The 126,135-nt window shown below is 40.0% G+C and overlaps 5 protein-coding genes across 6 annotated transcripts in view; 2 read left to right on the top strand and 3 right to left on the bottom strand.

The window, feature by feature from the left end:
• Positions 1-10,979: 10,979 nt before the first annotated feature.
• On the bottom strand, positions 10,980-37,820 carry LOC134676869 (vacuolar protein sorting-associated protein 53 homolog). The gene is made up of 19 exons (XM_063535252.1): positions 37,627-37,820; positions 34,606-34,812; positions 34,116-34,334; positions 33,346-33,469; positions 30,998-31,116; positions 29,908-30,075; positions 29,196-29,325; positions 28,456-28,526; positions 27,159-27,296; positions 26,873-27,061; positions 24,871-26,775; positions 23,841-23,991; positions 23,046-23,187; positions 21,595-21,703; positions 20,264-20,389; positions 19,192-19,343; positions 13,402-13,535; positions 12,059-12,249; positions 10,980-11,072 (listed from the first exon to the last, which is right to left on the bottom strand). The coding sequence occupies exons 1-19, from the start codon at positions 37,747-37,749 to the stop codon at positions 10,980-10,982; spliced, it is 4,491 nt and encodes a 1,496-aa protein (XP_063391322.1). The 5' UTR covers positions 37,750-37,820.
• On the top strand, positions 22,274-119,226 carry LOC134677185 (small ribosomal subunit protein eS21). Of its 2 annotated transcripts, none has more exons than XM_063535629.1 (4): positions 22,274-22,285; positions 117,626-117,686; positions 117,819-118,010; positions 119,159-119,226. In XM_063535629.1, exons 2-4 carry the CDS (start codon positions 117,637-117,639, stop codon positions 119,166-119,168), a joined length of 252 nt encoding a protein of 83 aa, XP_063391699.1. In that variant the 5' UTR covers positions 22,274-22,285; positions 117,626-117,636; the 3' UTR covers positions 119,169-119,226. The 2 variants fall into 2 exon arrangements, with proteins under 2 accessions (XP_063391699.1, XP_063391700.1); XM_063535630.1 differs by lacking the exon at positions 22,274-22,285 and adding an exon at positions 117,477-117,547 and having other exon boundaries at positions 117,628-117,686.
• On the top strand, positions 41,083-113,117 carry LOC134676868 (cilia- and flagella-associated protein 410). Its single transcript, XM_063535251.1, has 12 exons — positions 41,083-41,320; positions 94,167-94,232; positions 97,470-97,637; positions 97,990-98,128; positions 98,640-98,837; positions 99,657-99,722; positions 100,836-100,922; positions 109,537-109,593; positions 111,094-111,176; positions 111,659-111,809; positions 112,111-112,193; positions 113,052-113,117. The coding sequence occupies exons 1-12, from the start codon at positions 41,241-41,243 to the stop codon at positions 113,083-113,085; spliced, it is 1,212 nt and encodes a 403-aa protein (XP_063391321.1). The 5' UTR covers positions 41,083-41,240; the 3' UTR covers positions 113,086-113,117.
• On the bottom strand, positions 86,927-89,134 carry LOC134677182 (uncharacterized). The gene is made up of 2 exons (XM_063535625.1): positions 88,954-89,134; positions 86,927-88,346 (listed from the first exon to the last, which is right to left on the bottom strand). Exons 1-2 carry the CDS (start codon positions 89,099-89,101, stop codon positions 87,406-87,408), a joined length of 1,089 nt encoding a protein of 362 aa, XP_063391695.1. The 5' UTR covers positions 89,102-89,134; the 3' UTR covers positions 86,927-87,405.
• A 6,636-nt stretch (positions 119,227-125,862) lies between the features above and the next one.
• Positions 125,863-126,135, bottom strand: part of LOC134676867 (uncharacterized) — an 11,265-nt gene continuing 10,992 nt past the window's right edge. The window contains exon 3 of the mRNA XM_063535250.1: positions 125,863-126,015. Coding sequence (XP_063391320.1) covers positions 125,863-126,015 — 153 coding nt within the window. The remainder of the gene's footprint in view (positions 126,016-126,135) is intronic.

Here is a 126,135-nt window from a genome sequence, read left to right as displayed (position 1 = left end):
GCTAAATTGTAACTTTAATCTTTAGTGTACGCTGCGGATTACGTTCTTCTGAGCTGCCCTCTACAATTCAGACCGATTCATTCATTCATTCATTCATTTATTTATTGCTTTTGTGGGTTTACAATAGGTCTTATAACTAAACATCAGGGCCCAGTTTTATAAAGTTACAAGTTACAAGTTTACAGGCGTGTACTGGCAACACTTCCTCCGTTTTTTACAATTTGCGTTTTATAAAAGTACCGTGTTACAATTTTACAGGTTACAGGTACAAGTGCATGTAGCTCAACCATAGACGAAAATATGGGAGATTAATAGTTTTAAACTCATAATCGAACAAGCGTTTTATAAAAATATTGTAAATTACAAGTGTAGATTGGTAAACTTGTAACAAAAACTGACATACGTCTTGAGTCCTGTAACAGCACAACAGCAGCTACTTGTAGTGTGTCTGATTCGCTCTTTTGCTCGTAATTCTTAAGTTTAATTAAAGTTATTCGTTTTCTGAGAGATTTTAAACTGTACTCTTTATTATTAGGCACTAACGCCAAAGATTGCGCCAGGGCATGCATACTTTTCCATGCACTGACCTTATCAGTTTTTGTTAATGTATCTGAAATATATAGTAAATAGGAAATGAAGTGACAATATGTTTGATATTGATTTTATTGATGATTCGTTTTATTTTATCTACTAGGAAACGGAAAGGAATTGGTGCCGATATTTGTCGTTGATTTATTAGCATTCGTCTCTTTATTTAAGTATAGTGCATTCACATTATGGTAAAGTGTACTATTCATAATTTTCGATACACAGCGTACTTATCTTTGAGCCACTACCGAAACGATACATTGTAATGTGAAACAGTACTTATTTACTTATTAGGTAAATATTTCATTAAATCTAACTTAATCTGAATCTGAAAACGGCCCGAAAAGTATATCCTTGGCATCAAACACCGCTCTCAACCACTCGATTTCTCCTTCATTTCTGGCCATTTTTCCAATACTTAACAGCAAACAATAACACAGCATTTAGTAGAGCACAGAGTATCTATGAATTCTATGACAGACATTTTTTTTAAATAGTGATGTCCTTCGCACCTGTAAATTTCACATGTAATCGAGATTGACCGTGGTGCTTTACAACTGTAATTATCTATGTGTATTTATAAAACACCTGTAGCCGTACACAGTGCATTACAGGTGCCTGTAGCCTGTACTCTTGTAACCTGTAACTTGTAACTTTATAAAACTGGGCCCAGTCCGTTTACCACAAACCCTGTTAGAGCACCGCATTATTTTATGTACTTATAAACTAATAAATATAGCATGCAGTATTTACAACATATGTATTGATAACCGATTATGTGGTTTGCTCGAACGCTGCTCTAAGGTCGGTGTCAATTGTGACATTACGATTGGCGCGACCCGGACTGTCAGAGGAGGATCGACCGCCGTTACTGCGTCGGAGTGTGATTTACTTGAAGCTACGCCTGTTTTCCGTGTTTTATGTATTAAATCCTGTATTTAATGATGTATGGTGTTTTCTCTCCTAACAGTTCAGAAGCGCGATACGTAATTTACGTCCACAATATATTCTGAAAGGCAAAAAGCCAGTAGTTCATCCGCTTATTGTTGCTAACCAAATGAACGCCGGTTCAAGTGATTTTACTATTATATTCGCACCATTCATCATTGAATATTATAAATAAATCTTTGGTGAAGCCTTGTTAAGGCATATTTGATGAAGAACATTATTGATGGCGGTGTACGTACATCACCGTAGTTCATGGCGTCATAACCACACTTGCCCAATATGAGAAGAAACAAGAATAGTTTGAATACGACATTTGGTAAGCTATATCGTGTCGTTTCAATTGTTGGAACGATGTCCAAGCCACGTAAGTTATAAAAATGATCTATGGGTAAGTAATCCAAAAACTATGTGCCATAGTATCAAATCTTGAATATCATTATACAATCAAGGAAAATCTGTGAAAGGTTGTCGTATCCACTTACTTTTGCACATATGCAAACAATTTACAGCTTAAAATATCAGCTATAATGGCATATAACAACATTCATCATAATTATTTAGTCTTAAAATATGCAAATAAAGGCAATATTCAAAATTACCATTATGATTATGAATGCCAGCTAGACTACTGCAATGACATTATAGTCACACTGTAATATTTATTCTGGACCCCAATTTTATGAAAATCATATAACGGAGACAATGTTTGTGAACATGTCGAACAGTGTTGGTGAACGTTCAGCGCAGAAAGTTCTATCAAGGTATTATTAAATTGTTTATGAAATTTATCAGTCATAGTGGTTTCGCTTATGATGTACTGTTGAGTTTATGTTTGAACACCTAGTCTATGATTGATGTTGGTAAATATTAGCATTAGCAATAAAAATAAATGGATTAAGTATTTTACATATGACCAACATGAAAGATTGGTTATTTAACATTGAGTAATGCTTTATGTTACTAATATTTTAAAACATTCTAAGATGAAAAGTACTATAGTTTGAGAGTACTTATGTGGTGTGCTATTATTATTATGCCTATTTATGCAAGATCGACCAAGTTGCTTCCTTGGGTCATTGTATGACATAGTATTATAAGGCTATGTTAAAATGATCCCTTTGAGAATGTTGTGTGAAGCGTAGCATGACCACATTATGGAATGGTGATAATTGTCATTTCAGATAAAGTTGTTGCTTCATTTATATTTTCACAGAATAAATGTGTTTTATGCTGGAGGTATAGTTTACCAGAACAAGCTTTATGGCTGCATACTCACAGAGGCCTTGTACTTGCAGAATGATTGCATACAAATGAGTAAGTAATACTGTCCTGTGTGAAAGGTTTTGGCGGTATAAGAAATATTATCAGCGATACAAAATTGAACAAGGTAAGGCCAAATTAAATTGTTGTTATGTGAGCGATATTCACATATAATTTGTAGTTATAGCATGGTTAAAATAATAAAAATCATAACAAGTGAGTGGTCAGATATATAATTGACTTACACCAAATTATACTCAAAGCGGCGATTGAGGCATGTTCCTAACATATTCAAATTGTCATGCACCTACACTAATTAATTAATATGTGTTAATATGTTTCAAATAAAATAGAACAGGTCAGCATAGCCACTAAAGGCCTGTGATGTCCAAATGGAAAGGATGAAGTGACATGTGCCTGTGCCGTTAATAAGGAGCAGTGCCTACTTTTAATGTTGACCGTACTATAACAGGCAGTCAGTTCAGTGAATTAATAAATAAAATAAAATAGGGACAATTGATATGGTGATGACTGATGATAACTACTTGTAAAATAGTTCATTTAAATTATTTACTATTCATATTATGTTGATGATTGAAAATTGTGTCATTTTAAGAGACCTACCAGTTAAGTCTTGTTTAGTCATGAAAACTTAGTAAAAACTACTTGAGTTGAATTGAAGCAATAATCTTATAACTAATTGACAAATTATAATATGGAATATGATGTGATAGAAACAGCTCACATGGTTATGTTGTTTGTTAAATGTTGCATGTTGTGTGTTGTTAGAATGTGCAAATGTCTTCACAAATGGCTACTGCAGCTGCTTGAGGGGAGTCCTCACCAGGCTGAATGGTGCAAGGAATTCTTTGAAGTAAAAGAAATCTGTGGTGAGAGATGACTGCAGGTAGTATGTCAAAAGTTGCCAAGTTGGATGCTGCATGTACCACTATGAGAGAATAAGTTAAGTATTCACAACAAAAGTTATTTGTTTCACCAAGTTGAAGTATTTGGCTGTTTCATGCAAGCAAATCATAATAATACTATATCCCATTTTACTGAAAATCTGACAAGGTCATAGAATAATGGTAATAATATAATAGCATTACATGTGTGTTATAAAATATTAAAAAAATTATTGCTATTGTCATAAAAGTGGTAAACCTTAGGTATATCGTTATGGGAAGAAATAACATTGAAAGATGGATTTCTAAAGCTAATACAGTATTGGAATACCTACACCTTAAGCTAATAAATTGTCCACATGTTTTATTCACATTACTTACTAACAAAACTAAATATATAAATATAAATATAATAAATACGAGGGATAGTGTCAATACTTTATCAAGGATCTCAATAGAGTATGCAACATGTCTTGTGTGTGTGTGTATCTTGATGCATGTTGATGTAATTGAAGCCAAAATCAATATTTTATTACCCGCCTGTGCAATGTACCACTGCTGGGCATAGGTCTTCACTGGGAGACATTAAATCTATTCTGATCAAATAATATGTTGATAAATTATAAGAAAATATTGAGTGAGCCAAGGATAGTTGAACTATAATTTCAAAAGTTGAATCCAAGTATGCTTTGTTATGACACAGTTATTGCCCCGAGTTATGGTTGCAGAATGTACTGGCAAAGGCCTGCCTTCCTGAGCGTCAGTGCGAGTCTGTGCGCCTGCATGACGGTGCGGGTCTGCCTGCCTGAGCGGCGGTGCGAGTCTGCGCGCCGACCGATGGTGCGAGTCTGCGCACCTGAGCGGCGGTGCGAGACTGCGTACCTGAGCGGCGTTGCGAGACTGAGGCAGCCTGTGTGATAGCGGGACTAAGACCCATCTATATGCTCAAAGAGCCACCGATACAAATGTTTGAACCTATACAACAACAAAAACCAACCTATACAAAAAATAAAATATTTATTAAAAAAATAAAATACAAATATATAAATACACAAAAAAAAAGGAGGCTTAGCAAGCCTATGAGACGTATCAGCTTGGCGAGCCATGATACGAATGCTTAGCGAGCCTATGAGACGTATCAGCTTAGCGAGCCCATGATACGAATGCTTAGCGAGCCTGTGAAACGTATCAGCTTAACGAGCCATGATACGAATGCTTAGCGAGCCTGTGAGACGTATCAGCTTAACGAGCCATGATACGAATGCTTAGCGAGCCTGTGAGACGTATCAGCTTAACGAGCCATGATACGAATGCTTAGCGAGCCTGTGAGACGTATCAGCTTAACGAGCCGATGATACGAATGCTTAGCGAGCCTGTGAGACGTATCAGCTTAACGAGCCGATGATACGAATGCTTAGCGAGCCTGTAGACGTATCAGCTTAACGAGCCGATGATACGAATGCTTAGCGAGCCTGTGAGATGTATCAGCCTAGCCAGCCCATGATACGAATGCTTAAAGAGCCTATGTTACAAAAATTCTTAAATAGCCCAATATACAAGTAAGCTTAAAGAGCCTATGATACTATTGCTTAGAGAGCCCATTATACAAGTAAGCTTAAAGAGCCCGTGTAACGTATCAGCTTAAAGAGCCTATGGTACAAATGCTTAGAGAGCCCATTATACAAGTAAGCTTAAAGAGCCTATTATGCAAATGCTTAGAGAGCCCATGTGTTACAAATCTGCTTAAAGAGCCCATGTTACGAATATGCTTAAAAAAAGCCCATAAAACGTATCAGCTTAAAGAGCTTATGGTACAAATGCTTAAAGAGCCCCATATTACGAATCTGCTTAAAGAGCCCATGTTACAAATCTGCTTAGAGAGCCCATGTTACGAATATGCTTAAAGAGCCCATAAAACGTATCAGCTTAAAGAGCTTATGGTACAAATGCTTAAAGAGCCCATGTTGCAAATCTGCTTAAAGAGCCCATGTTACGAATATGCTTAAAGAGTCCATAAAACGTATCAGCTTAAAGAGCTTATGGTACAAATGCTTAAAGAGCCCATGTTGCAAATCTGCTTAAAGAGCCCATGTTACGAATATGCTTAAAAAATTAGAGGTCATGTTACAAATCTGTTAAAGAGCTCTATAATACCAATTAGCTTACAGAGCCCATAAATTAAAGTTGCTTATAGAGAGCCCATGATTTAAAGTTACCCAAACAGCTGAACAAATAAATAAAAGTCTAGTTGAGATGTGTGTGCTAAGAGCTGATAGTTTATCTACGACATCTGCATGATGTTTTCCTTCAGTAACTGTTATCCCTTTGAGAGCTGACAATTAGAATCTCAATAGAGAAGATGTTTGCTTTAAGAACTGACAGTTATCTACAATGTAGACTCAACATGCTGATTGTTTTAAAGAGCTAATTTGTTTTACATTATGTTTTAATTCAGGAGTTAATATTTGGTGTTAGCTTTAAGAGCTGACAATTATTATAGGATGGTTGCTTTAAGAGCTTATTAATTATCCATAAGATAAAAAAAAAGGCTGAAAGTAGTCTACAGTTTTCAGTTAGAAGTTGTTATTTGCTTTAAGAGCTGAGAGTTGCCTACAAAATATTTAAAGAGCGAATATTTTATTTGTCTACATGATGCTTTCCTTTTGAAGTTGAGATTTGATTCAAGAGCTGATTGTTGCCTACAAGATGTTTGCTTAATGAGCTGACAGTTAGTCGACTACAAGATGTTTGCCTTAAGAATTTAAATTTGTCTACCTGATGCTTTTCTTCAGGAGTTGATACTTGCTTAGAGAGCTGAATATTGTCTACATCATGTTTCATTTAAGAACTGATATGTGTCTATATGACATTTGCTGTAAAGGGTCACTCTTGACTACATGATAATTCTTTAATTCTCCTAAAATAAAATAAAAAGAGATAGTACACGGTTAGATATACTATGAGCGGACGACTGTTTATTGCTTGAGAGCTGATGATCAAATTAATGATACCGTGATAATTTCATTAAAAAAAAACTACAATAATTACTAAAGTGCATAAAGAGCCTTACTAAAAAAAAAAGATACTGATGTGGCCTAAAGGGGTCTCATCCATCAGCATATGACTTGGCACTGTAACAGATGCCAATTAGCTTATGTTTTGATATTTGTAGCCCAGTCAACGGAGTCGCTGAGTACCAGTAGGCTACGTCACGATTCCCTTTAACCGATTGGGGAGGTGCGCGAAGATGGAAGTGCTGTGGTGCTACTTGCTGACCTTCGTGGGCGAAGGTTTTTCATCAGGAGGCCGAACTGATAACCGATTATGTGGTTTGCTCGAACGCTGCTCTAAGGTCGGTGTCAATTGTGACATTACGATTGGCGCGACCCGGACTGTCAGAGGAGGATCGACCGCCGTTACTGCGTCGGAGTGTGATTTACTTGAAGCTACGCCTGTTTTCCGTGTTTTATGTATTAAATCCTGTATTTAATGATGTATGGTGTTTTCTCTCCTAACAGTATCATGCAGAATGTTTACATGTGTATAGGCTCTTAATATTATTTAGACTCCATAAAGTTGTAATATTCGTTAATATCATAAAAACAATTGGTAACAAGGAAATCTTTAAGCCTTTTTAAAAACAAAGTCTCTTTTTCTATTATTTTTATATTTTCTGGTAGTTTATTATAAATGTTTACTTGATGTTTACACACATATGACGTGTGCCTGCACTAACAATTTGTAATCTGGTGAAAGAGCTTACTAGCCTATCTCTATTTCTCAGGTTTTGAGACAAACTACAGTTGTCTTTTGCTTGCCTAAATAGCTGTTGATTTTTCCTTACAAATTTACACAGCTCAAAAATATAGATTGAAGCTAAAGTTAAAATTTTCAAACGAATAAAATGTGGTCTACAACTATCCATACTGCTAATATTTACTAAAATTCTTATGCATCTTTTTTGTAGTTTAAATACGCTGTCAACATGCGCGCTGTTGCCCCACAATATGACACCATAGCTTAACAATGAATGAGCGTAAGCATAGTATGCAATAGTAGCGGTATTTAAATTAGTACACTTTTTTAATTCACAAAGTGCATATGTAAAGCTAGCTAGTTTCTCCGATAGTTTTTCTATATGGTCTTTCCAGTTTAGTCCAGAGTCGATCTCAACTCCTAATAGAGAGCCGTTGCTATTTGGTTAGTATTGTAGACATATTCAATGTTTAAGGGTTAAATTCAGAAAGGCGTAGGTGGCGCAAAAACCGTAATTTAGATATTTGCCCCTCTTCTTGTTCCTCGTGTTGTCCCGTCATTTTGCCACGGCTCATGGGAGCCTGGGGTCTGCTTGGCAACTAATCCCAAGAATTGGCATAGGCACTAGTTTTTACGAAAGCGCCTGACCTTCCAACCCAGAGGGTAGACTAGCCTTATTAGGATTAGTCCGGTTTCCTCACGATGTTTTCCTTCACCGAAAAGCGACTAGTAAAATATCAATTGACATTTCGTACATAAATTCCGAAAAACTCATTGGTACGAACCGGGGTTTGAACCCGCATCCTCCGGATTGAAAGTCGCACGCTCTTACCGCTAGGCCACCAGCGCTCAAGCAAAGGGTTTATTTATCACTTACTACTACTTACCGCAGGTACACTTTCCAAAAAAATCACCTCTTAAACTCCTCTCCTATTATCAATTTATCACAGCAAGTTAGATAAAGGCGCCTATTAAAGTGATCGTGAAATAAAACACAGAGTATCAAATAATTCATGTATTGTAAGTACAAAATACATCGCACACACAGGGAATGTTAACTTGAATGTTAACCCCCCAAAAAACGGGGAGGCCTATGTTCAGTAGTGGATGTCTTATGGCTGGGATGATGATGATGATGATAGGGTTAAGGCCGTAGGTCAGTGGGAAGCCTAAAATAGACACAAAAATGTGACCAATGGCGTCTTTACCCACAGTGAGAAAAGCTAGTTCACAGACCGTGTTTTTAGGGTTTCGTAGTCACCTAGAAACCCTTATAGTTTCGCCCCATGTCTGTCTGTCTGTCCGAGGCTTTGCTCCGTGATCGTTAGTGCTAGAAAGCTGCATTTTGGCAAGGATACATAAATCATGCATTGCGACAGAACGGTAAAATAACGAGTATATAAAATATTGTTTTTAAGGTACCTGCCATACAAAAAGTTTTTTTTTGAAAATGTTTTTTTGCTTTGTTCCAATAGTGTGGGGTATCGTTAGATAGGTATTTCAAAACGTATAACGGGATTCCTAAAACCATTTTTTGATATAGTTAATATTTTCGGAGATATGCGCTCCGAAAGAAAAAAAAATATGTGCCCCCCCCCCTCTAACTTTTGAACCACGGGTCCAAAAAATATGAAAAAAAATGTGAAATAGGAGCATAATAAATACTTTCAATGAAAACTATAGCGAATATGATCGTTCTAGTAGTTTTTGAGTTATTGCTAAAAATCTTCTCTTCTTAGTAAAAAGACGTACAAAGCGTTGCAAAGGTACTTCCTTATGATACTTAGTAATAGCCCCCGTTTGGCCTATTTTGAATAGTAACTACGAAACCCTACACTGAGCATGGCCCGACATGCTGTTGGCCGATTATTTAGGATACAATACACCAGCATTCAATTAATTTTATTTGATACAATCACTTAAAGAGTTAACTACCCTAAATAAATAATTTAATTACTACACTTAATTTCACATCTAATATATTGAAAACATCAATAACTAGAGAACGCTATATCGTCGGGTGACAAGCAAAAGCCATTGGTAAAAATATGTAATGGTTTTTAATGAAATAAAGAATTTTGTATTCGTATTTGTATTTGTAAAAGTCACTAAGTACTATCAAAAAATTAAAGTAACAATGCACTTTATTACACTTGTACGGTTATTGTCCAATGGTGTTAGTTAGTGACTTTTGCTTGTCACCCGTCGAGATGTCACACGCCGACAACAGTCGCAACCGACAACTTGATGTCCTCTAGAAAGGGGACTGTATTTTGTTCACTCGAGTTCATAAATATGTATACATTTTTTCACCTAATTGCAACAGTTGATAAGGTGAAGAAATGAATACATATTTATGAACGCGAATGTAGGAATCAATAAAACGACTCCCAAAAGTCCCAAATTACTATACCTACCATATACCTATGCCGTAATTTCATTTCATTTCAAAAGTAAGCTCGTGGTTTCAGTAATGGAAATAAAGACGAAGTATACGAACTATAGTTCGTTTTTTTAGCATTAGAAAGAACTTGTAAGAAGGTAAGCAATCTTGACATGTCTTTTAATTGAAAAACGCTTTTTATATTTCAATAATTATTACTTATGAAAGTAGAAGAATATAAAAGATCGTATTAGATTCATAATTGTTACATATTTGCCGTAACTTATTTTTAAAATCTGTTTTTCAATTAAAAGACACATCAAGGTTGTTTACCTTATTTTTAATGCTAAAAATATGATCTATAAAGCTTAGGAATAATTCTTACACGGGGTAACTGCTATGTTATTAGCCACTACATAGTGCCTAATTGGCCACTCCACTCTTCACAATGAGGCTTCATTTGACTTGAGTGGCGACTAACTGTAACAGACACCCTACCCAGTCCAGTTTACTAAATAATTTTTTCATTAGTTTAACTGATATAAATTCTATAACTGGACACCGTTCAGTATATAAAATATTTTTGTGTGTTTTAATGGAGCTAACAACATACAGTGTGGAAAGATAAGTCGGGCCCTGGAGGAAAACTACCTTAAATCCTTAAGCTGGCTCATTTTACTTAAAGGAGACATTCCTTTATTTTTAAAAAGAAACAAAACTGCATTCAAAGATTTTCTAAAACTCGCTTGCCTAGCCCGGGACTCGAACCGACAAAAAATTCCAAAAAATAAAAACTTGCAATTTTATTCTACTAGTCGATACAGTTAATGTTATTGATAAAATTTCTCCAAGAAACATTAGGTCTTACACTCGTCTGTCGTACAAAATATGCATAAAATCTAATATTTAGTACTCAAGATTTTTTTAGACAAGCCAAATCGAAGAAAAAAAGAAAAATTCTCTGAATGCAGTTTTGTTTCTTTTTAAAAATAAAGGAATGTCTCCTTTAAGTAAAATGAGCTAGGTTAAGGATTTAAGGTAGTTTCCCTCCAGGGCCCGACTTATCTTTCCACACTGTATAGTGACTACAAGTGGAGCTTAATCCGTTAACAATAAGGTTGATAATACGTAAAGTATATCTAGTTGTTGTCGCTCCTCGCGGCGTGCTTGAAGAGCGCGTCGAGCGCGGCGAGCTGCGCCTTGCCGAGCCGCGCGCCCTTCATGTCCAGGACCTGCCATTACAATACATACATTTAATAATTTAGCCTATACAGGGTGTTACTGACCATCGGGCTTTAAATCCAGGGCTCGATTCTACTCGCTAAACTGAGCTACTTTTATTATGGCACCAACCCCGAAATCCCGGAGTTTTTTACTTTTTCATACATTTTGGCTGATCAGATGTCGACGTTTTCTTTGGAAAAGCCAAAATTTTTTCCCGGATTTTAGGGTTGGTCCCATAGTAAAAGTAGCTCAGTTTAACGAGTAAAATCAAGTCCTGGAATTAAAGCCCCATGGTCAGACACATACTGTATATACGTCCCACTGCTGGGCATAGGCCTCCTCTCAAGCACGAGAGGGTTTCGGCTATAGTCCCCACGCTAGCCCAATGCGGATTGGGGACCTCACATACAGCTTTGAATTTCTTCGCGGATGTATGCAGGTTTCCTCACGATGTTTTCCTTCACCGTAAGTGGTAAATATCAAATGATATTTCGTACATAAGTTCCGAAAAACTCATTGGTACGAGCCAGGATTTGAACCCGCGACCTCCGGATTGAAAAGGCCGCGTAACCAACATATGCCAATCGCTTGTTCCGTAGCGATCGTAACGCAACTGTCACTGTCGCACTAATATGGAAGAGTGACAGAGAGACACAATTAAAGCATTTCGCTAAGCGATAGCGATTGTCACCTTGGTTAGGCTGGCAGGTCCTGAGCCCTTGGTCACAGAATAAATAATAGTACTTGGTACAAATGACTCACTCTCTAACAAAACGCGTCTGTTACGATCAGCACAGATATGGCCGCTAGGTGGCGACAGCGCCACGCGCGGCTTATGGCAAACCCTAAAATTGGGGCCAAACGGATGTAGTTTTAACTACCTGTAGCGAAGCGACGAAATCGCGGAGTGAGCCACGCCTGCCCTTGGTGAGGACCTGTTGTACTCAGCCACTTTCATCTGTCTGTTTGTGTTCTCGGCCTCTCGGGCCCGTACCTTGTGGAAGTCCTGCAGCGTGGCGTCGGGCAGCAGCTGCACGAACTGCGCCACGAAGGCCTCCCCCCCTCCCGCGCCGCCCGCCCCCTCCAGCGGCGCCATCACCAGCTTCAGGATCATCTCCGCCTTCGTCATCAGCTTGATCACCACCTTGGTGTACGTGGCCGGCGCGGGACGCTTCACTTCAGACCCTGGAGGAAACGATTTATTTCAGCACCGTGTGTATGTTTTTCTTTGCTAGCCTTAAGGTGTCCCACTGCTGGGCAAAGGCCTCTCCCCTTGTCCTACGCGACTCCCGACATAGCGCCTGCTCTGGCCAGTTACTGAGAAAAGTGTCTAGGTCGTCCCGCCATTTCCGTCGGTGCCTGCCGCGTCCGCGCTCACCTTCTGGCATCCACTAGCCCAGGGCTCTCCAAACCCCGGCCCGCGAAGCGTTCCAATACGGCCCACCGACAGCGCCTCCCCCCCCACCCTTGGGCACCGACAGACCCGACATTGGCCCGCGCGAAAATTCTAAGGCGCAATATGGCCCTCAGGAAAAAAAATTTGGAGACCCCTGAACTAGCCCATCTGTTCTGTGGATGCATGCGGCAGACGTGACGGGCCTAGTCCCATTTGAGCCTATAAATAGAGGACCGCCTTCTCCATACAATTGTAGTCCCCATTTCCCTCCCTGTACATTGATGTTATGAGAAATATTTTTACACAATTTATTACTGTTACTACACGTGCGGTATATACACGGTGTGTCTGACCATGGGGCTTTAAATCCAGGGCTTGATTTTACTCGCTAAACTGAATTATTTTTACTATGGGACCAACCCTAAAATCGGGGATTTTTTTGGCTTTTCCATAGAAAACGTCGATCAGCCAAAATGTATGAAAAAGTAAAAAAATAGTTTCGGGGTTTCGGGGTTGGTGCAATAGTAAAAGTAGGTCAGTTTAGCGAGTAGAATCGAGCCCTAGATTTAAAGCCCCATGGTCAGACACACGCTGTATGCGTGTGTATAAAAGTTATAGTCGTCCGATTTGTAGCTGGCCCCGAACGGCTAATCGTTTCTCTATTGTTAAGTAAAACGGCACGTGCTACTACCTGCATCGGTCACTTTAACTAGTTATTGAATTACAACCCTATGGAAATTACGATAAGATTCAAAATGAACACATAGAAAAATAATTTGCCAAGAAATGGGTGGTCCCTCTACGGTTACTGAGTGCCGGCGAGTCGAACGCTACAGAACCAGTTAAAAAAATTGCAATGTACAATAATTACATATTAATGTTTTCGATTCAGGCCACAAGATGGCAGAGCCTATATTTATTGACGTTGGTTATATGGTTACCTATGGAGGGCAGGCCCAGCAAGGCGGTCTTGAGCATGTGGGTGTCCAGAAGCAGCTGCTCGGCGCCCGCCGTCGAGATCGGCTTGCACTTGTATATGTTCTGGATGAACTTCGGAATAAACGAGTTCGCGAATCTACACATACATAAAACATATTACAAAGTAGATAGGGTAATTCGCCAGTAAGAGAATATATAGTGATATATACTAAAATGAATTCTATTTATAAGTGAATATTATTCATTTTTAGTTTAGGACGGCCAGTTACTGAAAGTTGCCAGTTACTGGCGAAATACCCTAGTATGGAAGGTAAAGGTAAGGAAAAAAATCTCCATGTATCAAAAAGTGTCCGTAATAAAACCTTAAATAGGTGGCGCTACAATACCTAGAATATTTGATATAGCCTAAGCAAATTAGAAAAATCTGCGGAAATAATTCGTGTAGTTTTGAAAATTGGTACAGGTATACCTTGTGGTGTCCAGATAAACATACTAAAAGTCCTCGAGGGTAGGGGGTGTGCTGGGGGTGTAGAGGGGGGTTGAAGGTACTTTTTTTCATATTTTTGCTCATATCTCGAATATCTGTACGAATAGCATTATAATTACTTAAGACAAAAGTTTTAACATAAAATTTACTACAAATTTGGTTGTTTATTTTTACTCTGCGATCAATACTTTAGGGGCTACAGGCTGTTAAAGTTAAATAAGTAATAAAAAATTGACGGTTTAAGAAAACGTCGTTTTTTTGTAATTGTTCATCACAAATAAAAAAATTAGCTTAGAGTAAGCAAGCTAAGGAACCTGCTGATAAAATATAAAAAAATAGGCCATATGCATGTCGGGCCATGCTCAGTGTAGGGTTCCGTAGTTACCCGTCTGTCAAAATAGACTATTTGCCATAACTCAAAAACAGCTGTACCGATTAGGTTCGCGATATTTTTCCTTGAAAGTATTTATGTAGTTATGTATTCACAATTTTTTTCATATTTTTTGGACCCATGGTTCAAAAGTTAGGGGAACTAAGGGGTAAATCACAACTTTTTTTCTTTCAGATCGATTATTTCCGAGAATATTAAGTTGATCAAAAAATGGTTGGTGAAGACCCTTATTCGTTTTAAAAGACCTATCCAACGACACCCCACACTATAGGGTGGAAGCGAAAAAAAATTTCATCCCCACTTTAATGTAGGGCAACCACCATAAAAAAACTTTTTTCTAGTTTTCATGTTTAAATTTGACACGAATATATAAATCAGTTACGCTGACAAAGTTGTAAAATATAAATTAGAAAAAATATTTTTTTAGGGTGGCTGCCGTACATTAAAAAGGGGATGAAATGTTTTTTCGCTTCCACCCTATAGTGTTGGGTGTCGTTGGATAGGTCTTTTAAAACGAATACCGGTCTTCGAGAACCATTTTTTGATCTGCTTAATATTTTCGGAAATAATCGATCTGAAAGAAAAAAAGTTGTGTTTTCCACTTTAGTTCCCCTAACATTCGAACCATGGGTCCAAAAAATATGAAAAAAATCGTGAAAGTAAAGCTTAGTAAAGACTTTCAGAGAAAAATATAGCGAACCTAATCGATTAAGCAGTTTTTGAGTTTTTGCAAATAGTCTATTTTGACGCACGGGTAACTACGGAACCCTACACTGAGTATGACCCGACATGCTCTTGGCCAGTTTTTTTATATTTTATCAGCAGGTCATTTAGCTTGCTTATTCTCAATTAAATTTTTTATTTATTATGAACAATTATGAAAATACGACGTTTTTTTAAACCGTCTATTTTTTATCACTTATTTAACTTTAACAGCCTGTAGCTCCTAAAGTATTGATCGCAGAGTAAAAATAAACATAACCAAATTTGTAGTAAATTTTATGTTAAAACTTTTGTCCGAAGTAATTATAATGCAATTCGTACACATTTTCGAGATATGAGCAAAAATATGAAAAAAGGCACCTTCAACCCCCCTCTACACCCCCAGCACACCCCCTACCCTCGAGGACTTTTAGTATGTTTATCTAGACACCACAAGGTATGCCTGTACCAATTTTCAAAAATACACGAATTATTTCCGCAGCTTGCCCAAATTCGGCTTAATTTGACGTGGCTAATAGAAAAAAATTGAAATCATTGACAGCGCACTTCACTCCGTCAATAACGCCTACGTCCTTAGCTACTCTAGCGCTACTATGGAGAGATTTGGAACTATTATTTACAGCTGACAGCTCGACACTTTTACAACTGTTCTGCCATAAGAGATTTCGCTTCTTTTATTCTAGTAGTTTTATTCTGGTAGTGTCTCTATGACATATTGTGATCTCTATTACTTTATGACATATTGATTTTCGTCACTTAGGCATTTGTCACATATCGCAATCGGAACTGAGTGGGCCCTGTTTCACCACGGTGACAAAAGGGTATTTATTATACTGTATTTAAAATAAATTATTTTACACCATGCATGAAATAAAGCACCAGATAATTATTAGAAAAACACAGATAGGAGTTATTTTTAAACACAAGTTCTATTTAATAAATCGGATAGAAATATAAAAAGTAGGTGAGTTGACCGTGACGTCACGATGTAATGTTTCATATAAATTCCATATTAGCAAATCGTTTTGACAGTTTTAAAAAAGTAACTGATTTGACTAGTAGGAAAATACCGTATTGTCACCTGACCGCCTGACCGGTACCGTAAGTTACTTATCTACCCAGAAATTGACAAGGGGCTGTCCATAAATTACTTCATCGATTACTGACGATTTTTGACCCGCCCTAAAATCATCCAAAAATCATGCTTCGAATGACCCCGTTTCCTCCTACGTCATGCTACCATCATATTATCCGATGTCCAGACTAGGGAATGCTCCCGGTGCTGAGTTTGTATGGCGAGAACCGGGAATTCCCGGTTCCGGTACTGTATTTGTATAGAAAACCAGTACCGGGAGCACACACAGTCCAGACCCCCCCCCCCCCTAATTTGAAATGACGTAATTTATGAATAGCCCCCAAGAAGATGTCAGTGTCAGGTGTGAATATGTCAGCGTGGTGGTCCACAGGTCCAGGTCCCTGTAATCGGTATAATATGTACATACCTGATACAGAACTGCGTGCATTCGACGACTTCACTAACCCGGGAACTAATCCGCCGTACCATGGCTGCCAGGGAAGGTCAACAGCAAGTCGCAATCTTGTGCTGCGACCTTTCGAAGGCCTTTGATGTTGCAGACCACGCTGTGATAACGGCAAAGCTGCAGCATTACGGCATTCACGGCTCAACGCTGTCTCTATTCACTAGCCTACTCAGAAATAGATCTCAAATTGTAGTAGGTGACGGCGGAAAGATAAGATCGGATCCTTTGGAAGCGACGATGGGTGTTGCGCAGGGATCATCTGTATCAAATATCCTCTTTTCCCTACTTCTCAACGACCTACCCGAGTCAATTAAGGCCGCCGAAACTCTAATGTACGCCGATGACGTTGCCGCGATCGTTACAGCGCCTACCACAGACGGTTTAGAGCAAGGACTGAACATCGCGGCAGCACAGTTGTCTCGGTGGTTCGCATGGAACGGGCTAGCCTTAAATCTAAAAAAGACGCACTTCTTGCACTTCAATTTGTCGGGTCGCAGTACGAGGCCGCTGAGAGTCCAGATTGATGGAAAAATGCTTGAGCAAACCACCGCCACCACCTTCTTAGGATTCCAAATCGATCAAGGCCTAAAGTGGGATCTGCACGTTGACAGGTTGTGCGGCAAATTAGGAAGTGCATGCTTCGCTTTGGGTCGTGTTGCGAAGATAGTGGCTCCAGAGGTTGCACGAACCTGTTATTTCGCTACTGTACACTCACTGATACAGTATGGTGCAGAGCTATGGGGTCTCTGTGCGCAATGGGAAAGAGTATTTCGCCTGCAGAAACGTGCCGTCAGGACCATCGCGCGAGTGCCTGCTGACACCCCTGCCAAAGAGCTTTTTAAAAAACTCGGCATTCTTACACTGCCTGCAATAGTAATCATGCAGGTAGCGATATACGTGAGAGGTAACTTAGACACTTATAAAACGAAAGAGATGGGGTCGAATTACAATACGCGGAATGCTAGGAAACTTGTAGGAATTAGTAGGAAATTAAAGAAATCAAATAAATTAACTCATGTAATGGGGCCTACCGTCTATAATAAACTGCCACAAAACGTTATTGATGCACCAAGTTTATGCAACTTTAAGCACCGTTTAAAGAACTGGCTCATCGATCACCCGTTCTACACCTACGGGGAGTTCGTGATGCATACAGGGTCAGTGCCTATCTGAACCGTATTGTAGATGTAACAAACTTTTATTTATTAAATGTATAATATTAATTATACCTCATTTGACATTAAATATTTCTGTTGACTAAGTTCTAATTGTATTTTTTTAATCTTAAAATCGTATCACATTTACTATTATTTTTATTTAATTTTCGACTTTTGTTTTTATACTTACATTTTGATCTCAATATTATTTAGACTTGTAAATCGGCTTTGTTTTAATATTAATTGTAATTTTAATACAGATCTTAATTTTAAATTTTCAATATTTATTCTAGATCTCAATTTTAATGTATACTATTTCTAATTTTAATTCGACATGTGAATAAGTTTTATTTTAATTCTCATTACAATTGTATATATAATTTTAAGTTCATTTTTAATTTTCGATCTCAATTTTAACTGTATTAATTTTAATTTTATTTGACATGTAAATTGGCTTTATGAATAAATGAGTATGAGTATGAGGAGGCCAGGTTGTCCCTGAGCGTGGGCACGGTGTTCTTGAAGTGCATGATGACCTGCGTCACGTACGTGCTCTGGTCGCCCACCGTCAGCACGTGCAGCCTGCCATATGTACATACCTGATACAGAACTGCGTGAAGTACTTCCTGGAGGAGGCCAGGTTGTCCCTGAGCGTGGGCACGGTGTTCTTGAAGTGCATGATGACCTGCGTCACGTACGTGCTCTGGTCGCCCACCGTCTGCACGTGCAGCCTGCCATATGTACATACCTGATACAGAACTGCGTGAAGTACTTCCTGGAGGAGGCCAGGTTGTCCCTGAGCGTGGGCACGGTGTTCTTGAAGTGCATGATGACCTGCGTCACGTACGTGCTCTGGTCGCCCACCGTCTGCACGTGCAGCCTGCCATATGTACATACCTGATACAGAACTGCGTGAAGTACTTCCTGGAGGAGGCCAGGTTGTCCCTGAGCGTGGGCACGGTGTTCTTGAAGTGCATGATGACCTGCGTCACGTACGTGCTCTGGTCGCCCACCGTCTGCACGTGCAGCCTGCCATATGTACATACCTGATACAGAACTGCGTGAAGTACTTCCTGGAGGAGGCCAGGTTGTCCCTGAGCGTGGGCACGGTGTTCTTGAAGTGCATGATGACCTGCGTCACGTACGTGCTCTGGTCGCCCACCGTCTGCACGTGCAGCCTGCCATATGTACATACCTGATACAGAACTGCGTGAAGTACTTCCTGGAGGAGGCCAGGTTGTCCCTGAGCGTGGGCACGGTGTTCTTGAAGTGCATGATGACCTGCGTCACGTACGTGCTCTGGTCGCCCACCGTCTGCACGTGCAGCCTGCCATATGTACATACCTGATACAGAACTGCGTGAAGTACTTCCTGGAGGAGGCCAGGTTGTCCCTGAGCGTGGGCACGGTGTTCTTGAAGTGCATGATGACCTGCGTCACGTACGTGCTCTGGTCGCCCACCGTCTGCACGTGCAGCCTGCCATATGTACATACCTGATACAGAACTGCGTGAAGTACTTCCTGGAGGAGGCCAGGTTGTCCCTGAGCGTGGGCACGGTGTTCTTGAAGTGCATGATGACCTGCGTCACGTACGTGCTCTGGTCGCCCACCGTCTGCACGTGCAGCCACGGCGCGCGCACCATCGCCTGACAAATAATACGAGTATGGTTGAAAATTGAAAATTACAATTGTATTCTTTTATTTTGGAGATGGCGGGACGACTTGGACGCCTTGATCAGTAACTGGCCGAATAAAGCACTACAACGGGAGTTGCGGAAATCAAGGGGAGAAGCATTTTGCCCAGCAGTGGGACACTATTACGGGTTAGTTAAAAAAAAACATTTTTTCACAACTATTGCAAAAAAACTATTGTAAAAGCTTATGATTTGAGAGTCTGATATTTGTGAACAACCGTCAAAGTGCTATAGGATCGATGTGACCCTACATAAGGTCGGAGTGATCCTTTGCTGAGTCGAAGTATGGATACAAGGTCATGTACCGGTTCCATCTGTACCTGTAGCGTGGCTGTAATGGCTCCTCTACACGATGGGCCAACGCCGGCCACTCCAAGGGACGCAGCCATGCGGTAGAATCAGATAGCAATATCACTTGCTCACTCTAACGCATAAATGTGTCCCTTGGAGTGGCCGGCGTTGGCCCATCGTGTAGAGGAGCCATAAAGTGTCATTCTATAGAACTTGCTAACTATGTAAACCAACCGCCATATTGAAACTGTCACTGAATAATGATTTCTGTATGGGGGTTTGTTTACATAGTTAGCAAGTTCCATCGAATGACACTTTATGACCCTGTGTGAGGTCGAAGCAGGTAACCGGCAGGTCGGGTCCACACTGTTCACAGGCAGCTCCCAGCTCGCCAACCACTGCAGCGATGCAGTCGCCGATCAGTACATTGCAGAGCTCCTACTCCGGCGTCGGACGTATACGGTTAAAGTAACATAGTATCGGGTCGATATGATGCCGTACGGGGTCGATGTGACCCAGTACCGGGTCTAACTGGCCCAGTACCGGGTCGAACTGGCCCTGTACCGGGTCGAGTCGGTTACCTGCAGCGCGGGTTCACAGGCGGCTTCCAGCTCGGCCACCAGCGCCGCGATGCAGTCCCCGATGAGCGCGTGGAACAACTCCTGCTCCGGCGTCAGGTCGATGCGCTCGGCGAGGCGCGGCACCACCTGACACACAACAAGTCACACTTACAACAACACTGGCTATACGAGCCCCGATGCAAATGATTTCGTCTAGTTCCGCGCAACAATTTTGTTTATTTTAACAAATTTTACACATGAACATATAATGACCCAGTAATGGGAACCTTATTATTATTATTATTATTAATTACAAAAACGTTGTCCAAATCATATTGTCCTCTCTTACAGCACTGCTGTATGCATGGGCTCGAAACAAAATTTTCAGTACATTGGCAGAGCCCTATTGCTTTCCCTGGTAATAGCCCTTTTCACATATGTTGTAATCCTGCCCGTCAAAAAAAAAAAAATCATTATTTTTTTTCTTTCAGTACAAACGGTATTTCTTGTATTTGGATTTGGTTGTTGCAGAGTATTACCATATAAAATTAAATTACATTAGTATAAGCAAAACTTCCGTGAGACACAGACATATTAAATATATTAAGAACGGGTCACTCACGTATTTTAAGTCGAAAAACGCTCGACATGTTTCACTCCGTACCGAGGAGTGTCATCAGGAGCTTGCGTTTACGGTGACGGACCGGCGCAGACACTCCTGATCACACTCCTCGCCGAGGAGGACGGTGTTTGAACAAACGCGAGAACCTCAAAAAATGGGGTCACCTGACGAAAACATATGCATCGAGGCTCGTACAATATAATTTTAGTTTTAGGGTCATAGCGTCACACTAGCATCTTTTGACTGTTGGTATCTCTGCGCTATGGAAAATGGCGGTATTAGTAAGTGTGGGTACCTTCTCCTTGAGCTTCTGCTGCAGGTGCACGGTGGTCTCGAGGCAGTACTCCGCCGTGGTGATCACGGACGTCACGCGAGATATCTCCGCCGCACTGTCCCGCTGGACAGCTGACAGTGTTGGTGTCAACTGTGAGTGTAGGTACCTTCTCCTTGAGCTTCTGCTGCAGGTGCACGGTGGTCTCGAGGCAGTACTCCGCCGTGGTGATCACGGACGTCACGCGAGATATCTCCGCCGCACTGTCCCGCTGGACAGCTGACAGTGTTGGTGTCAACTGTGAGTGTAGGTACCTTCTCCTTGAGCTTCTGCTGCAGGTGCACGGTGGTCTCGAGGCAGTACTCCGCCGTGGTGATCACGGACGTCACGCGAGATATCTCCGCCGCACTGTCCCGCTGGACAGCTGACAGTGTTGGTGTCAAATGTGAGTGTAGGTACCTTCTCCTTGAGCTTCTGCTGCAGGTGCACGGTGGTCTCGAGGCAGTACTCCGCCGTGGTGATCACGGACGTCACGCGAGATATCTCCGCCGCACTGTACCGCTGCGTGCTACAACCATCACACAAAATAGGTATATCTTGTCAGTGTCAATCATTATGCCACTATTTTCATGCCACTTTAACCAGTGTTACACTAGCAGTACAGTTTTGAAGAGTAGTTAAACGTCAGCATGAAGCTAAATCAACTCAATAATCATCTACATCTACAGAGATAAACTATTAGTTACTTGTTTAACAAGGGAGAAGTCGTTAATTAACTCTTTAAAGAACAAACAAGAGAATAGCAAGCAAGCAGAGAGAGGGTTTTTGAAAGGATGGACTAAATTAGTTGCTGAATTAAAACACAAAGGTTATAAAGATTACATTATATGTATACTGTGGAAAGGATGGTAAGTGGAGTATTAATCTTTTGGACGCCAATGACCGATATATCCGCACCGTAGGTTCAACGCCAAAGACTGATTAATCGGTCACAAGCCACAGAGCAACATAGACCTACGTGCATATGCATAAAGTTCAATTTCAGTTTTGACAGTTCGGTGACGTGATGCAGTGCAGCTTTTGTGTTTGACTAGGGAATGCAAATCGGTTATAATCGTAACCGAAATATTCGGTTATAACCGATTATTTTGTCAAAATTTCATAACCGAATTTTGGAAACTCGAATAACCTGTTACGGTTGTCATTAATAACAAAATATACTAAATTTACTTCCCTTATTTATGAAATATTTTTATTGAATATTGTATCACGTCCAAGATGGATAGAGCGCTGGTGGCCTGATAGAGCGCTGGTGGCCTAGCGGTGAAAGCGTGCGACTTGCAATCTGGAGGTCGCGGGTTCAAACCCCGGCTCGTACCAATGAGTTTTTCGGAACTTATGTACGAAATATCATTTGATATTTACCAGTCGCTTTTCGGTGAAGGAAAACATCGTGAGGAAACCGGACTAATCCCAATAAGGCCTAGTTCCCCCTTTGGGTTGGAAGGTCAGATGGCAGTCGCTTTCGTAAAAACTAGTGCCTACGTCAAATCATGGGATTAGTTGTCAAGCGGACCCCAGGCTCTCATAAGCCGTGGCGAAATGCCGGGATAACGCGAGGAAGAAGATTGTATCACGTCCAAGGTCATATTTTACTTTTACTGTATTTGGTGCGTTTTATTAAAAAACGAAGACTTTTACTCACATTCCCTAATACTGGAGGTACTAAAATAAAACATTTTGGAGTTTTTTAATTACTTCATTGTAAATTGATAATTTTTCGTCGAAAATATCCGTAACCGATTATAACCGATATTCGGGCGTAACCGTAACCGACACCGTTTATGAAGTTTGGCCGGTTACTGCATCCCCTATGTTTGCCGCGGCGTGGAAAAGGTTAGAGTACTCACTGGGCCGGCTGGTTGGTGGCCAGCGTGTGCAGGTTGGCGACGAGCGTGAGCGCGGGCGCGGCGGCCGCGGCGCGCGGCAGCGCAGCGCGCAGCACGGCGCCGGCGTACGAGCGCAGGTACTTCTGGAACACGCCCGCCAGCTCTGCGGGCACGACCAGAGACACTCTCAACCACAGACAAAACATCCTCTAGACCAGGGGTCTCCAAACCCCGGCCCGCGGGCCCAATCCGGCCCGCGATGCGTTCCAATCCGGCCCGCCGACACCCAAAGCGAGTGCCCACTGTCCGGGTTCAGCATTCGTTGAGAGTGGAACTGTTCCTAACAGCGGCAACCAGACACCCTCCCCCGGCGCAAAAACTGACGGTGGCCCGCGCGAAAGTTTCTAAGGGGCAATATGGCCCTCAGGTAAACTGACTGAGCATAGTCGCGCTACCCCCTCTGCCACGCGTATGGTAATTTTACTCTATGTTCGAGTCGAAAATGTCTTTGTGTGACGTCCGTGTCTTTGAACGGACCAATCACGGCACGGGACTTCGCTCACCTCGTCCCGCGCACCCCCGCATTTTTGGCATCATCGGTTGCGTGAAATAATTGCTCTAAACTCGATCTAGAGGATTCCTAATCTATGCTCTCAACTGTCCATCGGCAGGCGTGGCTCACTCCGCGATTTCGTCGCTTTGCTACAGGTAGCCACTATGAAACTTTTCATACTTAAAAATTATGCGAACTCTTTAACGATACGAACAGTTTGGTGCAACCGGCCCTATGTCTAGAGAGGAGAGGCAGATGCGTACCCAGCATGGGTTCCCCGGTGGTGAGGTGCGCGCACTGCACGAGGCACTTCTTGTAGAACAGGAACAGGTCGGCGCACGACGACAGCACGGCGCCCGCCTCCCCCCCCGCCGCCGCCGCCACCGTCGCCCCCGCCGCCGGGGCCTTCGCGTCCTAAGGAAACTCGGATTTTATACAATCGTGATATAATAGAGAGCTTTGTTGAGAGTGTTCAGGCAACGAAGCTTGCTGAGTTGCCTAAGTAAGGTACGAGAGTGCAATACTTTTTTCTACGAGTCAACAAAAATAATACTTTACACTAGTAGAATCAAGGTGAACAAACCAAAAGCATACAGCTAAGATACGCGAGTAGCCGCGATACCTTCATACTCGCACGCTCCCCGGCCGCGGCCCGGCGGGTTGGTCAACGACACCTTCTCGTAACTCATGGGGCCCTGGTACTTAGCCCTTGCTAAATTAAATTTTTAAACAGTTTTATTCTCGATTTTAGCCACCGTAGCCTATGGAGACTAACAAGTAACGCTAAGCGGTTTTCGTAGTCCATGGATGTTCCTGTATTAAGGGTGTCATATGCGCGTTTCTGACTTATGAAGCAATTGTTCCTACAATACAACCTAAAATAAATAATTAACTTGAGCTATGGTTTTGTTTCGTCCTCTTGACCGCGGCGAGCTGTGATTGGTCAATTTCATTATAGTTGACTAAACTGTATAGAGATAAATATTATAGTTGAGTTGGCAGCTCATATATTAAAAGTACCCAAATGCAGTTTGGTATAAGAAATCTTAATTCACGAATTACAGATGACGAGTAGAAAAAAAACTAATTATAATAATTCAGCAGCAAATAAAGTGACTTCAGTAGCTTAATCAAACAAACGAAAGCGTCGGAGCCGCAGGGTGTATGAACCTGTCCATGAGCGAGGCCAGGTTGGAGTCAGTCAGTCAAACAGGTAGGGCTCGAAGCAGACGCCGATGATGCCGACCCACGGCCCGCGGGCCCGAGGCGGAGCCCCGGGACTGTGGCACTGACCTGTATGAACCTGTCCATGAGCGAGGCCAGGTTGGCGTCGAGGCTGCTGATGTAGATGGACAGGTAGGGCTCGAAGCAGGCGCCGATGATGCCGACCCACGGCCCGCGGGCCCGCGGCGGAGTCCCGGGACTGTGGCACTGACCTGTATGAACCTGTCCATGAGCGAGGCCAGGTTGGCGTCGAGGCTGCTGATGTAGATGGACAGGTAGGGCTCGAAGCAGGCGCCGATGATGCCGACCCACGGCCCGCGGGCCCGCGGCGGAGCCCCGGGACTGTGGCACTGACCTGTATGAACCTGTCCATGAGCGAGGCCAGGTTGGCGTCGAGGCTGCTGATGTAGATGGACAGGTAGGGCTCGAAGCAGGCGCCGATGGTGCCGACCCACGGCCCGCGGGCCCGCGGCGGAGCCCCGGGACTGTGGCACTGACCTGTATGAACCTGTCCATGAGCGAGGCCAGGTTGGCGTCGAGGCTGCTGATGTAGATGGACAGGTAGGGCTCGAAGCAGGCGCCGATGATGCCGACCCACGGCCCGCGGGCCCGCGGCGGAGCCCCGGGACTGTGGCACTGAGCTGTATGAACCTGTCCATGAGCGAGGCCAGGTTGGCGTCGAGGCTGCTGATGTAGATGGACAGGTAGGGCTCGAAGCAGGCGCCGATGATGCCGACCCACGGCCCACGGGCCCGCGGCGGAGCCCCGGGACTGTGGCACTGACCTGTATGAACCTGTCCATGAGCGAGGCCAGGTTGGCGTCGAGGCTGCTGATGTAGATGGACAGGTAGGGCTCGAAGCAGGCGCCGATGATGCCGACCCACGGCCCGCGGGCCCGCGGCGGAGCCCCGGGACTGTGGCACTGACCTGTATGAACCTGTCCATGAGCGAGGCCAGGTTGGCGTCGAGGCTGCTGATGTAGATGGACAGGTAGGGCTCGAAGCAGGCGCCGATGATGCCGACCCACGGCCCGCGGGCCCGCGGCGGAGCCCCGGGACTGTGGCACTGAGCTGTATGAACCTGTCCATGAGCGAGGCCAGGTTGGCGTCGAGGCTGCTGATGTAGATGGACAGGTAGGGCTCGAAGCAGGCGCCGATGATGCCGACCCACGGCCCGCGGGCCCGCGGCGGAGCCCCGGGACTGTGGCACTGAGCTGTATGAACCTGTCCATGAGCGAGGCCAGGTTGGCGTCGAGGCTGCTGATGTAGATGGACAGGTAGGGCTCGAAGCAGGCGCCGATGATGCCGACCCACGGCCCACGGGCCCGCGGCGGAGCCCCGGGACTGTGGCACTGACCTGTATGAACCTGTCCATGAGCGAGGCCAGGTTGGCGTCGAGGCTGCTGATGTAGATGGACAGGTAGGGCTCGAAGCAGGCGCCGATGATGCCGACCCACGGCCCGCGGGCCCGCGGCGGAGCCCCGGGACTGTGGCACTGACCTGTATGAACCTGTCCATGAGCGAGGCCAGGTTGGCGTCGAGGCTGCTGATGTAGATGGACAGGTAGGGCTCGAAGCAGGCGCCGATGATGCCGACCCACGGCCCGCGGGCCCGCGGCGGAGCCCCGGGACTGTGGCACTGAGCTGTATGAACCTGTCCATGAGCGAGGCCAGGTTGGCGTCGAGGCTGCTGATGTAGATGGACAGGTAGGGCTCGAAGCAGGCGCCGATGATGCCGACCCACGGCCCACGGGCCCGCGGCGGAGCCCCGGGACTGTGGCACTGACCTGTATGAACCTGTCCATGAGCGAGGCCAGGTTGGCGTCGAGGCTGCTGATGTAGATGGACAGGTAGGGCTCGAAGCAGGCGCCGATGATGCCGACCCACGGCCCGCGGGCCCGCGGCGGAGCCCCGGGACTGTGGCACTGACCTGTATGAACCTGTCCATGAGCGAGGCCAGGTTGGCGTCGAGGCTGCTGATGTAGATGGACAGGTAGGGCTCGAAGCAGGCGCCGATGATGCCGACCCACGGCCCGCGGGCCCGCGGCGGAGCCCCGGGACTGTGGCACTGACCTGTATGAACCTGTCCATGAGCGAGGCCAGGTTGGCGTCGAGGCTGCTGATGTAGATGGACAGGTAGGGCTCGAAGCAGGCGCCGATGATGCCGACCCACGGCCCGCGGGCCCGCGGCGGAGCCCCGGGACTGTGGCACTGACCTGTATGAACCTGTCCATGAGCGAGGCCAGGTTGGCGTCGAGGCTGCTGATGTAGATGGACAGGTAGGGCTCGAAGCAGGCGCCGATGATGCCGACCCACGGCCCGCGGGCCCGCGGCGGAGCCCCGGGACTGTGGCACTGACCTGTATGAACCTGTCCATGAGCGAGGCCAGGTTGGCGTCGAGGCTGCTGATGTAGATGGACAGGTAGGGCTCGAAGCAGGCGCCGATGATGCCGACCCAGGGCCCAGCGGGCCGCGCGGCGCCGCCCATACTCCCGGGCTATAACAAGTTAATGTTACTGGATGGAGTCAAATACCCCCTTAAAATACATGTTTTTTTTTTACTTTTGCTTCTAAAAAAGTAACGGCTTACCAAATACACCTAAGTTCATTATTTCATTATAAATATACTTTATAGTTTCCGAGTAAAATAGCTGATAGACAGAAGAACGGCCATGACGAAAACATAAGGGTTTCGACTTTTCCATTTTAGCTATGGAACCCTACAAAGTAAAGTAGGTATATATGTCGGCGGCCGATCGTAAGATCAGGCATATCGTGAAATTCCTAGGCATATCGTGAAGCGTGAAAATCTTTGACTCGTTCCCCTAGTCGACGGGGCTCCTATTTCTGGGCAGTTTGCCCTTCAGGCATCTGAAGCAACCTAACGAACCTATTTTACCTATATATTTTAATGTGACTATCCTCAAAACAATACACAGGAACATTACGATCTGCCTGATCTTACGATCGGCCGCCGACATATGTCCCGAGCCATTGTAAACCTTGGTAAGGTTAATAATAGTTTCACCGCGCGCGTCTCCCCTGTGGCGCACGGTGTACGAGTAAGTCACCTTGATACATGTTTCACACAAACAAAATTGAGGGCAAAATATAATAATATAATAGTACCCACATTACAGTGGCGGCGCGTCAAACATAGCCATCGGCAAGCCGGGGCTAATTTGGCTTACATATTTCTTTTACAACTCTGCTGAAACGTCCAAAAACAGGCAAGCCGGTGGGAATCGGCTTTTATGGACGCGCCGCCACTGCTACATTATAATACATGTGCACAAAAGTAAGAAATTCGCAATGAGTGGCGATAAATTGAAACACGACCGAAGGGAGTTTCGGAGAACCTTTTTCAGTACATATGGCCCTTTAACCTTTTGACCGTCAAAGACGTCCACTGACGCGCGCGGCTTCAGCCCAGCATCACCCTTCGAGCATGCCAGCAAGGTTCGCGGTGACGCGCCGCGCACGATACGCGCGCCGGTCAGAAGGTTACATTTTCGACATCGGCACTAGTGCGATAAAGTAGCACCTTATGTACCTACTGTAAAGGATCGTAGCAAGTGGAAATCCGTGGCTCTGTTTACCCCTCCGGGAAATAGGCGTGATAATATGTATGTATGTATGTATGTAAAAGAGCTCACGTCTTTGGCGTCGGCGTCGAACACGGCCTGCGGGTCCACGGAGAGCTCCGCGCTGTCGGGCAACGTCGCCCCTGCACACACACACACACACACGTTATTCATATACCTACACTTCCACACATGTCAGGTACAGTCAGCAACAGAAGTTGCTGAGCGGGCCAGGTGTTCAAAATGATCTTGACGCGACTTTATTGTTAAGAGAATAACAGTGTCAAGATAATTTTGAACACCTCGTCCGCCTAGCAACTTCTGATGCTGACTATACATGTGAAAGGAAGACTTTTTAGGGGCCTTAGGTAATAACTACAGATGCACCGGATATCCGGTTAATATCCGGTATCCGGCTTATCCGGCCATTGTTTTACTATCCGGCCGAATACCGGATAGTGACCTACTATCCGGCCGGATACCGGATAGTAACATTGCTTGATTTCGGAGTAAACAAATTGGATTTAAGAAACAGACACGGTCATAATAATTGTACTTGTTTATTATTTTAAAACAATTTAATAATTCCACTGACTTGCACGCGCACTCATTTCGAACCTACAAATGAGTCCGCGCGAACGTTCACTAGGAAACAGGTCAAACCTGCAGCGGCACCTGAGAAACCGAAATGTAGGTATAGTTCCGCTGGCCGAATATCCGGCGGCCGGATACCGGATATTCGGCCTGACCATCAGCCGAATATCCGGTATCCGGCCCAACAACTATCCGTTGCATCTCTAGTAATAACTCACCATCGTCCTGGAACCTCTTGTGCAGTAACAGCTCGAAGGCGTACGTCTTCTGTATGGCGTAGAGCAGCAGCTTCACGTCCAGCTCGCTCCGCCGCGCCGCCAGCAACGCCGACAGCTGGGTCCTCGTCACCTACACGTATTAACTGTATTATTGAATGAATTAATGAAAACATTTATTTTCAGGTAACTAGTGGCCCATAGATAATACCTTAAAACTAGCATACATATTATTACAAAATATATCTTAAAACTAAAAACACAATTATGGCAATTATTATTAGTAGACCCGAGTATAGTGAGACTCTTATTTAATTCTAAAACAAAACAATTAAAAAACAACCCTTTTTTATTTAGTTTAAAATTGGAATGCGTGTGAGCCACGGAGATATCTCTCAAAAGTGGTATACTTACCTCACAAAAGTGTTACAATCACAAAAATAATACATACCTCCGAAAAGGGTTACTTCATAACACAACAATGCATTCACAAATATTTCACCTCACATATATACCGAAACATAGTAAGCCTTTCACTAAACCGCCACCACCTCCGACCTCGGAATAACCACGCGTAGCGACGCGCGATGTGTGTGAGCCATAGAGTTTCCTCTCAAAAATGATACGTTAACATTCTCATCAGACTGTTACCTCACAAACGTGTTACCTCACAGAAGTGTTACCTCACAAACGTGTTACCTCACAGAAGTGTTACCTCACAAAAGTGCGTCGTGATCCGCTCGCTAAGCCTCCAGGCCCTCGGGAACACGTTCCCGGCGCCGTCCTCGAAGGCCAGCAGGTGGCGCTTGAGCCACGCGTAGCGGCGCTCGATGTGCGTCAGCCAAGCGCACTCCTGCTCCGCCGAGAACAGGTGCTCGTACTCCTATAACGATACAAACCTTATTAACTTACACACACACACGCACGCACGCACACAGACAGAAAGCGCTGGTGGCCTAGCGGTAAGAGCGTGCGACTTTCAATCCGGAGGTCGCGGGTTCAAACCCCGGCTCGTACCAATGAGTTTTTCGGAACTTATGTACGAAATATCATTTGATATTTGCCAGTCGCTTTTCGGTGAAGGAAAACATCGTGAGGAAACCGGACTAATCCCAATAAGGCCTAGTTTACCCTCTGGGTTGGAAGGTCAGATGGCAGTCGCTTTCGTAAAAACTAGTGCCTACGTCAAATCATGGGATTAGTTGTCAAGCGGACCCCAGACTTTTATGAGCCGTGGCAAAATGCCGGGATAACGCGAGGAAGAAGAAGACATACACACACACACACACACACACACACACACACAGACAGACGAAAATCTGCTGTTCAATACACAGAGTTGAAAAATAGGCAGAATAAGGCTTGGCGCCCCCTATCGGCATGGCACGGCAAAGGAAAGGATCCTTCGACATATTACCGAGGCGTCCTTAGGCATGCCGAGGTGTGCTTGGAAATGTCAAGGCATCCCTAGGCGTTATCATGCATAACTCGAGGTGTCTTACATGCCAGACATGCTAACTGTACACTTTCTTACCTTGGGGCTGTCCATAAATTACGTCATCGATTTTTGACGATTTTTCACCCCCCCCCCCCACCCACAATCATCCAAAAATCATGCTTCAAATAACCCCATTTCCTCCTACTTCATGCTACCGTCATCCGATGTCCAGACCGCCCCCTAATTTGAAATGACGTAATTTATGAATAGCCCCCTTGTATACCTGTGTCTGTGTGTGGTTCTAGCTCTATTTTCTACATAGCGAGATCTATGTACCTATCTGCGGCTGTTAACCAATGAAACTGACCTGCAACTGCATAGTGGTGAACCACGTGAGCAGCTCGCGCTTGACTTTAGGCTCTAGTGCGTCCACCACGCCGCACGCTTCACTCAGAGTTTTAGCGGACACTGTGCTCGCTTTGCCAGCTGAAACAATGTCAAATACATTTGTTATCGAATTACAGTGATTTATACCCACAGACAAAACATCCTCCAGACTGAGCATAATCGCCACAAATATACGGTAGTTTTACTCCATTTGCGATCAAGGTCAGGAAATGAATGCTCAAAAAACGTTGTAGAGGGAAATGCTAGGAACACAATTTTTGACTCCGTAACTTTGTTTAGACTAGTTAGGAGGTGAACATATCAAAAGTCCCCGGCTGTAGCCCCGGTGCTGCGGGGTAGAGGGGGGTAAGAAGGTCGAATTTTTCGGTTTTTCATTGATATCTTGGAAACTTTGCATCTTAGCGACATGACTACTAAGACAAACCGAAAGCTCATAAAATTAGTTACAAGTTTTATCCGTCAAGTTTTTCGATATCTTGAATAGTTTTTGAGATAGACGCTCTTGAAAGTTTATTTAGGGATTTTAATGTTATCTTGATATCTACATCAGTGATGATGTTAGGCCATGTTTGGCATCATTTTCGTATAAATCGGGGGTGCTGAATTCATTTATGGTATCACATTGACACTATTCCGAAGTAAAAACAAAATTTAAAAAAAAAAATATTTTTTAAAATCCCTTTTCACGCTTAAACCGCTGAACCAATTTCGTTGAAATTTGGTACAGAAATAGTTTCAGTCTCGACACAGGACATAGGATAGTTTTTATGACCAAAAGCATCTTTTGAGGATGTGAAAAGTGGGGTGGAAGTTTGTATGGGGAGTCAGTAACCGCTGAACCGGTTTAGGTGAAATTTAGGATGGTATACATCTGTGATTTAGATGAAAATGATACCTAACATGACTTCAAACCTTACCTTAAGCAGTATGAACCTCAGGAATTCAGTTTCGTCGATGAAGTTGAATTCCCCCCATACTCCATTTCACAACTTTAAAGGATGATTATTGAGATAAAAAGTATCTTATGTCCTGTCTTGGGACTCGAAATATCTGTATACCAAATTACAATTAAATCGGTTGAGCGGTTTAAGCGTGAAGAGGAATTAAAAAAAAAAGTTATTTGTATAAAGTTTATATGTTTTTTCTTAGGAATGGTGTCAATGTGATACCAAAAATGAATTCAGCATCCCCGATTTATACGAAAATGATACCAAACACGGCCTAGCAGCTTCACTAATGGAGATATCAAGATAAAATTTAAAGCCCTAAATAAACTTTCAAGAGCGGATATCTCAAAAACTATTCAAGATATCAAAAAACTTGACTGAATAAAACTTGTAACAATTTTTATCAGCTTTTGGTTTGTCTCAGTAGTCATGTCGCTAAGACGCATAGTTTCCAAGATATTAGTGAAAAACCGAAAAATGAGACCTTCTTTCCCCCCTCTCCCCCCCAGCACCGAGGCTACGGCCGGGGACTTTTGATATGTTCACCTCCTAACTAGTCCAAACAAAGTTACGGAGTCAAAAATTGTGTTCCTAGCATTTCCCTCTATAACTTCTTATTTCTTGGCCTACTTTGTGTGACGTCCGTGTCTTTAAACGGACCAATCACGGCACGGGACTCGCTCACCTCGTCCCCCGCACTGTATTTTTGGCAGCATCGGCTTCATGAAATAACTGCTCTAAGCTCCGTCTAGAGGATGTCTTGTCTGTGTTTATACCAAATGGTCTGAATTTTAATCATTCTGTGAATATGAAGGATATGGTGGAAATATGCACTGTCAACAAGTAAGTCTCGATAGCTCAGTTTGTAGAGTGACCGCGAACGTACGCCTACCACCACTTTTGACAATTCGCTCATGTCTACGTAACTTACTTTCTATGCATCTCGCTCGTACAGGCATATTAGTGCAAGTGAGATGTACTACAGGAAGTAAAGTACGTAGATGTGAGCGTTATGTCAACGTCACAACTGGTGGTAGCCGTACCACAGAATAAATAATAGTACTAGGTACAGAAGACTCACTCTCTAACAATACGCGTCTATTACGATCAGCACAGATATGGCCGCTATGTGGCGACAGCGCCACGCGCGGCTTATGGCAAACCCCAAAAATTGGGGTGGAACAGATGTACGGATGTGATTGGGGTGGATGTGGTGGATGTGGTTGAGCAGTAGTAAAAAAAAAAAGATGGCCGTTTCTTTTTTTCTAGACATGAGCAGATAGCAAATGACTCAACCTATCTGCCGTTTTAATTTGGCAAACGATGTACCAAACACCCTGTATAGAAAGGGCGCTGTCACCTGTGAAGGCCTCCTTGAAGTCGGCCAGGATCTGCGCGGCGAGCGCGTGCCGCAGCGCGGTGACGTCGTCGCGCAGCGCGCTCAGCGAGCGGATGTCGCGGTAGCGCTCGAAGTGCTCCAGCACCTGACAGAAACAATTTTTGAAGTGAAAACTTCTTTAGCGGCGCTGTGCATTTTTTGTAATGGGGAAAAAATGTTAAACTCGCGACAAGTCACGTGACCGTAACATTCGTAAGACGGAAACGTGACCTGATCGAAAAACTGTTACAATGTTATTGAGTTTTCACTTCTGCCGGCACTCCCGGAGTGCAACCCGTTGTTTTTTTTTAAACAGAAACTATTAACATATTAGTTCACTGTTTGTTTCAAATCTATAGAGCTGTGTTTATATCCCGATCGAACCATAAAATGTATAGTAGTTGATGAGGTCTGGCACGACTTTATTACAATCATAACTTTTAATAGTCCTTACCATGCGACCTAGATGTAGCTCACAACTGTCGCAAGTAAGCATAAATACCGCTGAAACTTTACCAGTAACCCACTTTGTAACGTACCTTTCCTATTTTATTTGATTTAACCTTTTGGACGCCAATGACCGATATATCCGCACCGCAGGTCCAACGCCAAAGACGGATTAATCGGTCACAGACCACAGAGCAATATAAACCTACATATGCATAAAGTTTAATTTCAGTTTTGACACTTCGGTGATGTGGCGTCCGAGTGACAGCTTATGTGTTTGACACAGCGTCGAAAAGGTAATTTACCTGCATGACAGCTTGCAACGGGGGCAACAGCGCACTGTACTGCCTCTGCGAGGCCATGGCGCGGAGCGAGGCGGCCGCGCCGCACAGCATGTGGTAGTGGTTGAGCGCGGTGATGGCGGCCGTGAGGTTGCTCTTGGCGCGGTCCAGCTGCTTGATCTCCGCGGTGATCTCGCGGACCATGCTCTCGCTGCGACCTGCCTTCTTGTTGATGTCTGTCACCTGACTCAATAACAAACCACATATTGAATGAATTTTTTCACAACCAATAATTGCATCTCAAATCAGGAGTCCCCAAACTGTGAGGCGCGCGCCCTGTGGCGCCGTAAATTGTAAAGAGGGGCGCAATCCTCCTCATGTCACCTATCCTATATTTATATTTGAAATAGCCTAGTTAGGTTAGGGTGCCGAGATAAAATTTTCAACTTGCAAGTGTGTCATAGACTGAAAAAGATTGGGAACCTGTCTTAAGTTTTATAATGAAGGAGTGTACCTGTAAAGCTAAGTCAGCAATACATTGCTGAGCCTGCAACAGCGCATCGTGGCCGTCCTGCCGCTGCTGCGCCTGGTCTCTCACTAGGCGCCGGATGTCGGCCTCCACACCCGCCAGCCGCATTTCACAGCGCGCCGCTGCGCTGTCTACTCCTGCCAGAGACTGCTCCGTTGGAAACACTCGGTTGATGTAGGACACGGCGTCAAACTGGACACAAATGGAAGTGATATTGCTCATTCATTTAATCAAGTTTAAACTATTTACTCAAGGTCGGTAAAGCCAGGAATTAATCCTTTTAGCGTAGATACACCTTATAAAACCAAGTCACCCGCCGCGTCTGTCTGTTTGTTCGCAATAAACTCAAAAACTACTGAACGGATTTTCATGCGGTTTTCAGCTACCAATAGAGTGATTCTGGCGGAAGATTTAGGCGTATAATTTGTTAACCCTCGCGAAGCCGGAGCGGGTCGCTAGTAAATTGATAAATTTCATTAACATTCAATGTACAAACAAGTAGAGATGCCACGAATATTCGGCAACTATTCGGTATTCGGCCTATTCCGCCATTTTGCCGAATATTCGGTATTCGGCCGAATGTTGCTTACTATTCGGCCGAATACCGAATATCTGTTGCACCTACCTAAAAAGAAAAATTACACAAAAAATTACCAAAAACTAGCTATATTTAATATGTATTCTTGGAAAGTAGTTAAATACAAAGACACGTTTTTGAGCATTTGTTGATTGCAAAATATTTAATTTTTATCATGGGTCTGATTTGATTGACTCTAACTACATTCATTAATTCTGTTCAATCAACATAAAAATATATCTTAGCAAACGTTGTACTTTGTTGGCGAATAATTTTCATAATAATTGTGACTCAAAATGTTCGCATGTCATGCCGAATATTCGGTCGCCGAATATTCGGTATTCGGCCGAGAGAGGGCCCGAATATTCGGTATTCGGCCAAATTCACTATTCGGGGCATCTCTACAAACAAGGGTTAATGAAAACATAACAATAATGTATTGGCTAAATATTGTAAAAAACCTAAACTAAGACTTAAATGAATCAAGAAAATGTATTAATTTAAAGTTTAATTTTGATCTCAATTTTAACTGTGTAAGGTGTACTCGGGTAATACCGAATGTCGGATAATTCCGAAATTCAGATGAAAGTCACCCTTAATACCATCATAATAAAAGTCTCTTTTCGGAATTATCCGACAGTTTTCGACATTCGGAATTACCCGAGTAAACCTTAATTCTAATTTTATTTTGACATGTAAATTTGTTATGGTACTTACTACTCATAATATGTTTATTTAATATAAACAAAATAAAAACAATTATAAACTAAAATTAAAACTACATAAAGCTACAATTAAAATAACTACTAAACTAAAATAACCTATAAATAAAAAACTGGCTCCAGTTCAGTGCCTTGGGGCAGGGTGCCAAGAAGGCTGGCGGCATTGCCGCGCTGGACGGCAATACCAATGCGTTGCGCAAGGTAGGAGCCAGCCCTCTTGTCACCCGTCGCCTCCACGAGGCGCTTCGCCAGCTCGGCGAATATGCCGTGGGCGCCAGAGCCCCACGGCCCTAGGGTTTCCACCCCAAACGGCTCAAACATGCAGCCAGAATCAATGGCTGCATATTTGCGCCGCTTGAGGTGTTCAGCCGCGTTGGCGGCCGCACCGGCTCTGTTAGATGTTCCTGGAAGATGGGACTGCGCAAGGGTGTCCACGCATGTGGCATCCCAAACCAAAGGCCGTCCCATCTTCCAGGGAACGAGGGTCATGCCGTCCGGTCTTTTCCCGTCATCGCGGGCCAAACCAGACGGTTCCAGAACCGCCGGCACCCCAGCCGTGACAAGAGCTCGGCGGAGGATGTCGTTTAGGCTCGCGTGTCGTGAAAGACGGCCGACACTTCTCGCACAAGATAGACCGTGGACACCAAAACGCGTCACGTTTGCACCGCACTGGCACAGATGAGGAGCCACACAGGCCACCCCCAAGCGCAAACACAAAGAAATCCTGAAGGTGTTCGTAGAGAGAAGTGTGCCCAGGTTCTTTGATGGCAGGGCCTGCAACCATGAGCCTGATTCCCTTTTCGTCGCAGCAAGGAGACGAGCGCGCTCTGTGGTGCTGGTTGACGTTTCGTACAGATTATCCCGTACCAGCAGACAGAGCGGCTCGTCCCATTGGTGTTGCGAATGGCGAGTGATGGGCAAGTCCGCGTTAGGGCAGGCCGTTTTCCAGTTGTCGATAGCCTCCGTCAGGAAAGGGACGTCCAAATTTATAAGGGGGTCAGTTTTTAGGATTTTTCGGAACAGTTTTTCAATGTTATGCGCTGATGAAAGAAAAGCAGGAAGAGCGACAGCAGAAGTTTGTCGTATCCCAATACCACCGTGCCTGATGGGCAGGGAGGCTTGGGACCACTGAGAGTTGTCAAAGGTAATGTTAAAAATGGACGATACTGTAAGTTTTATTTCTTGGTCTAATATTTCCAAAAGGTTGGGATATTTCCAAAAATGACTACAACGCAGGACATAAGTAAATTTGGGGACAAACAAACAAAATTTAATTATGGTGTAGGCCATGTGAGGGTTAATTGTGAGCAAACGGTCCGAATAGTTTTTAAAATTTTGAAGCTGATTATTAATGTAATTCGGGAAGGCTTCGTCCAGGATCGGTGAACCTAGGAGGTAAAGTGAACATGTAAATTGGCTTTATGAATAAATGAGTATGATTATGAGTATTGGCTAAAAGATATAGGCCTTCTCTTTTTTAAATTTCTCAACAAATGAGAAAGCACTGTCTTTAAATTCAATGTCTACAAACAAGAATACTCTTTTTAAAGAGTATATTTGTTTTCTGTAAATAATATGCTACTACTACTAAAGTTAGGACATCATATTATAGTATTAACGACTGGCTCTCAGGTAATAATTTTAATGCTTACTGCTACGGTAAATAAGCATCAGAACATGTAATAAATAGAAATCTGGTTTGTTTACCTCTTCGCTGTCGAACTGCTCGGTGCCGCCCATGAGCTCCTCGATGCGGCTCGACACGGACTCGGGGAAGCTGACCTGCACCTCCGGCCCCACATCCTTGTCCTCCAGACCGTTGGACTCCATGTTTCACCCTATTTCTGCTGAAATCATTCGTCTCCAACCCAACTCCTCAAATCTCAAATATTAGGATTAACTGTCACTGTCAAATAAGTGTTAACGTCACTTTTCTTGTGCGTTTTAATGTGCCAAATGCAACCAACCTCCTTTCAATAATTTCGACTTCATGGTGAAGCATAGCCCAGGGTGATTCAACGTGACTCCAACCTTGTATTTGTGTGATAGTTTGTGGCGGTGAATGGTACTAGAAGAAGGCTTAAATTTTATTTTAATGTATTCCTCAAAATGATTACATCTTAATAACAAAACGCAAATATGACAGTTTTGAAGCGTTTTTAAAAGTGCCTAACTTCACTCCGACGAAAGTCGTGTCCAAGGCAAGGGCCCAACCTTTTCTGTTCTCTTTCACGACGCAGCAACAAGTATCATTTCTCTCTCCTCGCTCTTTTAAAATGCCGTTTGTCAAAAAAGGACAACCATACTGTTGACAAGGTGGACTTCAAATCAAGTGTTGCCTTTCTTGATGCGCCCAGGCTGTGTATGTGTGCGTAAAAGCGTATATGTGTGCTCTTTTAGGGATGTGAAAAGTCGATTTTAATCATGTTATATATCGATAAACGCTACACAGCGGAACGAAATAGCGATTAATTGAAGCTTCAATATCTTCGTTAAACATAAACATTATTGAAATGCTAATGGATAATGAATATATTATAATATAATAATATAATTCAATTATTGCGGAACACCTATTTTAGGAGGTATTTATGTATTTTAATTAAATATCTGAACTTTCCCTTGGTTCCCTGCTGGGGCGTGATTATAAAATTGTGATCTGATAACCACAATAAAGAATAAAAGCGTTTTTGGTCATTTTAGGTATCGTTAAGCCTTTGAAGTAAAATTAAAATTGCAAGAAATGTCGATAGTTTATCGATATGACTTTATCGACATGGCTACAGCAACGTGGGCCTCATTGTTAATCGTACACTAAACAAAAGTGGCAACAGTGACAGCTCGCTGAGACTACGTCTATATATATATTATGTCTATGGCCTGTTCACTTCCTAAGAAAGTTATGTCCCCAAATAATTGCGCATGTGTGCGCCTTAAGCTTCTATGTGTGCGTTGGCCTCCGGGAAAAAGTTGCGAGTAATAAAAATAAAAACATTTTTCTACAGCAACATTGCTCCCAACTCTGATTTAAATTATCACGAATTTTATACAATATTAATCATAAAACGGGACTTAAAACGCTTAAAACTTAATTACATGCGATTAAGTTTTATAATGAATATTTGCTTCCAACTGTCTTTATCAATGTTCATAAAATATATGGAGGGTAGGTACGTCTACCCACCATAATAAAAAATATATTTGTCAATGACTCTGTCCAACTGCTGTGGTTAAAGTTCATAACGAAAATTTTATTTATTAACTCTTTAAATAATACATACAACGTGTACCGCTACGTACCATTTAAGACTGTAAGTCTGTACCTACATGGATTACAGCAATGCACATAGAAAATGTGCTAAATGCGGAGCAACGGCTGTTGAAGCAGCCAGAGTGAAATTTACAACTTTAGTGGGTTCAGAAGGAACCGAGTCATAACGCATCTGGAAAGCGTATTAATTAACCGTGAAGAAATGTATGAATGCAAGTTGGAAATCTGTGTAAAATGCCGTGTGTAAAGTGTAGTGTATCTGTGTGTAAAGTGTAATAGGTAGGCATGCCTAATGTTATTTGTATAAAAGGTACTGAAAACTTTGTGAATGCGCTTTATTAATGTCTATTTTTTTATTAAGTTGCCAGTTGCCAGTTTTCAGCGTATATTTTTATATGTAAATCATTTTTTAATAAATAATATATATAATGTTATAAACATAAACATGCCTTTTATTTAAATCAATTGATAATACCACAAACAAGGGGTAATATTTGCATCTTGCATATATTTCGTGATATGAAGATAACAAATATGTTTATCAACAGAATTACTACCTACCAATACCCGCCAGGCTAAACCGGTTGTCAACTTTAGTTCCATTGGTACACAAAGACGGCGCCACTAGTATAAACGTATAAACGGTTGGGGACATTTTTTTGTATGGAGTTACCGTTCTTCTCCTAGTGAGTATTATATTCTTTGGTCGTGTCATCGTTTTATCAGCCTAGTTAAAGGTTTAAAATACCCCTCAGCGAGTGACGGATGGATGACCGTCGACCGTCACGACCAAAGAGTAAAGTAAGTATAATAGGTAAAGAGAGCCCTCTTGAAGCATTTTATGGAAACTCATTTGAAAGCGCCATCTCTGATTCTCCCCCGAAACTAAGTATGTATGTGTGCGTGTACAACTACATATGCATCCATACGTGTACTTTCGTCCCACATAGTATTAGGTCTACTTGGTCGGTTTAAAAGTCCATTTTTTGATTGGTTTCTTGTAACAAATAACTGTAATTGTTTACAAGAAGTCAAACAAAAATTGTACTTGTAAACCGCCCAAGTAGACCTAATATTATGTAGAAAAGGTTTTAAAGAGTGGAATGAATATAACAGAAACATAATAGTAAGTAATAGTAAAGTATTTTATTGCCTTCAATTTGGTATATACAGATAGTACCTATTAATAGCAGGAATCTACCGCTTGCAGCTTCTGACTCTATATCCATTGTCTAAGCAGGTACCTCCATAATATGCGCTCCAGTTCCTCCCACGACGAGTCTTTAGCGGAATCAAGACGCACGATTTTTTGCAGAATGTCATAGAACATGTTTGTCGTGACCAAAATTAAAATTGCACTATTATAGTTTCGAACTTATACACAGGTCCTTTTCATCGCTATTTGCAGTGAGCGCTAACGATGGAATTTTTCATTTTTCGTTCGAGAATATCTAAACCTCCCGGCATTTTCTTGAGCACTATTAAAAATTTTAAACCTCCAGGTGTTGTAATATTGGGAGGCTAATTTCCCTATTTTCGTATTTAATGCTTGCTCCATTTTTACTCGGTTACACTTTAACATAAAATTAATAGAGAATAATTATCTTATATAATTTGTTTACGACATTTATTTTGGTCTGACAAGTAAACAACAGTTGCTAAGTAACCAACATTATAAATAAAGAAAGGTCTTGACAAACTAGGTATGTAACCTTCTCAATGTTGTATTCATGCCTTAAAATTGTATCAATTTTATAGTGACACATCTAATGACGTAGTTTGCATAATCGGAAGTCTGCTTTACGCAATTTTTCTTTCTTTCTAAATTGACGCCATCATCCGCCATCTTTACTGACGTTAACTATGTTCCGAGTGTCCCCCCCCTGGTCACGACCGTGCATTGTATTGTTTTCAGTTTTTATTCGCACTCGCTACGAAGTTGCCGTGACCCGGAGCGCCATGCCGCACCTCGCGCCGATCTAAACGAAGCCTCGTGTTTTCTATTAAGTTTGTTGTTATACTCTGAAGCAGTGAAGTGCTGCGAGCGACCATGGCTCGCTTGACGGAGGAGATGGTGATAGCGCGTTCCAAACAGTCGGATTTGTCGTCTATAAAGAAGTTGAACTGCTGGTGAGTGTTATTTAGGTATTATTAAGGGCACGGCGTGGATAATTGTCGTTCCGGTCGCCGAGCATTTGCATTGTAGCGCGGTTGTCGTGAGAGCTCTGTTCTTGAACCTGGGTTTGCGCGATTTCTACAAGGTGTACAACCAGCTGTTTTGTTGCAGTGCGTTACAGCTGACACAACGTCAGTAAGCGTACAATGTGTATGTATTGTAAGGTGAAATTTACTTTAAAAAATGTTTTAAACAGGTTTGTATGTATTGGTAGATTCTAATTGGAATCTTAATAGAATGATGTAGTAAGGTGATTCACTTGTTTACTCCAGAGACGTTTCCATTCACGGAGTAAGGTCATTTAGGTTTGTGTTAATTTTAGATTGTTATCAAATTAAATTATCAGTTTCACTATAAATATGTTGAAGTAGAATAGAATCACATATATCTCCTTCATTCAATATTTATGTTGTTTACACATGAAAATCGGAAGTTATACTTTGTCTACGCAAGCTTAGTAATAGCCTTTATTTCATGCATTTTTGTTTTTACACTTTCATTGTTTTTACAATTTAATATTTTTCTTTGCTTGTCACGTGTGCGGCCAAACAAAAAGGTCTATGCAAGCTTATAAGAAGATTAATAGTTAGTTACTAGGGAATGCAAATCTGTTATTTTTTGTATGGAAATAACCGCGGTTTCGGTTAAAAACTGATTATTTCCATACAAAAAATAACCGATTTGCATTCCCTAATAGTTACCAATTGATTATATTATATGTATAGGGCTAGAACATTTTAACTTTTGGTTGCCTAATATATAAAATTTACCCTTTTATTATTTTACAATGGTCCACAATTTTGTATGAGGTGAGTTTACTTATGACCTTATTCTTTGTATGATGAAGCAATGAAACAGGTTTACAAACAAAATTCAGATTTTCCATATTAAGGTGAGGTGAGGTAACTTCAAAAGTGGAGTAATTTTGAAAATCACTATCTGCCAATCCAGAAATACTTTATACTTTGACAACACCATACTATTTGCAACACTTACCAAGGGGCTGTCCATAAATTACGTCATCGATTTTTGAGGATTTTTGACCCCCCCCCCCCTATAATCATCCAAAAATCATGCTTCAAATGACCCCATTTCCTATTACTCCATGCTACCGTCATCCGATGTCCAGACCCCCCCCCCCTTAATTTGAAATGACGTAATTTATGAATAGCCCCCAAGGCATCTTACTGTTGCCAAAGTAGAAAGTGCTTGTAGTTATTAATTTGCAATTTTCATAATTATCCGTATATTTGAAATTACCCCAATGCACCTTACAGACAGAGAGTTAAATAAACACCTACTGCAATGAACACCCTAAGGGCCACTTGCACCCTTCACTAACCCGGGGTTAACCGGTTAAATCATGGAGTTACCATGGTTACCAGTACAATTTGACACTGGGTTAACGGTTTAACCGAATAACTCCAGGTTAGTGGAATGGTGCAAGTGGGCCTAAGGGCTGATTTAGACGGCGCGCGGATTCGCATGCGATTTTAGTTACATTGCGGACTGGTGGTTACGTCCAATTCAACCGACCGATCAAAAACCGCAATGTAATGAAACTCGCATGCGAGTTGTCGCATCGTCTAAATAGGGCTTAAGAATCGAAAGCTTCCATTCTACCACACAATTACACACAATAACTAATTAGTGCCTATAAAATTGTATGTTAAAAAATACCTCATACAAGCACTTGGAATTATTAATTTGAGATTTGTATGAATTATATAAGATTTAAAATTGCTTAAGTCAGATTCATTCAGAAGAACACTGCAAAATAAATAATGCTCTTTTGAAAATAACTTTTATGTCTCTTCGAAATAAGGCCTATTAGCTTGTGGCAAACTGGCAAATCCTTTAGATAATGTAGTTGGGTGTTTTAGTGAAGTAATGCACAGATGAATAATGTGTGGATCTTAAATATTTATTGTGTAACACTTTCACTTCTTGATCAGGGTGTAGTCTGTGAGCTGCACACAATTTTACTGCCTCATCAGTTGACAAAACGATTATGATGTCAGAGATTAGATTAACCACCTACCTTGTTGTACAGTCAGCTGTAATAGTGTTTTAGACATTGCATCCCTATGGCCGAGTATAAGATTGTGCTAAGTAAGATCAATGCTGGTGTCTGATGTATTCTGATATTGTCATGGCTCCTCTACACGATGGGCCAGCGTCGGCCACTCCAAAGGACGCAGCCTTGCTGTAGAATGAGATAGCAATATCACTTGCTCCCTCTAACGCATAAATGCGTCCCTTGGAATGGCCGGCGTTGGCCTATCATGTAGAGGAGAAATTACACCTTTCTGTCCATCATTCATTAGCCATTGAACTGGCCATTAGGTTCAAGTGCAATACAATTTATACAATCCAGAGAAAAACAAACTAAACAATGGTAGTGGTAGAAAAAACCTGCCTTAAGCCTGTCATTTGCACTTTCAATGTGTGTAAGAAAGTCTAAATGAATAAACAATCCTAAAATGAATAATAGTTATTTGTTTTACAAGGGGTCAAAGTTGTTGTTTAACCGCTCGTGCTAATATTGATACCTGAGCAAGCGAAAGATTCCAAAATTGAACCACGAGCGTAGCGAGTGGTTCGAAAATGGAATCTTGAGCGTTGCGAGGGTTTCAAAACACGGGGGTTAAACAAAATTTACCCCCGAGTGAAACACAAAATTTTTCACCACACCAAACCAAGGCAAATATTAAATCTAAAATATCAAACTACATCAAACCAAATCAAATCCAAATGAATGTTATTAAATATTTATCACCCAAAAACATAATTTAAAAGTCAATTCTACCAGCAAACATAAGAAAACAACTCAAAATTTGCATTTGATTACTTTGCCTCACATGTGAATAAAACGCAACTTTGCTATCAGTTTTTGAAGTGTAAAGTAAGCCTTTCCGAGCTGGTGTACTGAAAATAAAATTTAACTATCCATAACAAACAAGTTAGTTAAATTCACATTAGTGTCTCGTAGTTCTGCCTAAGTGGAAATTTATTAGTTTGCTTAAGATGCTTGAGATGAAGTGGACAGTTGTTGCATAATGGTTACATGGCCGATGGCCGTATACAATCTCGTAACATGTGCGATATTATATATGATTGAAAACTTTTTTTTTTTTTTTATCTGCGTATTTAGAATTGAATTGATTGAAAACTTGATTCATAAAAACAATTCACAGCTTTAAATTTTAGCTTTTTTAGGTTTTCATTTATTGATTCTTGTTTTGTTAATAAGTGTCATCTCTGTTTTTATCAAATATACTCAGGCCAACACCTAGGGCCCTAGGGAGCGTTCAAGTATTACGTAACGCAATTTTTGGACATTTTTGACCCCCCCTCCCCTCCATGTAACGCGCCGTAACGTTTTTCTGTACCGCTACGCCGCTGTAATGCTAAAAAAAACCGGGCAAGGAGTGTGTACTGTTTCTTCCGAAAATCGTTTTTTCCATATTGATATTTTTGCTATTCGCAATTTTTACCATTTTACTTTTTCTCGATCGCATCCTTTCCCGAGAGCATTTCTAACCATTCGCATATTTTCCCATTAATTTTATTTTCCAGTAGCTTATTTTCCTAATATGTTTTCTAACCATTCGCATAATTTGGATATGTATTCTTATTATAATATACGAGAGACTAACTAAAAAATAACTTCTTTTTGTAAATCAATATCGTACAATATAATTAGTCGGTTCTGGCTGACTGTTTTGCTCGCAGTTCACCTAACACACTCCTCCTCGCTTCGCTCGTCGTCGCACCTATCTATTCCGTGATTGTAAACAAATAAAATAAAGTGGGAAATTGTGCGAATGGTTAGAAAACCTATTCGAAAATTAAGCTATTGGAAAATTCAAATAATGGGAAAATATGCGAATGGTTAAATATGATTTCGGAAAAGGATGCGATCGAGAAAAAGTAAAATGGTAAAAATTGCGAATGGCAAAAATATAAATATGGAAAAAACGATTTTCGGAAGAGACAGTACACACTCCACCCATCCAAGTACTGACCACTCCCGACGTTGCTTAACTTTGGTCAAATATCATGCTCGTGAAGTTGACCACCCCATACCGTTTGCCCGCAAATGGCATAGCTATATCGTTTGTTCATCGTTAGTTCACGTTTGTTCAGCAGGTAAAATCGTAAGGACCCGATTCTAACATCATTTTTTTTAAAAAACAAAAGGGGGTGGCTGTCTTCACGCTAACCACCCCAAACCACTTTTTGTAATTTTTTTTGGTCTAGATAGCAAGATATTCGTTAGTTCACGTTTGTTCAGGCATTAAAATCGTTAGGACCCGATTCCTTCATTCTTTTTTATTTTTTTAAAGTGGGGTGGCTGTCTTCACGCTAGCCACCCCACCCCGAAATCAGCCAAACTAACCATGTGAAGTCACCGAGCGACGTTAGTTCACGTTTGTTCAGGCATTAAAATCGTTAGGATCTCATTAGATTTGCCATAAAAAAATAAAATCAAAAAATTCATATATATGGGCCAGCGGAGTCAAGTAATGTGGCCTAGCAAGCAATCGACGCGGATGCTAACGATTCTTTAGCTTGAATAAACTTATATAGACGATATTTAAACGATTAATGACAGTGCCTTGCGGGCGTTCAAAAGATAATAAGAGATATCCGTAGTTTTATATTTTTTTATAATATGGGGGTGGCTGTCTTCACGCTAACCACCCCAAACCACTTTTAGTACAAAAATTTGGTCTAGTTAGCAAGATATTCGTTAGTTCACGTTTGTTCAGGCATTAAAATCGTTAGGACCCGATTCCTTAATTTTTTTTAATTTTTTCAAAGTGGGGTGGCTGTCTTCACGCTAGCCACCACACCCCGAAACCAGCCAAACTAACCATGTGAAGTCATCGAGCGACGTTAGTTCACGTTTGTTCAGGCATTTAAATCGTTAGGATCTCATTAGATTTGCTATAAAAAAATAAAATCCAAAAATTCATATATATGGGCCAGCCGAGGCAAGTAATGTGCCTAAGTCGACGGCTGAAAAAAATAGTCAGGATCGGGTCCTTACAATGCCACTTGCAGGACAACGTCAGCTGACCATGCTGATTCAAGATAGATAGGTCATTTGCGGGCGATCGATACAGATTTACCGGCAAAAAATAAAACTTGAAAATCTGAATTACTCAAATTATGATACTAAGTCGCAGGCTGAAAAAAATACTCAGAAGCGGGTCCTTACGACGCCACTTGCAGGACAATGTCAGCTGACCATGCTGATTCAAGGTAGATAGGTCATTTGCGGGCGATCGAAACAGATTTACCGAAAAAAAAAAAACTTGAAAATCAGAATTACTCAACTTATGCTCCTAAGTCGACGGCTGAAAAAAATAGTCAGGATCGGGTCCTTACGATGCCACTGGCAGGACAACGTCAGCTGACCATGCTGATTCAAGATAGATAGGCCAGGTGCGGGCGATCGAAACAGATTTACCGGAAAAAATAAAACTTGAAAATCTGAATTACTCAAATTATGCTCCCAAGTCGACGGCTGAAAAAAATACTCAGAATCGGGTCCTTACGATGCCACTTGTAGAACAATGTCAGCTGACCATGCTGATTCTAGATAAATAGGTCATTTGCGGACGATCGAAACAGATTAACCAGAAAAAAATAAAACTTGAAAATCTGAATTAGTCAAATTATGCTTTTAAATCTCAGGCTGAAAAAAATACTCAGAATCGGGTCCTTACGATGCCACTTGCAGGACAATGTCAGCTGACCATGCTGATTCAAGATAGATAGGTCATTTGCGTGCGTACGAAACAGATTTACCGGAAAAAAATAAAACTTGAAAATCTGAATTACTCAACTTATGCTCCTAAGTCGACGGCTGGAAAAAATAGTCAGGATCGGGTCCTTACGATGCCACTTGCAGGAAAACGTCAGCTTACCATGCTGATTCAAGATAGATAGGTAGGTCATTTGCGGGCGATCGAAACAGATTTACCGGAAAAAAATAAAACTTGAAATCTAACATCATTTTTTTTTTAAACAAAAGGGGGTGGCTGTCTTCACGCTAGCCACCCCAAACCACTTTTTGTATTTTTTTTTGGTCTAGATACCAAGATATTCGTTAGTTCACGTTTATTCAGGCATTAAAATCGTTAGGACCCGATTCCTTCATTTTTTTTAATTTTTTTAAAGTGGGGTGGCTGTCTTCACGCTAGCCACCCCACCCCGAAATCAGCCAAACTAACCATGTGAAGTCATCGAGCGACGTTAGTTCACGTTAGTTCAGGCATTAAAATCGTTAGGATCTCATTAGATTTGCCATAAAAAAATAAAATCGAAAAATTCATATATATGGGCCAGCGGAGTCAAGCAATGTGGCCTAGCATGCAATCGACGCGGATACTAACGATTCTTTAGCATGAATAAACTTATATAGACGATATTTAAGCGATAAATTACAGTGCCTTGCGGGCGTTCAAAAGATAATAAGAGATATCCGTAGTTTTATATTTCTTTAATACTATGGGGTTGGCTGTCTTCACGCTAGCCACCTCAAATCACTTTTATTATAATTTTTGGTCTAGATAGCAAGATATTCCTTAGTTCACGTTTGTTCAGGTATTTAAATCGTTGGGACCCGATTCCCTAATTTTTTTTTTTTTTTGAAAGTGGGGTGGCTGTCTTCACGCTAGCCACCCCACCCCGAAATCAGCCATACTAACCATGTGAAGTCATCGAGCGACGTTAGTTCACGTTTGTTCAGGCATTAAAATCGTTAGGATCTCATTAGATTTGCCATAAAAAAATAAAATCTAAATTTCATATATACGGGCCAGCCGAGGCAAGTAATGTGCCTAAGTCGACGGCTGAAAAAAATACTCAGAATCGGGTCCTTACGATGCCACTTGCAGGACAACCTCAGCAGACCATACTGATCCAAGATAGATAGGTCATTTGCGGGCGATCAAAACAGCTTTGCCGGAAAAAATTAAAACTTGAAAATCTGAATAACTCGACTTACGCTCCTAAGTCGACGGCTGAAAAAAATATTCAGAATCGGGTCCTTACGATGCTACTTTCAGGACACCGTCAGAAGACTATACTGATTCAAGATAGATTAGTCATTTGCGGGCGTTCGAAACAGATTAACCAGAAAAAAATAAAACTTGAAAATCTGTATAACTCAACTTACGCTCCTAAGTCGCAGGCTGAAAAAAATACTCAGAATCGGGTCCTTACGATGCCACTTGCAGGACAACGTCAACAGACTATACTGATTCAAGATAGATAGGTCATTTGCGGGCGATCAAAACAGCTTTGCCGGAAAAAAATAAAACTTGAAAATCTGAATAACTCGACTTACGCTTCTAAGTCGACGGCTGAAAAAAATACTTAGAATCGGGTCCATACGATGCCACTTGCAGGACAACGTTAACAGACTATACTAATTCAAGATATATAGGTCATTTGCGGGCGATCAAAACAGCTTTGCCGGAAAAAAATAAAACTTGAAAATCTGAATTAGTCAAATTATGCTTTTAAATCTCAGGCTGAAAAAATACTCAGAATCGGGTCCTTACGATGCCACTTGCAGAACAATGTCAGCTGACCATGCTGATTCAAGATAGATAGGCCATTTACGGGCAATCGAAACAGATTTACCGGAAAAAAATAAACTTGAAAATCTGAATTACTCAACTTATGCTCCCAAGTCGACGGCTGAAAAAAATACTCAGAATCGGGTCCTTACGATGCCACTTGCAGGACAACGTCAGCTGACCATCCTGATTCAAGATAGATAGGTCATTTGCGGGCGATCGAAACAGATTTACCGGAAAAAAATAAAACTTGAAAATCTGAATTACTCAAATTATGATACTAAGTCGCAGGCTGAAAAAAATACTCAGAATCGGGTCCTTACGATGCCACTTGCAGGACAACCTCAGCAGACCATACTGATTCAAGATATATAGGTCACTTGCGGGCGTTCGAAACAGAATAACCGGAAAAAAATAAAACTTGAAAATATGAATTAGTCAAATTATGCTTTTAAATCGCAGGCTGAAAAAAAAAATCAGAATCGGGTCCATACGATGCCACTGGCAGGACGACGTCAGCAGACCATACTGATGCAAGATAGATAGGTCATTTGCGGGCAATCGAAACAGATTTACCGGAAAAAAATAAAACTTGAAAATCTGAATTACTCAAATTATGATACTATGTCGCAGGCTGAAAAAAATACTCAGAATCGGGTCCTAACGATGCCACTTGCAGGACGAAGTCAGCAGACCATACTGATGCAAGATAGATAGGTCATTTGCGGGCGATCGAAACAGATTTGCCGGAAAAAATTAAAATTTGAAAATCTGAATGACTGAAATTATGCTCCTCAGTCGACGACTAACAAAAATACTCAGAATCAGCATGGTAAAAGCTGAAGCAAAAGCTGTTTCGATCGCCCGCAAATGACCTATCTATCTTGAATCAGCATGGTCAGCTGACATTGTCCTGCAAGTGGCATCGTAAGGACCCGATTCTGAGTATTTTTTTCAGCCTGAGATTTAAAAGCATAATTTGAGTAATTCAGATTTTCAAGTTTTATTTTTTTCCGGTTAATCTGTTTCGATCGCCCGCAAATGACCTATTTATCTTGAATCAGTATGGTCTGCTGACGTCGTCCTGCAAGTGGCATCGTAAGGACCCGATTCTGAGTATTTTTTTCAGCCTGCGACTTAGTATCATAATTTGAGTAATTCAGATTTTCAAGTTTTATTTTTTTCGGTAAATCTGTTTCGATCGCCCGCAAATGACCTATCTTGGATCAGTATGGTCTGCTGAGGTTGTCCTGCAAGTGGCATCGTAAGGACCCGATTCTGAGTATTTTTTTCAGCCTGAGATTTAAAAGCATAATTTGACTAATTCAGATTTTCAAGTTTTATTTTTTTCTGGTTAATCTGTTTCGATCGCCCGCAAATGACCTATCTATCTTGAATCAGCATGGTCAGGTGACATTGTTCTGCAAGTGGCATCGTATGGACCCGATTCTGAGTATTGTTTTCAGCCGTCGACTTAGGAGCATAAGTTGAGTAATTCAGATTTTAAAGTTTTATTTTTTTCCGGTAAATCTGTTTCGATCGCCCGCAAATGACCTATCTATCTTGACTCAGCATGGTCAGCTGACGTTTTCCTGCAAGTGGCATTGTAAGGACCCGATTCTAAGTATTTTTTTCAGCCTGCGATTTAAAAGCATAATTTGACTAATTCAGATTTTCAAGTTTTATTTTTTCCGGTTAATCTGTTTCGATCGCCCGCAAATGACCTATCTATCTTGAATCAGTATAGTCTGTTGATGTTGTCCTGCAAGTGGCCTCGTAAGGACCCGATTCTGAGTATTTTTTCCAGCCTGCGACTTAGTAGCGTAAGTTAAGTAATTCAGATTTTCAAGTTTTAATTTTTTCCGGCAAAGCTGTTTTGAACGCCCGCAAATGACCTATCTATCTTGAATCAGTATAGTCTGCTGACGTTGTTCTGCAAGTGGCATCGTAAGGACCCGATTCTGAAAATTTTTTTCAGCCGTCGACTTAGGAGCGTAAGTTGAGTTATACAGATTTTCAAGTTTTATTTTTTTCTGGTTAATCTGTTTCGAAAGCCCGCAAATGACCAATCTATCTTGAATCAGTATAGTCTTCTGACGTTGTCCTGAAAAGGGCATCGTAAGGACCCGATTCTGACTATTTTTTTCAGCCGTCGACTTAGGAGCATAAGTTGAGTAATTCAGATTTTCAAGTTTTATTTTTTTCCGGTTAATCTGTTTCGATCGCCCGCAAATGACCTATCTATCTTGAATCATCATGGTCAGCTGACATTGTCTTTCAAGTGGCATCGTAAGGACCCGATTCTGAGTATTTTTTCCGCCTGCGATTTAAAAGCATAATTTGACTAATTCAGATTTTCAAGTTTTATTTTTTTCTGGGTAATCTGTTTCGATCGCCCGCAAATGACTTATCTATCTAGAATCAGCATGGTCAGCTGACATTGTTCTGCACGTGGCATCGTAAGGACCCGATTCTGAGTATTTTATTCAGCCGTCGACATGGGAGCATAATTTGAGTAATTCAGATTTTCAAGTTTAATTTTTTTCCGGCAAAGCTGTTTTGATCGCCCGCAAATGACCTATCTATCTTGAATCAGTGTAGTCTGTTGATGTTGTCCTGCAAGTGGCATCGTAAGGACCCGATTCTGAGTATTTTTTTCAGCCGTCGACTTAGAAGCGTAAGTCGAGTTATTCAGATTTTCAAGTTTTAATTTTTTCCGGCAAAGCTGTTTTGATCGCCCGCAAATGACCTATCTATCTTGAATCAGTATAGTCTGTTGACGTTGTCCTGCAAGTGGCATCGTAAGGACCCGATTCTGAGTATTTTTTTCAGCCGTCGACTTAGGAGCGTAAGTCGAGTTATTCAGATTTTCAAGTTTTAATTTTTTCCGGCAAAGCTGTTTTGATCGCCCGCAAATGACCTATCTATCTTGGATCAGTATGGTCTGCTGAGGTTGTCCTGCAAGTGGCATCGTAAGGACCCGATTCTGAGTATTTTTTTCAGCCGTCGACTTAGGCACATTACTTGCCTCGGCTGGCCCGTATATATGAAATTTAGATTTTATTTTTTTATGGCAAATCTAATGAGATCCTAACGATTTTAATGCCTGAACAAACGTGAACTAACGTCGCTCGATGACTTCACATGGTTAGTATGGCTGATTTCGGGGTGGGGTGGCTAGCGTGAAGACAGCCACCCCACTTTGAAAAAATAAAAAAAATGAAGGAATCGGGTCCTAACGATTTAAATACCTGAACAAACGTGAACTAAGGAAAATCTTGCTATCTAGACCAAAAAATAATAATAAAAGTGATTTGAGGTGGCTAGCGTGAAGACAGCCACCCCCATAGTATTAAAAAAATATAAAACTACGGATATCTCTTATTATCTTTTGAACGCCCGCAAGGCACTGTAATTTATCGCTTAAATATCGTCTATATAAGTTTATTCATGCTAAAGAATCGTTAGTATCCGCGTCGATTGCTTGCTAGGCCACATTACTTGACTCCGCTGGCCCATATATATGAATTTTTCGATTTAATTTTTTTATGGCAAATCTAATGAGATCCTAACGATTTTAATGCCTGAACAAACGTGAACTAACGTCGCTCGATGACTTCACATGGTTAGTTTGGCTGATTTCGGGGTGGGGTGGCTAGCGTGAAGACAGCCACCCCACTTTAAAAAAAAAAAAATGAAGGAATCGGGTCCTAACGATTTTAATGCCTGAACAAAGGTGAACTAACGAATATCTTGCTATCTAGACCAAAAAAAAATGCAAAAAGTTGTTTGGAGTGGCTAGCGTGAAGACAGCCACCCCCTTTTGTTTTTTAAAAAAAATTATGTTAGATTTCAAGTTTTATTTTTTTCCGGTAAATCTGTTTCGATCGCCCGCAAATGACCTACCTATCTATCTTGAATCAGCATGGTAAGCTGACGTTTTCCTGCAAGTGGCATCGTAAGGACCTGATCCTGACTATTTTTTCCAGCCGTCGACTTAGGAGCATAAGTTGAGTAATTCAGATTTTCAAGTTTTATTTTTTTCCGGTAAATCTGTTTCGTACGCCCGCAAATGACCTATCTATCTTGAATCAGCATGGCCAGCTGACATTGTCTTGCAAGTGGCATCGTAAGGATCCGATCCTGACTATTTTTTTCAGCCGTCGACTTAGGAGCATAAGTTGAGTAATTCAGATTTTCAAGTTTAATTTTTTTCTGGTTAATCTGTTTCGATCGCCTGCAAATGGTCTATCTATCTTGAATCAGCATGGCCAGCTGACATTGTCCTGCAAGTGGCATCGTAAAAATCCGATCCTGACTATTTTTTTCAGCCGTCGACTTAGGTGCATAAGTTGAGTAATTCAGATTTTCAAGTTTAATTTTTTTCTGGTTAATCTGTTTCGATTGCCCGCAAATGACCTATTATCTATCTTGAATCAGCATGGTCAGCTGACATTGTCCTGCAAGTGGCATCGTAAGGACCCGATTCTGACTATTTTTTTCAGCCTGAGATTTAAAAGCATAATTTGAGTCATTCAGATTTTTAAGTTTTAATTTTTTCCGGCAAATCTGTTTCGATCGCCCGCAAATGACCTATCTATCTTGAATCAACATGGTCAGCTGACATTGTCCTGTAAGTGGCATCGTAAGGACCCGATTCTGAGTATTTTTTTCAGCCTGCGACTTAGTATCATAATTTGAGTAATTCAGATTTTCAAGTTTTATTTTTTTCCGGTAAATCTGTTTCGATCGCCCGCAAATGACCTATCTATCTTGAATCAGGATGGTCAGCTGACGTTGTCCTGCAAGTGGCATCGTAAGGACCCGATTCTGAGTATTTTTTTCAGCCGTCGACTTGGGAGCATAAGTTGAGTAATTCAGATTTTCAAGTTTATTTTTTTCCGGTAAATCTGTTTCGATTGCCCGTAAATGGCCTATCTATCTTGAATCAGCATGGTCAGCTGACATTGTTCTGCAAGTGGCATCGTAAGGACCCGATTCTGACTATTTTTTTCAGCCTGAGATTTAAAAGCATAATTTGAGTCATTCAGATTTTTAAGTTTTAATTTTTTCCGGCAAATCTGTTTCGATCGCCTGCAAATGACCTATCTATCTTGAATCAACATGGTCAGCTGACATTGTCCTGTAAGTGGCATCGTAAGGACCCGATTCTGAGTATTTTTTTCAGCCGTCGACTTGGGAGCATAATTTGAGTAATTCAGATTTTCAAGTTTTTTTTTTCCGGTAAATCTGTTTCGATCGCCCGCAAATGACCTATCTATCTTGAATCAGCATGGTCAGCTGATATTTTCCTGCAAGTGGCATGGTAAGGACCCGATTCTGAGTATTTTTTTCAGCCTGCGATTTAAAAGCATAATTTGACTAATTCATATTTTCAAGTTTTATTTTTTTCCGGTTATTCTGTTTCGAACGCCCGCAAGTGACCTATATATCTTGAATCAGTATGGTCTGCTGACGTTGTCCTGCAAGTGGCATCGTAAGGACCCGATTCTGAGTATTTTTTTCAGCCTGCGATTTAAAAGCATAATTTGACTAATTCACATTTTCAAGTTTTATTTTTTTCTGGTTAATCTGTTTCGATCGCCCGCAAATGACCTATTTATCTAGAATCAGCATGGTCAGCTGACATTGTTCTGCAAGTGGCATCGTAAGGACCCGATTCTGAGTATTTTTTTCAGCCGTCGACTTGGGAGCATAATTTGAGTAATTCAGATTTTCAAGTTTTATTTTTTTCCGGTAAATCTGTTTCGATCGCCCGCACCTGGCCTATCTATCTTGAATCAGCATGGTCAGCTGACGTTGTCCTGCCAGTGGCATCGTAAGGACCCGATCCTGACTATTTTTTTCAGCCGTCGACTTAGGAGCATAAGTTGAGTAATTCTGATTTTCAAGTTTTTTTTTTTTCGGTAAATCTGTTTCGATCGCCCGCAAATGACCTATCTACCTTGAATCAGCATGGTCAGCTGACATTGTCCTGCAAGTGGCGTCGTAAGGACCCGCTTCTGAGTATTTTTTTCAGCCTGCGACTTAGTATCATAATTTGAGTAATTCAGATTTTCAAGTTTTATTTTTTGCCGGTAACTCTGTATCGATCGCCCGCAAATGACCTATCTATCTTGAATCAGCATGGTCAGCTGACGTTGTCCTGCAAGTGGCATTGTAAGGACCCGATCCTGACTATTTTTTTCAGCCGTCGACTTAGGCACATTACTTGCCTCGGCTGGCCCATATATATGAATTTTTGGATTTTATTTTTTTATAGCAAATCTAATGAGATCCTAACGATTTAAATGCCTGAACAAACGTGAACTAACGTCGCTCGATGACTTCACATGGTTAGTTTGGCTGGTTTCGGGGTGTGGTGGCTAGCGTGAAGACAGCCACCCCACTTTGAAAAATTAAAATAAATTAAGGAATCGGGTCCTAACGATTTTAATGCCTGAACAAACGTGAACTAACGAATATCTTGCTAACTAGACCAAATTTTTGTACTAAAAGTGGTTTGGGGTGGTTAGCGTGAAGACAGCCACCCCCATATTATAATAAAATATAAAACTACGGATATCTCTTATTATCTTTTGAACGCCCGCAAGGCACTGTCATTAATCGTTTAAATATCGTCTATATAAGTTTATTCAAGCTAAAGAATCGTTAGCATCCGCGTCGATTGCTTGCTAGGCCACATTACTTGACTCCGCTGGCCCATATATATGAATTTTTCGATTTTATTTTTTTATGGCAAATCTAATGAGATCCTAACGATTTTAATGCCTGAACAAACGTGAACTAACGTCGCTCGGTGACTTCACATGGTTAGTTTGGCTGATTTCGGGGTGGGGTGGCTAGCGTGAAGACAGCCACCCCACTTTAAAAAAATAAAAAAAAATGAAGGAATCGGGTCCTAACGATTTTAATGCCTGAACAAACGTGAACTAACGAATATCTTGCTATCTAGACCAAAAAAAATTACAAAAAGTGGTTTGGGGTGGCTAGCGTGAAGACAGCCACCCCCTTTTGTTTTTTAAAAAAAATGATGTTAGAATCGGGTCCTTACGATTTTACCTGCTGAACAAACGTGAACTAACGATGAACAAACGATATAGCTATGCCATTTGCGGGCAAACGATATGGGGTGGTCAACTTCACGAGCATTCAAATATCACGTTTGTTGTATGGGAGCCCCATTTAAATTTTTATTTTATTCTGTTTTTAGTATTTGTTGTTATAGCGGCAACAGAAATACGTCATCTGTGAAAATTTCAACTGTCAAGCTATCACGGTTCGTGAGATACAGCCTGGTGACAGACGGACGGACGGACGGACGGACGGACAGCGAAGTCTTAGTTATAGGGTCCCGTTTTACCCTTTGGGTACGGAACCCTAAAAAACGAACTATAAGGAAAATCATAATTACACAGTACTAAAATTGGAGTAGAAGAGAAAGATGCCCGCAGTTTGCGAACTTCGGTGTTCGCGGTAGGCCCCCTGATGGCCCTGATAGGTTTGTTATGGCTCCTCTACACGATGGGTCAACGCCGGCCACTCAAGGGACGCATTTATGCGTTAGAGGGAGCAAGTGATATTGCTATCTCATTCTACGGCATGGCTGCGTCCCTTGGAGTGGCCGGCGTTGGCCCATCGTGTAGAGGAGCCATTAGTGGTGCATTCCCACGCGGTGAGCTAATGCTCTGAAGTTTATGATCCATAACCGGAAGTGAGACGAACATACATCCTTCAATAACTCAAGGTCACGTCACTGGCAATATATAAACACGAAGAATAATTGAAGTTTATTAATCTGAACAAGCGGTTATTTACGAAATTCCAGAGCAATTACTAGATCCATAGTGCTGCGTAATAATGAAGTATCTTGTCCATTGTTTAAATATTTCAATAATCTAGTGAAAGTTAGATTCCGTCAACTATCAATAGCCCTACACCTTGGCGGCTCTGCGTGCGTCCCATTAGTCCCATGACACGGGCTATAGGGCTAACTCTCGGTGTAGCCCTTAAGTACATATTACAACATTTTCGAAAGGGCCTATTCTCGGACGAGGCAGCATATTTTCCATTTTCCTTTATTTCTAAGGTTTATTTGTACATAGGTCGTCAGATCTTATCCCAACCCAACATGGTGTCTCCGCGGAATACTGTGTCCCCAGCCTAATTGAATAGTCCCAACCGTGACTCACTTCGTGTGAACACTTAATAACTTGCTCCTAACGAAGTGAACTCGGCCGTGATGCAAAACCGTTCCACAACAAGATTTAAACCTAAACAAACTAAACTGAAATAGTCCAATCTTGTTCCAACATTGTGTCCCCACAGAATACTGTGTCCCCAACCTTATTGTACAGTCACAGCCGTGACTCAGTCTCGTGACTTCGCAGCCCGCTCCTAACAAGGCGAGTGGGCATATGCATCGCCAGTCATGTTGCAATACAACTGCACTGCAGCGGTGCAAGGCCGATGCACACCTAATTTGCAAATTTGACCTATAGTTCGTTTTTTAAGCATTAGAAAGAACTTGCAAGAAGGTAAGCGATCTTGACACGTCTTTTAATTGAAAAACTCGTTTTAAAAATCAGTAACTATTACTTATGAAAGCAGAAGAATATAAATGATCGTATTAGATTCATAATCGTTACATATTTGCCGTAACTCATTATTAAAATGTGTTTTTCAATTAAAAGACACATCAAGATTGTTTACTCTATTTCTAATGCTAAAAAACAAGAACTATAAACAACTACGAGGGTTGCACTGAAAATGTCGGGAATAGAGAAAACTGTCGCATCTAGACAGTCAATCTTTATTTTAATGCATACTTAAACTCAAACTGACCACGCATATAAATTTTCTTTTGAAAGTAATCATTCTGTAATGCACACGGCTCATAATCCCAAAGTCCTTTTTGTATGGCGATTTTGGGGCCTTAGTGGTTTTGTATGAAATTCGTAAAGTAGCCAACGGAATTGAAGTTTTTTTTACATATATCTATATATAAAAGATTTTTTTACTGTTGTCATATGAATATTTAGGAATGTCGAAATCTGCCGATATGCAACTTTTTTGGCAGTCTTTTTAATTAACAACACAAATGCGATTTTAAATTTTGACGTCGCTTTGGAATGACATGCTTCTTTAAGATCACCCATGGGATAAAATGAAAGCGACTTTCATATATAATTTTAACTGCAAACGAGCGTACGATGAACTCTAGTTCATAAAAAAATAACAGAAGCCCATTGTAACTTTTATTTGTTCGCTGAGGGCATATTGAAAACCGTTTAAAAATGTGATCCGAAAAATCACTTGGCCAAAAATTCAAATAATGTTCGACATACAATTTTCAAATTGTCAGTAATTTTTAAATATAAATGACAACCAAATGGAATATACCTTAAAAGTTTTATAAAGAGTTACATTTTTATAAATTATATGCCTCATTCTATTATGTTATTTCTAAGTGTCCCATTCCCGAATATTTCAGTGCGACCCTCGTAGCAAACATTGTGACTTTGAGGTTTTAGATAATCTGGCCGCGTAGCCAAGATGCCGATCGCTTACGGTCCGTAGCGATCGAAACGCAACTGTCACTGTCGCACTAATATGGAAGAGTGATAGAGAGACATAATGGTTTTCGTTGTCGAAGCGATAGCGATTGTAACCTTGGCTAGGCCGGCAGAATCGTTACACTTATGAGACGATTTACACAGTGATTCGTGTTAAATGCGAATGCATACTTTTGCTACTATAAGGCAATTAGCAGGTTGTATGAACTCGCACCTAGCTTAGTTAACAAACACACTATTCCGTTTGCATAGAATTCAAAATTGCCTGATTCCCTCTGCGATAACATCATAGTTCGTTACGAGTCGCATATTAGAGTTTAATTATTGTACAACCGCAGTCAGATATATCGGAGCTTTGGAGTTGCTCAAAAACATCTGAACACGCACTATAACGCCATGACAATAGAGGCGTGTTCAGATATTTGTGAGTACCGTGTCCGCTCCGATATATCTGGTGGCGACTGTCCCATCGTTAATACAGTTCACTGGTAATGGAACCATGTATGTATACAAGCCAAGACATAAGGTCTTCGCAAGCTAGATCAGTTAAGTCATAATACTATTACTTATTCTGTGGTTAAGTGGTGTTATGTTAGTATGTATTGTACTTAGTACTAGTAACCTACGCACGCACGTCGTCGGCTGCCTGACTAGAATATTATTGTTTTGAATTGACTTTACAAGTATTGAATCTTGTTAGCCTTGCCTTTTATTACTTATATCATACTTATGTGTTTATTATGCAGTTGGTTTGCAGTCAAGGAATTTGATATGTGTTCTCAGAAGTACTGTACTGTAGAAGTGACGAGGGGGAAAGGAGATGGCCGAACGAGATGGTTTTATGGAACTTCCAGTAGGAGTAGCAGAAAAAGCGCTATAATAATAGCAAACACACGACAAGATATTAAATACTTTGCGAAAAACTTACATTACGCAGGTAGGTGTAGGTACTTACAGCAGTACGCCTGACCATTTGTAGGCCTTGTGTGGTTGTGATAAAATTCATGAATGCCCAGTTAAGACTTAAAACTGTGTCTGGCAAGTACGTCAGCAATGTAGGCGGCTGATAGAATCATGGCCAAGTAAGGCTTAATGGCTGAATCGGCTCCTATGGCGTCAAGGCTGATGATTCCACACAAGATTGGAGGGCCTCTACAGTGTTGGCCGAAACGTTAATGCAACTGACCATTCTTGACCCTTAACCAGTACAAATTGAACCGTCAACTGTAAACGTTCGTTACCGTTTACGGTTCAATTTGTAATGGTTATTGGTCAATTGCAATTATCGTTCGGCCAACACTGGGCCTCTACTTGTTGTAGGTAGATTTAAAACAGTCGTCATTAGATCGAATCATTATTTTGTAACTCATCCTAGTAGTCGTAGTATTATGTGACACGCTCTTATGGCTCTCCAAATAAGATTGTGTCAGATATTTTCGCGGCCTTCGAAGAGTAACATATTATTGCAGGTGACTGTACTTAATAATGTTTTTACCACGTCAGTGGTAAGCAAGTCTACAAATCACCTGATGGTAAAGCAGTTAACCTGAGCCTTGCGAATTCTCTTCTCGGATTCCAATTAGTGATGTACCGACTATTGATTTGGCCGACTAGCCGACTAATCGGCGCTCGGATGGCCGATTAGTCGGCCGACTAGTCGATGCTCATAAAAACACCGTTTCACCCCTTTCGTCGCGCTATTCTACATATTATAAAGGCTGCTATTTAACTGATCACCAGATTTAATAAAATTTAATACCAAAAAAAACTACTTTACCACCCTAAAATAATGAATGATCACCAAAATTATAACACCATTTTAATGTGAAATGATTACCAATTTTAATACATTTTACTATCCTATTAAAGGAAATGACACCAAATTAATCATTATTAACCCAAAAATTGTAGATAATTACCAAATTTCAAACCCCAATTTAATGTCAATTGATAACCAAATTTTTACATCGTGCTATCCTATTAAATAAAATGACACCAAAATAATCATTGTAAACCCAAAAATAGTAAATGAACACCAAAATTAGAACTCCATTTTAATGTAAATTATAAGCAAATTTTTAAATCTTGCTATCCTATTAAAGCTAAGCAAAATTTTCTAGTAGCATTTCGTTTGTGTATGGGTTGCAGTTCAAACCTAACCTAACCCACTTTTCTAGTAACATTTCGTTTCTGTAAGGTTCGCAGTTCAAACCTAACCTAACCCACTTTTCTAGTAACATTTCGTTTCTGTAAGGTTCGCAGTTCAAACCTAACCTAACCCACTTTTCTAGTAGCATTTCTTATCTGGAAGGGTCGCAGTTCAAACCTAACCTAACCCACTTTTCTAGTAGAATTTCGTTTCTGTGTGGGTCGGAGTTCAAACCTAACCTAACCCACTTTTCTAGTAGCGTTTCGTTTCTGTAAGGGTCACAGTTCAAACCTAACCTAACCCACTTTTCTAGCAGCATTTCGTTTCTGTAAGGGTCGCAGTTCAAACCTAACCTAACCCACTTTTCTAGTAGCAATTTGTTTCTGTAAGGGTCGCAGTGTTAACCTAGCCCACTTAACTGATAGCAGTACAAACCTAACCTAACATACTTTTCTAGTAGCATTTCAGTATGCCTACCTAAGTTATGCGGTGCGGGGTACGGGGGTTGAGCGGGAGGGGCTAGTAATTTTGGCATCATTTTACTTTATTTGGTAATATGTATAAATTTTTTGGTATCATAGTGGTTTATTTAGGTGAAAATATCGCATTTATTTGGTCTTCAAGATTTGGTGATCATTAATGATTTTTGGTAATCATTCAATATATTTGGTATTCGAATACAATTTGAAGTGCAGTCGTAATTAAAATGGTGGTACATTTGTAATTTTAGGCCTTATTTTTTTGGTGTTCAGTAATTTTTTTTGGGTAGCATGATTTTTTTATTTAGGGTACCAAAGTATTTTTTGGTGGTCATTATATTTGTAGCCTATTATAAATAGAAACACTGAAAAATGAAATAAATAAAAAAATCCTAAGGCTATATTTCATACGACAACCGAACAATCGGACAAGAAAGCGACCAAGCGGTCAATAATTCGAACAAAAGTTTTCGTAAGCACCCTAAATAGGAAATTGGGTAAAATAGGTGAAAAGCTTATAGAAAATATTTGCTGTTTATTTCTTTTTGCCCTGTTTCTCTGTCACTTATAAAGTGCCGACTAATCGGCCATTTTTGCTGACTAGTCGCCGACTAATCGCCGACTACGAATGAGGCCGGATAGTCGGCTTTCCCGACTAGTCGGCGACTAGTCGGTACATCCCTAATTCCAATGTCACGGGTTCGAGTCTCGGCCGAGGCAGTCATTCCATTTTTTGCGCACAGTATGTGACGTGATGTCACACTACAACCATTTCAGTATTCTCTTCAATTTCGCCATCTCTTTGCCAAAACAGGCGTAACATTTGCAAACAAAGTAAGCATATTTGCTGTCGGATCGTGCTGAGTCAGTCGGTTCGTTGCTCGGTTGGTTCCTTTTGCGGTGCCGTGGGCGGCGGGCGGTGGGCGCTTGTAAATTGTGTTCTACAGATGTATTGTACTGAATTGTATAAGGAATTGGCCGGTTTGTTATTTATTTTCTGTATATGTATATGTACAGTCACCAGCAATAATATGTTACTCTTCGAAGGCCGCAAAAATATGTGACACGCTCTTATGACTCTACAAATAAGATCGTGTCAGATGTTTTTGCGGCCTTCGTAGAGTAACATATTATTGCAGGTGACTGTACCTACATGTATAGATAACATCAAATAGGGTACAGCTAATTATGAGCACATGGGACTGGCCTTAGGCATTTTTTTTTCAATTTTGGTGCGTTCATTTTCTAAACGAATTAAATTAAATTTATTAGGCAACTAAACTTTTGACTCATCATGTACGGTAGGCTTGTTACGAGGCTATGACAATTCCTCTAGCTAGGTACTTGTAAAGGGACCCACTGATTATCAGTCGCCGGACGGTATCGGCCTGTCAGTTAGAACAAAATTTTGACAATTCCGAACAACTGACAGGCCAATACCGTCCGGCGGACTGATAATCAGTGGGCCCCTTAATAAGCGTGAAGACACGTCAGATTACTTGCTCGAATAAAAAGAACAGCCACTGCATTGGTAATCGCACCGCGATCTTATCTGCGTGTACGCACGACGGGGCCGCACGAGCGCGTGCGCGTGCGATTGTATGAGTACCCCGCCTACACGCACGCAGGGTTATATACCACATCACACCACTATTGGGAACGTGCGAAGTCGGTGGCGCTGATCGTCACAAACACAGAGGTAATCTTATGGAATGTCCGACATTAGTACTAGCGGCAGCCGCTTGAACTAATTTTACTCCATAAGATTTAACTTAGAAATTCCGCCAAAGTGAGGGCAGCACCAGTCGTGCACATAGCGAATGCCTCTGCCAGTTCTGCCACACACTCGCCGAGTCACAAGGGAAGTTGAGTCGCACCCCCTTATTCATAAACGTTTACTAAAGTTGACAAGCCGATAATAATAGCTTGTCCTTTTCCGACGTATTGGTATGATGGAAAGGGACAAACGATTATTATCGGCTTGTCAACTTTAGTAAACGCTTATGAATAAGGGCACGTCATGCTCCACGTCGTGCTCGCCGCTCCCTATATTTTGTCGGTTTTTTGACATGAGTCAAAGGACCGGCAGTACGAGCAGGGCCGTCTTAGTCTTAAACTATGCTGGGGCCTTGGGCACATAAGAATATAGGGGCCTTTTGGAAAGAAACAAAGCTAATTAAATTAACATTTTTCTACAATGATCTTCTATTTTTACTGTCTGCATGTCCTTAGGGTCCCCTGAGGATGGGGGTCCTGGGCACTGGGAGTAGAGCAGTATATCTCGTATTCCCATTGACTGCATTGATTCGGAGGGCTACCTCAAAGTACGGCAGTCTATACTAGCTAATGGCCTCTCCAAGCGTCACCGCATATGATTTGCAATACATTTGTGGCATTTGATCGACCGATTCAATTCATTGGTCTACTTCGCCAGCAATTAACTAAAAATTGTCGCAAGGTAAGAAGCCTTATAGTGGTTCACGAGGAATGGTGTTCTGATGTGCGTGCGCCGGTAATGGCACATAATAGCGGCGCGTGCGACTCGTGCGAGGAATGATAACACGGTATAGTGATCCCGGGCGGATGGGTGCGTTCTATAAGTAAGTGTACACGCACATAATTGAGTCCGATTAACATAAACAGCAGTTAATACTGTCAGTAACACAGCATTATAAAACGATTAATTGTCCTTGGTATATTACGGTTCTCATTATTCGGATTTTTTTAGCGTAATCTATGGACTTTTGCAACTCTACAGTTGCGAGCGCCTCTCTGTCGCTCGAAGAGGTTTTACGATTTTTCGATGTACGAACCACGATCGAAGTTTTACCTCTTTGTCGTAGTGACGTACCTATTATGAATTCATAAGAGCGACGGAGAGTCAAAACTTCGCGTTAGCCCCTCTGGTCCAAAAGGTCTGGTCCAAGACGCCTGCATTCATACACTCTAAAAAAAATTTGGTTGGCCCTATCAATATCTTGATGGCCGTAATCAAGCATCTTGATTCCATACGAGCCTAACAAGAACTTAAATACATCAAACAAGGTAATTCTGATTGCTATTACTATTGTTAGGTAACTGAACCAATTAAGATCTTGTTCAATATTTACACGAAAAATAATTATGCTAACTAATTGATCTTAGTAAGATCAATTAAGGGCTTGATAATGAAAACAAACAAGTTAGTTCAACTAAGATGTAAATCAATGTTAACATGAAGAATTACTGTATTAACTATTTGACCCAAATAAGTTCAACTAAGAACATGATTACACCGACTTATGGCGTATTAGCCTGAACTAAGATATTGGTCAATTTGAATCTTAATTGTTTAATCATTTCAACTAAGATGTAAATCAATGTTAACATGAAAAATTACTGTATTAACTATTTGACCTAAATAAGTTAAACTAAGAACATGATTACATCGACTTATGCATCTTATTAGCCTGAACTAAAATATAGTTCAATTTGAATCTTAATTGTTTAATCATTTCAACTATGAAGCTTGTTTAGTACAATACCATTCTTGTTCAATTGTACTATGACTTACTTTGTCGCATTTACTAAAACATTTCTTTCAGATCTCTAGTTTTTATACGCGCCGTGCTGAATAATGCTGGTGGTCCTCGTTATTATTCTCAAGGAATTAGTCTTAAATACTAAAATATACATTATTTAAGACTATATATTTACTTAGTATTTAAGACTAATGCCTTGAGTATAATGCGAGTACGAGGACCAGCAATTATTCAGCACAGCGCGTATAAAAACTAGCACAAAGGAAATTTATAAAATTTAAACGAATAAGTAGTGAATAAAATATAACAACAAAGAAAGGGATAAAACATAATTAAACTAAATCAAGCCCGTAGAGTTTTATAAAAAGGGGGTAAAAGAATAAAACAAAAAAATATTATAATAAGATGTTATTTATTCATTTAATCATTTTGAAAGTAAACGTTTTGCATTTAAATTCACGCGCACGGATCCGTGTCTAAGCATACGAGGGGTTAACACTCGTTGGTCCAATCACGTTCACACTTGTTGGTCTATCCAAGCACACTACACTCACAGTGTCACTACGCGAGTTTGATTCGGATGTCACTGGTTGTTTTTTAGTCAAACAAATCACAAGATTCCACACATTTGACAGTTTAAAAACCCATCTTCATGATTAAAATTGTTCTATTTGTGAATTAAGGCTTCTCTTACCAATCTTGGTATATAGTGGCGTGCTTTCGAAATGACCTTGGGACTATGCAGCTCGATCCAGTGACTTATACCCGACTCAAGGTGACACTGAGCAATAGCTGACTTGCGAGCGTCGTTGTTCTTGACCGCAGCGATGTGGTCTTTAATTCTGCAGGCAATAGTGCGTTTGGTATGCCCACTGTACGAACTACCACAACTGCAATCAACTTTGTACACACCAGGTTTTTCCAGAGGAATAAGTAATTGAATGAGCTTAACGCAACTGTGTGCTACAGAGACTGACTGCTCGGTCGCACGCGCCACGAGAGGGGCGCGGGCGGGGCGGAGAGCGGGTGTACAGGCGATCCCCCTACTTATCTCTTGATTGATCGGATTAACCGATTATTTAATTTAATTATTAAGAAAATCGATTTAACAAATATTTCTTCGTAGAATGGAATATTAGTTTCGTAATCAATACAATAACTTGATCATAATGGGATTGAGTGTTTTATCTTCGTTGTTCTAAATATTATATGTTTAGTTGATTCAACTACCAAATCTTATGTAAATCAACAAAGACAAAAAAATCAAATAAACTATTAAAATGTTCATAACTATTAACATATTTATCTGTTTTAATTAAATTGTTAAGGATTGAATTAACCTACGTTACATAATTATGCCAACAAGTTAATAGTAGATGCAAAGTATACAATTGTTAGGATTAATAACATACCTACTTTATTAGTTCAATCACAGATACACTTATTGTTTTAAGTAATCAGCTTTCTTTGATTTATATAAGATCGTTATTGTTGTAATTAACTTAACGCCAACTAAGAGAAAACTGCTCTTAGTTGGTCTTAATTTTTTAGAGTGTAAGCCTTTTCGTTTATGTATAGTCCTGTTCGGGTGTTTGGCAATGACATTGATTAGTATTTGTACTCGTAACACGCGTCATTGATAACTAATGATAAGCGCAAGGTCGTATCTCGCCGTCTGACGCGCACCAATCTATTGTTATCTCTGAGCCGTGACTCTGATAGCACGCATTAATCTACACCGGGAGCCAGCCCACCAGAGAGCATTATGTTGGTCCTGCAGTACAAAAGTTTGGAGACGCCTACGTTACATTCCCGAGTATTTACACTATATTTTTTTACGCACTTTAACGGGTTATGAGTAATTTTTCACTTGTTTGAGACTAAAGTCCTCTGCAGAAGCGAAGAGCTCTAAAGCAGATACATGTTTGAAACATATCAAGCAGATACATTGCTTTACGCACATACAATCCATGGTGTAATATGTATAAACAAAAGATGATGCAGAAAACAGAACCTTCGAAAAACGTAGTATATAAAAGTCATTTCGGAACACACTTAAAAAAAAAGATCTCAGGACTGAAAAAGACTGAACTAAAAAGGGTCTCAGGAAAGCTCTCATCTCTGATGATATTGTTTTAACCCCCGACGCAAAAAGAGGGTTGGTTTGATGCCAATGTCTGTCTATCTGTGGCATCGTAGCTCCCCAACGGATGGAGCGATTTCGATGCGGTTTTTTTATTTGAAACCGAGTTTCCTTGCAGTTTAAAGAGTATCAGATCAGCTCTTTTCCAAAATAATGTAAGGTATCCTTGGTATTAAACGGATTTTGGCATAATGCGTAGGGGTTTTTAAAAAAAATAAGTACTTAGTTATTAACTCGAAAGTCGTAAAGATCTGATTAGAGTTCTTCTAATAGGTCGATTCTTAATCTACAGATAATAGGTCAGCTTCTCACGACAAATGTGTTCCCATGACACGGTTCAGTTAGGTTCAGGTTAAGAGCACTAGGTCGTGGTTAGCTAGTCAGGTTTATTATAACACAGGTGAGGAAAAGATATGGTTATATTCGTGCACTACACCAGAGAGTCCAGGGGTTTCCAAACAAAGAGGTCCTGGCCCGGTCCACGGATAACAGAAACTGCACAAATTTATCTAATAAGGTCAAAAAGTACAGCAAAAGCAGCAGATATAAGTATACAGAATAAATTTTGCGAACCCTGGGGTCCTTGGCCTCTCAAGCAGTAGCTAGCTGAGGACGAAATGGGGGTAAATACTGACCCCCTCATTCATTAAACTTAGCAAACCTCTGTTAGATATTGTATTCTCCTCGATTTGACAGACGTTTATGAATAACGCCATGAGAGATGATAGAGGGAGATTATGCTGCCATCCAAGAAAATAATAAAAAACCGGGCAAGTGCGAGTCGGACTCGCGCACGAAGGGTTCCGTACCATAATGCAAAAAAAAAAACAAAATAATAGCAAAAAAAAAAACGGTCACCCATCCAAGTACTGACCACTCCCGACGTTGCTTAACTTTGGTCAAAAATCACGTTTGTTGTATGGGAGCCCCATTTAACTCTTTATTTTATTCTGTTTTTAGTATTTGTTGTTATAGCGGCAACAGAAATACATCATCTGTGAAAATTTCAACTGTCTAGCTATCACGGTTCGTGAGATACAGCCTGGTGACAGACGGACGGACGGACGGACGGACGGACGGACAGCGAAGTCTTAGTAATAGGGTCCCGTTTTACCCTTTGGGTACGGAACCCTAAAAAGTAGGTATGGGTCCCGTTTTACCCTTTGGGTACGGAACCCTAAAAAGTAGGTATTGTTTTATCCCAGTTGCTCAAAAGGGAGCTTCCCTACGTCAATCTTGTCCCGTAAGGAAGTAAAAAATAGTTTGACTATCATTAACATAATTTTGGCTTTCGGCCATATCGTCCTCTTTACATCATAGGATTGATTTGTAAGAAGCGCTGGTAGCCTAGCGGTGAGAGCGTGCGACTTGCAATCTGTGCCTCTACCATCAGTTGGCAGAGTATTTTTCACTTACTTTCAGTGAATAAACGTGCCGTGAGTCACGTTTTACGTTTCTTTACGGTCTTATGTACCTAACTTCACTCCACTCCAAACGATGCTGTCCCTTTCTAAGTATACTAAACAACAGAGCAAGAGTTATATCGGAGTTTTATACAGCGCCTCTAGGATTCACCTAAAGAACTAAATAACAAAATTGACACATTTTCTCACGTCTACGTAATTTACTATCTATGCATCTCGCTCTCGCATATTAGTGCAAGTAAGATGCACTGATGACTGACATACATATACTGATGGTAGCCGTGAATATGGAGGGTAGAGGTAAGGAGAATCCTTTATGACTTTATGAGAAAACTCCTTAATGGGAGAATATTTGCAAAAACTGGGCACGCTGTCAGCTATTATAATTTTTCTAAATCTCTCCAGAGTAGCGAAAAAAAGAAAACACATAAACCTAGTTTTTCATTGTATCAATACCGTACTAAAAATCATGGAGAATGGAAGATACTCGTATTTACAAGTGGAAAAACGTTTTCTCTTTTTGTATGGACGATTACGTAGTATACTTCCTTCTTAAGGTTTTTGACGGACACTTTTTCATTATTAATTACATGGAGTATTCCTTACCTCTACCATCCACTAAGAGCATTTAGAAGGGAGATGTCATCGCTGTCATTTTCTTTACAAAACAGTCTGCCGATTTTTGCGGGGGAGGGGACGTCAAATGTATTGCTATTTCTACATGATTTGTACGTAACGTACAAATAGCCATGTCAGTCTAAACAAAAGTTTGCACAATTGTGCAAGTTTTTCGGGAGAGGGGAAGTAATAATGTCAACAAAAAAATAAAGAGTATACCTTCGAGACTACTACGACTATGATATTTGATTTATTCGGTTGTCAATATATAGTACATTGTAGGAGAGGACGGAAAACCGCCAAAAGATGGACGAGTGAGTTCGAGGGCCGACACGTTAGTGGAGGCCCTCGAATAATACGAGTCCATCTTTAGCGTTTCCGGCCGAGGCATTACATAGTGCTTTTCACGACTACTGCGAGGAAATAAGAAAACATTTGCATAACTATAAGTACTAGCCCGCGATTTCTCTAGTAGCAAATTACTAGCCACTGCCTGTACTGTCTCTTGAATTTCAGTAGGCGTCAGCGTAAGAATATCATTTTCTTCACTAGAAGAACTCATTTTTATAGCGAGCGCGTTTCTTATATTTTTTAGTCAAACACAATTTACACTATCCAATTCAGTAAGTATTTTCAGATCCCGCCTTTTTTACTTTTTTTACCACTTTTAAGAGGCGTTTTTCTGTTATTTGCTTCAAACCGACTCTAAAATTAGAAGCGTTTTTGCTAAAAAAAAACACAAACAGCTATAAAAGTAAAAAACGCCTTAAGCGTGAACTGAATGGATAATTGTAAAAAAAAATGAAGTGAATGGTTTTGACATTTCTTTTTTTTTAAACAAGAAATTGGTTCTATAAATAACCTAATTTTATTTTTGAAGGAAAAAGTTGCGCAAAAAAAGACCTTTTATTGTTTTTTATGTTTTAAATTATACTCATTGCTGTAGCGAACTGTCACCAATGACAGATGATGATAACAATGAAACATTGTAGTAGTGGTAGTTCAGGTGCTACAGCTATTGCCTACTTTCCAGCTTGGTTTTAGACCATCTATTGCCACATTTCCGAACAGTGGCGTGAAAAAACAAATGTAGGTGTTCTTTCTTCTCGTATGAGACGCCAATGTAGTCTTGCTTGAGATTAATAAACATTACCTATATGGTGTTAAAACAAGCTTTTCTTTCCTGCTTGGAACCCTAATCCTAAATCCTAACAGTAAGCACTCAATGGCCACTCCAGTTATTAAATGCTCTAAGACCAATTTTGTCACTATGTTACTGACTCAACCTTCATTCTATTTTTTAAAGATTTGACGTAGCCATAGTTACGAAAATAATAAACACATCAATGTTAGTAAACAATGTATAAATTAAAATATATTGTATTTAAGACAAAAATTGCAAAATATGATAATTACGTAAACATCATTAATAATCGAGTTAAAATTATGACTTTGCGTGTTAAAAAATAGGAAGCAAAGTATACGGCGCGATTATACAGGCTACTTTTGGCTACATATTTATTACCTATGACGAAAATAGTACACACATGAGGAGAAATCTTAAAATATTAAAATAGGTAAGTATGTATTATAATGGTCCGCTTCAGTCCGCATCATGACAGCGGCCGTCTCCTACTGCTAAGTAACATTATCTAATAGAGTGTGCGGAAAGAGAAGAGTCGTGAAATTTAGGGGAGCCCATACATTATACCTACGACTCTTCTCTTTCCGCACAGACCTACGTATGACCTTAATAGCGATCTTAATTTTATAGTACCTATATGATCTCGAGTATATTTCAGTGCCAAGCGCCCCATTTCCAATACAAAATGAATCCACGCAGCGGGTTTTTGGCAATAAATGTGTTTAAATCTTATTTAAATTTTCAGATTCTGAACCACCAGCAAAAGTTTTTGAAGAAAGTTTTATATTTCCTGTTACCAAGTTTACATGAAAAACGATAACCTAGGTACCAAAAACAATAATTTAAACAACGGAAAATAAAATAATACTTACTTAGTACTTAAAGAAAAATAAATAAACTCACAGAACATCTGTATGTTTTATTTTATTTAAGATAATAGTGCTTAATAAAATACGTAGCAATTCTTGTGTAAATATTATAATAGGTCTTGCGGTATGTTCTTACTATGTGTTATGTGCACCCAGCAACAAAAACAGCAACATGTCTATGTACCGCTCCTTGTATTGAGCCTTAATTCTTAATACATATGTAACTTACTACATGCATACGCATGCATACATGATGCAATCCGGGTTTTCATGGAAATGTTGTTTTCAATCAGCTTCTTGCCTAAAACCAAAAACTGCTCGTAAGCAATGTGATTTTCGCAAATGTAGCAGTAGAAATAGGAAAATATGATGTCAAGTATAACTCATTACCTTTGTACTAAATCAGCCTTTTATCGAACTATTAATTGATTTATCCCTTAAAGTTTTGCTTGAAGTTCACATACTGTTATAAATTTATACATATTACGTTGAAAATTGCATTAATATTCGTGAAAAATCTGCGTATTTGTTGTGTTTACAGGTTGACAGAAATGTCACGTTGGAAACGCACGTATTTTTCCATAACATCTGTCACGTTTACTCGCGTAAAGTATTTACGCAGAATAATTCTGGCTCAGTTTTCATTATATAATTAGAAAGAGAGCGTTTTAGGTGTGAAGTTAGGCAAGTATGGAAAACTCGCGTAAAAACGTTTGTAACTCATGGTACAAATTGAAATTTTTAGTTCTTTACGTGACCGGTAGAGGCACTGTACAATTACTCCATACATTTTCCTTAACTTTCTCACTATCGACTGTCATTCACGGAACTCATAGTAGAGCTACTGGAGGTCGCGGGTTCAAACCCCGGCTCGTACCAATGAGTTTTTCGGAACTTGTGTACGAAATATCATTTGATATTTGGATGGTGTTTAGCAAAAATGTGTTAACCCAAACCCACATAAATTTTTCAATAAAATGTCAACTCTAAGCGTAAATTTTTTTGAGTTCATATCTTATTGCAAAATGAATGTGGATTGACACATTATTGCGTATCAGCATCCATTTACCAGTCGCTTTTCGGTGAAGGAAAACATCGTGAGGAAACCGGACTAATCCCCCAATAAGGCCTAGTTTACCCTCTGGGTTGGAAGGTCAGATGGCAGTCGCTTTCGTAAAAACTAGTGCCTACGTCAAATCATGGGATTAGTTGTCAAGCGGACCCCAGGCTCTCATGAGCCGTGGCGAAATGCCGGGATAACGCGAGGAAGAAGATTGATTTCTAAGTAAATATAGAGATGTCTATTATTTGATGAATTGGTGAGGATTGTGATTGTCCTTAATCTTACTTAATCTATGAAAGGTCAGTGACCTGAAAGTCTTGTCTAGGTCTGATCTTTTGTACTATTTCTTAATGTTTACAAGTTTTACGACAGTTGATAAGATTACGTTATATAATTTACTGCTGACTCTATAAAATACCCAGGCTATATCCATCGTTAGGTAATTTATTGTATTGATAAATTAAGTTGGTATTTATTATGCCATTCCGGTCACGATTCAGTTATGTTAGCTTTGCGTAGGGTTGCCATATGGAAGAATTAAATGTCCTGATAAAAATCCGGACATCACCCTAAAAATCCGGATATTTCTTGTAGCAGAGATTTGGCGTAGCTGGAACGACGCCCCGGCGGCGCGCTGCTCTCTGCGGTGTACTGTATCGTGGATCTACTTTTCCCTTTCCCTTCGCCCGATCCTGTAGCCCCCTCCCCGGGCGCGCATTTTATTTTTATAAGGTCATTCCAAAAAATCCGGACACTTGCCAAGTCCGGCCACAATCCCGACAAAGGGTCAAAAATCCGGACATGTCCGGACAAATCCGGACGTATGGCAACCCTAGCTTTGCGTGATGGAGATATTGAATGAAACAGACGTATGTTATGTTTTATTAGTTCACCGAACATTGAATTGGCATTGGCGATGACTTTTAGACTTTTTTTACTTATAGTTACTTAAAACTCCGGTAAGTTATGTACTTTACTTATGTATGTGTATTATGCCAGTGCCAAGTAAGACTGTAAAAGAAGGGACGCACGTGATAAAAGCCTTTGAGTCCACAAAAACTAGCCTTTTTCCTATTATTCAGATGTCGCGAAAAAACTGAATTTATGCTCAATATTTAGTAGCGGATGGGAGTGCAAAGACCGCGAGGCGGGGGCAGGCGCGCATTCCGCTGCGCGTGAGTCGGTCGTGAGCTCGTGACTCAGCCGGCGCCAGCGCCCGCGCACGCTCTAAGCGGCTAATCTAAGGTCGACGGGGGTGAATAAGGATGGCGGGGTGAATAAAGATAAAAATCCCCGCTCTGTTGGATTACAATCGATGCTATCGGTTGATTCCCGCTCGTCTCTCATCTTTGCTCGTCTCCGCCTCGGTGTAATAGCGACCTTAACGAAGACGTCGAGAAGTCAACATGAAGCCATGATGTCACTATCAGTTCAACCGTCACTGACGTGGACTGATGTCACCGTTAATATTATTGATGTCATTTGTGATCCTAAGGTCACGATCAGTGGAGCGGGAAGGACTCCGATTAGAAGTCTCATTGCGTCTGTTGTCAAGGGTCTGTTCTGGACGGATGGACTGAAAAGGGAAGTCAAGGAAATCTAGTCTGGTTAACTGTTTTATTTTAGATGAGGCAAACGAGCAGACGAATCGTCGGATGGTGAGCAAGTACAGTCGCCAATGAACACCAGCAACACAGAGGGGTTGCAAGTGCGTTGCCGGCGTTTAAACTGGCTATTTTTAGTTCTTCAAACGTTGTTTAAACAATGTGTATGCATTCCGAATGGATGAGTGGATAATGGCTCCTGTAATTTGCGGACATTTAATAGTTTCTTACCAAAGCGACTTGTTTATGACCATCATTTGTATACTTCAACTACTTATACTATTCATTATGCAAATTAAGTTAAATTACGTTTAAGAATTTACATGACATATGTAATAATAGTTACGAGTGTAATAGACGTTTAACTGTCAGATTGACATGTAACATGGAGTCCACCGTAAACCGTGACCCATTTATTTACGCCGTGTCACCTACCGCATTATGACTAGGGTTGCCAGATGGTCGGGATTTGGCGGGATTCTCCCGATTTTTAGCATGTGTTCTCGATTCCCGACCAAGTGAAAATTGTCCCGAAAAACAGCTTCATTATAAAACAATAATTTCAAGTTGCGAACTGTCGTCGAGCGAGCAAGCGACCCGCGTCGAGCGTAATACCAGTAATGTAAAATATCGTTGTTGTTAATACCATTTACTTTAATTTGAATGTTTTTTTATCCTGACTTAAGTCCCAAAATCCCGAAAAATTGATATTTTTCCCGATAATAGCGCCTTTTGATCTGACAACCCTAATTATGACGTATGTTAACAATCTTACCGTATACCTATTATAGAGTCTATTATTTTAATAGACATTTAACTATATAACTAATTAATGGCCGATTGAGGATTTTGGCGTGAACCCAATAAGAGGGTAGGTTTGGGTAGGGACCCTAAAATTTTACGTCGTCCACGGTAAAGTAACTGTTACAGTGACCCATTTATTTTGGCCGTGTCACGTCACCTACCGCATTATGACGTAGGTAACCTACCTACTACATGCTCCGTCCGATCTTTTGACACTTCGTACCAATCGACTCTTTCCATTCCATATGCCGAATAATGGAAAACTAGATACTTAGATAGTAATAAACTGTAATACATATGTGATATTGCCTATTCATGTTCTATGCCGTGCTCTAAGTTTTACTTATAAAACACTTCATTTTTTACACAAAAGAGCATAAAGATGAAAGATGATTCAATTTTCATACAAAGTGTTTTCATTGTTCTTGAGTAAGTATTCGTTTTGACAACAATTGTATAAGATATACCAAGAACAAAGTAATAAGGACTTTATTAGAGTTCTGATTAATCTTGAAGCAAAGCACGAGTCTGAAGTGAATAGTAGGTTAGTACATCAGAATAATATTACAGTGACTAAAAACTCTCCACTCAATATATTTTTTACGCCTCCTATAGACATTACAGCAAGTATCGTAAACGTTTATTTGCAAGTCATTGAAAAACTTAACAATGCAATTTAAAAGGAAACGCAACGTTAGAGTCGCCTTTGTCCACTATCCACTAAGAAAGCGATTTCCACAGAACCGATCATTACTCAATATGTTCTACTCAAATCCATAACAGCTTATCAGTACTGTTTTGCAGATATACTTTATGCCACAGCATACACATACAAATTGGATTTGTGAATTGTAGACCTCGCGAACCGCCATAGCTTTGCCATTTTTTCCAAAATTGAATCGACTAAATCCATATAAAGAGGTTGATACACCTTCCTGAATGTAATGGTGGACGACAAGGGCGTAGCAATACGTTAGAAGTCGAGTGAAGTAGAAGTGTAACCTGTCGTGCTATTATTGATACCCGAGCGAGCTAAAGATCCCAAAATTGAATCACGAGAGTAGCAAATGTTTTTGAAGAACAAGGAGAGCGTTTACGAGCTGGCGCAAACTGCAAATAGTAAAAATAATGTAATATGCTACTTTGGACGTTTGATACAACATTATGTCTACAACAAAAGCGCTGTTTAACGTGCAGATGATTTGTTTAGACGAAACGACATCGACCTCGTTGGCATGTTCCGTGCGCCCACGCACCGCGCGACACACGACACACGAAACGAGGAAGTGTCGAGATGCCAGATAGTATTAATGTAGGTCGGGAAAATGACACAACCACCTACAGACTAGCTAGACAGTAATTATTTACAAGCACGTGTTTATTTAGATAAGAGGTTCCTTCTCGCTTAAAATATCTATATTTCCTGTATGTACGTGTTTGTATACCTCAATTTACCAATACAACGGTAGCTGACATACGAAACTTTTGGTACAATCAGAATGAAATAAATAGTTACCGGTGAAAGTGGCCAAATATATCGGAAAACATCCTCATTTCTATGGTAACAAAGGTGTGTTAACGATATTATAGTCGGCCACTTTGGCCGGCACTGTCCATGTATTCCATGCTGACATTGCTGACTAATACACATATCCCTTTATCACTGTACGAATTATCGTTTCTCCTAAGTCCTAAGTTGCTGGCTCCATCCATAAAGTATCCGTCCCGAAAGAAAATTATTTATAAATGTGCTGAGATTAGTTTTCTTTTAATGAATGTCATATGTTATTTATTCCACTTTCTAACGCCCTTGCAACAGCTGTAGGTATGTAACCGTGTCCGGGTGTAGTGGGCGGGATGGGATGGCACTCGAACACAAGTTACATCAACCATTCATCTCACTCACTTTCGATATAATATATACATACATACGAATGCGAATACTTTGAATTTATCTATTAATCGACGAGGGCGTTCAAATCAGATAAATAAATATTACAGTCGCCATCAGATATATCCGAGCGGCCAAGGTGTTCACAATATCTGAACACGCACTCTAACGCCTTGACAATAGAGGCGTGTTCAGATATTTGTGAGCGCCTTGGCCGCTCCGATAAGTGATTTTGATAGGTATAAGTAGTTCATTTATCTAAGTTAAGAATAGGCCGATTTAACGGCCTCTAAATATTCGTTAGTTACCTTTACTTCGCCTCCTGTTCAATAATTCAGGTAACTTTGACCCGCGCCCGTGATCGATCCTCGTCAGCTGAGGCAACACGGCTATTAGTAATGCTCACTTGGATTAAGACTTGCTTTGCTCAGCCAATACCTACTTTTACAAGGGCTTAACTGGAGCAGAAGCAAGCCACTTCGTTTAAGAAACCTCTTTTGGTATTCCTTTGAAAGCCGTGTTTTGGTTTAACCCTGTGACGATATTCGAAATGTTTGTACTTATCGGTGTTTAGAAAAAATAATTACTTAGACTTTTTCTTCCAGATTTGGAAGCCATAGCCATGGAACATAATCAGATCAAAAATGGGTATCCTGGCATTTATTAGTTATTCGTAAAAAAAGTACAGCAGTGCTACGTATACCTATACTCTTTCTTACATATTTCCTAGTCTTACTTCACACAGAATCATAAGGCGACAGAACTTTGAATTTCATTTATTTGTCCATAAATAGTCCATTTCGTGAATGACGGAAACTTTTCGGAAAGAATTGAACTGTTTTCCCTCGGTTTCATTTAGGTACGAAGCTTGACTTCCGTGGCGGGGCTTGGCGACTTGCCAGGAGCCTTAAGTAGGTATCAACACAGAATAGAAAATACTAAAGTTTCAGCTCATTATTGCTCGCTGTTATATGATTGAAAACGATATTTGATGGACAAAGGTGTTATTTGTCTGCCATCGTTTACAATCTAAACTGACAATTCGTATACCGTTGCCCTTACCACGAGTTTGACACTGACATATTCGCTAGCGACTGTCTAAACTTACTACGTAATGCATCTCCCTCGTACACACAGCAACACTGCAGCTGTCCATCGGTGGACCTTATGCCTTTTCTAATGAGGTTTACGAACTGTCCGTCAACAGTGTGGGCGACGGTACTGATGCAAGCATGACATTGGTGCAAGCGTTAAAACTCATGGTAAGGGTACTTATTGCAAAGACCGATTAAGATCCATCGATGGTCAGTTAAAAGTGTACCTATCTGGTAGTAATTAACTAATTAATATAATATTTTTATACCTACAATTGTAGCAGAGTATTACGTGAGCGCAGAAACAAAGCCAAGAATGTAGTAATCTAGGCCATAGGAGGGTTCATCGATCAAGTTGGCTGCAGCCCAAGGGAGGTGAGCGTTCGGCCTTCGCAGGCGGTGTGGCGTCTTCGCTTCTCTCAGTATTGTTTCATTGCTTTTTTATACAAAAACAGCACCGAAACCGGGAACTGACCCTACAAAATCAGTACAACATTCCCTAAATCTATGTTAAAGAGGGTTTCCATTTAAAGATGCAGCGCACGGCGATAGCAACTCTTTACAGAGGGCTTGTACCATCGTCCACATCACTGTTAACTATGCATCGGTGGACCTTATTACAAAAGGCATAAGGTCCACCGAGTGTTAATTGCAGTGTTGCTGTTTGTACTATAGAATTCTCAATGTCAGAAAATTGAACAGGCCACGAAATCATGTTGTTTCTCCCGAACGCAGTAAGTTCTTTTTCGCGCTCGCTGACTGACTGTTTTGGTGACTCCTCGGACAAGTCGAGGCCCGCTCATTGAAAGTATTGCGGCTACTTAATCAATGATTATAGTTCGTTCGTTTTTTTTAGCATTAGAAAAGAAATAAGGTAATCAATCTTGATGTGTCTTTTATCTTGATGTGTCTTTTATCTTGATATGTTCATAGCTTATACCTTCTTTCAAGCCTTTTCTAATGCTAAAAAAACGAACTATAATGATGGAGCCCGGGGGTCGTGTCTAACATAAGGTTAATCGGTTAAAAGAAAAAGTTTCCACTTGAGTTAGGCTAACTCTTACTAGTCGTCTCTCTTTTTAATGAGTATTGTTGTTAAAAAGCTGATATCTAAGACATCTAGGCCGTAATTGGTTCATTCATTATTTTGGCACCGACCCAGAGGCGGGTGCTCGGCCTTTGCAGACGGCCTGTCTTCGCTACGACAGACAGGCCGTGTCTAGAATTCCTAGCATACTTCCCAAGTACAAATGTAGGTTACACCTGTGTAGGCTAGGTTACTTATCTACGCATCATAATATTTATCAAGAGCGTACACTGCACTCCAGAACTCGAATTATAGGTGTGGATCAAGCCTTAGTGGGACAGGGCTGGGTCCGGAAAAGTGGACCAAAATGTCTAGTTACAGAGTGGGATCACTACAGTCACCGCAATCGAACTCATTTTTAGATGGACTCGTGAAAAAAACAACCGACAGGAGTTACTTTCAATATATTTAGAATTTTCTTTATCGCACTATTGGGATTTAACGCTCCGTATGATGAATAGAAAGTGAGCTTTTGAGGTAGCAGTGACACGAGTCGCATTGCGGTTACTCTACAATAACTCTTTCTACTTTACCAGAATCCATACTAATATTATAAATGCGAAAGTTACGCATACTATAACTATATCGTACCCTCTTCACACTTAAACCGCTGGACCGATTGAGGTGATATTAGGTATAGAAATATAAGTAGTTTGTGGCCCGAGAAAGTACCTACGTAGTACGCTTTTTTAACACATAAAACAAACATTATTCCATTAATTCTGTACTACTTTAATATCTTTGCCGTCCACAAATCCCATGATAATACTGTTTACATTTACCACGGACCCATTACAATGAATCATCGTTATAAATAGCGTGGCATGTTTCGCGGGTGTAGGGTTATTAGTGCGGGCGGTGAACTGTTAGCGATACCGGTCATCGTAATTTGTAGTGTCACTGGAGGCGTGGCGCACGCGCAGGCGCAGCGGTGACAAGTCAGGGTTACTGTTTTACAAAGACTGCACATTTGTACAGTCGCCATCAGATATATCGGAGCGGTCAAGGTGCTCAAAAATATTTGAACATGTACTCTAACGCCTTGACAATAGAGGCGTGTTCAGATATTTGTGAGCACCTCGGCCGCTCCGTTATATCTGATGGCGACTGTACATACCTACCTATACAGCTCACCAGTAATAAATATACTACACAGCGCGCAAAAATATGTGACACGACGTTATGTTCCTAAGGTGTAAAAATTAGTCATGTATTTGTAGTCACGGTAACGTGGCTAAAAAATAACTTATTATATTATATATCATACTCGTATTATTGTAACTAATAGCAAAAAGGTAACTGACGGTATTCTGACATATTGTCTCAATTAAGAAAGTGTCATGAGATTTCCTTGTGTAATATTAGATTGTTGTAAGTACAAGACAATTGTCATGTTAGTGGCAAAAGATATCGGCGCGTGCGCCGGTCGCGTGTTTCATGTTCGTGTCAGCCATGATTCGGTAGTGATGTTGTTTGATGTCATAGTTACACGATCTTACATATACATGTCGAGTTTAGTTTAGTGTAACTAAATTGTAGTTACCGGCAGATATATTTATGTACATACGCATTCTACCCAAACAGATCTCCATAATTAATATAAGTAATCATGAAATATTCTCCTCCCCAATGCATCTGGTGTGAACGGTCTCCAGCTAGTCACCCATCGTTGGCTCTATCTATGTATGCCGTTGACATTAGCGGCGCGATTCGGGAAATGAATTAGAGATTACCTAGATACGATATAGCAAATATAACTATACACACAGATTTTATACGTTTCGATTCGACTAGGTAGGGAAAGGCTTGTAACGAGGCGAGGTCGGTCGGTTGCACGCTAGGTATACAGGCGCACCCAGTGTGTGCTTGAACTGTTTAGCCATATGTGGCTAACGCTAACACATTCAATATGTATTGACTACGTGCTAAACTGACTATATTATCAAACTACTCCGCAATAGACTGAGGAGTCTCAGGGCCTATCGCAAACATCAAAAATCTAAATTTAATTATTTGTCAAAATTGTAAATTCTACCAATAGGAGAAGCAGATGTTAACGAAACTTGCTGTTTGTAATATTACCAACCACCATGTTGAACATTTTCCAAAACTAAACGACAGAATAATTATAACTACCGAACCTGCTCATAAAATTTCACGAGAATTCTGAAACGATTCTCATAACATTTTATGGGCAGGAGAAGTTTACATCCTGAGGAGTATAGGTATACGAAAGCATTTCTGCCCTAGCTGAAACAGAGACCTTCGCTAACGCTCGGTCAGAAAACCCCGCGCACTTACATATTCTACCAAGTGGCGTCCTCGTCTAAGCAATATCGATCGATCGATCGAACAAGTAGGACAACAATATTAATATACTGATTTATGTATACATACATAAATTAATTGATTTATTATAAAATACAATTCCCCTAATCAAGGCGTCACTGGACGGGCGACGCAGTCTTAATGTGTATAATAATAATAATAAATAAATAATCATTTATTTCAGATCAAACAATCCATAGAATTTGTTAGTTGTCTTAAACTACATACCTAATAACTAGTGTTAGTATTAACATTATCACTAATTAACCTACACTACAGAGGAAATGCAGAACACACAGGTCGCCCAGTCAGAACCACCAGGTGCCTCCATATTCGACAGTCGAGTCTATCGGATAATACTTTCAGAACGCTGTTGGGACTACTTCTCGCTCGTTGCATTAAGGACGCTGAACGCTTACGCAAGATAGCATGGAACCCGTCAGTGCGCGCCTCTGCAAACATCATCGAAGCACTGCAGAACCGGGACAGCCCCAACAGCATTCTGAAAGCATTATTATATTGCACTCGGAGAGCATTTGCGGAACGCTGGGTGTATCTAACCCATAGGCTGCTCGTGTAGAATGTCTGACTGTAGGCTTTAAAGAGCGTTATTTTAACCTTGTCTGTACAGCGAGCGAACCTGCGTGCCAGCATATTCCCACGAACCGCCAAAGCTCTCCGCTCTCTCTCCATATCCATGTCATCTCTTAGGTCATCGGTGACAATGTGACCGAGATACTTAAAATGATACACCCTCTTGATTTCTTTCCCATCTAGCATGACTGAAGGAATTTCCTCAGGAATTTTTCTGCCCGCTTTAAAAATCATTAGCTCGCTCTTGGAGGGGTTATACTTCAGCCCATGGGCTTTCGCATACCTCTCACATATCCCAATTAGTTTCCTCAACGCACTGATCGATGGCGCCAGCAGCACCATATCGTCTGCGTAGCTTATATTGTTTATGAACACGCCGTCAATAGAGCAGCCGACATGGGCGCCGCTTAGCTCACCGATCAGAGCGTTAACATATACATTAAATAGCAAGGGAGACGTTAGACCGCCTTGTCTTACCCCACACTCCAGTTTAACTAGTGGAGTGGCCAAGTTGAAGAATAGCAACTTTCGTAGGACTAAAAAGGTTTATACCGACAAGTGGTATTGTTGGAATCAGCATGGTCTACTGATTATCAAAATGCATGTTGTCGCTTCATAAAGTGGTAGAATGTGTTTCTATGACGTTATAAAGTCGCCAGTATAAAATTGTAAACTATTTTCTTTTAAACATACCATGTGGGGTACCAAATGTAAGGGCTTTGTGAGTAATAACATAGTCTAACAAGTATCTTAATTCTCTTATTTTTTAATATTTCTGGCTAATTATTTTTGAACATTATATAGAGGATGTTCACAGTCACTTGGTATGTATTTTAGGGCCAGCCTAAAGCAAACGGGGTGCACAAAAAAACAGAATTTTTTGACCAAAACTGCAATATATATAGGAATCGTAAAAGACAGAAAAAAATCAATCAAAACGCTAAAATAAGCATGTTTCGTAGGAAAAACTTTTCTCTAAAATCGAAAATGGCCAAGATATTTGACCCGAAAGTTGGGAAAAATCTAGAACAGTACAAATTTCCATGAATGTTGTGTCATTATAACATCTATTTTTTATTGTGTTATCGTAGAGAATACTCTAAAATAAGCATGTTTTGTATGAATAACTTTTCTCTAAAATAAAAAATGGTGCTTGCTGATGCTTATTTTAGCGTATTCTCTAGGATAACATCATGAAAAATAGGTATCATAATAACATCACTCTGATGATTTCTTTTCTAAGGCTGCAACCCCTTTGCTTTAGTCCAACCCGGTATAATCCTTTTCGGTCCTACGAAAATTGTAAATAAGGTAATTTCTACGAATTGGCCTCTCCTCTAAAAAGCGGTTTTGTGACATATTTTCAACGGTTTTCACAAGTCAACAAAAAGTTCGGTTTCGGTTTCGGTTTCGGCCGAAACTGGGGCCAAAGCCGAACATTCGGTTTCGGTTTCGGTTTCGGCAAAAAAACATGTTTCGGTCGGACACTAGTTTCCAATAACAACATGTAGTAAGGACTAAGTACAAATTATTTTTACTACCACTCTCTTTTTTAATTTTCTCTTAGTTTTTTTTAGGGTTTTGTACCGTACTCAAACAGTGCAGAAGCAAGTCGCTTATAGGTACTGTGCAGCCTCATTGTCCGTATCTTAAGACGAAACAGGAGCTGAGTTTTAAATATTTTAGGTAAATATACCCGTCTCGCTAACGGAAGCGGCTCCTAAAACTAGTGCGATAAAGACAGCCGAAAAATCTTGTGTAAAAATCTCAAAAATCGAGGTTTCGTACTCGACTGTTTCCTCCTCCAAAACTTAACCAATCGTATCGTAACCAAATTTGACAAAACGGTCCGACACAGATATTGACAATATTAATCTGTGTTGAAAAAATCATTGCTCTAGCATCAAAACCCAAGAAGGAAACTGAGTACGTTTGTATGGAGAAATGACCACTCCTGTTGGCTCTTAAGACTGCGTCGTGCAAAATCAGCGAAAAAGGCAGTCACCGTTTAGTCGCTAGCGTCCACATCGCTTGATAAAAAAAATTATAATAAATATCATTATTATCCCAAAGAGTGTGTTTACAACGAATCACCCTTGAAAATTTGAAATCTTTTACAATATAATAAATACACTCATGCAAAGTTGTACCTAAAACGTGATGAACGAGTGTCAGCGTTTAGTAAAATTTGTATAAAAAAATCGATGCTCATGCTACAAAATCGAGTGATTTCGAAAGCCAGATAACTAGACTACAACGAATCAGGCTTTTCCTATTTTTCCTCTTAAAGGCTACAGAGAAATTCAATCGTAAACGTAAACTTTCGTAAAATTTCCATACATCCGCCATATCTGTCAAATTGTCCTTCTCCTCAGATGCCCGCTGTGGGCCGTTGGAAGCGGACGCGTACATGCTTTTTCCAAATTGACTTTTCAATTTGGCATATATATTGACAGAAATTCATGTCCGTATACGAATGATGATACCAGTGAAAAACTGTGTTCAAAATAAATAGGGTAAATGAATAATGTCACACGGAGATCCAGAGTCATTAAAATTTTGATTTGTTTTTATTCATAAGTCATAATACTTTAAAAATATAACAAATTATTTAAAATATATACGAACACAACCAAATCAGCGTAATTAGTTTCTTCCTAATTCACTAAAAATTAAAAAAGTTTGAAGATTTGTTTTATCTTATTGGAATAAATTTTCATTGTGCTGGCATTCATATTACGTCATTTTAAAAACATATATGACATAATGTCAATATACTAGATAGACAATTTATCAACAAATTTCTTCACATTTTAACGTAAACAATATAAATTATTAAAATTTTATTTATGAAGACGAAGCAATGTTGTTCACATAATATCAGCAATAAAATTTTTAGTTTCAACCAGTTTTGTTGCTATTCTGAGAGCTATCACGTGCTTTGAAAGTTAATTCAATGATATATCATCAAGAAATTGAAACCAAGACTCGACCTGCAGTCTCAGCGTGTTTTTGTGGCTATATTATCAGTTGAAAGAACGATATTTCCATCGCAGTGGTATGGTTTACGAGTACCTATATTGGTTTCATGTGACGATGTTTATATAAATGTATCTATCAAATAACAACGTGCTTTTATTTCATTGATATTCGGTGCAAAACGATAACTCAGTAGGTAACGAAAAATAATTACTTATCAAAAATGCCTTAAAGTTTTTTCAGTGAACGTTTATTTATAGGTATTTATGAGGTCTTATGTCTTATCAGCGTGGCTTTGGCCTTTGGACATTCTTGTAATGCTTTGTAATAAGGTAGGTGAGGTATCTATATCCCTCATTTAATAACCTTTTTTTGAATGAATTACAATTTAATTATTTAAATAAATAAGTGGTCTACAAACATACATATCCGCTCGGTCCGCTAAAATAATTTAAGTGCCCTACATAATAGGTATATTTAAGATTAACAATCAGTAAACATCATTAATTACGCTCAAATGCTTGTTTCAGTACAAATTGGCTGAAATACTTCCGACATAAAACCTAAAGGTATAAAAGTACAATTTGCTAAGTAAACTGTCAATCTACATTAATTATAATAGATAGACTCTTAGAAGTCAGCTTACTGAAGATTATGAACAACATATAAGTACTTTCTAAATAAAATACAATTTGTTTTTCCATGACTCATGTAGGCCGTATTTTACTATAGACCATTTTAAATTGAAGATGAAATTAATTCATGATAAAAGCTAATAAGGCCCGGTAATATTTTCTGTTATTCTTGAACTTCTGTTCAAGTCAGTGTTCAACTGTCAGTGCAAGTAACAAGGCCCGGTTCCGAACCAACATGGTATGGTTTTTAGGGTTCCGTACCCAAAGGGTAAAACGGGACCCTATTATTAAGACTTCGCTGTCCGTCCGTCCGTCTGTCTGTCACCAGGCTGTATCTCACGAACCGTGATAGCTAGACAGTTGAAATTTTCACAGATGACATATTTCTGTTGCCGCTATAACAACAAATACTAAAAACAGAATAAAATAAAGATTTAAATGGGGCTCCCATACAACAAACGTGATTTTAGACCAAAGTTATGCAACGTCGGGAGTGGTCAGTACTTGGATGGGTGACCGTTTTTTTTTTGCTTTTTTTTTGCATTATGGTACGGAACCCTTCGTGCGCGAGTCCGACTCGCACTTGCCCGGTTTTTTTTATAAAACGTGTATTTTTCAAAAGCGCTGGAATATTTATATAACTATTTTGGTATGTGAAGAAACATGAACAAATGAGAAATCTATATTGAATTGATTTGTTAATAATATCCTGATTATTAATAGAACTATTTCAGTTAAAATAAAGGTGGGCCTTATATGCTTCACCTGACCTTATTCGTCCACATTTAGATCCTATAGCTATATTTGGTCACTTTGGCCGTCACTATCTATTTGATGCCGATTGTACTAACAATTAAAAGTACAGCTCATATGAAAACCTGTACTGAAACTTAAGCATTTGAGCGTAATTAAAGATGTTCACTGATTATAAACATTACGTGTTAAAGAACCGTGTCCCGATGGTGCGTCCATTAATGAATCGCATACTAACGGATAGAGGTTTACGAGTACATTCACGGAAAAATGATTATAGGCAACCCAATACTAGTGGCTTAGTTGCCGTTTATAAATCGTTTGTGTCGAGCAAAATCAGCGGAAAAGGCAGTCACCGTTTAGTCGCTAGCGTTCACATCTCGTGATAAAAAATTTTATAATAAATGTCATTATTATCCCAAAGAGTGTGTTTACAACGAATCACCCTTGAAAATCTGAAATCTTTTACAATATAATAAATACACTTATGCAAAGTTGTACCTAAAATGAGATGAACGAGTGTCAGCGTTTAGTAAAATTTATATAAAAAAATCGATGCTCAAGCTATAAAACCGAGTGATTTCGAAAGCCAGATAACTGGACTACAACGAATCAGGCTTTTCCTATTTTTCCTCTTTAAGGCAACAGAGAAATTTAAGGTTAAAGTTAGGTGAGGAATATAAGGCCCGACGGGTAACAAGGCCCAGCATCAAGAATAGTAGTTAAAATAACAATTAAATAGCTGTAAGCAGTACTGTAAAATACTGATAAGTGTTTGAGGCCTCCTCACTGAGGAGATTTTGTAATGTCATGACCGAACTGGACCAAACGTTGGCATGTTATGATAAGTATTGTCATTCATGATAGTGTCGGGCCCGTATAAAGTAGTATGAACGACAGCCTTACTGGATCGTATTTTATATTTTTCTTAATTCTAATATGTCAATGCGGCCCAGAAGTCTTCAAAAGGTTTGTAATTTGTATTGTGATACCGTCTGTAGAGATCTTAATATTATTAATTCTAATATAAAAAAGAGTCTGTACTCTTTGGCCTGTTGCCAAAATTAATAACATTGCTAGTTTCTTTGTAAGTAATTCTAGTTGTAAAGATTCTAAGGGATATAGATTTCCTAAGATTGAAGAGGTGCCGTAGATAAGCCAAATGGCAAACAGTTAAATTCATATAATTTCTTATTGAATGTAGATCTTAAATATTTCTTATGTGATTCATTTATAGGCACCAAATAATATGCATGTTTCAAGTCAACAGTACACATGTAATCATCTGTTGTAACTAGTTTACATAATGTCCTAATGTCTTCCAGCTTGAAATGTTTTGTTATAATAAATTTGTTTAAACACTTTAAATTGAGAATAAATCTGTGAGACCCATCTTTTTTAGGGATAGTAAAAATACTAGATAGAAATTGCCCTTTACTTGGTTGACATTGGGTAATAGCCCCCATTACAATAAGTTTATGTATTTCCATTGTAATAATCTTTCTCTCAGAAGTATTAAATGTGTTATTAAGAGGAACATTATGATGATTTGGTTCACTATCAAAAGGTATGGAATATCCATTTATCCATTTTAGGATTGTTTCATCATCTGTCAAAAATGCCCAACATTTATAAAAATGTTTAAGGCGGCCAGCAAAATTTACCTTTATGGGTACTTCGCACGACCTCCTCGATGATGGGATGTTATTGGTCGGCGGGTTGACCTCGCGTGTTGTGGTGGACGTTGATGGCTGCGCTGTGGCTTGTAGGTTGAAGCCTGATTGCTCTGGTATGGTCTTGGTTTGTAATTCATGTTGTTTGTTCTGGGCGTGTACTGATTTGGGGCGGGTTGTCGCCTGGGATTCTGATAGTTTTTTGGAGTATTTTTGGGTTTTAGAATGTTGATTGTGCGTTTCATTGCAGAGGATGTTTTTACTGATTCCTCTAGTTTAGAGTATAAAAACTCAGATCTCTTGTTTTCATTTAGGTTTTGTGTCAACGACTTATCCATAAATGGTGCAATCAACTTTCTTCGAATTTGAGTGTAATTGAAATGCAGGTTACTGAGTAGTCTTATGCTGTCACTCAGGGACTTTATTGCCTGTAATTTGTCAAAATCTTTTTTAGTTAGATCATTAATTGTCTGAGTAACTAAAGCAATTGCTCTGCCCAGGTCTTGCTGTCTATCTTTCAGTAAGTTGTCTCGATTAGTCATGGAGTTGTTGAGAAAACCTGCAAATTCTGTATTTAGTTTTGGAGCATCTAACAGTTTGATGTTTCTCGGGATCTTAGTTTTTGATAAGGATTCATGCATCTCTTTATTCATTCCATCTGTTAGTATAGTGTCGATTATCTTAACAATCTCTGATTTTATTTCAGCTCCATAGTTAGCATCATCGTCCTGTCCCCCTTCTCCGAGGGCAGCCAGGATGTCTTGGGGCAGGTCTTCCTCTATCTCAACATCACCTTCCTCTTCTTCATGTTCTTGATGGTGTTCTTGGGTTTCTTCTGGTTTGTCACTATGAGCATTATTTTCTTCTTCCAACTTATCACAATTTTCATCCACACTATTTTGCTCCAAAATTGACAATGTTTCTGGATCCGCAGCTGAAAATTTTTCTGTGTTACATTCCAATCATAAGCTTATGGTAAGTATTTAGGGTTATACCTAAGTCCACACTAAGATACCCAAATTTCAGAGCCAACTTTGCCTAGTGAACCGAGCAAGAACCAATAAATATGTAGCCATATCTCATGACTCTTGTGGTATATTATTTAAAAACAATTTAATATCTCAACGAGATCCTCCCCTTCATCCAACGGATTCTGGGGGTATGATTAGATGTTATCATCTAAATTAATTTCACCCAACGGGGACATCGGGTCTTCGAAACTCGAAAGAACCCGGCATGAGGTCATGCAAACGATTGACAAATCTCTTAAGTATCTATTATATCTCAACGAGATCTTCCCCTTTTCCAACGGAAAATGAGGGTGAGGTAAAGGACCAGGTAAATCCTCTCAACGAGAGAAGCGGGTTTCGAAACTCGAACAACCGTTATAGGTTATGGATAATTTTACATCCAAATTCATTGTATCTCAACGAGATTTTACTATGCCGAGGCAAAAAACATTCAAAACCAAAATAACCTGCTATGTGTGGAAAAAAGAACTGGTATAGCAAGTCAAAATTCAATGTTTGAAGAAAGCTTACCTGTCATGGCTGCTTTGTATTTTTGTATTTTCTTTTCCATCTTACGTATCTTCCGTAACTTTCGCGTATCATCATCCTCACCTTCACTCGATCTTTTAAGCATCTTTTTTCTCACAAAGTATGTAATTTTTCGCATAAAACAATGCATAAAACTATTTGTTTTCACGGGACGCGAACCATTAGTTTTTGCGCTAAAACAGGAATGAAGCGTGGTGACCATAGTGTTGCCAGGTAGGGTTATTTTTTTTTTTTTAGGCTCTGAAATCGCGACCTTAGACGCTGGAATCAGGATACTACATGTAATATCTACCTCGGACTAAGCACAAATATAATTTAAATCAATTCTAAAAGTGAAGTTTGTATAGGTATGTATATTCTTCTGAGAATAAATTGTCTTATACCTGGAATCGATTGTTTTAGTAAGTTAGGTAACAAACACTCTATATTACAATCTTGTACCTATTACAAATGCAAAGTATAGATCGTGTCATTCACGAAAACGCGTGCCTTGACTTGTATTGCCATGTTATTAAAGGTTAGATTTACCAAAGCAGCGCGTCATCGTGGATCACATGAAACTATAAAACAAAATGCCAACAATCAAATGAATCTAGGCCTTAATTTACTATACAGGGTGGAAAGATAAGTCGGGCCCTGGAGGGAAATTACCTTAATTATACCTTATTTTTAAAAAGAAACAAAACTGCATTCATAGATTTTCTAAAAACTCGCTTGCCTCGCCCGGGACTCGAACCGACTAAAAATTCCAAAAAATAAAAACTCGTAAGTTTATTCTACTAGTCGATACAGTTAATGTTAATGATAACATTTCTCCAAGAAACATTAGGTCTTACACTCGTCTGTTGTACAAAATATCCATAAAATCTAATATTTAGTTCTTAAGATTTCGTTTGACAAGCCAGATTGAATAAAAAAAGAAAAATACTTTTAATGCAGTTTTGTTTCTTTTTAAAAATAAAGGAATGTCTCTTTTAAGTAAAATGAGCCAGCTTAAGGATTTAAGGCTCCCTCCAGGGCCCGACTTATCTTTCCACCCTGTATACCATTTTAAATTTAAGGCGTAATTAATTCCAGATAAAGGATAATAAGGCCTAAAGGGAAATTTTGTAGGCCTTATTACCCACGAACAATGTATGTGAACTGAATAGGATAAAAAGGAACTAGATTATAACATATTGTTCTCATGTTTAGCACAGTGTAATAAATAAATATTTTTTTATGACAAAAACGATCGTTATATGATAAGTACCTACAAGCTGAAATGTATGTACATTTTACCTGTGTGAAAATTGTATAATTGAGATAAATAAACTAAATTATACTTACTATATTCTCTGTTATTCTTGAACTTGTACTTGGGCTAAAAAGGCCCTCTGTGCGGGTGACAAGGCCCGGCCCCGGGCCTTATTGAAGGTGAGACGAAATAGTAAATTTAATTATTTTTATATAGGTAATTATGAGTTCTTTGATTTCCCGATAAGCATCACTTACTGACTTACAAAAGTATAAATGTAGTACATATGTAGTACCTGAATTTTATTAGAGGTTTTTAAAGCCTTATTATCTAATAATCTATTATAATGTAGATTAGGTTAAGTTAGTCCTTAAAAAAATTGTAAATTTTATTTATAATAAACAGTTTTTTTTTTTTTTTTTTATCAATTAAGTTATAAGTGAAATATAATAAGCGTCTTTAGTTGTAAAAAAATATTACAAGCCCTATAACTAATGAGGGGATCATTTTAGATATAGTCCACTTTTTTCGAGTAGGTAAATTCGGACTATGTTTACAAACCGCATACCATCGCCCATGACCACACTGTTAACTGACAGTTCGTAAACCTTATTACAAAAGGCATAAGGACCACCGATGGACAGTTAAGAGCATCGCCGTTTGTACCTATCTTAATACAAATAAAAGTCAACAACGAAAATAATTAATTACCTAATACGTCACATACCTATGACATGACATGAACAAACAAGGAAAGCTATATATAAAAAGTGATTTTTCTCTGTCTTGTCACAAAGGAAAGCTTTGACAGTTTAAATTCCTGAAAGAAGGTCCGTAGTTAACACTAAACTCGAAACAGCACCTTTAAAAAAACATTAGGGGTCACTGACCTGTCCCAGTAAATTGAGGTAGTGTGCGTGAGCTGCGTTTGTGTGTGAAATGGGGTAATTTGACAGAATCTGAAAATTTACCCTCCTCGACGCCCTCTTAACCTATCTTATTTTAGCGTTTTCCCTATATTTTTACCTTTGCATACTAAAGAAGCCCGGTGTCCGCTTTGGCAACCAAATTTAATCTTTCAATAATGACCTATAATAATAGATATGTATTTAGAAAATACTTAAGTCTAAACTTTTTACGCAATTCGAAGAAATCAAACTAATCTATTTTATAAGCAACTTTGATGAAAGTGGCATTTGTTGTTTAATCAGATATTGTTATTTAAGTGTTAATTCGGTCATTTACACTCCATAATCCACTAAAACACGAAAAAGTTTCAAGCGTTCGTAAACGTGAAAACTTGTTGCGGTTCCAAACTTATCAAAGCACTATTAGTTTGAGGAGCGCCTCGCGGAACTCATGAATCATGGCGACCCTACCTGACACGCACGCACCCTTCAGCGCTTCACCACTGCAAATACCAACCCTAAAACTACTTAATACGGTTCAATTTACATCGGCATGTCGACAGGTCGTTATCGCTCGTGAAAAACAAAAGAGCATCGATAAATGAATTAAAACCGTTCTTGTATTGAACCTAATTTGTAGAAAATTAAGGTTGGTATTCAAGTAGGTCTTGTTTGGTCTTTTATACATTTTGAATAGGGTGCGGTGACGTTATTAGGTGTAATATAATTTGAGTGTTATTGATTGTGGCGTAGAGTTGTTTTTGCGGTGGGCGCGGCGCGGGGGGTCACGCGACGCTGCCAGGGTGAGGCTATTGACCAAATATGGCAAGACATGCCTGTATCCTTCGAATACCTCGATTAAGGGCATGGGAGTGAATATTACAAGAAGCTATTGGTGATTGATTGCTTTTATCATATGTGAAAATGAATATTAAATATAACTCCGCGAAAATTTAGGACACGTTTGCAATGTTTTTATGTAGAATGGAATGGTTATTGGTTACTTTATTATGTAGGCCAGTATACGTCAGTCTAAAAGTATGTCTTGTCTTTCAAACAGTTATCGCAAACGGCACAAAATATCGCAAGTGTCGTAACTGGTCATTGTTTGAGCGACTGTTGCGAGATGTTACCGTCATCTCGACCATCACATCACGACATCGTAAATGATAAATGACTCAGAGTCACTGTCAATTTGATGATTTGCAATGACCTCCTCCAGTTTGAGAGCTGGAAGTTTGTGAAATGATTCTTTGACTGTAGGTATACGATGTGTGAAGTCTAAGGGCCAGTTGCACCAACCACATTTGACAGACTGATCACCGTCAGCCGGCGCGCCCCGGCGTTTTGCTATGAAACTTTCCATACATAAAAATTTAGCGAACTCTTTAACGATACGAACAGTTTGGTGCAAGCGACCCTAAATTAGATAAATTCTTGTTCGATTTCGACAGCTAATATAAGTGTATTAACTATACACTTTGCGGTAACTCTGGTTTCCAAAAGTTAAGTTTGGTTAGATACTTACCTACCATACCACAGAAAGTATGGTGCATACAAACTTATGTCAAGTTAGTGTGTTTTTAAGCAAAAATAATCTTAAACATAGGTTCAATAAGGTCCTTGGTTGAGAAAGGTCGTAGTTGTGTGTGTTTTTGCCGTTTTTGGTAAAATAAACGTTAATCTGAACGCACTAAAATTCCTTTTCAACCAGCATAAATGTGTAACGTTATGACCTTTCGTGTCTCGGTTTCGGTTGTTGACTCCGCGAAAGTGAAACCGCTTATTATCCGGTTTCGGATACAAAATGGCGGACATTGTATGAGTTTGTGATTGAGTTAGGTTTTTAGTTGGTATGTTGTGATGTGATATTATACGTGAGTGATGTTTGATGTATGAGTGACGTGTGTGATGTAATTGCGTATAATGCATGTTAGGTTATTTACTTGAGGCATGTCATGTAAAATTACTTATATTGTACCTATAGCATATAATGGTACTACTAGCATATAAGTTCCTAAAATTACAATAACATTAAATATAACTCAATTACATCGAACAGAACAATATAAAGTATAAATACAAACCCATGCAAAGCCCCCTAGGTCTGTCCCATTTGGAAGGGTGCCCATGATGCTGGCTGGCTACATTCCCCCGCTGGATGACGTTGCTTAATCTTTCACACGCACTCTTCTGATAATCTTCGGTAACTAGGTTGGTCAGACCTGTTCCGAAACATCGCATAAGTTCGAGTCTTGGCCGAAGCGGCGAATTTTTCCATTTTTTCCTTGAATACAAAAAATTGTAAGTCACAAGTGGATTTTTGTGGTCGATAGGAATTGAATAGATCTCTTCTCAAGATAAAACTCTTCCAAAAATCTAGGCAGATCTCTAAACCACGGAACCATTAACAAACTAACCAACCCGACTCGACCTTATCCACTGTTCTGCATACTTATCAAAATATCGTGGGAAAGTGTTCCTAAAGAGGCAGCACACGCATATTGCATATCAATCACATCACATCCACGACTGTTTTTACAACGACACAATTAACTAATCGTTTATAGACCTTAATTCTTTGCAATAAGGTTCACGAACGCTTAGTTATTTGTCTACGATGGTACATACCAACAACGACACGACGTTCCTTGGTAGCTATTGTTATAAACGCTCATCGTAATATATCGTATTGATTGCCATTGATGTAAACAACAACATCGATTATGCATGCATTATGATTTAGTCTTTGGACTTTATAAGAAATGTAATAGGGTTCAGATTTGATTGTGTTTGAGTGATGTTCGTTTTCGGGTGATTGTTTTGAATCATTGTTCCTTGACCTTGACTGAGTGATACATCGCGATTTCCGTGTTCGGTCGATTGATTCACATATGACAATATAGCTAGTTACCTACACATTACACAAATTTATTTTTAAACGTCGAAGAAAAACTATTATAGACTTTATAAAGCTTTACATGTACTCCTATAATACGATGCATATCCATATCCACATTTACAATATAAGAACTGATTGTTTGTTTCAGGGGCGCGGAGCTAGGTGACGTCAGTCTACTGCGGCGGATGCCAAACGTAGAGGTGCTAGCCTTCAGGTTAGTGTCCGACCGAAACATGTTTTTTTGCCGAAACCGAAACCGAAACCGAATGTTCGGCTTTGGCCCCAGTTTCGGCCGAAACCGAAACCGAAACCGAACTTTTTGTTGACTTGTGAAAACCGTTGAAAATATGTCACAAAACCGCTTTTTAGAGGAGAGGCCAATTCGTAGAAATTACCTTATTTACAATTTTCGTAGGACCGAAAAGGATTATACCGGGTTGGACTAAAGCAAAGGGGTTGCAGCCTTAGAAAAGAAATCATCAGAGTGATGTTATTATGATACCTATTTTTCATGATGTTATCCTAGAGAATACGCTAAAATAAGCATCAGCAAGCACCATTTTTTATTTTAGAGAAAAGTTATTCATACAAAACATGCTTATTTTAGAGTATTCTCTACGATAACACAATAAAAAATAGATGTTATAATGACACAACATTCATGGAAATTTGTACTGTTCTAGATTTTTCCCAACTTTCGGGTCAAATATCTTGGCCATTTTCGATTTTAGAGAAAAGTTTTTCCTACGAAACATGCTTATTTTAGCGTTTTGATTGATTTTTTTCTGTCTTTTACGATTCCTATATATATTGCAGTTTTGGTCAAAAAATTCTGTTTTTTTGTGCACCCCGTTTGCTTTAGGCTGGCCCTAAAATACATACCAAGTGACTGTGAACATCCTCTATATAATGTTCAAAAATAATTAGCCAGAAATATTAAAAAATAAGAGAATTAAGATACTTGTTAGACTATGTTATTACTCACAAAGCCCTTACATTTGGTACCCCACATGGTATGTTTAAAAGAAAATAGTTTACAATTTTATACTGGCGACTTTATAACGTCATAGAAACACATTCTACCACTTTATGAAGCGACAACATGCATTTTGATAATCAGTAGACCATGCTGATTCCAACAATACCACTTGTCGGTATAAACCTTTTTAGTCCTACGAAAGTTGCTATTCTTCAACTTGGCCACTCCACTAGTTAAACTGGAGTGTGGGGTAAGACAAGGCGGTCTAACGTCTCCCTTGCTATTTAATGTATATGTTAACGCTCTGATCGGTGAGCTAAGCGGCGCCCATGTCGGCTGCTCTATTGACGGCGTGTTCATAAACAATATAAGCTACGCAGACGATATGGTGCTGCTGGCGCCATCGATCAGTGCGTTGAGGAAACTAATTGGGATATGTGAGAGGTATGCGAAAGCCCATGGGCTGAAGTATAACCCCTCCAAGAGCGAGCTAATGATTTTTAAAGCGGGCAGAAAAATTCCTGAGGAAATTCCTTCAGTCATGCTAGATGGGAAAGAAATCAAGAGGGTGTATCATTTTAAGTATCTCGGTCACATTGTCACCGATGACCTAAGAGATGACATGGATATGGAGAGAGAGCGGAGAGCTTTGGCGGTTCGTGGGAATATGCTGGCACGCAGGTTCGCTCGCTGTACAGACAAGGTTAAAATAACGCTCTTTAAAGCCTACAGTCAGACATTCTACACGAGCAGCCTATGGGTTAGATACACCCAGCGTTCCGCAAATGCTCTCCGAGTGCAATATAATAATGCTTTCAGAATGCTGTTGGGGCTGTCCCGGTTCTGCAGTGCTTCGATGATGTTTGCAGAGGCGCGCACTGACGGGTTCCATGCTATCTTGCGTAAGCGTTCAGCGTCCTTAATGCAACGAGCGAGAAGTAGTCCCAACAGCGTTCTGAAAGTATTATCCGATAGACTCGACTGTCGAATATGGAGGCACCTGGTGGTTCTGACTGGGCGACCTGTGTGTTCTGCATTTCCTCTGTAGTGTAGGTTAATTAGTGATAATGTTAATACTAACACTAGTTATTAGGTATGTAGTTTAAGACAACTAACAAATTCTATGGATTGTTTGATCTGAAATAAATGATTATTTATTTATTATTATTATTATACACATTAAGACTGCGTCGCCCGTCCAGTGACGCCTTGATTAGGGGAATTGTATTTTATAATAAATCAATTAATTTATGTATGTATACATAAATCAGTATATTAATATTGTTGTCCTACTTGTTCCCCAACTTTATGTCTTTGTCACATGTTTAGTTTCATAGTACGAAGTACCATTTCGTAAGTTTCGGCCCGGCCGAAAGGTTCGGCCGTTTTTTGGCCGAAACCGAAACTACAGCCGAAACATGATTTTTTGGCCGAAACTGGCCGAAACCGAAACCGAAACCGAACCTTCGGTCGGACACTACTTCAGGTGAGAACCTTTGTAAAATGCAAACCTTACCTATTGGCCAAGAGCCTGTTTATGATTGGGCAACGCTTTCCGCTCCACGCTCCACAACGCTCAGCCTTGCCTGTTGCCACCTCACGCACGAAACAACGGAAGCTGGTAGCTCAGACTGTTAGCCCTACTGTGCAGAAAGCCTAGGGCTGCAGGAAGCAAGGCGATAGGCAATGTAGCACCACGGTCCAGGTGGCTCAGCCTTGGCTTGCCTGTTGCCACCTCACGCACGAAACAACGGAAGCAGGTAGCTCAGACTGATAGCCCTACTGTGCAGAAGGCCTAGGGCTGCAGAGAAGCAAGGCGATAGGCAATGTAGCACCACGGTCCAGGTGGCTCAGCCTTGGCTTGCCTGTTGCCACCTCGCGCACGAAACAACGGAAGCTGGTAGCTCAGACTGTTAGCCCTACTGTGCAGAAGACCCAGGGCTGCAGAGAAGCAAGGCGTTACGCAATGTAGCGAAACGCTCCAGGTGGCTCAGCCTTCGCTTGCCTGTTGCCACCTCGCGCACGAAATAGCACTGGCCGGAAGGTGATATACTGCGTTTGATCTGCAATCTACATAATTATGTGAAACTTTAACAGCATTTTGTGATTGACCTTTTACTAATGTGGCGTCGGAAGGTTACCAAAATAAAATATTCACATGAATAAATTTCGGAAATTTCTCATGGTTTTGTATGCTGGAATTTACGAGAACTTTCCCAAGTTTTGGAAAACTTTCCGCAATTTGCGCTTCTGTATGAGTTGTATTTGACAGGCAAGCTAAAGGACGACGAAGTATTTGTATCCCTTTGAAAATTGCAGTATTATTTCAGAATTGGGTGTAAACATGATTTTTTAGAAAATCTGTGATATGGCAAAGACAAAAAACTACATTAAATTAAAAAAAAACAGGATAATTCCACTAAATAAGAGGATAGTTTAAAAATATTAATTTGGAACTGTTTTTGTTTATAGCATAAACAAGATCCGCAGCCTACAGGACTTCGCCGGCTGCCGGCTGCTGCGAGAGCTGTACGTCCGCAAGAACGAAATCAAGGACCTGCGGGAGATCAGGCACCTGCGGCACCTCCCGGCGCTCACCTCGCTCTGGCTCGACGAGAACCCCTGCACACACCACCCACAGTGAGCTCGCTTATTTACGTTGATTAATCATGGTCACGGCACCACATTGTAACAACCCCACCCTACCTTACATCCTTTCAACAAGACACCTACACACTATGGACCTACCATTAACAACATACATTGCTTCGAGAACTTTACGTCCGCAAGAACGAGATCAAAGACCTGCGGGAGATCAGGCATCTCCCTCGGGCTCGATGAGAACTCCTGCACACACCACTCACAGTGAGATCAGTTATGGCGCTGCGCTCTGGATTATGAAATCCTTCGTTTCGGCCAGGATTCAATGTACGCCCTTGCCGTGAATATATCACTTTGCTCCCTTGTGACAGAATCTACTACTGTGTTACAGGTATCGACTAACAGTGCTCCGTAACCTGCCGCGGCTAGAAAAGCTCGACAATGTCGTCGTGCAACAAGAGGAGTTGGAGGAGGCGCAGCGGCGAGGCTCGCTCATCGACTCAGACGATGAAGGATACCCACAACAACAGGTAAAAATCTACGATAATCACTCGGACCGTGAGGTCGAGGAGCGCGTGGGCTCCTTAAGGACCTTGGTAAGCGGTCAAGGGAGGCAACAGGGGACTCTCGCGCAAAGGATTGCCATCGATCGCTATACAGCGCGGGAATGCTGCCTGTGCGATGGGCACCTTGCCGAGTGGCCTAGGCTTAGAAGGTAGGTTTTAGGGTTTTTTTTTTGTTAGGTTTAGTTTTAGTTAATTTATTTTATAAGGTAGGTATTTAGTTTTAAGTTTGTTGTATAATTGTGTTTAAATGTAATTAAAAAAGGTAAAATCGCAAGCTAATTAGTAAGTGTCTACTAACGAAATGTTAAGAAGCAAAGAAAAATTTGCCAGTTCGAGCCAAGCTTTCAAATATGATATTACACGACGGCACGTATGCACGCGGCAGGGGTAATGTAAATATTGGCCGTCCTAGAGTATGTGAGTCAGTCTGCAGCGACGGCGTTTATGGTAAACGTATTGTATTTTGTAATTCCAGGAAGCGTACGCGGAGAGCGTGCGCAGCGGCGGCAGCGCGCGCCGCGCCGCCCTCGCGCGCTCCAGCGACTCCAGCCCCGAGCGCGACGAGCGCGAGCGCGAGCCCGCCGCCCGGGACCGCCGCCCCGGCCCCTACCGGGACCACCATAACAGCAGGCACGAGCAGGAGCCTTATCGGGACCATCAGAGGCATGAACAGGTAACAGCATCTAAATGTGAGATAGCATGTAACACTTTTGGACCCGCAAGCGCCGTAGTCTACGGTGACCCCTGACTTTACGGCTAACTTGGTGTGAAAAAATTGAAGGAGTTTTTTTCTCTAAGAATGTTATCGCTATGGTTATTTCTTAGCTGATAGTTTCGAGCGTTGTGTGTTTTATTTGAAACTTTAAGCAGTAATAAAATGAAAGCATTGAATGTTATCTTATTTTATGTTATTCGATACATGAAAAGATACTTGTAATTGTGTATACTAACAAATGTCTATCTTTCTCGTCTTAACGTACAACAATTTACAATACATTACATACTACAGAATTATTAGGTGTAAGTCCGGCTAAAGGCCGATTCACACTAGATGCGCACTACATCATCAATTTTAATATAAGTAGGTGTATGCAATTTTAAGTCTAATTTTACATTTGCGGTATGTGCCCGCAACATAAGGACCACAACACGTAGAGAACCAAAGCAGTGCTGCATTGCATTACGTATTTGGTGTGTGTACACTGTACAGTTAAGGGATTAAATTTCTGTGCCACTTTTTTTCGTCACAGTGACAAAAAAAAACAAATACAGCATTAAGGGTCGGTTGCACCAAACTGTTACGAACGTTAAAGAGTTCGCTAAATTTTTATGTATGGAAAGTTTCATAGTAAAGGCGCGGGGCGCGCCGGCTGACGATGATCAGTCTGTCAAATGTGGTTGGTGCAACTGGCCTTTAAGCTCGTTGAATGTTATATGTATGTGTGTGTGTGTGTATGTGACTAACCGACGGGGCATGTTGTGTTGGCGGCAGACGCACGCCGCGCCCGGCAGCGACGGCTCGGAGGGCGCGCCCGAGCCCGAGCGGCACGACCAGCAGGTGAGCGAGGGGGACACCCACATGTGGCCTAAATACGCATGGGAAAGACACGCTTAGATGACCATTCTTGCATCATCTTCAGTGTACTGAGTGACTCCACTCTGAGTTGCTCCACGTGACCACCCCCACAACACAACCGACAACACTAACATTATAGGTGACGGCAGGAGAGTTGAGGTGAATCATTACGCACACAGTTACATACATAGAGTAGTAATTGCAAAATAGAGAATGAATGAAGCGATTATGTAAATATTTAGTTTGAAGAAACTGATTAATCTTGCAATTATCTGTTGAAACTACCGGAATGAGAAATAACACCAATTTCGAAATCTTACTCTCGTATGTGACTTCTGTTGTGTATGTGACGTCAATCTTAGTGCCTATACCTATACTACCATCTCCTACACCACACTACCACCATCCTCGTCTACTAACAACGCCATATTTGCGAATGATTATACAATTTTGTTTATATTTATTTCGTTGGCATTCGATGAATCCTGGTCACGGCACCAAATTGTAACTACACCTTAGTTTCGGGTTCGATCATGGTTTGGTTTTGTTCTTTTACTTCCTGCTTGTGTGATATAACGACTAACATTTTATGCTGCTATCTTTGTTGTAGTGGTTTTGACTCTGCACCGACAACTTAATTGTAAAGTAGTGCAACATTGTAGTTTTTGATTTTAATTCATGTGAAGGATAGCACTATTTAATTAATTTATACGTATGTATTCTGCAAGTGTTGATTTGACAAATAGGTTAAATGTGACATTTGAAATATTGCATCGGTACTAAGAAAGTACCGCCTCTTGTATTTCTAGGTATTTTAAAATATGTTTTAATACACCAGAAAAATCTTATCCCGAGGGCCACGAAAAAACGTTCCAAGCTTCATCAGCGATAGTCAACTGTTCAGCATTCTGAGCTTTTTTTTGTAGATGAGGTAAAATAAATATTATAAAATCCCCACTATAACTATAATACTTTGTAACAATTTAAGGGCCGTTTTGTAAACACTAGATATTTCGTTTCGCGGAGCGACATACAAAGGAAGAACTAAGTTAAATTTCCAAAAAACCTAACCTAACATTAGTGCCTGTGTCGTAGTGTCCACTGTCCCCCGCGCGGCGCGCGCCCGACGACGAGCGCCTCGAGCACCCGGCCGGCGCCGCCGTGACGCGCTCGCAGTACGACGTGAGTTCACACTCTATTAACACTATAGGTACAGTACTGTACGCTTAGGGCCAGTACACTCGAGTTCACTATATTTTTGAAACGTTGGCGTGTAAACATGTTTGTGAGCTCGATTGTGCCGACCACAATTGACGGACTGATCATAAGTGCAATCGGCGGAGAACTATGAAATCCTTTCAATAACATTTAACGAACTACGAACGTTTTAACGGTGACGGTTGGCGTTAATAAGTCCGTTAATTACGGTTGATACGACTGGACCTGTTGCGAGTTAGAGCTAATTGAGTGTCATATTAAGACTTGTGAGTATTATTGCGTTTTTGTCCGTCAAGGCGAATTCTCAAAATTACATCTACCTTGTAAAGAAAACAAAAAACGAGATTAAATTTTGTCGCATAAGGAGATGTGAAGAATCTGGCAATAACTTTTGCTATCTCTACTCCGCTATATTACAAGTATTGCAACCAATGCTACTGGTTGATTTCCGACATCCCCGCTCTGCTTTACCTCAATGCTCCACTCACCACGTCATGTGAGACTCGAAATTAGCGCTAACTCACAACATTAGCGACACAGCTCTGTATTTGTAAGTAAAATAACATTAAAATCACTAATACCACAGTATTATAAGTATTTAACTTTATATTGAGCTCTTGATTCCATTTTAATTTTCATTAAAATCATTAAATTGGCTGTAGTTTCTCATCAAAGTACAGAAATTCGCAAATCAATATTTAAAATACGTGCTTTGTAAATTTTTCACACCATAAACAGACGTTGGTAATTTTGTCTAACAAATTATGTATTTAGGTACGTTAGTAAACAAGTAAATAAGCTTTTTTAATCTTTAAGGGTTCATTTAATGTAATTAAATGGTAAATATAACACATATATACACTCGCGTTTTGCTGTACAAAACGCCAGAGTATATATGTGTCGCTTAACTTCAAACTCGGATAAATCCATTGGACCCTCTCAGCAAATATCTACCCTATTACGTTTTCTTAATACCAAAATCGCATAATCTGACAGATGGATTTACCCGAGTTTGAAGTTAAGCGACTCATATGTGTTATATTTATTAATATATTTATTTACACGAACGGGCCGTCGACGAGGCGAGGAAGACCCCGACAAACATGGATGGTCACTATAAATAGGGACTTAAATAAATCAAAAATACCAGCCCAGACGACCCGGGACAGACAGTCCTGGCGAAAAATTACTAGGAGAGCCGACCCCAAATGATGGGATTAAGGCTAGGAAGAAGAAGAAGATTTACACGAACGGGTCTACCGCGATATGATTTCATTGTTTTACCTTAAGGTGGATGTCTAGGGATGGGATGCCGATTATCAGCCAAAAGATGGCGTCACTGTGCACGAATTGTGGATTTTCACTATTTCTCCCAAAATACAAAGTTTCATAAGATGTGTTGATATGTGCGAAAACTATAAAAAATACTACATCCAAATCGAGACATGTTCAACTCAACATTGTCTCATTTCGTTATTACCGGAATCCAACTGCAAAATATTGCAATTTCTTGCATTCACGCACACTTACGTACTTAAAGTCACCTTAAAGTCAGTGTCAAATGTCAGCAGATTCGTAATGTTACAGTAAAGTAACCTAGAGGGCGCAGCGGATGAAATGTTTATTGTTGAAAAAAGATTGGAAATTAAATAATAAATTCTTGTTTGAGCAACGATTAAGAATTACAAGGCATTCAGAAGCAACTAATGTTTTCGACCATCAACTGTCATGTGCTCGTGGCACCCGTAGCCTCTATTTTGAAAAAAAATCAGATTGTAGCTAAGATACATGGTTCAAACCCCGACAATGCCAATTTTTTTTTATTTTATAATTTTAACATTCTCTTTTGAATTATTTTAAGCGTATGTTATTCTTCGAAACTAAACTTACGTGAGTAAAACATTTTCAGTAATTTGATTATTTTTTAATAATATTATGGGAAGATATATAAAAGTATTTTTATTTTCCGGTTTTCAAAGGATATAAATAATGATTAAAATAATTTAAAAAAAGTCATGCATGAGGCTAATTAGGATCGCAGAATAGGTACATAAGAAGTCAACTATCGACGAAGTATAGCTGGTCAAGCAGATCTTGTCAGTAGAAAAAGGCGGCAAATTTGAAAAATGTAGGCGCGAAGGGATATCGTTCATAGAATAGAATAGAATAGAATAGAATATCGTTTATTGCACCATGGTAAAAAACAAGTTGTTACAAAATAATAGTATCTCATGGACCCTAATAGGGTATGGCAAACATTTCCTTAATATAAGTAGGTACATATTAAGAAAAAATACTACAAACTAGCTTTATAAGTTTAGGAGATCAAAACTTATTTACTATAAACTAACTTATTTAACAAAACTGTCAGTGAGAAAATCGGTTACTGAATAATATGCTTTTTCAGCAAGGAACGATTTCAACTTCTTTGTATACGAAGTGTCACTTTCCACTGATTTTAAATAATTTGGGAGGTGATTATAATATTTTACTGCCGCATAATGAGGGCTTTTGCGGTATATTTCTAAGTTTGGCTGGGGTAATTCAAGTTTGTATTTTTGTCTTTTATTCTGTATCTCTTTGAACAAATGTATGTTTTTTCTTACATATATACATAACTCTAAGATGTAAAGGCATGGAAGAGTGAGTATGCCGTGTTTGATGAAATAAGGTTTGCAGCTATCCCAATTTCGGATTCCGACTAGCACACGAACGCATTTTTTTTGCATGACAAACAAGTCATGCACATCTGTGCTGTTTCCCCATGTTAAAATTCCATATCTGAACCATGAATTAGCGAAGGCATAGTAAGCGGCTAGTGCAGTACTGAAGTTAGTGGTTTTGCGAAGCGTAAAGAGTCCATACAAAAACTGTGATATCTTGGTTTTAGTGTTTAATATATGTGTTTTCCAGTTCATATGGTTATCGAGAGTAATACCTAAGAGTTTGAAATTATCTACTTCTTCAATTTCTGTGTTATTAAGCGATAATTTTAATTGTAATGGAGTTCTTTGGTAAGGATAAAATTGAATCAATTTGGTTTTGTTTGAATTTATTGCTAGATTATGGTCGCGCATCCACAGATTGATATGATTTAAGGTTTGTGTCAGTTTTAAATTAAAATTTTCATTATTTTTAAAATCAAAAAGGAGAGAGACGTCATCTGCAAAAAAATAGAACATTTGGATTTCGCGCCTTTTTTTACTGACAAGATTTGCTTGACCAGGTATAAAATAAAAGTTTCCAAAATTTTATTGAAATGATATACCTACATGAAATAATCAAATACAACACATTTACTTAAAATAACTTTTAAAATAAGGCATATAAAATTACCAAAAAGATGAAATAAAATAAATACAAAAAGAAATGAGTCTTTGTTCGTGGTTTGAACCCTGTCATGCTGTTCAACTTGTTAGACTTATACTCAATAGCTAAAAGCCACTAGACCATTTGACCATAGTAGACCCGGGCGAAAAATGCCTTCTTATTTAAGTAACCCATTACTGTCAAAAATATCAAGTTTGAATTGATTTGAAATATAATTTTTCATTGTCGACTTATTGACATCCAACGTTGCGAGCATGTTGTACTTTAAACCATTTGGCAACGTCGCACGCGGGGAAATCTTCTGAAAATGTATGTCCTTTTATATTTTGATATTTATGGATATATGAGGATTCTTCTACTTATGTTGCAAATTGATTAAATTATCGAGAGACAAGAACAAGAAATATGATTCGGTTAAATTGTGTTCTAATGTATGGGGAAGACAAACTAATTATAGCCAGCCTTTTATGAATGTAGTATGATACCTTAGGGTATGGTGCTTTACGCACACTAGCGTCCCTTCCCCTCCCCCTGACGCAACCCCCCCTTTTTGCATGAAATATGTCCCGGTTCACAGTTTTTTACATTTTTTGAGGAAAGTATATATTTTAGGAAAAAAGTGTCAATGAAAGAAATAATCCTTAATAAATTCTTAATAAAAAAGGTCTTATTCATTTTTTTATATGATGCACCTAATTCATGTATTAGCTTGTCAAAATTCGAAATAACATAGTTTTTACTTAGGATTCGAAACTCATTTATTATACACAGTGTAACACGAGGAACCCGAATAATTTTGACAGCGTATTCCTGATCATATTTAGATACAAAAATGTCCTATAAACTTTTTTGAAATGCGGCTAGTTTCAGAGTTAATACCAATTTAAAAAAAAAACAAGTTTCTATTGTTACATAGTTCAAAACGCCTTTTTGATGGCGATGTTGTTGTTTGGATTTAGTCTAAATATCCCTATTGATATGTCAAAAAGTGACAATTAAGTAACACGTTGCAAAAACTATGTTTTACGAAAAAAAAGTAAAAATCCATGTTAACTGACAAGTTTACCAATAACATTTACTTTTTATGTACATACATATATAATATATATATTCAAAAAATTAAAAAAAAGCGGCCAAGTGCGAGTCGGACTCGCGTTCCAAGGGTTCCGTATATTACACAATTTTTAACAATGTATTTTTTTTTATTTATTTATTTAGATATTTAATTCAGGGAACAAGGCCCATATTACAAATACCTTACAGACTAACATACATATGTATTTTATAAACTTAAAACTAAACATTATTTATGCGAAACGTGAGTGAAATCTTTAAAAAATCCGTAGGAGTCGGATCAAAAACTGTAATTAAGTCCGACTCACGCTTGACTGTACATTTCTAATAGGTTTTCCTGTCATCTATAGGTATAGACCTATTTTATGTATTTTTTCAAAATTTTAAACCTTGTAGTTTCGGAGATAAAGGGGGGGGGGATAGTCATTTTTGCCTATTTTCTTGAATAACTTCTAAACTGTTTATTCAAAAATTATAAAAAATATATATTTGAGATCCTTACAATAAGCTCTTTCATTTGATATGTAACATGATATAGTTTGAAAATTTTTATTTTTGAATTTTTTCATTTACCCCCCAAAAGTGGCCCCCATGTTTAAAATTCATTTGTTTACAAACTTACATATGTGTATCAGATTTCAACTTGATTGGTCCAGTAGTTCCGGAGAAAATCGGCTGTGACAGACGGACAGACAGACAGACGCACGAGTGATCCTATAAGGGTTCCGTTTTTTCCTTTTGAGGTACGGAACCCTAAAAACAATAAAAAAAATTGTTTTCGGCGAAATTGACCTAAACTCATACATACATTTTTTCCTTCTTTTGACCTCAGAAATAAAATCTTTCGCATTTCTTGAGGACACCTTGTATAATAAGTGTTATAAAATGAATATAACCTTTTTTACTAAGAATTTAATAAGGAACTATTTCTTTCATTGACACTTTTATCGTAAAATGTATACATGAGGTCAAAAAAGGAAAAGATGTAATATGTGTTTAGGTTAATTTCGCCAAAAAAAAAATTTTGTTTGGTTTTTTTTTTTAATTTTATGAATGAATTTGTACATAAAAATTAAATGCTATTGGTAAACTTGTCACTTAAAATGGTTTTTTTTCGTAAAACTTAGTTTTTTCAAAGTGTTACTTGTCACTTTTTGACATATCAATAAGGATATTTAGACTAAATCCCATAGTAGCAACATCGCCATCAAAAAGGCGTTTTGAACTATGTAACAAGAGAAACATGTTTTTTTTTTAATTGGTGTTAACTCTGAAACTAGGCGAATTTCAAAAAGTTTATAGGACATTTTTGTCTCTAAACGTGATCAGGAATACGCTGTTAAAATTATTCGGTTTCCTCATGTTACACCGTGTATAATAAATGAGTTTCGAACCCTAAGTAAAAACTATGTTATTTCGAATTTTGACAAGCTAATACATGAATTAGGTGCATCATATAAAAAAAATGAATATGACCTTTTTTATTAAGAATTTATTAAGGATTATTTCTTTCATTGACACTTTTTTCCTAAAATATATACTTTCCTCAAAAAATGTAAAAAACTGTGAACCGGGACATATTTCATGCAAAAAGGGGGGGTTGCGTCAGGGGGAGGGGAAGGGACGCTAGTGTGCGTAAAGCACCATACCCTAAGGTATCATTCTACATTCATAAAAGGCTTGTAATTAGTTTTTCAAAAAGCACAATTTGGCCGAATATATGAAAGAGGGTCATTGTTGTTGTAAAAGGTGTGCAAGAAATGATACGTTACTGCACTAGAGCAGTTTAGGTTCCAATTCCAAGCACGATTTTATTATTCTTTTTACAATAAGCAATTGAAATTTGGGTATAAATGGATTTGTTATACAATTTCCATTCTGATATTTGACTCCCCATTCCATAAATAACGATACTTTTGGCCAAATTGTTAATTGAAAATACCTACTCTCAAAAATACCTACTATAAAAATGTATTTAAAAAAACACATGCGTTTTACTTTCCTCGTATGCGAAATGAAAAGTAGAGTGTTTTAACTCGGGTGAAAAGCAGCATTTTTGGAAAAAAAACCAGGCAAGTGCGAGTCGGACTCGCGCACGAAGGGTTCCGTACCATAATGCAAAAAAAAAACAAAAAAAAAGCAAAAAAAAAAACGGTCACCCATCCAAGTACTGACCACTCCCGACGTTGCTTAACTTTGGTCATAAATCACGTTTGTTGTATGGGAGCCCCATTTAAATCTTTATTTTATTCTGTTTTTAGTATTTGTTGTTATAGCGGCAACAGAAATACATCATCTGTGAAAATTTCAACTGTCTAGCTATCACGGTTCGTGAGATACAGCCTGGTGACAGACAGACGGACAGACGGACGGACAGCGAAGCCTTAGTAATAGGGTCCCGTTTTACCCTTTGGGTACGGAACCCTAAAAATATCATCTACTAATGTTATTGTTATGCACAAGCAGAAGATATTATAGAATCTTGTTTATTTACAAGAAGATGACATTTTTCTCCACATAGGTACCTATATATTTTTGAGAAAAATATAGCCAGGTATTTTAGTTTAAAAATCATTGTTACATTAAATATAGGCTTTTCCAGAGAACATTTATATTTCTACCGAAACGAAAGCAGAATTCACAAGGGTTTTCGGTGGACGACTGTAAACGCGAATGATTGTTTGGACTGACCTTTCTATAAATATGTAAATGTATTTTATTGTGTAATAATCATAATAATTATTAAGTTATATTAAATCTGGGAATGAAATTATATCAGAAAGGAGATTCTTAAATGAGTAGGTATACTCGTAACATGCTTTGTGCATTAAATATACCTCCCTCTATTGAGTGAAAATAAAACAAAATACACAGGTAATCTGTGTTGCGGTTTTAAAGTGCCATCTGTTACAGCTTTGACAAATTAAAAATGATTGCTTGTCAAATGAAGTCGCCATGTTAGAATTACACCGATACTATAAGCATCACTCACACAAACAAGCAATGAGGCAAAATTTTACCAATATTCAAAGGCTTTTTTCTTAATAATTTTAATCAAAATCTAGTATTTTTTTACGTTCTGCGAAGACAGAAATATATATACTACCCAAACATTACATATACAAGTGAAGAAACCCTATATAATAGGAGCTAGGGTGACAAGAAAGTTGTATGAAAATCGAGCAAGGAGAACCACCTTAACCTCTCGTGTGCCGTGATTATTTTTTTCTAATATTTTCCTCGTACGCGGATACAACGGCTTACATTCCGACGTTTCAGCTGAGTTGCACCAGCTGTGGTGATGGAATGACTGACGTCCTAGCAAAATGTCAATAGATATAAGTAAACAACACCAGTACAGTCATCAGCAATAGTATCTTACACAACTAGGGCCGCAAAAATATATGACGCGTTCTTATTGCGCTCCAAATAAGAACGTGTCACATATTTTTGCGGCCCTAGTTGTGTAAGATACTATTGCTGATGACTGTACAACAACGCTAGTAGTTCACCTGAAATTAGTTAAATGGTAAATTTAAATTAGAGATCGGCAGAAATATATAAAAACCTACATTATAAATGAGCCTTTGAAGTTTGCGTAGGTTGTGGACTGTGGAGTCAGGATTTCATGTTCCAACTTATAATTTTTGCCTCATAAATAAAAACGATAGAATCAAAGTACACCAGACACCACAATCTACGCCTTGTACAATATAGTAATATAGCCCTACCACTTGAGTTAGGCGGTCGGTGAGGCTTCGCTTTTTAATCTAGCGAAGATTTGAATATGCAGACTATAATACATCATGTGTTTACTTAATTTTTACTAATTTGGCGCACTATAAATCGCACACACCGTAATAACTTCTCACCAGCTGCCTAACGCTGCGTCTTACGTAAGCGAACACCTCGCGAGCGCGACGCGGCGCGGCGCGGCGGGCCCACGGCGCTCGCGTTCGCAACGAGATCGCCCATATCGTCGTCGTACGACACTTCTATAGGTATCAAATGATTGATTCACCCCGCGCGGTGACGCTTCGCGTCCGCGTGTTGTTCGCCTACGTAGTACGCTGCGTAAGTTAAGTGGTAGGGTCACAAAAACAGGAGTACCTAGTAGTGGTAGTCGCGGTAGGTACTGGTAGTGGTAGCGGTACAGGTGATGATGTTGTTGCAGCCGCGCTGGGCGCGCGAGGCGCCGCTGCGGCACTCCGTCTCCGCGCACAGCGTCAAGGTGAACACCACACACGTGGGCCAGCCTGAAACTTTCTGGATTCTGATATATGAGACGACTTATTTTTCTAAGTAGCCAGTTCCAGGAATTTTCAGTATGCCCTATATAAGTACATTACATGCCACGACACGACGTGTGCCCGATCGGCACCGACCATACTTTCCCGACAAGGGTGGATTTTGGCTCTGATGACAGCTACCCATATATCCCGTGGTGCTACGAAACATATGGTCTTTGGACTTTGGAGACATTCCCTGACTTATTAATTGCTACATTGTAGCACATCTGAGGGCATCCCGCGTGGCAATAAAATAAAAATTTCGTTATCTGCCTCTCTATCGTTCGAATATGCAAGAATGATAGGCTAATAATGAAATTTAGATTTTCGTGTTTTGCGGTATAGGCCCTCAGTTACATTTTATGAAGAAAAGTATGCTTTACTTTGCCCTTCCAAACCGAATAGACTATAATATGTCATTGGGTCTACATACACACACTTGATTGACATAGTTTACAAATTTAATTTCTTTTTGTAATATTGTAAGGTACTATTACTTATTTCTAGATAGCCAGATATAATATTTAAGTATTTGATATTTGTGTATGTCTATATATTCATTGCATATCACACGCACACTAGCAAGCTTTACTACTTATTAACACATGACATTGCACACACATCGCAACATTCACAATCACATCATAATTTTTCAGTGCTGTACGTAAGCCTTTCAGACATAACATTTGATAATCGTGCGTTGTAGTTTTTGCAATAAAAGTTTGCAATATAACACTTTAAACTCTCGCGTTTTGTACACATATTCAATTACACAAACGGGTCTACCGCGATATAATTTCATTGTTTTTACCTTTAATTCCGACGTTTACGTTGTGGTCACGGACCACAGCTGATGCAACTCAGCTGAAACGTCGGAATTAAAGGTAAAAACAATGAAATTATATCGCGGTAGACCCGTTTGTGTAATTGAATAAATAAAAGTTTGTTTGATAATATGATACATATTCGCTTCGCCGTATATAAAAATAGAAAAACAATATTTCTTATAAATAATTTTGCCCAATCGATTTGAAGTCATATAATAATAAATAAATAAATATTATAGGACATTCTTACACAGATTGACTAAGTCCCATAGTAAGCTCAAGAAGGCTTGTGTTGTGGGTACTCAGACAACGATATATATAATATGCAAATACTTAAATATATAGAAAACACCCATGACTCAGGAACAAATATATGTATACAAATAAAATGCCCTTACTGCGATTCGAACCCAGGACCATCGGCTTCGCAGGCAGGGTCACTACCCACTAGGCCAGACCGGTCGTCAATAAATCTCTTTACTTCTCTTCAATATAAGTAGTAATTGCAAATCTATTCTCAGTCCACTATAACTTGGATCTTTTTAAATCGAGAGTGAATACATCCTTTAGGTAATCGAGGAAATTGATGATGATTTTTATGTATGTACGTTACAGGAGTACGCGTACGCGATGAACGGCGACTGCAGACTCGGCGTGACGTCACCGCACGAGCAGTACTGCGAGCGAGGTGACAACAGGTACATCTTACAATACACACTGTATATTACTGCCCTCCTAACGATAAGTGCAATAACTAATTTTGAAATCTCAGTCGCTTGTGTGACATATTGTATGAGAACAAGGTATATTATTTAATGGATAATAAAATTTAATATGAGTTATTGCACTTATTGTTAGGAGGGCAGATTAGTAGTCTTTATTGTACAAAACACATATTAAAAATAACATACATTTAGTAAGAAGTACAAAGGCGAACTTATCCCTTTGAGGGATCTCTTCCAGTTAACCTTTGAGTAGATGATATATTAATATAGGTATACCTCTGATAAAGTTCCTCAATCCACCAACGGAGCGACAGCTGACGTCCACGAGGTTCATTGCACATCGCCTTTAACTACTTATCGCCCGGAATGGCTATTGGTCATGGAAATCTGGTTCTGGCTCACGGGCTATAAGCTATTACGGGCTAAAAAATTAAGGATGCTCCCTTAATTTTCAGATCAGAATACACACCCAGCACCGTAGGCCGAGGCGAATGGGAGCGTGAGCGAGACAGGGAGCCCCCGCGCGAGCGAGACGCACATAGCGCGGGATTCACCTCCGCCGTCATGGGGGAACATCGCGGGTTCACCCGCCGACCCGTCACTAGGGTAATGTTGACCATTTTGTCTCTCTCACACGCGTAGCACAGCGAGCGAGACCGAGTACGCCCGCGGAGTACATGCCCCACTCCCCCCCCCCATCAAACTTTTTTTGTTAAAAAGTTATATCTCGGCGCCGTACAGCGATACCTATTTACTTCAGCTGTCAAATACTAGGCACCACTTTTCTCAGCATTTACACCCGTTTTTCTAACCATCTACAACTACATTCTTCGGCTATTAGTGGACCTTATATGTTGTAACAACATTTATGATTGGTGCATGGTAACCGTTTGTTTGGTGTGAACAGAATTCGAACCTGCTGTCGGCCGTGCTGTGCCTGGTGAAGGAGCTCGACTACCCGTCGCTGGAAGTCGCCGAGATGGCCGTCAGGTAACTTGCTCTAGCTGTCTACTGTAGTAGGTAGTAGGTACTGATCGGAATTTTAATCAAAATACAATTGTCTTTTTATAGTTTCTAGTTATTACTAAATCGGATTTGTAATCAAGTGCCGTTTGCACCAAACACAATTACTTAATTAAGCTTAATCAAACGAATTAATTAAGCTAAAATACACTTTCGTCGGTCGGTCGGTTGTAAGTTGTAACTGAAACTTATTCCAAACATTTATCAAGGTAATGTTGTTACAATTTGGTGCCGTGACCAGGATGTTTCACTTTTATTATCGGTTTGTTTGACACAATTGATCGCTTTTATTTTTGTACATATCTATATCTTACGATTTACGATGTACAAAGAGCAACACTTTTAAACTGTCCATCGGTGGATCTTACGCCTTTTGTAATAAGGTTTACGAACTGTCAGTTAACAGCAGCAGTACATTGGGTGAAGTTATGGCGTGAATTTTTTTTTAACTGTATATGTATGTACTTATACAATAGTTACATTTTATGTTTGCGATAAGTAATTATGAAAGGGAAATACTCTACAGAACAGGGTTACTAATTGTTTTTAACTTTGGTAATCTTCATCAATTTCCCAGATGACTGCATAACCATATGACGAAAAAAAAACACTAATTTGTATTTAAGATAGTCTCTAGGTCGTCACGAATCCCTTTACCATTCGCCGGTGAACCCCTAGAGGTCGCGTATCATATTTTAAGAACCCCTATACATATAGGGGGTGGGGGTCTTCTGCATAGAAGAGAAGGAACAATTGCTTTAGACTTTAGTAGGACACCAACCGTTTGATAAGAATGAGGCATGACGAGCATCGTGTACGTTTCAGATGCCGCATGGACGAGCTCGCCAACGCGCAGTGACCCGCGCCCTCCCCCCGCCCCTCCCCCTCCCCTTCCCCCTCCCCCTCCCCCGCCGGCGACGAGCAAGCGGGGTAGCGCCGCGACACTACTACCATCACCCCGAGGACTCCAGCCATCATCATGGCTCCTATACACGATAAGTCAGCGCCGTCCACTCCAAGGGACGCGTTTATGCGTTAGAGGGAGCAAGTGATATTGCTATCTCATTCTACCGCATGGCTGCGTCCCTTGGGAGTGGCCGGCGCTGGCTCATCGTGTAGAGGAGCCATCAGATATATCGAAGCGGCCGAGGTACTTACAAATATCTGGACGTGTATTTTAAACGTCTCGACGATGACCATAGAGGCTTTGTTAACTTATTGTGAACATCGCTGCCGCTCCGATATATCGCATAGCGACTATACAGTGACGGCCCAACTTAAGTCCTCGCGTCGTCAGACTAGCTGGATTTTAAAAGCGGATTCCTAAGTTAGGACTTTGACTGTACGTACACACACTATAGACTCAGTTTCCATGTATATCCCAGACGCTTCAAGTGACAGGTCGATATGCCATGAGTACAAATATTCTGCTAGCTGAAGCCCAAAAATGTTATATGTATATTCACGAATATTTTGAGACTACATTTACAGACATATTGTCACTTGGAGAATCAATAAGATCTGGGATTTAAATAGAGACTAGGCCACGCTAGCAGACCTGTGACTAGGCCGGACTAGTCCGTCATAAAAAATACAGACTAATATCACTATTAACAAGTGCAGTGTTGTCTAAAGTGCGGAAAAAACTGCAATAATTGTGGGCGGGAAGCAGGTTGTGATCTACAAATCTACAATATCATCTGTACATGTATTATTGAAACATGAACTAACAACAAAATTGGTGTAGTGAAAAATAAAACCTGGACTACAATGGAATTATGTAAAAAGATAATATTATTATTAAATATGGGTACACATTAAAAATTATGATAAAGTTCAAATTTCGTTTTTTCTATGCAATAAATAATTGCAGGTGCACTTTTTAAAATTGGGTCGTAATTTGTACCTTTTTATCAAAATTCCTATATTTACATGCGGTAACAATACTAACAATATAAAATATGTATTTTCTTTAAAAAATCTTGACTAGTCCATGAATTAATATAAACTAGTGTTAACACGGGTATGTGTGGTTGCGGGGTAATGTAACCGGCCTCCACGCCGGGCCCTGTTTGTTTACACATTGATAATGTTTAGTACGAGTTCATTCAGTTGCCACTAAAACGCAAGTAACAAGCGGAAAATAATGTAATTGACCGCGGGCCAGGAGCAAATATCGTCAGTCATCGCCTCCCGCTTGATACTTTGTCAGATGATAGTTTAGATGCTATCATCATCATCAGTATTTAAGAGCTATGCTCTTGTCGGTGGAGTAATCGCCACTCTTCTTTTTGCTGGGCCAGCCTTTTAACTCCCTCGTACGACACGACAGAAACTTTTTAAACATCCTGGAGGGCAAGATTGAGGGGAAAAGAGGCAGAGGAAGGCCCAGGCTCACATATCTCAGCCAAATAAAAGATGCTATCATGAATTAAAAAAATAGTCAGCCGGTTGTATCGCGGTGGGAAGACCGTCAGTTGATCATGTCCGCAAATCCATTCCTCCCGCTCTAATAAAAAGGTACAGCGCTCATTTTTTACATGTTTATGCAAGTAGCTACCGGTGTTTCCACCGCTATACAACCGGCTAACGTTTTTTTTATTTATAATAACATCTAAACTATCTTCTGACAAAGTATCAAACGGGAGGCGATGACAAAATTTATTTAAATTTTTTACATGTTTCGGTGGCTGCCATTCCTCAACCCACCAACGGAGCGCAAGCTGACGTCCATGAGGGATCATCATACATAGCCGTTAACCAATATACGAGTTATCACCCGGGAGGCGATTGGTCATGGAAATCTGTTCGTGGCTCGCGGTCTATAAGGAAAATAGACACTATTAAATGTGTAAAGATGCCTCAATGTGAAGGCCAGCCTTACTTAACCTGCAGCCAGACTTATCCATATTTCAGAAAGCTAAAATTGGTGTTAAAATTGCATACGAATGGAGTGGACGGTACATGAGATTGACACCAATGTTTTTTCTGATCAAATTGTCAATTTGATTGTTCCACATGGACACGGCTATAGACCGACATAGATTCAATATGTGACGTTATCGATGAAAAGTGATCTTATTGTCGATTGCACTTACACCATTATTAACGATGCTCAGATATAAATACGACGCCGCGCGACGCTGTGCGGCGTAACCGCCATCGACAATAAGGTCCCTTTTCATAGATAATGCCCCAAATTATAAATTTTACCCGTTAATTTGAATTTGTATATGCGTGTTGTTACGCCTTGTATACAGCATATAGCTTGAATTGTATAATATGATGAGTTGTTTTCTAATGTACATAATAGTTTACATAGGATTTATTTTAATGTTTTTATAATTTTATTATTCATCGACACAGATGTAACATACATAGTGGGTTTTATAAAATTGTGATTCTTATAGATTTTCTGTCAAATGTGGAAAATAATACTTTTAACCATGTTTTTTATACCACATAAGTGACATGACATAAGTCCTGAAATCAAACTGTAATTTTAGTGTTTGAGATGTACACAAAGTAACAGATCTTAAGGCTGCCTGTGCACTGAAGAGGATCGGAGCGGAGATGTGGGGAATCAACCAATAGCATTGGTTCGCCTCAGTGGTCAGACAGCCTTAAATTAACAGTACGCGGCGGGCAGCAACAAAAGTTATTTCAAATGAGTAACTAATTAACCATACAAAACAAAAATAAATCTAAAAGGTAAGTACAGTCAGCAACAGAAGTAATTAGCCGGCTAAGTTTTCAAATTGATCTGAACTGTGTTGTTAAGAGATTGAGACTATTGAGAGTTGTGCAGATCATTTTAGACAGCCCGCTTCTTCTGGCGACCTACCGCGAATACCGAAGTTCGCATATTGCAGGATTTTTTCTCTGTCTCTCTATTTACTCCTTAATTGGAGTAAAAGAGAAAGATGCCGGCCATTTGCGAACTTCGGTTTTCGCGGTAAGCCCTCTGAGGGCCTACCACGAATCACGTTCGGCGTGTTGCCTCCCTGTCACACTAACGTACGAATTTACAGGTGCGACATAGAGGCAACACGTCAAACGTGGTTAGTGGTAGGCGCTCTGAGCGGCTACCGCCAAAACCGAAATTCGCAAATTGCGGGGATCTTTCTCTTTTACTCCAACGAAGGCGTAATTAGAGTGACAGAGAAAAATGCCCGCAATTTGCGAACTTCGATTTTCGCGGTTATAGTCCTGATGCTGAATACTAGCCTTAAGCAGCCAAGGTTGCGAGCTGCGCCCGCGTTGGAATGAAATACTTTTGTAGGCCGGTGGCGCGCCGCGCCGCGCGAACAATATACGAATACCCACACTTTGTGTTTTATTTCTCCTTTACCCAACCAGTTCCTTTATACCTAGACGATACCTAGGTCCCCGGGTCTTAGGTAACGGGACCCGGGTATGTCCTTAAACTACGTCCAAGACCACCGGTGGACGGGCAGCAGCGTCCCTCAAATTCGGTGTACTCGACTGCGATCGCCAACCCGCCTGCCAAGCGTGGCGATTATGGCATACACCCCCCAAAAGGGGGAGGCCTATGTTCAGCAGTGGACGTCTTATGGCTGAGATGATGATGATGATGATGATAGCTAGGTCTATTTTAAGTTAAACTAATGTACATAAAATACAATCTTTCGATGTACGTAATCTTTGTATGTACGTAATCCGAACTTTTCGGTAAAGAACATTTTCAAGAAAATGAAAGTAAAGGTAGACCAAGATAAGTCTGCAGCGATTTTGATTTTAAAAGTGTGCTGTCAAAATCTTTGCAGAGTTATCTTAGTCAAACTGTTTCTGTAGTGAATTATACATATATCTAGTAGGAAAGGAGAATCACGAAAGTTAATAGTCAAGTCAATACCATCATCTGAATAAAAACCGGCAAGTGCGAGTCGGACTCGCGCACGCAAAAAAATACGTTGTATGGGAGTCCCACCCCACTGAAAGGTATTTATGTTTATCTGTTTTTAATATTTGCTGTTATAGCGGCAATAGAAATGTGAAATTTTCAACTGTATAGATATAACATGAGAGTTTTAGCAGATAGGGTCCCGTTTTTACTCTTCGGGCACGAAACCCTAAAAAACGTAGCATTGACACACAATTTATAAAACTTATGTACGCGATTTATTTCTATATCAAAAGGAACGACCATCGATCAAGTCGATTCAATTAATAGATTTTTCATATATCAGTAAATCGATTATGACATGCACGTCACTAAAAAAAACTATGGCAACACTGATCGCGGCCCGCCATCTTTCTTTTCGCTTCTGTCATTTCCGTGATCCTCGCGATTATTATAGGTTAGTGCGTGTTTTCCACACAAAATATACATTAAACCATACGAAAATTGTTCTAAACGGTGCAAAATTGTGCATTTCAGATAATCAAAATGCAGAACGACGCCGGTGAATTCGTTGACCTGTACTGCCCCAGGAAATGGTTAGTGTCATTGTTAGGTTATACTATCAACTTTAGAGCATGTATTTGTGTATTTCTTCGCCGCAGTAGCTGTAAAAACGAGAAAAATATACATTTAGTCAGTGTTGTGAAGTGTTTTGTTGTCGTTTTCAGCTCGGCGAGCAACCGCCTGATCCACGCGAAGGACCACGCGTCCGTGCAGCTGGTGATCGCGGACGTGGACCCCGCGTCGGGGCGCGCCGCCGAGGGCTCCAAGATGTACGTGGTGTGCGGCGCCATCCGCCGCATGGGCGAGAGCGACGACTGCATCGTGAGGCTCACCAAGAAGGACGGCATTCTCACAAAGTGAGTTACTCAAATTATATACGTAGGCTAGTTTTCTAGATTCAAATAAGTTAATGATGTATTATTTAGAATAATCCTAAGTAATTTATGTTGTGCTCAGGTAAATAACAATATCAAAACATTAGCATTAGACTAAATGAACCAAGCGGCAAGATATTTATCAGCAACAAAATATGAGAAATTAATGTTCTTTCCATTCTGATATCAAGGTCTAAGGTTAAGGAATGTACAGACCTGTGACAGAGTGGTGTCCATCGGTTCATAGTAAGGTTTACGAATGGTCAATTTAACCCTTTATAAGGCCCGTTGACAGGGACGTGCTATCGCAGAATTTGTTGCAGCTATCAGAAGCCTACATTTCAAAAATCTATTTTAAAAGCAAGTTGAATATTCAATTAATGCAAACGATTTTGAGCCCTATTATTAAAACAGTATGGTTGAATTTCTGATTGAGCGTATGTGGTCGATATATCGCCTCTGCCTTATAAAGGGTTAAGTAACTGTGTGGCAATGGTACCAAAAATGATATATTTGCTAAAAACTTGCTTCTAAATGGTGGGCCTCAGTTTCTAAATAATGATGATGGTAGCTGCTGTCCTTTATAACACAAGAATCATAAGTAGGTACAGTCTGCAGCAGAAAGTCGCCAGCCTGTCGGTATTCTACAAGTTGCACTTCGGGGAGTGTGCCCAAGAGCTACACGAGCTTATTCCACCGTCCCCATTCTACCATCGGACTTTTAGACGCACGGCCGGTTTCCATCCTTACATGGTAGATATTCCACCAATTCGCACGAAGCGCTTTGCTTCTACTTTCCTTATGCGCACTGCCAAGGAATGGAATTCCTTGCCGGCGTCTATATTTCCGTGTTCTTATAACGCGGCAACCTTCAAATCAAGAGTGAACAGGCACCTTCTGGGCGAGCTCGCTCCATCGTAGGCCACGTCTACGCCTCGGCTAGTCTGTGGCCATGAGTAAGCCCATTCATAATTTAAAAAAAAAAAAAGTTGCTAAGTGTGCGAGGTGTTCAATATACCTTGACATGCTCTTATTCTCTTAACAATAAAGTTGCGCCAAGATCAATTTGAACACCTTGCCCGCTCAGCAACTATTGCTGACTGTATCAAATTATTGTCTTTTTGTTTCAGGAACTACTGATGCAGTTAGTTGTGTAAGAATAAATTTATAAAAAATAAAAAAAAGTATAAAATCTGAATTGTAGTTTGTTTTCTAACTTTTGATAAATTAATGTAATACCCCTAAAGTAGTGGCACAGAATAAATAATAGTACTATGTACAGAATACTCACTCTCTAACAGACTAACGCGTCTGTTACGATCAGCACAGATATAGCCACTAGGTAGCTACAGCGCCACAAACGGCTTATGGCTTTTCCCTTTGGTGTTGGTCAGATGTATTTTTAGCTACCTGTAGCAAAGCGACAAAATCGCAAAGTGAGCCACACCTGCTAGTGGGGACCTCCAAGGCAGCCGTCCAACTGGTGTTTAATGAGTGATCACCAGAGTTCGGACAATATCGCAAAAATCTAGAAATGATTGCATTTTTATACTTTGACAATTATATTTTTCATCAATTGTATATTACGGCAATAACTAAGGGACATTTCTATACTTTGTCAATTATATTTTCCACCAAATATATATTGAGACAATAAAAAAGGGACATTTTTATACTTCGACAAACATATATCTTGTCAAAATTATACAGGGAGGAAATTATTCGAGTGGACATTTTTATAAACCTAATAATTTCGTAGGTTATTACCAAAACGTAAGGGGACTACGTACAAAGACACACAGTTTTTATTCTCGCGTTGCATTATCAAATTATGATTTTATCTGCATAACTGAAAGTTGGTTAAATGCAAACTTCTATGATAGGGAAATTTTCGATAACAGGTACATAGTTTATCGCTGCGATAGATCAGCTGGCGAGAGTGGCGCGGAGCGGGGCGGCGGGGTGGCGGTCGCCGTGCGCCGCGAGTACTTGCCGACGCAGCGGGCCTGGCCCTGCCCCTCTCCTGCATCCTCCGAGTGCATATGGATAGCATTACCGTTATCGAAACATGGCGTTCAAGGACAAACGTTTCTGAATATTTGTTGTGTTTATATTCCGCACGGACCTCTTTACAGGGACGCATTAGAAAACTTTTTTGAAATTTGCAGTCAGTTAATAATTGACAATCCTAATGACGTCTTCCTCATAACAGGCGATTTTAATATATCTGATGCGCTATGGGTCAAAGCCGATTGTTCTAAATTAAGCCTTGGTAACACTAATACTTTACCTTTACAATTGCTAAGTGAATTTTTATCTTTTTCAGGTTTAGACCAATATAACAATTGCACTAATATTAATCAACGTATATTAGATCTCGTTTTTTGCAATAAAAATTGCTCAGTAATAGCCAGTACTGACCACTTAACACCTGAAGATTTGCACCACAAGGCCCTACAAATTGAATTACATATAGTTTACACACGTCCCCTCAAACCTGCTCCTACTTTTGTTTATCAATATTACAAGGCAAATTTTAATGAAATAAATAATAACTTATCTAAAATGAACTGGACTGAACTTTTTTCAGGCCGCGCATTGGAGGACTGTGTAGAAATTTTCTATAACATTTTAAATGATTTAATCAGCAATTTTGTTCCAAAGGTCCCTCAACGTACTTCCTGTTCGAGGCCCCCGTGGTATACTAGGCCCCTTAGAAGACTGTTAAATGAAAAAAAGAAATATCATAAGCGGTGGAAGACTTATGGTAATCCTCTGGACTTGGATACTTTTAAATTATTAAGAAAGAGAATCTCTAAATTAGAACCTATATGTTACAGAAATTATATTAACCATACTGAAGCTAAAATCAACACTCACCCTAAATTTTTCTGGACATACATAAAATCAGTTTTCGCCAAAAGTAGCCTTCCTCAGGTTATGCATTATAAGGGAGTATCAGCACACAATGGTGCACAGATATGTGATTTATTTAACGAACATTTCCACTCCGTCTTTGAGATACCTAGCGATAGTTCTGTAGACCTAAATAATCTTGCTCCTGTAAATGACACTGTTTTCGACATGGACAACATTTTCATATCTGAAAATCTTGTCTCCAAATATCTTAAGCGCATTAATATTAATAAAGGTTCAGGTCCTGATGGGATTCCTCCTATTTTAATTAAAAATTGCTCTTCTAGCTTAGCAGTACCTATCAGTTTACTTTTCGAAAGGTCCATAAGGGAGGGGTGCGTACCATCTGTATGGAAACGGGCACTAGTTACACCGATACCAAAGGGAGAGCTTAGCGCCGATATAGAAAAGTATCGCCCAATATCGAAATTGTGTCAACTCGCTAAGATCCTTGAGAAAATAGTCACTGATCAACTTTCGTCTGCATTGCGTCGACATATCATTCCAAACCAACATGGTTTTCTCCGCGGTCGTAGTGTGGACTCGAATCTCTTATCTTATACAGAGACCATATTGGACGCGTTAGATAACAACTATCAGGTAGACGCAGTGTACACTGATTTTGCCAAGGCATTCGATAAGGTATGTCATGAGCGCCTACTTTTGAAGCTCTGGCAATTTGGTATACACGGCGACTTGTTCCGCTGGATAAAATCGTATGTTGAGAATCGTTCACAAGCAGTTGCTGTGCAGGGACACACTTCTTATTACAGACCTATACCTTCCGGTGTACCGCAGGGATCGCATTTGGGACCTTTGTTATTTGTGCTGTATATTAATGATATCACAGATTGTATACAAAATTCAAATATGCTATTATACGCCGACGACACAAAGATATTTAGAGTTATCAAAAATATGGACGATTGTACTGCCTTGCAGAATGACCTAAATAATTTTCAGGCTTTTTGTACCTCAAATAAGTTATTTTTAAATCCAGACAAATGTTTTATTATCAGTTTCAGCAGGAAGCGAACATCCATAAACAATAGGTACACACTCTGCAATAAAGAGCTGACTCGTGTTAACCAGATCCGTGACCTCGGCGTAATTATGGACTCAAAACTCACCTTCGTACAACACATAGATAACATATTAACTAAATCTTTTAAGCAATTGGGATTTATATTACGAGTAGGAAAGCCTTTTAATAGATTGTCAACTTATAAAGTATTATTTAATAGTTATGTCCGCAGTAGGTTAGAATTTGCTAGCGCCGTTTGGAATCCACTTTACAAAATTCACAGTGATAAAATAGAGAAGGTACAGAGAAAGTTTGTCAAGGCAATTGAGTATCGTACTGGACATAAATACATAGACTATACCACCTCCATGAAAAGACAAAATACTACTTTATTAAGCTCTCGTCGCGAACGTATTGATGTCTTGATCCTGTACAAAATTATTAATAACATCATCGATGCCCCTTCGTTAATACACTCTCTTTCTTTTAGAGTACCCCGGCGTTGTGAGCGAGCTTGTAGAAAAAAACCTCTCTTTCATATCCCCCGTAGTCGTACTTCATATGCAAAACATGGTTTCATTAGGAGAGCGTGCAGGCTTTATGATGAAAAGTTTCAAAATGTAGATATTTTTCATGAAACACTATCTAATTTCAAACGGTTATCTTTACAATGTATTCAGCAGGCATTATAATTGTTAATACATCTACATAACTTTCAAATTTTCTGGCACTGTTAATTAATACACCGTTTAAGTATGTTTGATTCATATAGATAATTCATAATTCTTATGTACTTTCACATTTTAATGTTTAGGTTTACATAATTTTATTAAGGAAACTGTAAGTCTACAATATTACTAAAATGCAATTGTATCCAATGTAGCAATACGAGACTGTTTGTTTCTAATTAAATAAAATAAATAAAAATAAAATAAACCGTCATTTTTCCTTTAAGTCCACAGTCGCATAAATCTGGAACATGACACAATCTTTTTACAATTTTGAACTGCAGTTTTTGAGATACTATCTGGGAATTTTATAAAGATACTGTGTACATAATATGAGTTTAATAAATCTTGTCGTATTTTGAGATATTTTTGTCTGATCACTGGTGATCAGACAAAAATCACCATCAAAAATCGTGTACTTTTTGTGTAACACTTGATCAATATGTCCATGCGTTACAGGTAATGCACAAATGTTTAGAGCCATCCATTTGCAACATCACGTAGACGAGACAGAACTAATTTGAAAACGCATGACATGAAATGTAAGAACAGTAAGTGTAAACATGAAATAAATATTGTCCAAAAAAGGGATTATTTATGAGAAAATTTATTAATTTCTGAAACGCTGAACACTAATCCGGACAATACGATGTGTTAGTTTTTAAGTAAATTTGTTTATAAATGTAATGTAATACGGTTTTAGTTTCGGCAATAAAGGCTATTATGATATTAATTTCTGTGGTCTGATAGTTGCCTAATGAGATAATGTTCCCTGTCACCTTTAATGGTGGGATATCATCATTCCATTGCTCGTGCCACACAGTGGAGCACATGGTAAATCCTGACGTGCCATGTTGCGGAATTGCACTGGAACTAATATTTTCATACTACACTAAACTGTCACCCTATACATGAGAATAACAGCGCCCTCTTGACAATGATCATATATTACTGGTCATGCGCTTTACCTACTTGGTCTTATTTTCAGTGTCGGATTTGCAGTGTTGGCCGCCCTATGCCCCAGGCCCTGTAGTAACTAGCACCCATATACAGAGTGATTCAGGAGACGTGAGCAGGACTAACACTGCGCATTTCGTAAATTATAAGCAACTGTCTCGTATCAGTATTAGAGGTTAACGTAAATTTTCTAGTCATGTTGAAAAAAAAAGTTATTAATTTATTTACGACATGCATGGTCACCCTAAAATTAGAATACTAAACTACCGATATTCTGTGTCAAATTGAATGTCATCACCTTGGAGGATATAACCAACGGAGACGCCATGTCTAAAATTTTCGGTACAAAATAGTCTGCCGTTTTTTGCGGGGGAGGGGCACATCAAATGTATAGGTACGTCATGTCAGATAAACGTCAGTCCATACATATGGTTGACATGTAGTTGACCATTGGCCGCCGTTTTTCGACAGAGGGGAACGCCTGTTAATGGCGGCTCCATTGTTAATTACTCCGAGGTCATCACTGTCATCACGGACTGGTTACTTTTGAAAACTCGTATCTCACTCAAGTTTTTTTTTTTTTATCTCACTCAAGTTTGACAGTTTATTTTCTTCGTAACAAAATGCTGTCATTACGGTTAATGAGGTTTTTGAGGACCATGATTGTAGAGAATTAAATTTGCCCTCACCAAAAAGTTAAAAAATAGGAAAAAGTGTGGTTGTTTCACCTAAACACAATGGTGATCGATCAATTATCAGTTACTGAGTGGGCAGGATTAGTCCTGCTCACGTCTCATGAATCACCCTGTATAGACTGCCGCCCCTAATATCTTGCCCGGGCCTACTGGGGCCTTAGGGCAAATCCGCGACTGCCTATTTTCATGTCAAGCTGCTTGCTTACAACGGTCGGCCTATTCCATGTGATATCGATTGAAATTAAAATCCGGGAAACTATTCAACAGTACGGTTTATTGACTTGTAGCACATATGTTGCGGTTTATTGACTTGTGATTCATCTTGGAGCATTATAAGCAGCGGGTCTGGCGGCGCCTGCAAATAAACAATAGCAATATGTAGCACGACATACAGTATAACCTATTACGCGGAAAAGCAGGCGTTAAACTACGCAGTCATATCATACTAAGCCCCGTCTCCATATCGCGCGGCAAACTATCGAACGTTGGCTCGCGAGCCAGCCGCGCGCAAGAGCGGGAGGGGTTGAGAATCAGTGCATGATTCAAACTTTACCGGTCGCCGTGGTAAGACCTAGGATTTACCATATCGGTGTTGGTAAAAGCCCGAAGTAAACTAGTAAGATTTAACATTTCGGGCTTTTACCGAGCGGCATCGGTAAAAACTAGGATTTACCGGTAAAACCTATGTTTTGCCGTACTTCGGGCTTTTACAGTAACATAAATATTTCAGTTGGCTCGCGCGGGCGCATATATGGATAATGAAAAGTGTCGTACTTTAGTTAAATTATACGGCACTAAACAGTTTCTATGGAACAGTAAATGTAGTGCACAGGCGTGAGAGCGATCGTCTAAACCAGGGCTCTCCAAACCCCGGCCCGCGAAGCGTTCCGGCCCGCCGACAGCGTTCCAATCAGCCCGCGGGAGCCAGGCGCAATATGGCCCTCAGGTAAAAAAGTTCGGAGACCCCTGGTCCAAACTAGTCTAAAGACTCAATATTATATCTAGAGTTCTACCCTTAACTGACTTCCTTTATCGCGAGCGACTAAATACTTGAACGGCTTGACTTATGGACTTGCGCGCTACAACGCAAGTCATTCCAAGCGGTTCCATCTAGCGAATACTATGTAATTAATGTATTATAATATTTTAAACTTTCGCGTTTTGAACATTATGTGTGGTGGGTGGTTTGAAAATGTGATGTCTACCCCAAACTTTTCCATACACTTTTCGTCGGGTAGATGCACAAATCTCTGTTTTGACATTTTGCTGGGACATCAGTCAGCCGCGACCACGACCAGTGAAACCTGTGTCGAAAGTCGAAACGTCGGTAAATCAAGGTAATTGAATATAATTCGCGTTAGACCCGTCTATAATGTGAGTTAATAACTAATGTATTAAATAGCGGGCGCCGGCGGCACATGAGACTCCTTAATGCCCTCTCAACGAACGGATGCCCTGCGTCGGGCGGCACGGTGTGACGTCTTCCCACCTCTGAATAAACGGATGGCCCCCTACTAGGTATTAGGGAGGTATTCACCAGCGACGCCCTGCCGGCACGCGGGCGGCTGGCCGGGCGGCGGGCGGCACACGATGATCCTCTTCTTGCAGGCGGCCGCCGCCAGCGCCAGCCACAGCAGGCCCGCCAGCCGCGCCAGGAGCCATGCGATCTGCGGATACACAATTTAATACTTTAACATACAACTATTGCTCCAATACTTGGGCCACAGAATAAATAATAGTACTAAGTACAGAAGATTCACTTTCTAACATCCAACTCGCCAATCTCT

The sequence above is a fragment of the Cydia fagiglandana genome, chromosome 25 (assembly GCF_963556715.1).
Source record: "Cydia fagiglandana chromosome 25, ilCydFagi1.1, whole genome shotgun sequence".
Taxonomy (NCBI): Eukaryota; Metazoa; Arthropoda; class Insecta; order Lepidoptera; family Tortricidae; genus Cydia; species Cydia fagiglandana.
This window is presented reverse-complemented; position numbering and strand designations above follow the sequence as displayed.

Coding starts and splice junctions, on each gene's coding strand:
- LOC134676869 (XM_063535252.1), bottom strand. CDS start 37,749: ATGGAGTCCAACGGTCTGGAGGACAAGGATGTGGGGCCGGAGGTGCAG. Junction 34,813..37,626: donor AGCAGTTCGACAGCGAAGAG/GTAAACAAACCA, acceptor ATTTGTGTCCAG/TTTGACGCCGTGTCCTACAT. Junction 31,117..33,345: donor CTTCAAGGAGGCCTTCACAG/GTGACAGCGCCC, acceptor ACATTGTTTCAG/CTGGCAAAGCGAGCACAGTG.
- LOC134677185 (XM_063535629.1), top strand. CDS start 117,637: ATGCAGAACGACGCCGGTGAATTCGTTGACCTGTACTGCCCCAGGAAA. Junction 117,687..117,818: donor CTGTACTGCCCCAGGAAATG/GTTAGTGTCATT, acceptor TGTCGTTTTCAG/CTCGGCGAGCAACCGCCTGA.
- LOC134676868 (XM_063535251.1), top strand. CDS start 41,241: ATGGCTCGCTTGACGGAGGAGATGGTGATAGCGCGTTCCAAACAGTCG. Junction 94,233..97,469: donor GTAGAGGTGCTAGCCTTCAG/GTTAGTGTCCGA, acceptor TTTTGTTTATAG/CATAAACAAGATCCGCAGCC. Junction 98,129..98,639: donor AAGGATACCCACAACAACAG/GTAAAAATCTAC, acceptor TTGTAATTCCAG/GAAGCGTACGCGGAGAGCGT.
- LOC134677182 (XM_063535625.1), bottom strand. CDS start 89,101: ATGCATTGTTTTATGCGAAAAATTACATACTTTGTGAGAAAAAAGATG. Junction 88,347..88,953: donor ATACAAAGCAGCCATGACAG/GTAAGCTTTCTT, acceptor AAAAATTTTCAG/CTGCGGATCCAGAAACATTG.